At 40.5% G+C, this 144,179-nt stretch overlaps 3 protein-coding genes and 4 long non-coding RNA genes across 21 annotated transcripts; 4 read left to right on the top strand and 3 right to left on the bottom strand.

The window, feature by feature from the left end:
* Positions 1–107: 107 nt before the first annotated feature.
* LOC111262556 (semaphorin-1A) lies at positions 108–99,417 on the bottom strand. Of its 4 annotated transcripts, none has more exons than XM_022836882.2 (11): positions 30,146–30,864; positions 28,974–29,895; positions 27,439–27,875; positions 9,162–9,255; positions 8,276–8,643; positions 7,324–7,428; positions 6,097–7,188; positions 5,354–5,746; positions 4,006–4,183; positions 3,305–3,557; positions 108–1,829 (listed from the first exon to the last, which is right to left on the bottom strand). In XM_022836882.2, the coding sequence occupies exons 3-11, from the start codon at positions 27,635–27,637 to the stop codon at positions 1,809–1,811; spliced, it is 2,703 nt and encodes a 900-aa protein (XP_022692617.1). In that variant the 5' UTR covers positions 27,638–27,875; positions 28,974–29,895; positions 30,146–30,864; the 3' UTR covers positions 108–1,808. The 4 variants fall into 4 exon arrangements, with proteins under 4 accessions (XP_022692617.1, XP_086825329.1, XP_022692616.1 ...); XM_086969203.1 differs by lacking the exon at positions 108–1,829 and adding an exon at positions 2,817–3,004 and having other exon boundaries at positions 30,146–30,865; XM_022836881.2 differs by lacking the exons at positions 108–1,829; positions 28,974–29,895; positions 30,146–30,864 and adding exons at positions 2,817–3,000; positions 98,920–99,417.
* On the top strand, positions 10,504–16,466 carry LOC111262562 (uncharacterized). The gene is made up of 3 exons (XR_015311953.1): positions 10,504–10,849; positions 11,069–11,112; positions 15,925–16,466. It is a non-coding gene; the product is annotated as an uncharacterized LOC111262562 (long non-coding RNA).
* Positions 29,904–45,123, top strand: LOC111262559 (uncharacterized). 10 transcript variants are annotated; one of them, XR_015311952.1, is made up of 5 exons: positions 31,207–31,881; positions 42,526–42,648; positions 42,859–42,886; positions 43,195–43,321; positions 43,570–45,123. XR_015311952.1 is itself a non-coding variant. In XM_022836886.2 (4 exons), exons 1-4 carry the CDS (start codon positions 30,146–30,148, stop codon positions 43,743–43,745), a joined length of 366 nt encoding a protein of 121 aa, XP_022692621.1. In that variant the 5' UTR covers positions 29,904–30,145; the 3' UTR covers positions 43,746–45,123. The 10 variants fall into 10 exon arrangements, 5 of the variants coding, with proteins under 5 accessions (XP_022692621.1, XP_086825331.1, XP_022692620.1 ...); XM_022836886.2 differs by lacking the exons at positions 31,207–31,881; positions 42,526–42,648 and adding an exon at positions 29,904–30,180; XR_002681687.2 differs by lacking the exon at positions 43,195–43,321 and having other exon boundaries at positions 42,859–43,122.
* Positions 47,157–48,376, top strand: LOC147753183 (uncharacterized). The gene is made up of 2 exons (XR_015311954.1): positions 47,157–47,476; positions 48,226–48,376. It is a non-coding gene; the product is annotated as an uncharacterized LOC147753183 (long non-coding RNA).
* On the top strand, positions 50,744–52,494 carry LOC111262561 (uncharacterized). Its single transcript, XR_002681693.2, has 2 exons — positions 50,744–51,323; positions 52,102–52,494. It is a non-coding gene; the product is annotated as an uncharacterized LOC111262561 (long non-coding RNA).
* An 11,420-nt stretch (positions 99,418–110,837) lies between the features above and the next one.
* Positions 110,838–116,014, bottom strand: LOC111262558 (leukocyte elastase inhibitor). Its single transcript, XM_022836883.2, has 8 exons — positions 115,969–116,014; positions 114,838–114,993; positions 114,521–114,600; positions 113,354–113,602; positions 112,650–113,008; positions 112,290–112,474; positions 111,766–111,947; positions 110,838–111,165 (listed from the first exon to the last, which is right to left on the bottom strand). The coding sequence occupies exons 1-8, from the start codon at positions 116,012–116,014 to the stop codon at positions 110,986–110,988; spliced, it is 1,437 nt and encodes a 478-aa protein (XP_022692618.2). The 3' UTR covers positions 110,838–110,985.
* Positions 116,015–124,234: 8,220 nt separating this feature from the next.
* LOC111262560 (uncharacterized) lies at positions 124,235–138,692 on the bottom strand. 3 transcript variants are annotated; one of them, XR_015311957.1, is made up of 4 exons: positions 138,569–138,692; positions 138,066–138,344; positions 126,508–126,873; positions 124,235–124,564 (listed from the first exon to the last, which is right to left on the bottom strand). It is a non-coding gene; the product is annotated as an uncharacterized LOC111262560 (long non-coding RNA). The 3 variants fall into 3 exon arrangements; XR_002681692.2 differs by lacking the exon at positions 124,235–124,564 and adding an exon at positions 125,188–125,366 and having other exon boundaries at positions 126,508–126,716; XR_002681691.2 differs by lacking the exon at positions 124,235–124,564 and adding an exon at positions 125,188–125,366.
* Between the last annotated feature and the right edge of the window lie 5,487 nt (positions 138,693–144,179).

The raw sequence follows: 144,179 nt of genomic DNA on the forward strand, positions 1-144,179 counted from the left end.
TAGATCTGTCTATCTATCTTATCTATCTATATATATCCGCACAGATGAATTTTCTACTGAAAAGCTCAAGTTCAACTGTGTAACGGCAGTAATAATTACACAATTAATAGCGCTCGAATCTCAATATCCTCATTTATTTACAAACACAATCTTTGGATGAAGAGCATCTATATATATATACATATTTTCTTTTTGAGATCCATAGTTTGGTCATATATACACATGTTTACATTGGATTGATGTACTTGCGGGCAAAAAACTCTGCAGCGTTATGGCTAGTATTAAATAATTCGCCGTATGAATATAAACGATGTCTTGTTTTACATAGGTTTACATGTTTTTCTAGCACAATTACCTGTATAGTTTTTGAAAAACGTTTTTTTTTTTAATTGTATCGACATAAAAAAGAGGCTGTATTATTGTGGGCTGGATTTTTCCTGAACTTCATTCAACGAGTTCACACCTCATTTTTAGCCATAGATTTATTATTTCCATTTAGGTGTACTAAATTATAATACATTTAGTCATCATTTGGATACGAGTTTAAGATTCGATTAGTCATTCCTTAAACATTTAAGGATGCATATTGCGAGTAACTTCAACGGCGTGACTCGTCTGTGGACGCACCATAATTCTTGACTTTTTTTTTTTTAAAATACTTTAGCATAAGAATATTCGTATAACCCATTTTAACTGGGAGAAGTAACACGTGAGGTCGCCTAACCCGGTTGAATGCTTCGGAACCGTTGTCAATGCGCTGATATTCAGATAGCCTACTCAAAATTGACACTGACAGAAAGTTATTCTTACTACGAGGTTTGATCGACCTTATCATTGTTAGAGATAAGTTCGCATTTACGAATACGACTAACAACGTCTAATAACTTTAAGCTAACGAAATGGCTTGGACTGAGTGAATTGGAATAGAACTAGGAATCGATTTTTAGAACTTGACGAGCACAATTATTTTAGCAGATAGTAATGTAGATAATCAAAACGATGTGCCATAGACCGAGCACAAACATGAATAGGTCGCATAATATCGGTATTATAGAGAATTTATACTATTGTACTATGTATCATTTTTACTCTGTATAGTTCTTCACTAACTGTATAATCCTCCATGCTTTTTTTTTTGTAATTTCCTGCCCAATTATACAATCGATTATCGCTCAAGCGATAAATGATACCTTTGGCATTTTGAACGGAGTTCATGTCCCGGCCCAAGCACTCGGATATTTGGATGGACACAACTAAAGCAATACATGCGTAACTTCCTTCGAAACGTACTCTTTTATGACGCTTTTCAAAGTGTGCCAATTTTAAACAATATGTGTGATAGAACACGGATATGATGTAACGTAACAATTACATCATTTACGTTTTTTTGTACTGGTTTGTCTAACTCCACTACCTTAGACTAATCCAGCGTATTGCTAGGGTCAAAGTTCAAAGTTTATGAAGTTCAAGATCATAATCGTCGCAAACTCGCACATTTACACACAAGTGGCCTGTAATGGCCAATAATCCGCCTGAGCTATATATATGTCGTTGGGATTCCATGTTTACTTACGCAGTGGCTCTATATTTCAAGTTTGTCTATTATTGCCGTGAAAAAATTCGTTATCCCTATTAGAATTCCGAAGTTACTCAACAGCTTTCTCGCACTGCACGTTCGGCAAAGCATATTGAACCAAAGTATATACAAAAATTACTGAAATGACATTCCTTATAGGGTAAATCTTTCGAAGTGACTGTCCCGGTGTAGCAATATTAGAAGGCCACACAATATTGGGTAAATGTCAGATCTACAGGTAGATCCTTTTTGCCTGCAACACATGAAAAAGACTTCGATTACTAAGGGTGCGAGAATTTTGTGGAAGCCTTCTACACTATGTTGAAGGCAAACTTGTAAATCTCAAAAGTGTTTTTGAGCTTTATGAAACGTTAGTCAAATAGAATAGTAGCTTAAGGACTATGTTAATTGAGCCTATGCTTAATGTAAAGGGTAAAATTGAAGCACTGCAAATTGTTGTATAAACATGGGCGGTCGTTTTGGAAACAGTATTCATTCCTTCAATCCATTTGTGCGTATGCAATTCTGAAAACCTCAATTTTGCCAAGTAGACTCGCGTGTCCCCATAACATCACCCGCACGCACATTGACGCGCCAGCATCAGGCTCCTTAATAACTTAATCAGTCATTTCTCATTTAGCTGCCGTACTCAACGTACTCCTGACGTTCGTAGCAGGTACGCACATCACGGAATTCGCTGAATTGTTTTTGCTCCTACCGTGTCGTCGTTAACATTTAACCACCATGTTTCCTACTCATTTCTATAGCCTTATATATATATATATATATATCGCGCCATGATTGAATGACTGAACTATCAATCTGCTTTTAGAATCTTCACTTTAAGATTCACGCGTTACGCTAGCTATTCAAGATCACATATGCCACAGGCTTCAAACTGGCAATCTAACTACTAACCTTTTGGTGTATGGTTATGTAATGATTTGTATGTAATAGAATAACGCTATCATATAAAAACCACTTACTACCACCTGGTATTCAGCCTTTCTTTTACACTGTACTCACACATACCCAATCTAATAATATAACAGTAAATTGCAACGACATTAACCTACATTCTAGGGATAGATATATAGTGGTAAGATGACTTTTATCGACCTGCAAGCTCTGTTTGTTCAGTTAAATGCAAATAAGCTATACCGTGCGTTTTCGCATTAATGTGGCGGCTGGTACTCTCCTTGAAAAAATCTAGCCATTAATGAATCAAGTCAGCATATCGTTGATTTTGATTAATAATCAATTTTTATTCGGTGGATCAGACGATTATTTCTTTTGCTTTTTTTTTTTCAATTTCTTTGCCTCGCTGCGCTTTCGCACCGAAGGAGTAAGTGATGCTTAGACACAGGATAGAAAGCGCTTATCCCATCCAAGTATGACCTTTCTTTCAGTGATGAATGAGCGAGCTGCCTAGAACAAAAAAAGGTTCTGCATCCTTCACTGATCGTTAGCACTACATAACATACGAGCATTCTACCCGCAAACTGGTGACAGGCTTTTTTTGGCACTAGAGTTTTTTTTGACGCTACCCGTTGGGTTACTGCGGCGTTATCAAAGCATCGAAGGAAGAAAAGATCCTTCAGGCATAGGTTTGGGGTATAAGATAAACATTAGCTTCGCTAAAAACTTGTGTACTAAGTTTGCCCATCAACGTCGGAAATCTTCATAAATCGCTTTACTTTCTGCTCGAGAACTAAATAAATTGCTTACCTTATGCAGGGTTATGCTATTCTCACTATTGTTCATGTCCAGAAAACTGTTGTCCAGGTTTCCTTTGGATCGACCCGACGGATGATTGCAAAGTTTTTCATTCCTTTTTAAAGCAAGAGTGCAGGGCCGAAGGCCGCTCCTGTTCATTCCAGGCGTCAAAGCATATGCTGGCTCGCAATGGCCTTCAGCGTAAGTACCGCCCATTGTAAGATCTGGACTTATTAGGCCAGCCATACGATCGACCTTCACGTACCTGACGGTTCGATTACAGATGTGGACATACCAATAAACACAGGCTTGAAAACTTAGTCAGCTGAGTTTGTTTTTATGTATGTATAGTAGACATTCTTGGAGCTGGGCCTGGCCATATGTTGTGTATTCGCTTGATGCAGTGTACTTGTTGTTAGTTAAAGCGGATTTAAGGACCAATAACATATTCGAGATTTTTAAGAGTTTACTGAAAATTTAGCCTAGAAATATTACGTACTACGATATTTCTTATGGATTAAACGGTTGAGGCAAAATATGCGTTGTTGGCTATGTCTTGAATGGAAGCGTCAGCGGCGAAAACGTTCGTACATTGTTTGAGCTTATTAGCCTTCAATGCATTGCTGCACTAGCGACATACTACGACATCGAATAATGTGACAGGGAAGGTATTACATCATTACAGTTATCCTAGAAAATTAATAATTTATTACCTTTTTTTCCAGGCGCTCGTGTTATCCTTTTGGTAAAGGGATCTTCCAACTAGAAAACCGATAACAAAACCAGCTAATAGTGACAGTACGATTGACAGGACACAGGCAATAACCATCGTTATTTCTCTATACGCCTTGTTTAGGTAAGCCTCCTTAATGAGCGGTACATTAAGTTTTGCTGAAAAATACGGGCCAGCGAGAAAGCATGATGTGAACATTTATATTTACTCACATTCTCTCCCATCAGTTATACTTAGCTTGCCCATCACATACATACATACATACATACATACAAGGAACGCTTACGGTGAAATGGACATCGTATCTTCTCTATAGGGAATAATAATTGACACCGTTTTAAATTGTCCTGCATTCTCTCTTACTTGTCAAATATTAGCTCTCGCTTTGTTTTTTCTTTCGCAAAATTACAGTTATTAATCTTTAAGTTCTTAAGAACAGACATTGAATTGTACTAGAACAATGATACAATCAATACCAACTAAACTGTTATATTTAACAACTATAATTTCAGCCCTTAATTCTACGGATTTTACAAAATCATCAGCTATCAACCTGAACAAATAAAAATTTTGAGATCGTGATAATGTAAGTGTAAATATAAAATTGTATGTACGTGTAAAATAAGTGTAAAATGTGTAGGAATACTATTTATATTGTTCCAAATCCTTGGGTCGAAATAAAAAAAGGTTATATTGTCAGCGTGCTCTATGAAAGCAGCAACACGGCCTTGCTATTAAAAGCAGGTCTATAAACGTTTATCTAATAGTTTTTTACAAATAAATTTCAGATGATATTGACTGTAATAATTCCGCCTGAATGATCTTCAATAAACGAACAAGTAGGCTGACATTATTAAGCATACGTGTTGCATTGCCTACGGCAGGACACGCAGTGTGATAAAAGTAAGCTGTAAATGCGAAAAAGAAAAAATAGGCCTAGGTATGCAAAAAATACCGGTGTTCAATTAAAACAATGGCACTCTAACTGCAGGAGTGTCTTTAACCCACTTTGTGTATACGTACATTAAACTGAAAAAGCCAAGCTGGGACAAAGAGGTAATTTCGATGCTTGTACGTGTGTATTTGGGCGCAACCAAATCGGTCTTATATATATATTAACCCCAGTTTTTGACGAGAAAAAAGTATATCATTAGGCCAACTGGGCATGTGCACTAGAGTATAACGACTTTATGTAAGTTTTTTTTCGTTGACAATAAATAATGTGTGACAACAAAGATGTCAGTAACGATTTAAGCATTTTATGATTATGTAGTTGTTGAAGGGTTATTTTATGTGCAATTAACAGGTGAGTTCATCAATAGACGCACCATCGTTAGGCAGCTTGGAACGTATAAGCGGTTTCACACTAGTTTTGTTGGGGAAATCAATAGGAGGACGCAGCAGTGCACTGGCGGTATCCGTGGGCGACGCGCGGTCCACGGTAGACGTATAGTCATTCAGGGTTTCTACAGGGCGGTGCACGCTAAACGTACGATCACTCAGGGTTTCCACTGGGCGGTGCACGCTAGACGTGCGGTCACTCAGGGTTTCCACTGGGCGATGCACGCTATACGTGCGGTCACTCAGAGTTTCCTCTGGGTGGTGCATGCTAGACGTGCGGTCATTCAGAGTTTCCACTGGGCGGCGCACGCTAGACGTGTGGTCACTCAGGGTGTCCACTGGGCGGTGCACGCTAGACGTGCGGTCGCTCAGGGTTTCCACTGGGCGCAGACGAGTTAATTTGGGGCGCCAATGCCACCAGCGGACGAACATAGATAGGTGCACAGGAATAGCAAATCAGCACAGAGGATTTGAAAACAGGCATTGAAAACAAGCAGTCAGAAACACAGCCAAATCAGAAGAGTAAGAAGATTGAAAGAAAAAAAAGTTAGCGCCTTTTTTTGATATCGTGCAATTCAGCGAACGAACGAGAAGGCCTAGGACGTACATGGTCATTTAACATTAATGACTTTACGATGAAGAAAGTGTTTTAGTTCGAAGCAGGCTAAAAATAAATCAATATAATTTCGTCGCAACATTTGCTTTAATATTTGTCGGTGCTACTACTCACGATTTAGGATGTTTAACGTATTGCTGCAACGGTTGTCCTTTCCATGTTCGATGCTTTGTATGCTACCAGTATCCGCCTGCCAGTTATGGGTACATTCGCCTTTTTTTGGACTCCAGGCGCAGTACGGATCCTGGAGCTGTACACACTGACTACACGTCTTCGCTAGATCACAGTGATATAGTGGAATTCCCTGAACTCTGTTATCGCTAACGATAATCAGCTGCTGCTCGTTTTGTGACCGTCGGACGACGAGATTAGTCACGGCGACGGGCTCACTACGGAATGTACTCGCGGTTGACGAATTTAAAAAGGCAGCCGATTTTCCAAACACATCAACATCCTCGACAATGACCGATTCTATAGGCTTCCCATCATCAGCTTGCCGTATTGACAGCCAGGCTAAATTGACTACTTTGAGGACATGGCCATGATCGGTGCCGATAAAAAGGACATCATACGTGTTTCCGTTGACAGCCTCCACTTGCGGATCGACAGCTATGTATGTATAGCGGTACGTGAAGCCAGTGCGTACCACAACAGGCCTGCCCCAGTAGGACGGTACAGCCTCATCCATCAGCGGGTGACTAGCGATGAAGTTCAACGTTTCATCTGGTATTTGACTCTCGTTCACGCATGTACCAGGCCGAGGTTCTGGCACTTTCGAATCGACCACACGCAGCCAATTTGAATTTTTGCCATCTTGACCTTTAAATGGCCCGTTAAAGGTAGCTTCGATGTCTTCAAGACGGAAAGCACACACAGCTGAACCTAAGATTGAGTTTAGTCCTGTCGTAAAAACCGAATAGATTAGCCGAGCAGGTTTACCCACATATGACCCGTGAACGACGGCACTAGTTGACTGCAATTCGTTGAAGTAGAACGGAATATCGCCTGGCATCGAACAATTGAGACGAGCCTTTAGAAACGAAGTAAATTTGTTCTTAAAAACGTGAGGTCCACCCTGATCATTGGTGCAAACGCGCGCCACCCGTGAGTACACGGCTTTGCCACAGTTGATGAATTCGACTGCGTTTTCGCGGAAAAAAAAGTACACGAATTGACCCAAGTGCATTGAAGACACAAACTGTGGGGCTGCAAAAAGAGACGGGAAACAAGTCAAAACACCATATTAGCCTTATTATTATTGATCGTCTTTAGTTTTAGCTCAATTTTACTTATTCTGTCATATATATATATATATATATATATTGTCTACTGTCACCCTACCGTTCAGATGTCTGGGGTCGAACTTCACTGTCCGAAGAGGTGTTCGGTAAATTAACGGATCTGCGCCCGAGAACTGACCTACAGTGCCCGTGTATAAATCGCCGTCTGCAAAGTTTTATTTTGTGGTACGGTACAATGTTAAAATGGCCAAAAGGTGTTATGATTCATGAACATGAAAAATCTCTGGAAAAATTTAACAGTAAAATACATAAAATCAGTCTTGAGAGATAAGGAGCCACTTGACTGAAACACAAGCGTGAGCCTCAGATGTTTTTTTCCAAGTATATTCATTGACAGTCACACCCATAGTATTAGTCCTTAGAATTTTGTAAAACTTTATGCGTCATTTCATGGACGCTGCTATTTAACATTAAGCTAGTTCGCAACCAGGCGAACGAGACGTTTACAGTATTGTGCTTGTTGATAGCTCGGAACATTTACGGCACTCTAATCATATTAACAAGTTAGATTAACTGGCCTTTCGAAAGCTCGCGCATTTGCGATCACGCCTTATCATGCTAAAAAGCATAGAACTTGTCTGGTATTAAATTTACGGCTAAAACAGGCCCACTATAGGTAGAAGAAGGGGCAAATTAATTCCTTGCTATCAATAGGACCCCCATGATCCTGCTGTGATGATGTGTTCATCTAATAAGCTTATGAACAGAGTAAGGTGATACTTTTTTATACTGAGAATAACCGGCTATCAAAAACAGCGCTTAATTAAAGCAGTAGGACTGAACGGAAAACTAGATGACGCATTCATTAGTAGATCTGCACCGCTAAACCCAGACAGACAACGCAACTCGACCCAATTTCATTTGTATCGTAGTACTGAGAAACTAACACGGACACTACTTTTATTATGCGTTAAAGAATACAAAAAAGTACATTCTAAAATGGTAATTCTTGATTGAAAAGTGGACGCGAGCGACGGCTCTGTGTGACGTACCGGCAAATGTATACGTAGAGTTATGATTAGCATCGTAGGGACATAATCCCTCGCCGGGCATCTCTTCAGCCACCTTGAACTCAACGTCGAATAAGTGCCGTTTGTTGAGCGGTGTTTCCGCCTTCGGGCTTAACGTTAACGTCTGTTTGGACATGATCACGTACTCACGGCATTTCGGTTTGTAAGCGTTCGTACCACAAATTAACAGGCGATCATCGCTCTTTCTGACAATAATCCGAATATAATTGTGGCATTCATCTTCCTGTTTACAGTACAGACGACACCTCTTCGTGTCATTCTCAGACGGTCTCCATTCAATGCGTTGTTGCACCGATAGTGATACAGAGGACACGTTATAAACGAAGTTTCTAGATAGATGTAAACATCAAAATAACATGTTGCAATCATGTGAAGGTCTTACATACGGAGTGTGCATTGCATCTACATTAGCCCAGAAACGGTATTGGAAAAATATATTTCCGGCTGATCTCGTTTGTGTAAGTTCGTCTTGTAAACGCTTCATAGTTCGAGAGAAAACTAAGCTACTTAACAAGTTAATAACAAAGCACAATTTACAATTCAAATTATTTGACTTGCTGGCGTTGTTTTTCCGTCATTTAAAAAGGTCACACTATTCCGTACTCTAATTCTTTACTGCATTTTGATTTCCTACTGTTATACTAAATAGAAGATAAAGATTCCCGTGGCTTTTTAAAGGGTCAAGTCGCCTTTGTCCCTCCCCTAAACACACATAATATATACACTAAGTTATCACTATTGAACTTTTGATGTGTAGCCACCGCGTAAATAAAATAATTACTTAGAATATATTTACGCTCGACTGACATGTTGCAAATTCATACGAAATTATTAATAAATCACTTACCTGGCTCCAATCAAGAGAGACTCATCATCGTAATCTAACAAACGAAAGTGATCAGCGCTTTGTTCGCTGCGAAAACTCACCGCACGGTCAGGAGCTGAAGATACGTACGTAAAAGCGGGAGGGTAACCGCGTTAAATGTACCGTTAACAATGATAGCATTGATATAATTAATTCGGTTACAGTCCGTTTGTCTACTCGTAATATCAGGATCTGCAGACAACTTTGGCCAGCGTATGTTATTTGTTACGAAGATGTACACCTGTCTTTGTACGATAGTCGTCATCATTTAGAACCATATAGCAATCATTCATTAAGTGTTTATGTTAAACTACGTATTACATCTTGTATAATTAACCATCTAATTCATACATATATATACGCTTATTTTTTCATGTTTCTTGAGTAGGTAAAAATACCCATCAGGCCATTTTCAGCCTACATATATCCTAACTTTTTTTCAAGTGTTCGTCTACCGAACAGTCAACAGACAGTTTAGTTGAGATCCTTAGTGGTTAGCATGAGGCCTGGCCTAACAATTACCTGACCGACTACAAGTCACAGGCCATACCAAGCTTACAGATTGTTGTTTAGTGTCATACTATGCCAAGAGGAAAAAAAGGTAAAGTAAACGACTTTAGGAAAAGTGCGACGCGCTCCTAATGGTAGAGCTGTCGAAGCAGCGAAAGGACTCAGGCGCGATCTAACCGGATCTAGCTTTCCCTTGACAAATCAACAGCCTGACTAGGATAGGATAGCGACAGAAACTAAGAGAAAACAGGCCCTGACGTCCCAATCGGAACATGCCAACGCAGAAAGAGTGTAGAATACAAGGTTGGCCTCTCGAGACCGATCCTGCTTCGCCTGCAGCTATATGAGTCGGAGGTAATGGGCCTGAAGAAAGCCTCAAAGCAAAATACCTCTGATTATAGAAGGTCGCGAGGCTGATCATAAATCTATTTTTGTAGTAGGTTCGTGCAGAGGTATACTGTATACGAGTCCCATTTTCAACATTATAACGCATTCAATATGCGCATATTCATAAACGAAGATATGATACATAGTGAATAGTATTTGGATAGAACAGGTATTTGTTAGTTTTCCTATAACTTATAGCCTTATCTAATTAATGGACATTATTATTGATATTTATTATTAAAAATCACAGCCGATTCGAGATTGGACATCGTCGCTACTACCGTAACGCGTGAGGAGTGTGACGAGATTTCAGTTTGATTCTATGCTATTCCTCGGTATATTGTCCAGCAGCGACACACGGCCGGCTCGAACCCAGATATCACAAAGCACTACACCCATATAATTCTAGCGAAAAAAACTAGCGAGCTATTTTTTTATCACTGTTAAAAAATCTATATACCTCGAATTTTGACACGTATAAGATAAATTATTTTATTCTATTTTGTATTCAGCAAAGCACTGGGGGGTGAGTCTTTCTGAGGCTAAAAAGCGTATACATAACAATCACATGCCGAGTGAGTTTACATTATTACGGATCAGAAATGGTAAGTGAAGACTGACATTTGGTGTGCGCCAGACTGACTAATGATACGAGATCCAGTCGGGGCAACGTGAAGGATTTTCGCCTACGATGAATTTCATTGATACGCACACGCGTGTTTCACGTCTACCACTACACAAGCCATAGTGTGAAATCAGCTTGTAGAAGAAAGGTATATACACTAAGGCACCACATTTATATCTACTAGTACGTTGGCTAATAACTCAGCCTTAGATTTTTTTTATACACTGAGAAGATAATCATTTGCGAGTGTATCGTTTATTAAGGGTGTGTACCTCACAGAAGACTAAAGAAACGGTACACTTTATAACGGTAGACTTTTTGACGATTGTTTGATGGCAATATTATTACTTCTTTGAAATTTTTTTAGGCTCGGTGCATACTGTTCTACGATAGGGTCGCGTTACGTCTAAGGTAAGTCCCATATAGGTCACCATGTTAAACGCCATCACGTAGTGTCATACCTTCATCCGTTCATCGCGTACTGCACAACACTTGGCCGTTGTACACAAAGCAAATCCAGAGGCTGATTCATTCTGTTTACTTAAGTACAGTGGAAGACTTAGCCATAATGTTCCTCAACACTCTCTCTTTCACTGCCAGTATCCCTTTCTCTTCGCATAAAACGTGAACTACTAGTTAAAGTTAGGCAGAAGATTCGCTAAGGAAAATCAATAAAACGCAAAAAAAGAGACCTGTGCAGCAAGAGTATCAAACCCAAGCATAAGGCAATGGGACTACATCAGCTATGTCCACTGCTGTCCGACTACTGCCTTGATAGAGTGGGTCGTCCAGTGCTCGCCAAGACTTCCTAGCCTACGCTTTAGCGGCCCGTCATGTTGAGTCCGTAGCTGCTTTCACTCTGTCTTTGGCAAGCTGCATCAACGCTCACGATGCTATCATTAGACGATATTGACATTCTAATCGACTTAACGCAAAGATTAACGCAGAACCGAAAGAATGGACAGCGGCAAAAATTATAAGAAATAGAACAGGTAACCATTTGAACGAACGACCAATAATCCCGATGGTTTACGCAGGACGAGTTCCGAATTGTTACTATTGGTGTTATAGAGCAACTGTCATAAAAAGAACCTATGCGTTTCGATGGCGACTTTAGCCAACAGCACACTGAATCCATCGCGCACACAAGCCTCCCTCACCGTAGCTCCCGTTCCAGCCACAACTGCAATTGATCTGCTAAAGCTTGCTCGGTTTCTTAGTGAGTCGCATATGAAAGAAATGAAATACAATTCCTGCTATCTGAAGCGCTTACTGGCCATCTTGTTGTTACTCTGAAACTTGTCCTATGATCGTGCAGTTTGGCGATACGATGTGCAAGCAAGTCAAGTTTGATCGGCGCCCGAGTGCATCTAGCAAATTTTTTTTTGGATAATCCCGTCTCCACAAGATATCGACTGACGATGCTGGCGCTTCTACAGTCGCCTCCAGTGCTACACCAGCCAGTCAGGTTTCTAGCCGCCTGGTGCCTCGATCATCTTGGCTGTTACCAGTCGGAGTATTCATTCAACACCAACTCATCCCTGGCGGTGCAGGGCAGCAGCGTCGACGTGGCTCTGATGCTTCCGAACGGCTGAAACTGTCCTCCAAACTGCTGTTGCGACCGCTACCGGTCTGCCTGCGTATGCTAATACTCGCGCACAAGACGACAGTGCGTTCTCCGCCCCTGCGGACTTTCAATTCAGAAGAGAGCAAGCACGGAGAACAGACTGAAGCAGAACAGAGCCCGGGGGAATGGCAAGGAGCACGAAGATCAAAGTTACAATGTGAAATTGATTGCAATCTTTTTTCGCTGCAAGAGTAGTCCCAGCAGTAGCCACGGAAGCATTGCCGGAACCGCGTACGAGGAGGCTTAAAAGAAACGAATCATCAAAGAGCGTCTAAGTGGTGACTTTAGCCCCGCGACTCAGTCGCGCTCTTCTGTGCATGAAGTATCGCACACGAGTTGGCTGGCAGAAGTGAAACGACGTTCGCGCGATGCATTGGGTATAGTGCAGCGTGACGCGGACAGTCAAGGAAAATCTAAACGCGGTCGTGGTAGGCGCATTGGTGATAGCGGTAGAGAAGCGGTGGAAGGGGTAGAAACGATAGAGCAGGAGAATGGCGACAAAGCAGCTGTGGCCAGTCGAACCGGAGTGGAACGAATTAGAGAAAGGGTGATACTATCTCAGTAGAAAAGCATCGTGTTCTAATAGACACGGCCAAAGTGAGCAGAAAGTCGTTGGGCACTAGGGCTCTTGCTCATACGTCAAGCTCAGACGTCTGCCCAATTGGCCGTCCACATAATTGGGCCAGAAGGGCATCGTATTGTATGAAACACATTGACAAAGCAGACATTCGTATGTCTAAGGTGTAAACCTGTGATTCTTCGTATTTATGGATAATATAACGCTATGCGACGCGTATGAAAGCTTAGTTTTTCGCTTCCTGTTGGCGACCAGCGGTCAGGCGCTCAGAGTTTACAGAATATGACAGGGAAGGCTGCGTGAGTGTGACTCTTCGTTTTCTGAATTGTTCGTACCGCATTTTGTCCCCTGCTATGGGTAGTAGAAGGGACGGGTGGAAAATGCAGGAAATACAGGGACATGTCTGCAATTGAAGAGGAGAGAATAAACGGTTGAATTCAACCCCCGAGAGTTAAGAAACAGGGAGACACGGGATCCTCGGGTACATCGGGGAGGAGTAACAGAAAACACTGCTGTGTTTTCCGTTACTGCGCCCCTATGATGTATGCCCCGAGATTTCAATACGAAACGTCATTCAAACTTTGCCGCCACACAAAAAGAAAAGACGGATGTAGATATCGATGGAGTGGGAGAGATCGCATAAAACTATAAGGAGCAGCAGCCTGTTGGTTATATTGTTAGATCTGTGAGCAAAGAAAGCCTTTAAATTGAAGAGAAGCAAATGCATTACGAAACAACGGAACCCTTATGAAACCTGAAAAAGTTAAACCCAAAAAAAATAATACTATAGACATAGGACATAATAGGTCAGAGGAATAGTAGACCAATTATGTGTACCATGTAGACAACCACCATTTCTATTATATCGCAGGAAAAGGACACGAAAGATAAACCAATATCAAACCATATACTTGTTCTCAGATAACGTTTCTGAAATTTACAAATCACATGACATTTTCTCAGACAACAATAAGCCACCAAACAAACTGACCGCGAAACATAGCTTCATCTCAACACAAATGAACCGTAGAACCGCACAATTTTCTGAATATACGGAAACGCTTGTTGCTTCCACATACCTTGCGTTCTGCCTAGCATAGAGTACGTAGCATCGACGTTCCCAATTTGTCTAACGTGCTCGCTCAGTGTATTATATTGCCGCCCTCAGCTAGGAAACATGCATGATGTGGCGCTGTCGCCCGCCGGATGTGTACTTTGTAATCATTTATATTATAGGAATTGGCAAATATAACACTGGAAGCAATTGACAAGATAAGCTCGACACATCTTTCTGTTGCATAGCGCTAACGTATGGGTAGAACCAGGACACTTTTAGGGTGTGCTGCGGCAGGGTACGAACTCAAGTTGATTTTGATGTTGCCGAAGGGAGATGTGGACGCGCGCAGGTTTGTTATCGGCTCTAATTTGCGAGTCGTAGCAAAATATCAGTCAAATCACACAATAGTGAATATTATCTGGTTGCTGTTTCTTTCTAAATTTTTTACTAAATAGCTGCGCAGCAAATTTCTGTCTATAACTAGACGTAGAATGAAAGCAAGATCTACTTAGTAGTAGTCTAAAAACCTGATACCCCTCGAGGGCATGTATAGATGTTGCCCACCCTGCCAAACGTAACTAAGGGGGTAGTTCGTTGCCTACGTTTGACGTAAAATGAGCCATAAAGTACGTCATAGAGAGGCCATTGAGGTTCGACGAGGCGTATTGTAATCGGCGGTAGGAAATACTATTACTTTTCTAATACGATTTCCCACAAAATGTCAACGTAAGCTCTATTATTGCAGAGAACAAGATAACGATGGACTGTCAATATCACCTGATTGCCGCCCCCAGCCCCGAAGGTAGCACCCGTACAAAATATATTGGAAAATAAGACTTCGTATTATCAGTAATCTTTGCCTCTTTTTTTGAAACCCCAAGCTTTATCATTGCCAACTCAATATCATACGGGCAGATGCTAGATTCATCTAGCATAGACTGGACCACCGGCGACAGTTTTCACTTTTTATAAGGCTTCTTTCTCGGGTGCAATCGACATTTTCGGTACGCAGCTTCGTCACTATTTTTGTTAAGATTGATCTGCAGTACACGTGGCAATTTGTCCATGCACTGTTATAGCAGACGATAGCGCGGACTCGTCCCAACGTGTCGTCCCTGGTTATTGGGTCGGGTAGGCAGGGCTCACTAGCTGACAAGGGGTTAGATAGCTGTCTCCCTTGTCTGGTTACCTCGCCACCACTCCTCGTGCCATACGAAAGACATATGGCTGTAAAGAGGTGTGACGGTTGGATGGATCGACAGAGGCGTTTACCGAATGACAGCACAATTGCGGGGTGGCGACTACAGGCGAATGAATGAGGAAACGATAAGTAGTTTAGTTGGCAACGGGGTATGAAGACGTGGGGCTGATGGGTAGTTAGATATTTGGCTATAGTGATACACTGACAGAGACGCACACGTGGACATACTATACAGGAGACTCCAGGGAGTAAGTAGCTTGATCAAGTGGGGTGAACGCGTGTGATGATTGTGTACTGATCAGTTGCTGTTGCCATCATTGGCATGAGGAGGGCCAAGCGACTCCAGGGCGCCTATGTAGGGTTGTGTGTAAAGAGAGACTAGACTAGATTGAACTCGAATATTCAGTACTCAAGCTCCGCAAACGATGCTCACATATAAATAGCAATAAGAAATAAGTAAATGATTACTCAGTGCTGTCGTATTCATTACTACGCAAAGCTGAGACTAAGGCAAAAATGGTCATTTATTATCTTGCTGTTATTATTATAGAGCTGTGTAAACTTACGCTCGATCCATATCTATTATACGGATGACATAAGTTAAAAAAATAAGAAAAATTTAACGCTGACAAAATAAATCGATCATAGTATCCGAACTTATTTTAGGAGAAGGTAATAAGATACGATTATAGCTTGCCACTAGGTAACAGAGAGTTCTTTATCTTGTTTTTCTGAATTGCTGTGTTTAAATGTTTGTCCAGAGATCACACCAAGCCATAGTAAAAACGATCCTACAACAGACGTATGATGAATCCGATAAGGGTGTCGTTTGTACCGGACCCCTTTAAAGGTGGGCCTCCCCGGCCACCGATGGCTACTAAGACCAGCGTCACCCAGCGCAATGTGGAATAAACCCGAACTGCTAAGTACTTGGACATAAATTATTCAACATGGATACACAGAGAGACACATTGACACCGATGCGGCATCGATCGAAATTCGCTGTCCGAGAGCGAATGGCTCCCGATGCTAATGATGAAGAAGATCGCAGGATGGGACGGAGGTGGCGTAAGGGACGGTACTTGCAATGAATCAAATAGCTAGAATATACACAGATATCGTTTCTGCTCAACATCTGTCTTTTTGTGTAACCCCCAGAAGTATATAGAGCTGTAATGTGCTTAAGCGCTAATAAGAAACATTTACTTGGATGTAATGAAGGTCTCAAAGGTGCATGATAGGACGTTAAAAGCAAATACGGTGGACTTTGAAGCTGAATAAATCTTGAATTAGTTGAACTAGAGTGATGATCCTTCAGTGTTTTAGAAGTGCTGCCTTTATTTCTTATCCCAATGTTCTGGCAGCATATGAACATACGTACTACCCGCGTTTCCATATGCAATTTTTCTTCCTATGGCCTTCTGAAGCAAATCGATGCTGAGCTACACTTGCCCAGCCATTGCCCTTTTTGGGGCCTGAAAAGTATCGTAATTACACGGGTTTGATCGAGAAAACAAGCGGATTACAGATCCTTTCCATGCAATCCAGAAAGTAATTGAGGCATGACGATGAGTTTTGCGCTCTCGTCAAGCAAGCAGATCGCGTGCTTTCCATTGCCGTGCCAATTGTCCACGGATCCCTTGAGGAACTCGAAATAGCGAGCTTGTTTGCTGTTTCATTTTCGATAGTTATAGTGGCCGATGTTTATTGCAAATGCTAGCACCACCTCACGTTCGAACTTATTATATAGGTAAATACTGTTTCACCTGGTGTCCTTTCGAGAGATCGGACTACGCTCCTTGCGGCGACCGCGTGCCAAGATGAGTAAAGGTAATTCGTACTTTACTAGCTAATTTTCATTTGTAACATATATTGTTCTAAGTGTTCTTCGCTTTTACGAGACATATCATAAGAGGATCAATCGTCAACGAAGCTTTAGAGGTTGCGAGTAAACGTCTAATTAGTGTACAATTCATGGCTGACGCGCATTAAGATTTATTACTTTATTATTAAGATTATGATAAATACATTCATATCGCATGAATTATAGCTTTCGGCTCGAGAACGCTAACGGCGGAATTGTTGGCCGTACGGTCAATTAGAGAACGTCATTGCCATCATAATATATAAAAATCGCAATGAACGCGCGTCTATCCTAAAGTGTACAGCTTTTCTGACGTCCTATTTCGTAGACCACTTGCAAGATCTCCGTATTGTTATGGGAACATGTACACAAAACTATCTAGTCGAAGATTATGCTGTTCAATAATCCGAGCTATCAAAATGCTGTAACCATACGTTTGTTTGTTTGTTGATGATTTGAACCCCAGTATTGGCTTCACTATTGAGAATATCGATAGTGAACGAAGTCGCTAGCGTCTACTGCGAAGGGTTCTCGCATGTATTAATTTCTGTAGACTAATATTTACGTATATTTATGAGTAAAGATGGGTTACATTATTATGTTTAAACGTATAGGACACACGTAAGTGTTTTGTATTGCACAAAACCGCTCATATTAGAAGCTTCTTATAAACGTGTTGAATTTGTGTGAAGTGTACGTCTCACCATTCGCAGGATAATGAGGTCAGACCCTGTTTTTGGGAGCGACTTGAATTAGCTGCCAGCCAAACATGATTTTGGACGACAGTAATAGTAAATTATCGATTCAAAAGCCTCTGTATATTTTTAAATCTACATTTTCTACATTATTATATATTGGAACAGCTCGATGGATAGGCGACAGTGGTCAGAGCGTTCACTGATTCGAACTCCTGACATTTCCGAATAGCACTCGTGCGCAATATAAGCCTCATTTCATAGTGATAATTAGACAGCGATCATTTATTATCAACTAGGACATCAACAATCGTTTCCTAGAAGCACATGTGATCCGACCAGGTACGCGCCCACGATTTGATGAACGAAAATATCGAAATAGAAGATGTGTCAAAGGAAGAAAAGAAGCTCTGAATTTGCACCAATCGTGACGTAGATATGATAACGAAATGGAGTAGTACGTATATGGGATTAATCTGATGGAATCGCCTTTAGACGATAAAGCGCTCGTAAAGGTTCATTCTCATCCCAGTAGCGGGTTGCAAATGTTTCTGCCAACACGCGAATACCTGTAACATTATGAAGTATCGTCACAAATGCCAATTTACAAGATAAGTTATCAACCATGACGCACCGTTCCTTCCAACGTTTCCACGGAAAGTTAGCTCCGTCTGCCTTACAACGTTGCTGATGACTAGTGATTTAATAGTACTCCCACATGCAAGAACTACTCTTCACATAGCATTGGAATTAGTAAGCGTTCATAACACTGAGCAAGTAGTGTAGACTTAGTCTATACATAGATCAGGGGCTCTGTCGAACGATCGATGAGCCTGTTACAAGCGAATCCAGCGGACTTTGAAACTGACCTATGCGCCAGTGGGAGACAAAATTTAGCTGATGAACACCCTTCCAGAGATTTGCGGATGAAAATGAGTTCAGAGAGAAAAACATCTCTTAAACCCAAAAATCAAGGACCAGTGAATAAGTTTTTATTTTTCCCAAACTCACAGTTCTACGGAAATTCATAAAAATCGGATATCAACGAGAGGGCATGGAGGTTTTAGGCGAAAACACAGTATGTAGAAGTGCGAATAGTTCACAATGGAAACTGGAATGTTGAAAATGGCGCGATAGGCGATAATGCATTGCTTTAACCTAGAAAATGAAACCAGACCTTGCAGGCTCTGTTAACCAAAACTGACACTTCACCTGCAATGTGTTGCAAAATTACAATCAAAATACTAGAAACATGGAAACTAATTAAAAAACTGATATCCCATGCATAGTTTGTAGGCCATGTTAGAAATGCGTGTGGTGCACTCGACATTTTGCGTAATGAACGAGAAATCCGCCTGGAACGCACGGTCGCCATAGGCGAGGCACAGTCTTATTACTACTGCGAGCCAGTAGGGACCACAAGAACGGCCTCGCCCTGGAGAGTAGTTGAATTCGGTAGCAATGTCGAATAAATTCGTACGTAAGGTGATGGTGGTCCTTTCAAGGAATACTAGGGTCATCTATTGTTCTGAGGTACTCGCCAAAAATGCAACCCGTCAATTCGAGGTCCTCGAGAGGCTCATGGACTATCGCTACAGCAATCGAAAGCACGCAGTCTGGTTACTTATAACAAGGCCTAATCACGATGCTTCATTTACTTCCTAGATTCAGCGAAGGAACCCCCTGCTTACTCTCCCGATCTGAATCCGCGTGATTACGGGGCCTTCCATACCTTAAGAAGAGCAACTAATGGGCAGTTATGTCTCACTATGTATTTATTTTGACAATCCATGGATAGAAAAGTTACATACAAGAATGCGAGTGGTTGTTATGGTACTGTTTAGAAGCTGGAGGAGCGCTGTGTAAACAGAAAAGTGTCTAAAAAAATAAAGCTTAACTCATTGCAGAATCATCACTTTAGCCCAGCTAATTCAAAATTTAACTAATGTAAAGGTCTGCTAGATTCGTTTTTAATAACTATGCATGTACATTACTAATTACGTTCTTTTTTTATAGCTATCTGAGTGCTTTCATATGCCGCCTGCTGCTTTGTCCTGTTTATATACCTGTGCTAATTTTCAAAGTTTTTAAAATTTTAACTAGGTTTTTTCACAATGAAAAAAGTATTTTGTAAAATCTGCTTTCTCATAATGATGAGGTAATAGCAGTTAATATTACTAAATAAGTAAAATAATGAAGTTCCAAAATTTTAAGATCTATATTTATATAACATTTTTGTTACTATGTGCCGTTAGCTCTCATAGCAATAACATAACACGTATATCATATGCGTAGCAAACGACGCATAGGTGGCGCTTTTGAATACTGTTCTTCCACAAATTGTTATCAAAGCATTTGTTTTCACGATTATTTATAAGTGAAATCTCCATATTTACAGTCCCAATGGCTGCCCTGTCACGTGCGATGATGAATACATTGTTGTTAGAAGAACCAAATTGAACGTTCGTTCTCTGTAATATGGCAGCCCTATTTTGTATTTCAGAAGAGCTCTTCGTACTCCTCACAGTTCTGTATTGCTTTGGTGCACTGTTAATATAATCATAGGCTATTTTGGAAAACATTTTACAGGAACTGCTACTTGTAGGAAACTGGAGATGTTATATACAGAGAAGTTACTATAAGAAACTAAAACATTACTTGGTTGGTTTCAAAAGGATCCAAATTTTCCCTAAATAACTTTAGCAAGTGGAAAGGGCTAAATCGCCTTTGACATTTTCTTTGCTTTGAAAAAGCCTGACGGGTCTATCTGCATAATTGCTACATCGCATTGTACATGTAAATACTTCGAAAGCTTTGTTCCATTTGATTTTTACTATTATATACAAATGTAAAGCCAATACGACTCGTCAGCGTTATCGATGCAGATACCCATACATGTGTTCGACGATTTGACTAAGCGTTACTAAGTCGTCTGTTTTTGTTACCGCCCATAGAGGCAACTGTACATATCAGCTAACAGTGGCCATAGTAAAGAGGAAATATACAAATAGGAACTAAAGGGGCTCTTAATGATGCTTCCTGAAGAACAGCGCGCAAAACCGACTCGTATTTTCCTCGTTCTTTCTTGCTTTTTCGTTGATTTCTTGCTCTTGCTGCCAGCACCGTAAGCCGGGCCAAGTCATCTGTTCCGTCATACGCGATGCTCTGTCGAACCCCTTATGTATACAGTTGTGCTTAACACATAATGGCGCAATCGCGCTTTTGAAGTTCTCACGTATCTGAGTTGTCTTTCCCTCAATCGTTGTCTTCACTGGGAAAAAGAAGACATATCTTTTAGCCTCTTACCCCTCGGATCATTCCTAGATTCTCTCATCTAAGCCTGTCCTCAGCCAACTTTCGGATCAAGCCACTAAGCAACGATCCGAATGTTGACCGGGCTATGGCAAAGTGTTGATTGCGACATCTTTCGGCCATTGCGAAAGCCGCTTCCCTCCAGAGTTGAGCAGGAGATGGGACCTGTCTCATCTTCGCTTCGCTAGAAGCAGACGCAAACCTCATGAGGGGTCGAGAACAACGCAAGAGAAAAGGAACACTTGTCACAGTGCATGCGATTGCCTTACTTTGCTTGCTCTGCCAGGGCAGGAAGCAATCGCCAATCGCAACGTGTGTGTAGCAGGAAACAAATTTTCGTTCTCTTAGGGACAAGGCAGGGGGTACTAGAACGACTAGGGGTGACAGGAAGATCATCGGGATGAGGGGAACGAACCATACTCGAGGGACAAGCGAAATACGGGAGTCTGACACCCGTCAGAGGTAGCGCTGAAGGGAAAACAGGGGTTTGCGAGACCCGTTTCCTATTAATTCCTTACATCCTAGTAGATGACTGGTGATGTCGCTCGTATCGAGTTTTATCCCAGCCTATTCTAGCAATGCCAGTGTTATTCTGATAAAAGAAAAGTGTGTAGAACGAATAAAGAATAGAGGATTGTATGCGACGAGAAGTCGGGATCCATAGACGAAGGAAATGGAACCATAGAACGACACGGATGAATAGACGGTATACGGTAGGGAATGAGGGGTACGTATGCCTAATTTGTGTGCAGTTCTTGCACGGGCTCTTGCCAGCCTTCGTGGAGGATACCATCTATGTCATCCCCATTTTCTTTATAGGCGCTAACAGTGAGTTAGACGGAGTGATGACAGCTGGCACTCTGCGTTGGATTCGATCAATTGAGCAGGCTCATGTCAGGCTGACGAAAGAGCCGCGCATTGGAAGGAGAAGCATGAGCACTCAGCAAAAAGAGCCGAACCCTGGCATGAAAAAGACGATAACTAAAAGAAGAAGGCGATGACTAAAAGGCAAGTAGAAGAACGCAACTTCCAACCGAGTAAAGCTTGACCCTATACATATGCACTGTTTGGATAATAACTGTGGATAATTAGTTAGCTTGCTGTGAGTACTGACCAACGTGCTGATTGAAGACCAACGGGCTGTTAAAAGCTTGTCTAGGAGCAAGGTGATGTGCATTCTTATTGTACATGAGCATGTACACAATATGAATCGTTCGTGACTAGAATGAGTAGGATAGGAATTTTTTAAGATAATGACATCAGTCGGACGTGCCCCTTTTTATCACACGATTATCAAACACCATAAAATAAAATTTAATATATGATCCTACGCCTACTAACGTACTTTATAACTTATTTACTCATATCAACCTATTATCTTCAAATTCGGCAAATGCATTCTGTCCCTCGTGCGTCCTCACGATCGGGTAGGATAGTAATAATGATAACGATAATAAATATCCAATCAATGTTTTTAGTCACATAGAGCTATAATATCTATAGCAGGCTTATATGCTTTTATGCAATATCAATAGTGGTAATACCCCGCATTCATTCCTGTTCATGTTTGTAGACAACTAACTGCTCTAATACTTTATCCCGACCGGAATGCTCCGAAGGTCATCGAATAGTTCCGTTGTCCCGTTCTGCCTTCAGGTGTATTCATTCAATCCGATCTACCTAATAAAGTGCACGACAAGCAAACTTTATAATCGGGTATTGGACTACCCTTGGATTTCACCACGCTTGCCCGTTCCCCAACCATCTGGGGGACTCAACGGTCCCCATATGTTCTGATGAGACCTGGGCAAGTGTGCAAACATGGGCTTCTTAGAATATGCAGAACGCTTGAAACGTTTTTTTAACAGCACCAAACAACGCTACCCTTTTTCCTCTTCATTTCCCACTTATCCTTCTATTTGTGCGCCACCTGTCGAGCGCTGTTTACGACCAATTCAATTTATTTAGCTTTCTCTGTTGCGAGCGGGCACATTCAGACCTTCTTTTAGACGTAACCAACCACCATTGAACCTGGGTTACGGAAAACCTGACTCTGCTAGCATACGTATATATATATATACGAATTTGCTCTGTTTGTCCGCGATGGTGACTGTCTGAGGCGAACTGAGATAGCAAGGAATTCGGTTAATAGAATCCTGCCTAGCCGATTTAAGCCTTCTTAAGATCTCTCAAGCAAGACACTTACCTAATAATAAGAAATAGCGGCCGCTACCATGTTTCTATTGGGTTGTTCTGCTGCCATTCTGACGAGTCACGTGGAGGATAGTTCCAAAAACGGGGCGTAAAGTCCCTGTAAGACGCTGCTGATATAGCGAAAGCAGGATAAAGGCATAAGAGCAAGTAGCTCCTGTCAAAGCCAGCTCTAATAGGTAGTAGATAAAGTAATCAAACAAATAAGATCATTATTCGGTCTGAGGTCGGATGGCTCTACTGAAACAAAAAGTAAAAATTTATTTCGCAAGAGTAGTAGAAAGCTTGAAGAAATTAATTTTTCAAGGAGATGGCGATTTCTGTTATTGGTGTATTCATTGTGCATTTTTTAAAAGTATTGTTTTTTCCAATTAAGCGATATTTTCGGTGAAATGTCATGTGAATCAGCTTCGACTTCTTGGCAGAAATTTAATTCTCTTGACCTCCAGCTTGGTTAATGGATTTGTATAGAATGGATCGACCGTGTACCAGAAAAAAGTGTAGCCTATGTTCGGCCACCTGGCTGTAGTGCGTCAGAAGACAAACTGCGCCAATTCTTTTCATCGCAGAGTCACTGTGAAATAAAATGACTTCTTAATGGTTATCTGTTCCGATGCCAGGCTGTACATTGAAATTGTCGTCTACTTTTGAATAGCAACTCAGTCTCGCTAAAGCCTCCTATATATTGTTATTTTCAGACAATTAGTACCAACAAGTAGTTCTCATCAGGCAAATCCTGCGGCCACATCCGTACACGTGGCGACAAAAAAGGTTCGTCGTTGATATTATTGTCACTGTTATTGTTATTGCTGTGTTTCTGTGCTCTTGTTCTAGTTCTTGCCGTCGTTGTTTTGTTGTCGCTCCTGCTGCTATTGCTCTACTGATTCAAAATCATCGTGGATTGTCTAGGAGCCGATTGTGGCAGCAAAACATGGTAGCAGTGCCTATGGTTATGTTTCGGCATTTAGATGTGATATGCGTAACGATGAGAATAACTGAATTATTATAGAACTGATAGATGTCGACGCTAAATAGCTCTTTAGCGATAAACCACACAGATTCAATTGTCGCTACTGATTTTAAGACATGGCGTACTTTTTTATGGCTAGAACGCATATTGTAATAACAAACACACGAAATGCACTCGTTTTCTTCTCTACGGCTGTCTAATTCCTTTCTGGTAGGTATAACTGAACCACTCGTTTCCCGTACGTTCCGTCTTCTGTGCTATCTGGTATCAGCTATGTGCATCATAGATGTGAGTTAAGATCTAGATCAAAAACGACGAATGAGTACGGTGTAACAATTTGGGCTGGTCATTACGTAATTCGCTCGGATCGACCATACAAAAATTAGATACATAGTATCCCAATTGGTAATAATGCAGTAGTTTGACCCATTGCACGACTACATCGTCGTTCACGAAGCAAAAACTTGCTCCTAATTATCCATTTATATTTAAATTAATTATTCAAGCTAATATAAACCTAAATATAGCAAAGACCGGCTTATAATAAATTATATATATGTGGACGTTCAATTACCAAAACGATATGATGTTTTCGTTATTTAATTTAGATATGAATCCACGCACACCGCAGTGGTATAATCAAATTCCGGCCCAACAATGCCCTATATGATGTACAAGACAAATATATCTCATCAGTATGGTAATAATGACAAAATGAGCAATTCCAGGCTAAGACAAATACGGAAGGAATTCAATGTTCGCCGACTGGGTAGAAGGTTGCGAGCGTTACCTACCGCCTTTAGCAACGTAGCGGTATGCCACCCCTGATATATTGACCAATACTAATTATGAACCCGTATCACTTTCGCCGTATGCCTAGCATGATGCCATAGTGATAAGTTAAAAAGAGGTAAAAATCCACATTTACAATCGTTTAGAAAAGTCTGCTTACTTTACGAGAGGTGAAAAGTGTCCCTTGATACGCAACAGTTATACGTATATTATCGAAGAAGAAGAAGAATGGTTTTTGTTTCGATAAAAAATCTATAAAATAAATTATCTATTATCTAAAAATAAAATATCCCAGCTGGTTAAGTTTGCTCAACTATATTTCGTGTCCTTCGCATCTTGCTACGGCTAGGAACTTCAAAGTAATTCCAGTTCAAGAATAGCTTATTCTCGGTTGGAAAAAAAGGAAAACTCCAACCAAAAAATACGGCCCTTGCCGCGCTAGTACGTTATTTTCTACTAGTATTTGTCTTCTTGGGTGAATTTTCCATCCTTAGATATTAAGCGCGTAGCTTCATTTTCATCATAAGCTTCATACGGGAAATATAGACGAGCAAACAATGTGCTCTATTTATACACGGTACCTATGACATACACACATTAGAATCAGGACCAGGGGCCGTTCTAGCATGGATCGTAATGCGTGCTTGGAGGTCACCGTGATTGTGTTAGTAGGGCTCTCACCTATGCCCATCTATCAAAGAGTGTGCAACGGACCTTCGAAGCCAATAGGTTGGGAAAGTAACCGAAGCTGCCGCAGGTACTCATCATAGGTAGCAGTGTAGAACAGCCATGCGGAACAACGGTTGGGCGCTCAGGTAATTAGATAGGGTGACGATGGCACTGGAAGAACCCTAAGAGCAGCTCTTTGAAGTTTCGCATCAAGATACAGCTCGACGCGCGTAGTGCATCGTGGTCAAATTAGGACTAACCGAGCCTATTGTACTTGGCCACACGCGGTAGAGTGGCCGTGGTAGGCCTAGAAATATATACATATATTATCAAAGTGGATTCCCGTACCTATTCAGCGCATCACGCACGAAACCTAGAGCGACGAAACGTCATAGGGCATACAATACTTAATAAGTGTGAAACATTGGCGTGGTCCACGCATAATTCGTCCCTAAGACTTATCCGCTTTCAGTGAATTTTGTTGTTTTTGACTGCTTGTCGGTCTTTTACTCCTTCGATGTTGGCAACCCTATCCTCTATCCGTTAGCAAAAGCACAGTATTCTCATAGCGAAACCTCTATCGAATTTTTGATCAGCCGCCGGCTACCATGTAAGATTCGTAGATTCCGAGATAGCTAGCGATTGTTTAAACGAAAGGAAGCCTGAAAACCGAGCGGGTTAAAACAGGACAACAAGGCATGACGGTAAAATTGGCCTGGGAACGCAGCTTTTGGTTACAGTTCCCGAGGTACATTGTTTCAGAGCATGGGCGACGTGATCTGAACGGGATTGAATGTTTCGTGTACAGTCGACTTGTATATATTTTCAAAGCATCCTACCGAGTTCTTCTACTAACAGTAGTAACAATGCCATATCGCAAGCTAGGACCCCTCCATACTTGATCAGCACCAAAGCTAACTGTATTTTATCAAAAACCAGTATACTTACTATGCAAGCTATTTTATATGAAGCACGTTTGTGTTCAAGGGATGAGGCGTGTGTATTACGCTTGTCCATTAATTATCGAATGGACTGCCTTTATTGATGTAGAGAGCAATGAACGTATAAGCACTGCACCTCTTCGCTAGCATTTGACCTTTTCGTTGAACAGAGTTGTTAGAATGCATGTCCATGCATCCTTACCGTCCTTGAGGCTTAAGCAAGTTCGTGCGCGAGGGGGAGAGGAGTGGCTAAAACTCGCAAGGTTTAATCTACTTTTTTCTTTTTTCCTCTTGCTTCATTTGCTATTTCGGTAAATCTAAGCCTATAGCACAATGCTCTCAGCCAAATGAGCTATCTGCAAATCAGCCTTCGCTTTACCTGGACTGAAAGAAGGGATAATATGATATGATGATCACCCTGACCCAATGCTGATGAACATCGCACCCCAACCCGCAGTATGAGGAACTTCTCATCGGCCATGTGCTGCCTTACCCGGATCGCATTCAGCCCTAATTTACATATGACACCTATTCAATAACAGCTGGACAACAGTGATGGCCACCTATACTTGCTGTTTAACTAGCAAGTATACGTAAATAATTTTTGCGTAGTAAACTAATAAAAGCTGATCTATTTTTGACACATACACCGACCTACCAATAGGGGTCCGTAACCCCGTCAATGCATAACCTCCATACGCGTTTACAATGCTGCGTGATATGCACTGAGCGTGGATTTCCGTTATCGCTAGTGAAGAACTATTGAATCACATATTATATAGCGTGTAATCTATGAGATCCTGTATTTATATTGTACTTACGTAATCTGTTGATGCGAATTCTCGGCTGAAGATTTTCTTGCCAGGCGGCTTCACCCAGATTGCCTCGGCTCATGATCGCCAAAGTCATGATGAAAAGACTTGCAAAAAGCTTCACCGAAAAGGTTGTTAGAGACTGTGATGACGTCATGACAGTGGAAGAACGGTGAATGCCGGCGCATGTTGTCGTACTAAACAACATGAACTTAATGGATTATACAGTGACCTTCGAAAATCTATAAGACGATCTTGCATCAACCGCCTACGAGAATTCAGCTGCCAGCTGCCACGACACCAAGTTAATCAAGATCGGCCTAACTCACAACACTGTCCGATAATGCAAGTTCTGGCGGATGGCAGGGTAATGCCGGAACGCTGCGGCAGATGCAGACGACGCCACACCTCGATGGGGTAGACACCTGTGGGAACTGAATACTACACTACAGATGTTGTGTAATATCCAGAGTAGAATATTATAAAATAGTTAGTATATCATAACTTTTCTTTCCTGCATTTGTTTTGCTCAGGTTGGAAATTCACCCTCCTTCTTCTCGGTTTTTCTAATGTCGAACATAATACTTAATTTAGTCACGTCATGTGACAGAACGATAAAATTAGCCAAGTTGTTAATGTTGTGAATTTTACGTCCGGTACCGCCGTTAGGCATTTTATCACGCGGCTGGCTCCCACCACGATGAAGCCTGTTTATGCCAGGATTCCAACCTATGCCACAATGTGTCCCTAATATTACGAGGCAAATACGTTACCCTCTAAGCTATTATGAGGGGATCGTGTAGCCTTGCAAATGTTTCATGGATATCAAAATGTATCTACAAAAACGTATCTAGATACCCTGAAAATGCCAAATGAGTGCAGGGAGTTACTGTTCGCCACCGCATCAAGGGACGCATCCTTTAAACTTCTTCACGTTGCAGATGCTTTACTCTGACTGTGGCTTTAAGGGTACTCTGATATTTATTGAAGGTCGGAGTTTCGCTTAAGATTTGATTCGTCTAAACCTGCTGGCCCAGCTGACACCACGCTGCTAAGGCCTGTTCAATATATAGACACGCGGTGTTCGACAAAAAATGTGGCCTGTCGTAGTGATAACTTAAGAAAAGCCAAATTTGCGGCAGCGAGTAACTCTGTATTATTGTCTTCTCAGGGAAAAGTAGAAATAGAGAGCGATTAACTTTGCGGGGAAGAAAATGTTCACTAATACCATAGTATAGAACCGGCAAAAATAAGAGAAGGCAAGCTAGTCTCATTTGCCTTTACAGGTCAAATGAAAACTAGATGAATTAACATGGACAATGTTCTGTTATCAAAAAAGATCCTAGCTGCGTTAGAGGATATGTCGTGTTGAGCCAGGTGCAAGCCGTACTCCTTATAAGGTTTTTGCGGTACTCAGAGATATACATGCCTCTCGTTCACCTTCGACGACTTCAACATCGAGTAAAAACATACAACGAGAATGTCACTAGGCCATGACTCCAAGAGAGCGGGGGGGGGGGGGGGTGTTGCTAGCGGATAATTACCTTCTATGTGAGCTAACGGCTCGAAGAATTCCGTACGATGCCCTCCATCCTACATGGTCCGCCTCTGAGGCGTTCTATCCCCGTCTGTAAACTGCACAAGCTACTTTGACTGTTCAAAAAATCGCGTACCGGAAGTCGCGTACCTTTGTGTAAGTTTGGTCGCAACTGAACCCTCGAATACTTCCACGTTACTAACATAGGTAAAGGCCTTCTCGTCTCCGTCCTGTACCTCGTGGAAAAGTTGCCGCAACGGCAACAGGGGCAGCGGCGGTCCGTTCGCTGCTCCATTCGTGCACCGAAAGAGCAATGGAGTAAAATAAAAACTCACTGGTAGAAACTGTCAGTCAGCCAGCCAGCCAGCCAGCCATCAGTTACGGCCGCCAACAACCAAAAAGCCCACCCTACTTATGGTTCCACGGGCGTACACAAATTTGACACCACTGTCAACCGTGACATCGTTATGCATACTGTGGGTCCGCTGATCGCTGATCCTTCAGGTCAAAAACGTATACTCCGCAGGTAGGACCGTCTGGTCGGGGAAAAGCATGCCGACTGTGAAAAGCGAAACCTTATCAGATGCCGTCACAAGCATACGTATGCGAGACTTGACCTTGACTATTACAGTTGAACGTTTGTAAAAGTGGCTAGTTATTGTTGTGGCCACCGGCAGTTACCTGATATTCATTTGTAGTTCGTTCGGTTCAACTTTGATATTTCCAGGCAGAAGTGTGCCTGGAGAGGCCAAAAAAATGTACTGACAGGACAATGTTCATTGTCGCTGAAAGTTTCTCTGTTATACATCCATTGAGAGTGAGTGTCAGCGAACATTGACGTCGTCTTCCGCTCGTGCCGACACCAGAAAAGGCATTTCTTACCATCCGGTGGTGCATGGGTTCTAGCAGCACAAGACCATAACGAAGCTCTAGGTCATAAAAAAAAAAAAAAAAAAAAAACAGGTGTCATAAAAGCGAGGCTAGAGCCATGGAAAGAAGAAAGTAATTAGCCTAATAATCAGATGGCATCTGTATTGTTTTCAATTCTGATCAAATATCATGAATGGCCCGCAGCGTCGTCTTTTAATCACTTGGTATTTTTCAACTTTTGCAACGGTTAGCACGCAATCGTAATGTTGGCTTGCAAACAATAACTATTTGCGCTGCCTCTTAACGTACATGTCTCAATCGAGAGGATTGTCGTTCACCTCACAGTAAGTCACCGCTCGTAATACCAGTCCAACGAAACCACGAAAGAGTAATGTTTTTATTCGAATGCTTGCACTCATTACGATGGCAGCAGTAACAGTGGATCACTTATCAATTGCTCTCGTCACTCATAGAATTTGTTCATTCTTAGGTAAACTAAAACAGCTGTAGCTTTCATCATAGTCCAATCCACGTGCGTTGAATATTGCAGATAAAATTTTCACCTGAGTCCGTCTCTGTGTACATCATAAAGGAATAGTATACAGCGACCGCACTATAAAGCCGGAGCGTCTGCCAAACACTGTAGATTCTAAATAGCAGCTATTATAGCTATCGTAATCAGCCAACGTCACCACCTCACGCCCAATGAAGGCGGTGACGTCCATCGACAACCCTGTGACAATTACAAAAACAGCCGCTTATAAATAACTGCTGAACAGCTGATTAAACCTAAAAAAAAAAAAAAAAACGCTGGGTGTACTCGGTGATAGGTATATTGCCAAGCTCTTAATTCAGCTACTGTACAATTATTGTGTATAAATGGAAATAAACTAATTAAGCATCACCGTAGGTTTGACCGGATTCAAACTTCTGTTTTGATCCAGAATGAGTTTAGCCTTTGTCCTTCTATCAATAGACATTACTATCTGTCACTATTATCTAACGTTCGGATCCGGAGGCGTAGCTATCGTTCTGCGTCCGGCCGATGCTGAGTGTTAATATTTCCGCATAATAGAACAACAGTCAGTGTGATGAATCAGGGTTTTCGTCTGTCTCCACGACGGTGTTCCCTCAAATTATGCCGGTATTCTGGCAATAAGCCCCCCACCAATCTGTATGCGACAAATACAAATTTAACGGGATTAGGAAGCAGCGGTAATAGCGTCGACTGCATATTGTTTGCCATTGTCACTACCACCTCAATTTTAACCAATTTTTTATTGCCACTACGAAAGACGGAAACCAAAACAGAGAACTTAAAGGACCCTGTCATGTGTATTCCCGTGTTCAAATCACATTTTGTAAAGCTTCATCTTGCGTTACTTTTACCAACATAGACTAAAACCCTGTCTGACATTTCTCCTGGTTATATCCAGCCATCAGTTTCGATGTCTGTTCTTCCGATTGTTTTGCCTTATTTGATCGCCCAGTTCAACCGGCCGTGCACCTTGGTGCTACAATCAATTTCAATATATTGTTGAATGTGTTTATGCGCACGTGCGAGTGATGCGGTGAACGATTGTGTGTGTCTGTTGTCTGCACGTCACCATAGGCCAGATCCACTTGTCAGTCTGGCTGAACAGACAAGCATTATGTATGGACGACTACGCTCGTAGATTGATGGATGCTCAGAGTCTATCGTATTGTATCAGCTGATCGAGTCGTGATCGATACGTTCGCGAAAACGCTGCACGTGCACTATAGAGCTCGTGCGAGGGAACTGGCTGATTTGGAGATTTTTTTTCTCTTTCTCTTTGTGCTCGAAGTGCTCGGAATCGCGATGTGGCGGAACTGTTGAACGAGTCTTTGTGTGGTGTTGCAATAAGGACGTTCAATGGCGGCGTGTGTCGGTAATATGCTGTCTTCTCATGGTTGTATGGTGCTATTGCTTGTCGAACTTCTTGCAGAAAACAATCCCACGTTAAAAACCGTTGAGCATATTGTATGTATGATGGTGTGCGACGGGTACGGGATATCGACGTAACGTGCGTATAATAAACAGTTTTGTAGCTAAGTCGGTAGCTGCGTTGACGCGTTTGTCTACCGCGTGCAAGTGAACAGAACGTTATAGGAGACAAACCTGCAATAATGGTTCAATATTTTGGACTATCGAAGATAGTCAGCTGTCTATAGTCTCACTTTTTTATAAATATGTACAAAATATATTGACCATACTGCCAAACATCCGCGTAGCAGATTTTTTTGAAAATGTACGGCCGACCGCAAGTCGCAAACGAAATAAATATCACCAGCGTCGTCTAACCGATATCAGGCCGAGCAGATATAGACGATTTTGCCGTTCTTTTGATGATGGCTTGCCCGGGCAGACGTCGACGCATATGTTGCTTGGATCCGTGCATTCTAACTTTTTTCCACAGTCATAATAAATAATACCCATTCTACCCACTACGAACCCAATTGTAAATTATAATAGCTAGCAAAATTCGTTCGTATGCAGATTAATTATACCATTTAGAGAAATTTATTCGAAGGGTCGATTCGAATTAATTTCACATTTTTTTTTTTTTAGAAAAATCCGTTTACCGACAAAAGAAGGCAGAATGAATATGGCGTTGAGAATGTCCAATATTATTTGCTTTGTTTTGTAATAGTAATGGGTTTGTGCCCTTATTAAATATTGGCATACAATTATCATGACTTTATTTAGTCTGTCAACGCTAATACTGACGTTTATTAAATAGGGTTTTTCATAAATTGATCATGACAACGTTATTTTCTATATTTTATTAAACGTCTCCGATACAAGTACGCGCGTTGCTGTGCGTGTTGTTTTAATGTAAATTTGACTGGCCATCCTTGGTGTGGAGCCAAAAAAAAAGGTAATCCTTTACCATACACGCGTTGTGATACTTACTGGGCATGCCACCACGCGTTAGTAGAGTCCTATACAATATTTCTATCCTAATATAGATCTCACAGTAGATGTCGTATACTTTTTCTATCCGGTTCATCTAAATTTATGGCTTATGTATGGTACTATCATCGTCATCTTCAAACATCTACGGTCGTACATGCTTTTGGTTACCCGTCGATTGTAGCCGGGCATAAAAAACAATGCAATCACGGGCATGATGTCGCACAGACCAGTAAGCATCAGCAATTGCTAGCAAATAAAAACAATTATATAGCGTTCTTTTCTAACCATGTATCGATACGAGATTATAAATAGGTACGCTTAATTACTCAGCTGCTTTCAGCGTAACTACTATTGTTAAGTTTCTTTCATGGTAAAAACTTTGCTTGGTAACGTTTGTTGCTCCGCTACGATCGGTATTCTGTAAAGTCTTTGACTCGAAATCATCGCTAATCCCCCGTTGACTTAAACAGAACTTACGACCTGAGACCTCCCCTTCCTGAGTGGGATGGCCTGGTCGGTAGCGCCCTATACACTGCGTCAGGCTAATATCAGGCTAGGCTTATCCGTACGTTTGATTTGCGCCTAGAGCCAAAAACATCGCTTGCATAAAAATCGATTTGGTTCCTTTCCCCATTTAGTACAATATTGGCAGTGGCCGTAGTCGTCTGCGAAAAAAGCATCAACTCTGATGTATTGAACAACTTTCTCGTGATGGGTGGCAGCGACTTAATCATTACAGAAGGCACGTTTTGTTCGTCTCCGTTCATAAAGAGCCAAAGCATCGTGAACCTGTATCTAGCTGATCCAACCGATCGGCTAACCAACAAATAACAAATGGAAATAAACGGTATTTTATACTGAAACTGCAGCCAGTGTTGAGGCTTTCCTTGAAAACTTTCGTTGAAGGAGGACCTATATGTATCTAGTTCTTTTATGTGCCACTTTCTAGATGACTCCGTCATATTCTTCGGCAGAATAGGCAAAGGCTGAAGTAACCTGCCTCGTTCAAAGTTTCTTTTGTCTAGAAGCTCCTCTCCGTGTAGCTAGACTTATCCATTAATATTAAAATGTAACCATTCTTCTATTCCATCATCTAGTAGCGCTAGTAGATAACTGAGTTTTCCTTAACAAAAGTAAAACCAACTCGTCAGTTTAGAATTAACGCTTATTATCAAAAACAAGACATCATACAATGATCAGTAGGCAAGCGTTACAATTGTCTGTCAACGTATTTGTAGAGCGCTTCAAATAGCTGCTGGAGTATTTAGAACGAGATGAGCAGTTCTTAGAATCACGCTATTCTCTAGCACAGAACTATCTTATCTTTATTTATTTATTAACTATCTTAGCCTTGCGTCGTTATTTCCCAATTATTCTAACACAAGCCACCGACTTGAATTTCCTTCGCTCTAACTGATATCTCTGTTTAATGAAGAACGGAACAGAGCCGTCTCGTCACAGCTTCGTTTGTTCCGGAATAATATATATATATATATATATATTCCAGCCAGCGCAGCCAAATCTGGTTATTGGATTTTTCAGATATCTAGCTAGATATGGAAAGATTTTTAAGATTATATAAACGCATGTATCCTATATATTACCATTATAGTGTTATTGTACCTTTGCCGTGAAATGAAAATCGGATTACTATTTTAGACGTAGTCAAAACGACGATCGTCGTTTGTCGTACGAATTAAAACTAGATGCAGACAACATCTATTCGTATCTCGTTTAATTCTAATATTACTACTGCATTTTCGTATAATTGTCGAGAATAGGACAGGACGATAGAATACCTAAAACTCAGGAGGAATAACTGGAAACAGACATGTTCTATGGTAACCACTAAGTTGTTCCGTACAAATAGATTTCGCCTGATTATTGATGAAGTAACGACCCTTCAAAAAGCTTCAAATTGTTTATATTCTGCTTTTATCCACGTACGTTGCTAGCGGGATACGTATTTGTAGAGATAAACAAACATTCTCTAGAAATTTATTAAATAAACATTAAATATAAAACTTAGTGTGCTGATTAGCCCTTTATTATAAAACAGTATATTATTATACACTGCCGGAAATAAATCCATAAATATGTAATTTTTACCCGTTTTTCCTTGTACCCGATGTAGTAAACTATTTCATATGTTACTTTAGTAAACAATTATATGAATTTTGCGTTCGGTACTATTCTACAGTTGTTTAAATAGCCTTCAACCCATTTGGAAGCTATACTGATATTTCTATTTTCTTATTTGTTTTATGCGATTGTATTAAAGTTGTATATCGCTTGCGGTGTTGTCGCACTACAGACATTCGAAGCATCGTTTTCCGCTTGCTTCTACTTCTTTTTGAAAAGGTCTGGCGAAACGGGGACATGAGTCCCATAGGAGTCGTTCAAACGATGGACAGTCGTTGTTTATTTATTTATTTTTTTTTTACTACAATGAACACTCGAAGAAAAATCACAAATTTGAACGCGGCTTGCCGTACAGGCATATGGCATCTGTTCCTTATCCGCGGTTTGTCTATACCTAAACATGCTCGATTCGGATTGAGCGAGTGCTTGCTAAATAAGATTCAATGTTCCTTTACAAGATTCCGACTGAATATTAAAAATGTAGTTAAATTTACTATTTTTGTTCTGTTGATAATCCACCTATAGTCTCGACATTCTCGAACAATGGTAATGATCGAAAGCTTGACGACTCGATATATATATATTGTTATCTGTAAGTTCTACATAAAAATAGTATATTGACACTATTGATGTTGATGACTTAAATAAGCTACCGGCCACCTCTTGATCATCATGGTGAATGTCTTGATTTACATCTTGAACGCTGCAAATATGCTGGCCAAGTCTTATGGATGGATCTAGGAATATTCCTTCGACAGTTGTATTTTTTTTTATACAACGATGTTATTAATTCCATAGAGTTAATATTACCAACCGTTTCGATAATATCCAATTGAAGTTATTTAGCCTGCGAGTATGAAGTTTACCATGCATGAAAAGATCTGTGAATGTTATTGTGTATATAGCTGTGATTCGTTCAAAACTTTTTTTACGACATCTCCCTTTCGCCACTCACACGAAACATATGTGCATACGCAATTGTTGTTGCTCCGCGTAAAAGCACACGATTAAATAAAACCACAAACTTTCTCGAGCTTTGTGTTACCTAGTTTTTTTTTGCTGTTAACGTTTTTTTTTTTGTTGTTTCTGCTACTCCAGTAACTATTTCGGTGTCTTCATTTTTGTTCTCTGGATAAGGTGTATTGTATAAACAAAATCATTAATTGGAGAAAAAAAACATTCATATGGGACCTCTTCTATATGCGTTAGGTGATTTGGACTCCCACAAACGTCACAACTTCGGCAGCGTTAGAGCGGCGACGTTTCGTGACGCTCCCTCCATGTGTGGTTTAAGCGTTGCATTGCCATCTCCAGATCTTCCTTATTTGCGCAGTTGATCTTCGGTGACGAAGAGCTGACGAAAATGGCATCCATCCAAATGACTTCCATATTTTTAATTTCTGACTTTTGCGGCGCCGCTTTCGAATCGCACTACTCATGTATGGTCGCTTGGCTAACGCGGTACCAGCCGCGGCACGGTGTCACCCTGCTTCCAGAGAAGCCCACACCGTCACCACGTACTTTGCTGACTTTCACGGCTGGCTGGCAACCGTGACGCCTAGTGCATTTCCTATTTCCTTTCTTGAACGACGTGAAAAATAGTTTCATCGCATAATTGGCAATAGCATCTATTACGGTAACAGACACGTCAACGGCAAACGTGAAATGGATCTGTTGTCGCTCATCCATTCCCTTACCTTAGTTATGAGCGCTTCTATTCGGCGCTGATTGGATCAGAATCAGAGAGGGAGGGCGGGGGAGTGGGAGGTCGTGATTATACCAAAATAACCGGAGCCGAAATGACCGGTAACAACCCATGAATCCTAATTTAGCCCAGCAATCATTGACCATAATTGGTTTATGTTAGCTGCGACCGTGACACAGAATCTGATCAATCATATCGGAACGGGGGTAATTAGCTAGCAAGGTTGGAATGCAAACAGTGATGACCTCATTATTCCAAGAAAAACGGTGGCCAGAAAATGAAGAATCGACAAAAATCTATAAACCGGCCGTGGGTGGATCTGACTACACCGGACGAAATCAATGGACGGCAAACTGGACTTTGGAAAAGAACGGACAACACCGATGTTTAGCTTTGCCCAATATCACAATGTTGTATCGATGTTGATTGATAATGGGATATCAGGTTATCTATAAGGTAGGCAAAATATGCTGGGCTGGAACGTCCAATGTTCGTTGTTTGGGCATGAGCTTGTGAGTGCCGCTCAAAGACATCAAGAAGATGGGTAATCTATTATCATAAAGTAGTTTTTTTACGCGTATAGTTCATAAATGACATTGAATTTTAATATACATAGCATGCGTAGCAGTTCTTTAATTTGTAAGACTTTTGCCAGAGCTCCGCATTCGACCTCGATATTTTGTGTTCTTGTATTTGCGTGCAAACATGTGGCGTTTGTTCTGAAGCTTTGCCGATCAGACGGCAAGAAACCTAAAAATAATTGATGTTTTTAATTACAAATTTTGAAAAAAAACCAGTATAAAACGTTTAAGTGAAGAAAGAATCAAGCAATGTCTTTTTTAAAGCATGTTACATAATGTGTGAAAGCCCTTGATTGTAGAAGTCGAATTATTGGTTATTATGGAGTTGTTATCAAATCTTTAATCAATTTGCTCAACATCTCATGGCCACGCAAGTATTTACGCCTTGTATACCAAAGCTGAAAACGCTACATCTGCAAGAACCGTTCGTGGCTCTACTTGATTTACACATAAAATGCTTATCAATCGTCTCTCAGAATGGTTAAAGGCACAGGAAGGCAAAAGCAATTTTTACTATTATATGCTTGGTTGTATCGTTCGACAAAGATGCTCTTTCGTTCCTCATTCGTACTTTGTTTTTGTGCGTTTCTGATTTTGCTTATTTTAAAGACAGGCGCCATGGCTAATTCTCAGAACACTTTCTCGTAGCCAATTCCAGCGGAGACCCTAAATTCGAGTACGTTTTATTCCTTATTTTGGATTTGTATCCTCAATTTTCCTATTCTTTGGCGCCTTTATGATTCGCCATTTGTTTGCCCCTGAAAGCGGCCCCTTAGGCACTCTTTTAAATTTTCGGTTCTTCCTCTGATTTTGGTGGCGAAGAACGTCAAAAATGGATTTCAGAACGACCGCCTCGACGTTAACGTCATCTAACATCGAATCCCAGCTGCTTATGCCCCCTTGTGAACCACCTTGGCTTGTGAGGTATTTGCGAGTACAGCTGAAGACCATGGCCTCAGCGGCAAGACGAAAAAGTCAGCAGAAAAGCGCATAGCGTTTCGTGAAAGTACACTGCGACCGAGGAACTGAAGCTGTACTCTCAAAGAAAAAATCAGGCAGTCCGAGATTGTCGGATTGGCATCGGCTGCTGGCAATGACGGCGTCAAACTGTTCGTTTCTAGGACCGGAACGAACAAGTCGAGGGTTAGCGGACTGAAACACCCACTCGATCAGTTGTGGAGGGGGTAGCCATACTAGTTTTTTTTGGCGTTTCTATGCGTTTGTCGATATATTGGTTTTCGGCGCTCTTAAGTCTAGCCTCCTTGGCAAGACCCGTAGAGTTAGTCAGACTCGTCGATCGTATTTAATTTTGCATTGGGAATGTTTCGGTTTGGTTTGTCTTTATTTTCTCTATGTTGCAGTTTCAAGAGATATCGGTGCACTCGGAACCGTAGACTAAAAAAAAATCAAATTTGTTAAAGTGGTATTCGAAATTCGTTTAAGTATCACTATTTTCTTCGCCTTTATATATATATATATATATAAACTGCTGTTATAAGCGAGTCGAGCTAACTTTAAAATTGAATATATTTTGAACTAGATGGGCTAGATTAATGATTTTTAGCATATGCTAGAGGTACTCTCCATTATTTCCTACACACTTTTTCAATCCCTCTGGCAGCTTTTAAAAGTCATACACCTACTATTCACTTCTTCATCTGTGATTTCTCTACCAATCGCTTTTCGAAGTAAATCTATAATGAGATATGCTCATCCAGGAATTACTCTTTTTGAGGTATACGATGCCCCGTAATTACATGAACTTAGACCGGATGGGCAAGCGGCTTGCAGCCAACGTTGAATATCCTTTTTGTTTAATCCAAAAAAGAACTGACGCATGACGATGAAGTTGATATGATCATCACGTAACCCGACCGCCTGCTTCTGATTGCTGTGCTAATGGTCCGTGGGTCTTTTGAAGAAGTCGAGATTTTTTGCTTCATTTTCGGCAGTTATTTTGTAGTAGCCGATACCCTGCTGTCCATTGGACGAACCATTATCTTACGTCCGAACCTACCTGACACTTTGATCAAATTCAATTTGTTTTTAGGGCAACGCCATTTTCCCGCTTGCACCCTCTCCGGCTGGCAATATGGATTGAATCACACCTTATCTATAAGGATCGTATGCTCGAAACAGGTCCTTTATTGATTAGAGTTTCCCAAATTACATATTAGTTCCAATTGGCCTGAAGTAAATTTACACGAGGTATATTTTTTACCTTTTCCCAATACTTACTTATATCATCATTTTGACACATGTTACATGCGAAAAGCCAATTTTATTCTATGGTGTACTTTCTAGAAAACCCTCTTTGGTTCCGGCGATGCGTTTTGTCCTTCGGTTTCTGACATCGAATCTCCACCCCCCACTGTCCTAAAATATTTGCATCATTCACGTACTGTGCTTTCGCTTCAAACGTTCTTGCTTTATGTCTTCATCAGTGTTCAATCAATTTCTACAGCACTGTGGCCTTCGAGGAAACAGCTTGACCAATGAGCGCTGATTTCTAACACTAAATAGTTTTTTTCTCTTTGAATTGTTTTTTTAAAGTAAACGCAGATAGTTTTTACTCACGAGTTTTTAGCAGATGGGCGTATCTAGCAGATAAATTTTAAGAATGATTCAATATCCAAACTCTCCAGATTTCCCCGTGACAGCCTAATATATTCAAAGTGTCTAGAAAAATGTATACACAGTTTAACCGACCTTAGTTTTCATCTATGTATAACTAATTCTTTGCTTAAAATGTTTAAATTAACTAAATTATATTATATATATTAAATAATTAAACATTTACGTAACATTTCGTGTCACAGTGTCGATTATGTCGACTTATTTTAATTCGTTTAAGTAGTAAGTTCATCGCTCAAAACAATTTTCCTCAAAGATTGTACATCTTGTTCATACTTTTTCAAGTACTGTTCACGGAGCTGTTTTCTTTGGTCCGGATTACCTTCATGGATAGTGTATGCCATTGATAGACTGCAACTTTTATAATTAAAACGTCTTAAAATGCTGCTGATGCTAAGGCTAGATTTTATTAGGGATTTTTGGGATGTAAGTCTCCTTATCTGAAGCTGGAGTAGCTGGCTGATGTTCCTGGGCTTCTTCGAATATTATCTATAAGCATCCTGAGCATTGACACCTGTGTCTTCTAATTGGTTCATTGAAGGTCGTGTAAACGGATTTTTATAAAACTCCTAGCGATATTGTTTATGTAACTCAATCGCCTATTTATTTCAAAATAAATGCTATTGTTCTAAGACAAATTTTGGTGTATCACTATTTTCAATTAATTCAAACAATACATATATATCCACACATACACATGCAGGGGCTCAAAAAGGTTTTAAGGGTGAAAAAAGGCACAAAAACCTAGGAAGGACTACCCATTGTAGCCTATACAAGCAGCCCAATTGATAATTGATATTTTCGTCTCCAAATAGCCGTTAATTTCTGTAGCAAAAACCTAAGGGTGTTAAAGTTGGCTTTTGAGACATTTTGATAATGTTTCGAGACTTTCAAATCTGAACTCGTTTTTTTATAAAAATGTTCCTTGGATTATTAGAAGACCGCATGAAAATTGGCAACAATGTATACTTTTCAGGCAGATAAACGTTTTTAATTTCGGTGAGGGTTCGTTCAGTGTCGAAAGAGTGTATACTAGCTGATTTTCGATCAAACTGTGAAAACGACGCACTGGCGTTCGCCATAACAAATTTCCTGTTTTATTGTAAAAAAAAAACCTGGCTTTTATCTAATACAAAGAGTACCGGATAAACATACTTCCGTTAGGATAAACAGCCCGCCGAAACTTTAAAACAATTTAAGCTATACATATATATATATATATATATATATATATGCGTGTAAGCCAAAAGTCTGCGTGCTTATGAAGAATGTCCAATCGTTCAAAAGTGCCTTCAAAAAACAATCGTATGTTTTAAGATTGCTGGGATCGTTGAGTTCGTACACCTATATGTTGACGCGTGTATATTGACACTTATCAATTAAAAAAAAAATAGTCTGTAGATGCTACATGCATCGAAACGGAGCTGCTGAGTTTTGTATTCTGTTTTATTTTTTTGCCTTTCTTGCTTTTCTCACTCGGACGTAAGAGTGTTTTAGTCGGTACCGAAAAGGCCAGGTAGACCTGATTTACTGCTTGCTCATTAACAAATTTCAGTTTGGACTCGAATCTTAGGCTTTCTATGCCCATCGAGTCCATTATAATGGGCTTGATATATCTGCGACCTGGCTGGATGTCGTCCACAACATGCGTGGCTATAGTTGCTTTCTTTGGACCCGATCAGCTGATTTTCGTTGATAAGTTGATTTTTATGTATTTTCCTTCCATTCATATGGCAATATAGGCTGCCGCTGTTACTGTGATGAACACAAGTAGATGATGCAATAGCTGCCTCTATATCTGTGAGAGGAATTTAGAAAAAGCGTCAAACTTATCTGTCACAATATGATTAAGCAGATTTAATCAATAGATTTACCAAAAGCAATTTGTTCTAAATGATCCCTCCCTAATAGTACAGATAAGCGCATTATAGCTGATAAGATGAACAGCATTGAAATGATATGGAACGAAATCGCAATAAATAAGCATCACAAATTAGCCCCATTAGTCAAAAGTTGGGCGACATCTCAGCCAGGCAACAGGGGACGACTGTTACTCCAATTATGAATGGCAACCGAAATGGACTGGGCTGTTTCAAACGCTGCTCTTACTGGATGCTCTGGGTAAAGATAACGAAGAATCAAAGAGATAAGTTTGTGTCTGAAGAAGGACGAATTCCTCAGTCGCATCGAGCTGCACCAGCATCTATTTTCATACGTAGAAAATATTAAGCCTCAGAGGCCGTACGAGACACGACGACAAGATGAGGGGCGTCTTGCCTCATTTCTTTTTTGCTTGATCCACCCATTCGTTCGTATCAACTTGACACGCATTGGCCCGTCAAATTTATATGGACTATCTACGTGCTCGTAAGCCCATTCGTTAGTTTTTATCTCATGGAACTGCAACGCGACCCCCCCCCGCATAGGAGGAAGGAAACGATGGAAGCAAGGGAAACAAAAAAGCCGGAGCAAAAGAGAGAGGCACTTCTCGGGATTATGATGACATTGATACACACTATTGATAGAGTTTCGTTGGTGATATTATTGTTATAAAGCAATAACGATTGCGTCCACAATGGGTACGACAAGCTATAGAAGTGGTTAGCAAATTTTAAATGTAGTCATATGCTTATACGGGTAATAACATAAATGTGTAGCTAAATTGCGTATTGAAATATGCTGGTTCCAGCATGAGAGTGACTGTCGATTCCTGATTATTGAATCAAATCCAGTTCAGGACATCCAGAGGATGACCTTGGTAATACAGACCAGATCCGGACATAATCTCACCAGCAGTTGTTACGTTGTTCAGGTATTCCTAACATTAATGGTTGGTTGTTGATCCGCCCACGGTTGTGGTGCGCTTTATTTTCCGCACGGTCTAAATAAACTAATTTGTTTGCAGCTGCAACTATAATATTTGTCGCCGACGGCCCATCATTAGGAGCTAGCTATGAATATACAGGATAATCTGACACTTTCAAAAAATTCGCTTTGTTTTTTTTTTTGTTTGTACTTCCAGGTATAAAACCCTTATGAGGATATTCATTGTATGCTACTCATACATCGCTAACACGGAAAATTGATTAAAAATATTGTATATGAGTGTGTCATAATCCTGTATTTTATTGGTGTATCACATTGACAAAATGGTTGATTGAAGACTCCACTTTGCGTTCGCTCTCTACACAGCAGTCAATAAAAATTAGATTTTTATTTCAACTTTGATACAGTTCTCACTGTTATTTCAGCGAGTTGTTTCTACCAAGATTGTATAGAAAAGAAGGTAAGTCGCCCCTTTGCCACTGTGACCGATTTGTAAAAAGTACGCGTTTTACTCTATTTTTATAATGAGCAGCGTCGTAGTCGATATCCCAGGACCGAATCGTCATCTATCTCACTTTTGTGCGAGGCATGTCCGACTCGCTTAAAATTTCTTCCTAACAAAACAGATCCTTCTCCATTCGCATTAACCGACCTATCAGGTAAGTGTCTTACTTAGTAAAAGTAAGTTAATCACTGGCTCGCTTATTTATGTGTTTTGCTGTACTTCATCTTTGCCTGAAGCGACACTGTCCGATGCGAGCTAACAAACATTTTCGAGATAAAATGTTACTACGTTAAAGCCCTGCGAGAGTTTTTTGGAAAAATAGAAACGGTTTTTGTAAATGTTATAATTACTGTTAATGAAATCACCACAGGTAACTACAGGTGACCCGCCTGTTGTTTATAGGGCATCGGTCTTATTCTGTCTGCGTGATGCTGAGACCAAGGCTACCTGAACTCTTCTCCGACAACCTGGACGTTGGCAGCCACAGAGCGGCCGGGATTGGCCGCGAATTGTTTCATCTGACGAATTCACGAAAGGACGAAAAAATACAGATGGGTGGAACAGCGAGAGCCGTGTGAACCACGTGATTAAAAATATCATATGCTCAAGAATAAACATAGCACAGAACGTCCTAGTATAATAATATACGAGATTAGAGGTACGTGCTGAAAAGTTGCTACAAACTGTGCTCGACCCTAACTGGGATGCCATTGGCAGCGGCTATTATTTGCACTTTTTGCATAATAATTGCGCGCAGAGTGACAAATTGTTTTATGGCAGAATAATGTGAATATATTACGAAGTTCCATGGAAACCCTTCGATTGCGATGGCTCGCATAAGGCATCTACAAGTCGTCTTGATTTCGTCGCAGCTTTCTGTAAAGCTGGACTCTCCTACATCATGTTTTGAACTTTCTCATTTCTGAACTGAATCATTAGCTTCACGGTTTTCCTTCATACCTCACACTGAACTCTACGCCGCTCAGTGGAGAAGCAGAAACTTGCCGTATCGTCCAGGTACACACCTGTCGACTGTTTTAATAATAGCTATCACCCGAGCAACATACAGTAGGGCACGGTCGACTAGGTGGTTTTATGTCCCCAGTTCGTACCTGTTATCATTGATAACCTCAAGGAACTACCCAGACGCGAAGAAACTGGAAAAGTCGACGCTCACCCGCTTTGAGCGGCATTGCCTCTTAGGACCGATCTTACGTTCTGTTTTTTCTACTTTTATCGGTGTAGTCGAGAAATAGAAGAAGAAAAAAAAAGGCAAAACATCCTAAATCTGGAGCACAGAAAGCATGAAATACGTAAAAAATACGCGGCATCGCTAGTCCCGATACTTAGCTCACCATTCGAGCTTACGTAAGGGACTTCTCACAATAAGGTACTGACATGCGCATCCGGCATGAGATTTTCAATGTAAATGTAGCGTTGAAACACTTTCGTAAACAATGAGTTAAATAGCTACATCGAAAGGTACGCACAACATGATCGGTCGAAGTATAGGTCGCCAAGATGTTCGATAGATAGAAATCTTGTTTGTGTCCTGCAATTTTCAGCTCTAAGAACGTCTCTTCTCTCTCTTCGAAATAATATACAATTTCTCAGCAAATACTTTTATTATTTTTACACCTAACGAGACTCTAATGACAAAAAACAGTTGTGCAAATTATATCTGTATACGATATATACTGCATTATATCATTGTATTTGTACATGAATTATACCTTTTACTAGCCAACGAGTGTTTAATCTTCGTCTACGACTGAACCGCTGGTTTTGGAGCCAGTATAGGTTAAGAAGTCCGTGCAATGTCACCAGCGTCTACCTTTACCTTCTGGTAAAGGGATTTTTGCGCGCTTCGTAAAATATGGTATTATTCGGTAGAAAACTCGGCTTTGTAAAACCAACGTCACGACAGCCTTGTCAATAAAAACCTTTTATGGAGTACGTCTTCGGTAGTTTTTTTTCACTACATACAATATTATTATTGTATTTCCTGTCAGGCATAGAGCTTTTTGTATCATTCTCTCCTTTTTATTTCTTTGTCTCGTCTTCCATTACGTTTTTGAACCGTCAATCTAGTTTGGTGAGATGAAGATTGCAGTAACAACTTGAACCGACCGTTTGCCACAGCTGACCAGGTATTATTATCGTTACCTAGAAGGTACTCACCGGATACCCAAATATTTACTTTTACGATCGATGTCATCTCGAATACTTAAATAACGATATTAAATAAATATGTATAATACTCTTTGCTATATTAAATATTGTATATTATACTATAAACAGCAGTAAATGTTAGTATTTCTATATTCTGTCACCTTAAACTTTTGAAACGCTTGAAAGCGGCATAAGGCCTTGCATCACGAGGGTAGCCACCGCCGCGGGGTGAAGTGTGCACGCGCGTGGATTCGAACCAGAGTCATTTGAACTATCTGTTGGTTGACAGACAAGCACAAGTCTAACAATCGATTACAACTCCTTATTAGCTCCTACTGTGGACCGAATCTATATAAGTGCGACTTTGAAAAACCATCTTAACAGAAACTTCCTAGAAATTCATCGCATCGATGCTTAAAGACACGTAAACATACAACGCCTGTGTCGTCCTTCTGTGTATTGGCCTGTCGTACAGACAATGCTACAGGTGAACAAAACTGCTCCACTTCTTCGCGGTACGCTTTCGCGGTTTTTGTCCAACTTACTCAAGGTCAGCATTTATCGCTCTGCCAAGCGTCAGAGACAGTTGAAACGTACGTGCAAAAGAGACGGGAGACAATGAATATTCCAAAGGTAAAGTTCACCGTAATGGCACCGTCAGCTAATCGATCCTTGACAATGTCAACTAAGGGTCAGCTTCGACGTTATCCAGCAAATGCCATTATTTTCAAGCAGGCAATTCGAAATATTAAGCTGATTAGGACATGTTTCGTAGGTTATGTCCGACACACAGCCGTTGGGCATCTCATCAAACGGCTAGCTCTTAGCGCGAACCGAATTGTGTCAGCGCCGAGACTCGAAACTAACCATCACGAAGATAGTCCCGTTGATATCTTAGTAGATAATGTGTTTGTCTGTCAGTATATTGGGAACACTATAAGATGTTCCACGTTCGTATCTGGATGTAAGTACACGTTTGTTTCGTACCGGAAGCCATAAAATATCTAATTAAATGCCTGACAGGGTTCTGAATGTGAAAATTCACTTAACCAGAAAACGTGATTTATTTATGATAAAGTCACTGTCGACAATCGGTGTACTTCTTCTCTTGCCTGCTGGTTTGGCGGTAGTCATTTAAGTGTAATTTCTAATCAGCTTTTGCGACTGACCACTTCCACCATATTTCGTAAGGAAACCATATCAAAGTTCCACATCTTTTTCGAATATCCAGCAACGTTGGAGAATAACCATCCTCAACTGTTGGCACCCCCTTATTCTACACCCGTAGTCAGTTAACGTTGGTGTAGAAGTCATTCTAATGCTTAAGCTTGAATACAAAATACTCCCTTGGGCATTCCGTAATTCCTTTAAATACCAGTCACCCAAGGAAGTCAGCTCTCTCGTTTCTGCGTCATTTTTCTACTCATGTGCCTCCCACACAGATCTATATGACACTGTTCAGCTACAAACATTAGGTCTGTTTGTCGATCGCACCATCTACTGATCGAGTGCATGAGCACCTAGAAAACGCACGAGCAACAATAGCCCTTATAAAGGCTGTGTATTTTATTAAGACGATTGCACGAGGAATGCTGGAGAATCCGTTTTGGCCTCGGGCGCAAATCTATTTAATTAGAACGGACGAGCCCTGGCTAGAACCAGTAAATAGTAAGACTCTTAGTGCAATCTATCGCCAGGCGCTCAGTCACGTTTCCGTCAAGCACCACGGCATACAGCGACTCAGCTACACTTTACCCCCTATTGCCTCCGATGGCCAGCGCTCCGTCGCTCGTTAATGTATTCGAATTCAAACGATACACTAGTACTTCTATTTCTAGAGCTAGGATGACGGCAGGAAAGGGGGACGGCGATAGCATCGACATCTCTGACTGCGATGTCAGTTACGTGCGCGAGACCGTCGGCATCGTTCGCCAGCAACGCGTTCTCGAAGCCCTAAAGGAGTTTTTTTGCATAGAATTTGCATTTTCAATTGCCTATCGCCGATCGGGTCAAGCACGGCCAAGCCAAGCCCAGCCCAGCCCAGCCCACCGTCCATCAGGAGATGACAATTGAGTTCGGAAAGCGCAGGGACACAAACCAGGAAACCGACGCAACGAAACGGCGTCAATGGGACCAAGTATTTACGACAATCAATTTTCCAAACCTTGAATTGGACCTCGTAGTACAATTTTACCAGTGTAGTAAAAGTAGCAATCGTAGTAAAAAATAGTGGATTGAGCAGTTGGACTGTCTACAGAATGATAACGAAAGTAAACTTTTTTATATTGAGTGGAATAATGGCCTCGATAATAGCTAGTTTGACTCAAACGATTATTAGGGGCGCTGTCAAGCAGACATTTAGTGAAGCTGATGCTGAACCTTTGTAAAGAACCTTTAATAATTCAAATTTTTAGTAATACAAATCGTAGCGGTCGCTTGACAGTCGTACTCAGGGGGTCGATTAAAACTCCAGAGCCGAAAGTTTAGCTTGAAAGTATCTATTTCTTTATTTGATTAATTGTAATTCTAAGTTACAGTACTGACTGAGTCTTATGGCCTTAAAACGCATCATGCCACAAAGAGTTGAAAAAGACAATTTATGTGACGCACTTTTCAATTGTACTAAACAATTGGTCCATTTATAGCAATAGTCACATTGTAGGAATTGTAACAGCGCTTTGAACGAAGTCTTATATAGCCCGGCTTAACGACTAAAAGTAGTGGGAAGTTCTTAACATAAGCGCCAATTCCAGTTGGTTTGCCAGTCGATCTATTTCTAATTGTTCAGTGGACAATATTGCCACAGAAACGTATCTTATATAGAGATAGCCTTTCTATCTCAAAAATGGATCGAGCTTTACTTAGTAAACACGTTTTCTACTGAAGTTAGGTGGCACTTCAGGCGATGCCCACAACCCACAATGGAATGAAGTCCCTTGGTTTATGGAGACCCTCAGCTATTACCCCAACCAACCTGGGAATAAGCAATCATCGAAAGAATAAATGTCATGTTTTTACGTATACTCACTTGTTTTTATTGTTTTGTCATATTTTCTAAAACGATAGATGTACTTTATAGAAATGTACTTTAGTTAAAATCGGTGTATCTATATATGACAGGAAGTAATTGGGCCGAAATAAAGTGATAACCTTATAATCATTTGTCTCTATTTACGATAAGCTTAGCTGCTAGATACGGAAGAGTCATTTAAAAACGGACTTTGTTCTACTAAATGTTAAAGTCACCAGCAATCGCCCCTTTTTAATCTGCAGATTTGTGTCGATCTTATTTACGATAGCAATAATAGATGTTGTTTCTTTTTCTCGTTTTATAGCTTTGCGTTCAACTGAAGCATCAAAGTATATGTATTTACGAACAGCGCGTCTTTTGCAGACAATTCAGTGTACGATTCCTTAATCAATTTTATAACAGGCTCAATCTAGGCTACTTGGTTTGTCTCGTAATTTTCATAGTAAAAGGCTTCGGCCACGCTTGATGTATCAGACTGATCCGATCAGCTAGATAAATATCTAAGATCTGCCTTAACTTGGATTTTCAGAAACGTATTATTACGTTTGTTTTAATATGTGGCGATTAAACAATTTATTAGGTTCTTCCAAATAAATTGTTGATTCCAAACAATTTATTAGGACACTGCAAGAATTTTAGCCAAATTCCAATACTGTCAAACCTCAGCCTTCAAGCGGCACAAACGCCGACACGACTTGTATTACTTGAGACATATGATTTTGAAGTTATGCATCTGGCAAACATTTTTCGACAACCTACTATTAGGCTGTTTCCTGCGAGCCCTTAATGAACTTCGAAATCGAATAACTTTGAGCTAATTAAGCAAAAATGATGGTGTACAATAGAGGAGTAAGAAACAAGATGGCTTCGTTCGTTTCTTACATAGTTGTCTTAGTACTCTGGCAGCTTCTGGACAGCCATATAGTCGCGCATATATACATTCGTGTTCCCTTATGCTCTTCCTCTATCTATGGCTTTTGGAACAAAAACGATCATGAAATATGCCTTCCATTTGCGGTATTTAAACCCTGGTGGAAATTAGGCTTTGTCTATCTAATTAGACACAAATGCTTCTAACGTCTAGCGGTAGATTTGCGATGAAACAGCGCATTGCGGTGAAATCGAAATAAATAATAACAATACTATAAACAATAAGAATCGTATTCGCTGGAAAAGGCAGATAAAAGCGCTATATCCTTGCTTAAACTCAACGGAGGTTACGCTGCAATTTCAACCCATTGGGCCCACGTTATTGTATTTTTTTATGACCGGTCTTTTCCAGTGGTACATACTACACAATCTTTGTGGATAACGGAAGTTATCTATTTAGAGAGGTGAAAGATAGGGGAGGTTACTTCTTAAGTGACCTCGTCACAGCTTTAACTAAGGGAGCGACTGAACGCCTGCTACTAAATCGAGACGTAGCTGAATTTTGGTAGAGAGTGGACCTTGTCACAGATTTGGTCGCTTTATCTCACGATCAAACGAAAAACCAAGCGCATAATTATAAAAATACAAAGCTTTTCTCATGTGTTCTACAGATTTAAACGAGAAGGAACACTCATAGGCATTTTTCGTTGAAGATATAATCCGGTAAATGTGTTAAGGATGATCTGGGTCAGCGATATAGCACCTTTTCCCACTGTCTTATATAATTTACAAAATGGTATATTATCAATCAACGATTGAACGGTCATCTTATTAGGTATGAGCACATGTGTCGCTATATAACTTTTCATATATGATGTACAAGTGTTATTTGCAATCCGTTTGATGACCCCATCAAAAGCTGCATAGCTTAACCTATAAGATATGGTTCTTGTCCTCGTAACTGATATGTCTGCTGGTAAAAGAGAAATAGTAAAATTCATGTTACTATTGCAATGTATAGCAGTGTACAGTCTGATCGGTTATCCGCTAGATAGGCCATTGGCATGATCTTTCGAACATTTCCATTCGCGCTATTCTGTCTGTCAAAACAACGGTTTTCGCTTGTTAGTTAGAGGGACTTTACTATCACTGCTATTATTCTAAAGACAGCAATACTGAGTGCTCGTTTTGAGTTCGTTAAAATCCACTCGAAGCCCAGTCGGGCTTCATCGGCCCATTGTTTCCACAAAGGGCAAACACGGCCATAGCGATTCATAGTTAAATAATGCATTTCACTAGCATCATTGCTGCCAACAATGCCACATCTGATGATCTTTCTAGAGGGATTATAATCGTTTCGTCATTTATATATATATATGTATATATATTTAGCTGCGATTCTAAGCCTCTAATCCCTAGACCGAACTAGACCAGGCCAAAGGCAGATGTATATATATGGCTAGATATCTTCGGTCCATTTGCGTTTGACGCAGACGAGCCGATGTTCTTTGAATGACGCGCTCGCTATGAGGCAGTCGAGCGTGATAAATATAAAAAGTAATGGAATACTGTTCCTGCCGGGGCGTTGCGTTGAACTGAATCGAATTGAGTTCGCTCTCCTTCATCGTCTTCGTAGTCCCTAAAGCCACCGTCTTTTCTTCACTGTTTAAACCTTTGTAATCAGTTATCTTCACATTACCGAGTGCTTGGCGATGCCATTTCATTAGTTAGTACCAAAACGCAAAGTAATGACGCTAGCTTTATTATCAGCTTTCGTTGAAAGTTTAGTATGTTGAGAGGTTGTCAGAGAAGACCTATAATGGAGAAGCATGGTCGAGGCTAAGCGCTGACACGGTCCGAACCGGGTGAAGTAACTAGCCGCCCGAGGCCTCTCTTTTATTGTCACTTAAGTTCGCCACCTTTGTTACAGCCATTGACGTCTCTACCCCGTGGTGACAGTACGGAATGCTGCGCTAAGTGCTATCGTCGACTGCCACCACAGCTCACGCAGACGCGCCCCATAGGACCGCGCACCTCTCGCTTGTCTTCCCGACCATCAGGCGCAGCCTTGCATCGTTGGAAAGTAAATTTCAATCGCCAGCTTAACGACATGTTCATGCATCTATTTATCGATAATCGTATTCTCGGCCTTTCGTCAATCAGTCGTAAGCAGCTAACCGTCAAAGGAAGGACCTAGTTTGCTAATTAATAAATATGATATCATATATAGAAACCAGTTAATCTAACTGCAGCTGCCAACGCTATTGTAGGCCAACAAATTATATTTGTTGACCTACAATATATATACAGTGTATAAAAAAAAAATAATAAGAAGTCCCGATGCGGCCCAACAGAGCTGTTACATTCTGCGTCATAAAAATTCTGTCCCTTTCCCGCCGTCCCCCTATTTCCCCAGCTTTTCCCTTTTAGAGCGTCGTAAAACTTACCAAAAATCTCCGAAGATACGGTGAAACGTACATAATGGTAATAATCCGATCCCGGTAAAATAAAGTAAAATAAGTGAATCTGTCCAGCGAATAGTCGCTTACCGGTAACGAGCCATTTGGGACAACCGCCGCAAAGATTAGTTAAAGATTGTCGTTGTTATCATTGTCATTAATGCCGTTGCTGTTGGCAAATATTATTTAGTATTGAAAAAAGATTGACTTTTCCTTTGCACCATTTCGTACATGTTGTTATCCCTGGCAGAGAGGCGAGTTCGGAGCTCTTGTGAAAATAATCGACAAGATATCAGCGTTAATGTTTACATTTTCTCGTCGATCACCGTTGTGTTTTCTTCTTTGAATGCTACGAACATTTTCATTCTGTTTGTTGTCAATTCCCTCTTTCTCTGTCTTTAGCTGATAACCGGTGACATTCTTTACTTTCGGAAAAGGACGCTAAACCCCACGATTTCCTCTCCACCCGTGGATTGGTACTCAGCCAAACGTGTTGAAGCTACTAGATATGAATATAAGATGCAGTTTTTGTGCGCTTCAAACGTATACTGATACGCTACGCATTTGTGAACGTGCCTGGCTTTTTAACCGACGTTTCGCAGCGGCTCGTAATTATCGTTGTATGGGCTATCATTTGAGGGAAAGACGGCGAAGCTCAATTTGGCTGGTATCTAACTGGTTGTTGATTTGCTGATTCTTACTCAAATTTCTAATTAACCTAAGAAATGTATTATTATATTACGGAATATAATATTGTTATACTTGAAAGTATGAGTAAAAAATTTATCCTTAGAGTGTTTTTGGCCATATCTTGCCCATTAATTGTCGATTTTTTTTTCGCAGGAGTGACACTGGTTTAAACCTCGATGACTAGTCGTGAATTTTACACATTAGTTATTCTAGACGTTTAGAAATTCGTTGCCAGAATCGGGCTAATAGGAAATGCTCAAACTTACACACGACTCTCTGAATCTAGGGAAGACTTTTCAAAAAAGTACGCCGAAAAAGTAAGCTATAACACAATGATATTAATTTCGACTTAGATAAAAAGATTACTTTTTCTATGAGCTTAACTTGATTAGGACACGTCGTAGACTGGAGCTCTGAGTGGAAAAATTTCCAGCTAGCTTACCGCAGCGTCTGAGTTAAAATTTGGCTTGTCCTTATAGCAGGCCACGCCATGGAAGATTCCACAGACATTACGGTGCTCCTAGACAAAACACAGCTCAATCAAGTGAATGCCATTGTGATACGCTCTCTGAATTAGCTGTTTTACTTTATAGTTAGTTACCAATAGAGGCTGATCACAGTTACTATATGAGCCTCGTATTTTCTGTAAAATCAAATACATCTGAAAACAAAACTTTGTGCTTTTAAAAATCTAAGCGCACAATGCAGAAAACGCGCCTAGAAGCGAATTGGCGCCCTATTTATGGGGCGTATTGGCAGGAAATTGTTGTCATATTTTGGTAGTGTAACTGTTAGGAGAAATTCCGTTTTTATAGTTCTTGTTCAACACCGTCTGTTAGTATAAGAATAGTAGTTCGGACCCACGAGTCTAGCAGCGTTGCAAACTAGCTTTTCAAATAATTTACGTAGAAGTGCAGATATAGAGAATTTTTACCTTTGAATTGGCTACCTGGATTGATGGCCCTGGAAAGGCATATGCCCTAAAACATATCACAACAGCACATTAGAAATAGCTCCGTCTACAAATTTAAGTTTGTTTACTAGACACTCATCACGCTTGACAGAAAGCGAATTAACTCAGCCTGCGGTGGATACAGATGCATGCGTACTACTCTATATATATGTATATACGCCGTCTTGTTTGAAGTCTGACATTTTCAAAATCAGACAATTTACTTTGCATTATGAGTGCGTGCGTATCAGCATCGATTATATGACTGGGTGGATTTTTATGAAGTCAACTACTATGAATCTGAACTGAGCGGCGGTCGCTCCGAACTAAGGGAGGCAAATGAGAGAAGCTCTTAGCGGGGAAGGGGCTACTTCACGAAGACGCTAGAAAGTAACTGGCTTGCTGATTGGCATGCACAAGCATTATAATTTAATAGAACTAGTCATCTTGGCCTTGGTTAGCTACGATGAAGGATACAACAGCGTGTCTACTGAAGTCGTTTTTAATTACATGAGATTTTTAATTGATAGTTGTAGATACGCTTGCAAACGTGCGATCTGTTCCATTACAAAGTGACTGCTATCTCATCCTGAATAAAATCGAGCATAAATGGGAATATTATTTGAAAGATTCGCAAATAAACGCAATGCGAAAGCGTAGGAAAGCTCCGCAGGCATCATTCAAAAAGGCTGCTATTTGTCAGGTTCTAAATTTAGGCGCCTAAACGTACGCTCTTCACAAACCTCCTGGTCGAATGGAAGCTCGTCGACGACATCATGAAATATATATTTATAATTAAAGTCAAATAAAATGTACAGTCGTAAAATAATGACGAACGCTATATGTATGTATATCCGCAGAGCAACTTCAAAATTATTTATAGCAGTTGCAGAAAATGATCGCAAATGTCTTGGGAAAAACAATAAAAAGTAGAAGTATTGTCAGCTGTAATAACACAAACATAGTACTACCTGTCTGTAAAATATGCTGTACCAAGCTATCTTTTTTTAACTATCGTCAAATCGTTATTGGTACAGCAGATTGTCTTCTTTGTATCATTCAGGCATTATTAATCTACCTTCATTAGTAAGATTTAACAAATATGAATCTTATATTAATAATATTGAATATAAAAATTAATAATGTCCGCTGTACGTTCTAATACGTACACGTAATTTTTTTTTTAATTCATTTAATTTTATGATTTTTCCAGATTCCACCGCTAGTCTACCATATCGTTTTTCCGAAATCAAAAATGCTTGTTTCTTTTTAAGAAGTTTTTATACCTACTGATTTACCCGTATGTGCACTGTGCTTATGCTTCCATGAGCGTCCTTTGTCAGTCTATGTGAGCACAACATTACGCTGCTAGAGCTTATACACACGCCATATCCATAAGAAAAAAGACCATATCATGACATACTTGTACTGTCTGTCATATGATAACCGCTTTTGCGCAATTAGGGTTTTCCATATTCAATCCCTTGTTTTATAGGAGTATGACAAGCGAAATAAATTTTGATCGACAAAATGTATAGCTATCGATGACCCCCTATTCAGACTATTATAGATACATCCGCACCCATTTGGCAGCTCCGAACGTGAGACCTTCATCGCTTTCTTGTATTGGCCCGAGCTTTGCGATAACAAGCAACTAGCTCCGAGTTTCACAATCTCGTAATTCTTTGTGGCATTCCTGTTTCCTGCATCAGTGAGCAAATGATTTTTCTATCTCTCTCGTTTACCTGCCCGAAGTGAATCGAAAGTGACTAGTTCCCCCCTGCTGTCTTTACGACAGAGCATGGCTTCAATTGGGCTGCGAAACAGTGACGAGCTCAGTGTCTCCCACACCATTACGGAAATACTGCTGCTGCTGCTGCTGCTATGAGAGCTATAGCACAGGCATACCCCCTACATAGCCATTTGCGATTCGACTTTGTGTGCTATGGTTTTTGCTCTGTATTCGTTTGCATTTGTTCATGAGGAGCAAAACAGAGACCAGGCATGGCGGTAAGAGCAGAGACCTAAACCTAGCTGCATGGCAGCCCGCTTAAGGGATCAGACCTTGACTCTAATTAACGATCTCTCACCCTAAAGAACAATTAATTATATGACGACGGCGCACTGATGAGGCAAACGTTAAACATAGAGACAATGTTGCCCTTAGAGTCCGACTGATTTTTTTACTCTGATCTCATTTTAATCATACCATCGGTTAGGTACGAGGCCGCCAGGGATGCCTTTTATTTGCTAGGAACAGGAGACTTGCTTGAAGTATATTGAAAGGGTTTGTTTTTTTCTGTAGCTTTTGTTGCGTGATTTAAACCAGTAGGGTTTTCAAGGTTAAATCATGCGAAACTGAACCGTCGTTGTCTGTTGGGTGATAGAGACCAATAACAAAACATTGCTTATGGAACGTAAAAGTGTTTACTTAAGTTCAATTGAGCTCAATTAATTAAGAGGAAAATAACTGAGCGTTGTCTGGTGATCAAACGAGCCACCTATACAAGGCCGACTTATCAATTTTCATTGTGGTTTTTCCGTTTCAGTTAATCTTTTGTGGGATATCATTAATTTTTGGCTAGCTGGAAGTTGAAGCAAAAAAAATGTTTTCGGCTTCATTACTTTTATTTTTTATTTGTCAAAAAGGAATTATTATCATTTTGCTATTTGCCATGTATGAATAAAAGTGACTAATGTAGTATCACTAGATTTCTGCCGAGGTGGCAGACACAACAGAGATTATACGTATGTGCGATAAGTGTAGATTAGTTGAAGTTCTCTTGGTACAACGCCTGAAGAAGCACTCTAAAAGTTATTATGATCTTCAGCCCAATAAAGTCCACATAGGGAGGTGTATAATAGCTATAATAAAGTTTTGAGCTAGATGTATAGCTCATAATGTCCTCGATAAAAAGATTTAATCACCGATTAGAACGAGATGGACCATTTGGCTTGAGTTTTTATCATTTGGCCGTTACCTTCGCTCCCTGAAAAGACACTTGATATATTTTACTACGTTCATATTTCTTGTCCACTTCGCCTAGGGGCAAAACCACAAAACCTATTCACTCAACTCAAAGCACAGATTTCGTTTCCCAAGACACGCTTGGTTCCTCTTTTATTCTCTTGGCGATTTCTGCTCAGTTCCTGTCAAAATCTTGATTACGCCTCCCGCCGTTGACGATCTCGGAGAGAAATTCATATTAAAAAGTTACGTATCGGATGCATCATAGAATCGTAAGATTTTCTCCGTAAATTAACTATTTTCTTTATTTTGACAACCTGCGGAAATATGATGAAAGTAAGAAAAGCTTACGTAGTATTTCCACAGAGCAATCGTTGATGGCAGTAGAAATTTGAAACAGTTCTATGGCAATATAAATCCGGAGGAAAAGTATATCAAAATTTCAAGATGATATATATGCGGAGCTGTTTTTATGTATATAACTAAAACCATTTGCTAACTTCAGAACACTACACACGTCTCTTGCTCTGCAAGAAAGACTGAGAATCGTTACGCTCAACACTGGTGCGCAATAACGCATTCCTCAAGCGGTACTCACAGCAGAGACAACATCACAACAAAGCGTCCTACAAGGTTGCATACCCTACCCGAAGCCTTTCTGGGGCCATTATCACAATATACGAAAAAAGGTCTATTTTTCTTCTTCGTCCTCCTTTCGTAACCCATCTTTTTATATAAATAATACGAAGGACGCCTTTTGTCATACGACGAAAGGCAGTGAGAAACCTCCAGGGCCAACGAAAAAACTGGCATAGAAAGAGAAAAAAAATGTTGCCTCGAAAATGACACTGTTCTCTTGTCGACGTAGGCTGCTACGTCCATACGGTGCTTCGGCTCCTCTTTTTTTTTTTTTTTTTGCTGTTATCGTCTCACAATACCCAGACCGCTTTAGTGTACAGCCAGTAAGTCTACGAGGACTCCAGCCCGCTAGCAGCAGCAATGGCAACAGGAGTCTGAGTCTGGAACGGGTATCAGGATATCGAAAGCAGCGTGGCCGGCAAAGTGAATGTTGGACGGCCATTACTGCCAGCTGCGTTCTGTGGCTGTTGTTCGACTCTTGGGCCAGCGCAGAAGTGGCAAGAAAAGGTTTTTCGGTTGGATGGCGACAAACTTCCGAGTAGAATCAGAGGCATGTGTCATATGGCCGACGCATGATCGGGCGTGCGACGCTGCGCGTTTGGCCATTCGGAGGCGGAAGTGACGTCATCATAACGGCGACGCTAGCGACGACGACAATGTAGGATGTGACGCTGCGGTTATTGTCAACTGCTGTTCTAAAACAGGACAGTATCGAAGGTGCATTTACTACTACTGAAACGGCAATTTCTTCCGCTGTCCAATCAGGACGCTTAGCTCATAGGTCACATTGTCGAGCCGCTTTGTAACAGCTCAGCGGCATAAGACTTTTATAGAGCTTAATGATCCGCGTGCGATTGAGGAAGGTGAGTCGGTTTGATACAAATGACAACGCAAGCACGCAGACAGTGATCGAGTCATCAAACAACAAAAATAACGAAAAAAATTTATAACGAAAATAAAAGTGAGGCTGTTTGGAAATGATCCAAATAGGCCTGTTTAGAACGAATACTTTAAACATGAATAAAAAATGATAATTAATGCAGAGCAGCGTTTGGCAGTATTCGACCGTCCCATACACATTTCCGATTTTCAACCAGATTCAACGTTCCTCCGCCAATTGGCTGTAGCTGCTATTACTATAAGGATATGGCTTCTGAAATTCGGTTGCTATAGAAAATACTTGCTTCCCGTCAACTTCCCGTAAAAGTCCTGGCCATGTCACTTCTGAGCTATTTCGAGTGTACATATAGTGGCTCACACACTCATCGCCTGTAATTACATGAACAGGAAGAGCAATCACGGCCCTGACCTGGGCCAGAAAAATCGCTTACAAGGCGATACAGATATAGAATCCATAGGTTTTAGATGTTTCAGATTCGGCAATCGTCTGTCTCACTTTACAAGACGTTCCTTACCTAACTATGTGTTATAGTTGTAGCATATAATTAAGAAATGGCTTATGTTTGTTCTCCTTCTATAACTTTGAATGTCTACTTATACTAATAAATGTATAGATGAATATTTCTAATTTAAGTGTGTGTAGGATCCGAATTTTCATTCAGGCCTTATCACTTCTTTGACTGCGTACGAACAATTCTGAGATTCAAAAATAACCGCCTGATTGTCGTCGTCGTCGTTGTTATCGTTATCATATATTGCTTCTCCTGTTGCTGCTACTTTTGTTGCGTCTGCCGTTATTGCTCTTGTTATTATTGCTCTTATTACCCCTACTGTATCGAGCGTAACTTTGCCCCCCACCGTCTCACGGCCAGAAAGTACTATTTAAATTCATTGTTACCCCTTAGTTCATAGTTGATGTTGCACATATAGTAATCAGCCATATGTAGGCTATATATTTATCTCTGAAAATTCTGTATGTCGTCCAGATATGGCAATGACAACCGTGCTTTTCGCTTTGTCCCAGGAACGAGCCAGTACGCATTCAGGCGCAAAAAACGATGTCTAATTTGCCGCTACGATCATTCCATACCAACTAGACCGAGGCCTAAATATAAGAAAAAGACCCGAATTTAACAATAACAATAAAAGAGAACTGCTCAGACTTTTTTGGTAGACTGAAGTCGACCGCATCGCAAGTGTTCATGGAACGAATGACTCTTGACATTCCCATATAAATAATATTCCTTTAACACAGGACCACCTCTTCTATCTATTTCAATACTGTGCTAACGGTGGAAAAATGATCCTACGTACGTGAAGTTTGTGCTCCTTAACAAAATGCCCCCTAACCGACCAACATCGAACTATATATATATATTCGTAGTATTATTAGTCTCATTTCGAACAACTATAGAATAGGTATCTGGCCCGTTATTATGAGAACGAATTACAAACCCTTACGGTAACTATATCCACATGTTCAGTGTGCCACAAGAAAGGCTTCATAAAAAATTGTTTCAGTCATTTAAAAAACACTGTGTATCGAACGCACGTTGGCTAGCAGTTAATTAGACACCCGAACTAGATACCGAAAAGTATCCAGGTACGAATACGCATCTAAGGATTTCTGTGACCTACGGCAGATATACATACCTACCTATGGCACAGTTCTGGAAAAGTGGTCAATTAATCCAAAAATGGCTAATCTGCGTCTCCCTCTTCAAAAAAGACGTATTAACGAATGAACGTAGCCACCGCGTATCGTGTTCGACAATGGTACCGAAACGAAGTATAAATTAAGAGATAAACGGCAACTGTGTGTTTTCTTGGGACATTTAGTCTTGTATACTACTATAATATATCGTAATCGTAACACGATTATTTGTTATCTATTTATCTAAATATATGGCTGACTGCTCCTTTAAAATTATCATTAATTGTTGACAAAAAAAAACTCATCGTAAAGATTCGTCTCGTGTTATGGCCGTTATCATCACCGTAGCTATCCGTAGCACGATAAGCGTCACCAAAAGTTTTTTCAACAACTGAATTGAATTTAGCATTTACTATACTAGTACGATTACATTCCAATACTGTGTAGAAATGTAACAGCACTCGGACACAAGCAAGGCCGACATATGCAATAAACACGAAGGCCACATGCAAAACTGACAGGTCTCAGTCGACCACTACCAATAAGCATAAGGAGCTCCAGTAGGGAAATGTATACAGGTCGACCGTGCATAGATTTCAATCAACTTGTGCTTTCCAGACATATATGTTCATAAGAGGTAGGCTAAAAGGTTTCCTTACCTCTACCTTAAAAAGTCAGTTAACAGGGTGCAAGTCTTCGTTTTACGTCTGTACATGTAGCAGGGAGGTAGAATTTAGTGAAACGAATAGAACCAAAAAACAAGGGAAGACCACATCGAGATAACACGTACTCTGTCCTTTACCAGGTAAAACCGAGCATTCCTTACTGCCGCTAAACTGACCTAAACTAGAATTAGACATCGTTGAATAGCCACGCCAAACTGATCGTTCGGATCGGAGATCTTCAAATCTGACTTCTGCCGTAAATACCGACACCAATATATGTATGTATGTATACATATAAATTACGGTTCCGTAGAATTTGTGCGCGGCTTGCATTTTTTTTCATGTTATGTTACTGTTAATATAAGGACTGCTCCATTGAGGTGTCTGTTGGGGTCATGGTTAAGAAAATTCCTATCAATTTCATGATAGGGCTGAAGTAAGAACAGTTTTTTTTAGCTTTAATTAGAAAAATGAATTAACATAAAAGCGTAGCGAATTCAAAGACATAACGAGCATGATATTTTCCAGGTAACGCAACGGTGGACCTCCAATTGATGAGTGAAGACACGTACTTTGCTACTAGTTTTAATAGATTCATTCTTATATGAAAAGTGAGCTAGTTAGTCAACATTATGTACGCATTGTAACTGCGTTGTAAACTTTACGTTTTGACATACGCCTACACAAATGTCCCATGCTGAAATACATGGGAATGGGTGGGACGGACGCCTAATGACAAGCACAATGAAATAGCACACGTTGGAATCTTTCCAATGTTTTAAACCCTATGTACTTTACTTTTTCTTCATGACAGTCTGTGTGATACCTGGAAGTATTTAAATCAGTTTGGCAAAAACACTTCCCAAAAAATGGCCTTTTATCTATGTAAATTGTAAATAGTAGACGCTGCGAGCGATTCTTATAAGTATGTTCATATAAGTATGTTTTCGAATGGGCCTCGAAATGGCCAATTATACACTGATGTCAGCCTATCTCTCGATATCTGTCGATATCGACTGTGGTCGGAGATACGATCGAGCTCAAGAAATCGTTAAAAAAGATACTTTCAGGTATCTACCTACTCAACAGCGTTCTTATGATTGATTATAAAACCGACGATATTGATTCGTAAGACTACTGCGACCGCCAGGACCAGAACGCTCAAGGAAATTTCAAAGCGTCTGTTCGTCGAACGTTTAAGTTGAAGGTTGACGATCGAAAATCGAACGTAGAGTTTTGTCGTTGATGGCGTTTTCCTTACTACCGTTGAGTGCTTGTTTTTTACCTTTTATTCCCATTTTCAACAACATTTGTCACTGTTGTAAATTTTGTTTTTGTCAGTTGTTTTACGTGGCTCCAAATCGGGAACGGCTGCAGAAGCCGCAGAAGAGTCACTTACTCAATAGTTCTGACCTGTTATTTCTCGCCATTGTAATACCTACGGGCATATACCACTAATGATTTAGTACCTCAGGCACAATCTCAGTGACATGGCGGCTTAATCCGATTTGATTCCTGTCTACGTTCAGCACGCAGCTACTACTTTGAGATGAACGTCTTCTCAGCCAGAATAGAACAACACGCCACTACGGAAACAGGGTCAATAGCCGATTACACTATGGGAACAGTTTAACACTGCACCCTGATTAGTGGTTGACTTGCCACGTATTTTCTACATTTTCTGCTACTTGTATGAACTTTTGTCTTTCGCAGCCCTTATGAAGATATATGTGTTGGCTCTAGTGGTCATTGTTGGTTTACCAACACGTCCGTGATGGCCTTGTGGGTGAAGTAGTAGCATGCTGCTCATAGGGACGCGTCATGATCCAGGTTCGAACCCGGATATAGACACACCTCGTTTCGTCGATGAGGACAGACCGTGGGATGGGTTGCCGGATGTGAACTCGTTGAGTGGTCATATATAGGTGATGATAGTGGTTGTTCTCTTGTACTTGAGGTCAGCAAGGAAGCGTTCGAGGATCTCATTTTTGTTTAAAGCCGCTAGAACTACGGCAGTACACAACTTCTGTAATGCCTCGTAACATTTGGTCAACACTTTATGTAGATAAAGTTAGCGACTTCATGTACGTTAACTCGTAACTTGTTGAATAAGTTCGTATTTGAAAGCGCCTAATAAGCAAAGCATAATCCATTTTCTACTCGAGTCGATCTCTCCAGCCAGTGTATCCTATTGGCAAGTCTAATTTCCACTGGTTCATATATATTTGATATTGTTCTCGATATTTCTTTCCTTATGCCTCGAGCTGATTCATGAAGCTTGAAATGGTGCCGATTGCGACCAGAAAAAGTATCATTAATAATTTCTAGACTGCAATTATACTACCGGTCTCCCCCCCTTTGGTAACGATTAATGATCTTCATTAATCAATCTCGAATTTCGAAAAGATGGTAACAGCTACGGTAATTTCAATAATAATAATAATTTATCGTTTAAGTAGCTCTGAGGAAAAAATGAATTAGACGCGAGCACGACGCCGTGGTTTCACAAAGTGGGTATTAAGTTGTAAGTTCATATCGGATCGTTTTGGCAAGCTGACAATATCTCATGAAAGTTCTAAAGAATGCTTAATAACTGAAATGCAGTAAGAGAAAATCAAGTAGAAACATGCCAGTCATTTTACCATCGGTGCTAAAGGTTAGTTGGAAACGGTCGTTCTTTTTCAACCAAACTACGAAGGACACGTCGTATTATTAAATATCTTTCTTCATATTCGAAAATGTCCCGTTCTGTACCACTAACACTGAGTAGACCCACACAAATTTGCATATAATGTACATCAATGTGCTTCATACAATAATGCTTCTATAACAGATGTATCGTCTTTAATCTTAAGTAACAAGGGTAATAGCAGGAAACGTTTCCCCGCGGTGGCCGCTCTGCCTTGTCTACAAAGTTCAATGGATCACTGATTGCCAATAAAAGACAAGTGGAAGGTAGGGAAAGCGGTGAGAAGGTAAAAAGTATAAAATCGTGCCCAGAAATGAACCTTTATACATATATATATCTAGAGAGCAGATGTCGGGATTTAGGTGAATAAGTGCACGGCTAAGTGTAGACATAGCATTTCAATTTCAACTAACAATCCAGTAACGATTGAGGCATGAGATCCAATACAACACGAACGACGAGCATCGACAAAAATCATTCATCGTAACCGGCCGTATTGGTACTGTTGTACGTACTCTAAAAGAGCCGTTTCTTGTTTGCTGTTGCCACCTTCCAAGGGCATCCCTAAAGCTGCCCGTCAAACTGGTAGCATCGACGAATGAAATTCAATAGAGAATGAATGTATTTTTTTTTTATGTATTATTCGATTAACTACGCAGGGGATTCTGATAATGAGTTGTATTAAAGCACGGTATAAGCGACGCGCTGCATCTAGATAGCATTCCTACTTAATGGTGACCTTTAGGAGCCATCATGTGCAATTTAAGCCATGAGAAATTAACAGGGGGGCTAAATATAACGATGCATATAGTAACAACGGCCTTAGGTGAGTCCTACTGGTTTTCGTTACGGATCAGTGATGCGGTTCATGCACTCCTAACAGACAGTCAAGTAAAATCTTTTCCTAACCTACCTAACATGTCATCGTACTTCTTAACATCTTCTTCTTAACTTAATATCTTACTTCGCTTGGATGATTTCTTTTAAGTTTTGCAATTGCCAGTTCATTAGTCGCAATAACGGTCGACCACTCTACAGGCGGCTAAAATTACCATACGGAACCGGTACCTGAAAAACGCCTCACATAGTTTCCTGCCACGTTAACCTTTCACTAATCAGTTTTTTTTTTTAATGTTTGTTAAAAAAATCCTTACGAAAACAAACTAATCGGTCTCACTATGCGCGTTTTTCCTTTTAAGGCCTTAAATGTGATGAAAATTTGGTGTCGATCGCTGCTATGAACCAGTAGCCCACTTATGCGAAATAATGAATTTTTTTTAACTTAAATAAATCTACGCGGAAATTTCAAACTCAATATTGTTACGGCTATTGAGCGCATAACTGTAGAGGATGCATGTTAAAGCAATACCAGGTGAGCGTCGACGGTATAGTTTTATTTGTCGTTCTTTATTTAGTAGATATTGATTTTGCCGCTGTTTGTGTCTTGTACCGTTCAGAGTAGTCGGCCAGAATTCGCGATCGGACATAGAAGGACCGTGGCCTTCAAAACGTGTAAGTAGCGTCTGACAGATGGATCAATGATGAACTGGTTACATAGGAAGCAAGACTACTCTTCCGATCAATCACGTATTTGGTCTTTAGAACTGTTGCATAATTTTACTTCACACATGATAATGCATGTTGTTCACGGTAGACTTAACCAAATGCAGCACTGACGATATACGTGGCAAAAAGAAGCACAGAAAAAGGTTGCGGTTATAATGCGCATCGAAAAAAATAGCTGGCCTATTTCATTTACTACCGGACCTAACGTCCGATAACTTTAATCGGAAAAACTCCTGGCAAAATCACTGGAAATAGCGGGCAACAGAAACAGATTGGCCCACATTCTATATGTCGCGCCATACAATCATATATTTCACCATATACTGATTGTGACGATGGCGAGCCATCGAGGCATCACTTCAAATTGCTAATCATCTGATCATGACAAAATAGATCCTAATTTCGTTTTATGTTCGATTATTCGTTCCTTTAAACCACCCTTGAAATATATTGTCTTGCATAAACATTACTGCCTCTTTACCTCAATCCTAACTATCTGTAAATAAAATGTCTGGCGTTTTTACGCTTATCGTTGCATCGTTAAACATTGCTTTGAATAACCCTTTTATATACCATTTTTAGGTACCTGCGACCAAGCTTTCCCCTTTGAATCAAATAGACTTCTCTCCGCTTCATGTCTCGCACAGTCACTATCATTTTAATGATGACTACTCTGGATAACCTCACGGCGTGAGTACTGCCGCTACCTTAACTGTTGATATCGGCGGTGTGTTTCTCCCACCACCATTCACAGCAGCGTTAACTACCTACACAAGCGTGACGTCCATTTCTCTATTTCCCCCTTGTTTTCTTATCGCCTTTAATTATCCCAAAGCCAACTATAACACTACCCGAATCGCCAAAGGCAAACGAACGTTGAAAGTTTCTCTATGAACCAACCACAGTACCAGCAGACACTGCCACCTATTTTTTCGAATGTGCCTCTGTTCTCTCTTAATCACGTTCTTCTTCAATGACATTACCGTAGATAGCACCGCGTCGCCTACCAGAGACCAAGATGTCCACACAATTCTATTTGGCTAGGTGCCGTTCTTTGTCCTGCCATCTGATAAAAGTGACGTGGAGGGAGACTAAAACGGGGGACGGGGGGACAAGGGGCAAATCGGCTAAGGCAAACGAAAGGGGGAAAAATAAGAATAACAAATCGTCCCACTAGGTAGCGTCTAGCAAAAGCGTCGGCAAAGCGGGTAGCCGACGCTTTCATAGCGCGAAGGCACGATGATGTTGCTGGGGGGACAAGGACGCCAGTTAGGGCAGCAGCAAAAAGCCGTGCTGCTGACAAATAGAACGGCTGAGTCGCTCGAGAGGCCGTCATGGACATGAATGCGTCGAGGCAACATCATGTATCGAGTTGAGATCCATCTTCTGATTGATACAAACCGAGATGTGCCGATATTGTCGTTGGCGTTTTGATTCGTATTGTTATTAATACCCGTGGCCGACGACGGTGGACGGTGCGTTGCCGCCCCCGTCGACAGCGAATGGTAGCAACGTAACCCGATAGATCAGTTAAACTATAGTTATGGTGATAGAGAAAAATTAGGTGGGCGTAGGATTCACTCTATAAAATAGAAATCGTAATGATAACTCAGTGATTTAGACAGTGAGAGCCAAGTAGACACAGTTAAATATATCACTCCCTCATCGTTTAATTTTATTGGCAAACACTAAGCTACACACGCGTTCATGTGGGCAGCAATATTAAATACGAATCTATATATATATCGTTACAAATGCTGAATTTAATAACAGTCGAAATATCAGGCGAGCAAACTGTAAAACAACAATGCGACATGTCGAGCCACGTACCCGGCAATATATTTTTCTCTATTTCCTCAGCCAGATTACGCCTTACCAGCACTTCCTAATAAGCCTTGTATGTGGGCCTTGTCATGCCCTATGGGACGCTGTACTAGCGCACACGATGCGTTTACCATATTAATTGTACGGCAGTTCATTTGTAGTTGCGTTTAGTGCAAGCGTCAGCTGGGACGCTGATGCGGAAGGATGTTATAGCGCTTATCAACAGCTGAAGACACCTCAGATGTGTAATGATGACGACCCCAAATCAATTATCGAAATAGTAACTAAGTAATAACAACAACAGTGATTGATCGACGCTGCTGATAGTAAGCGAAGAGTCATCTGGAAAAAGCTCTGAATATGACTTTTCACTTGAAAGCTTTGTTTCCTGTTTGCATCGGTTTGCGCATACACTGAACTTGGGTCCCGTTTACGCAGACATCGGCCAATCATTCGTCGCTTACCGATGATTTCGAGATTGACAGAATTTTAGGTTGACTCGTTTCAAACGTTCGTCTCATGTTTGGCAAACAGGCGGCTCACGACCTGCCTGCAGAACCTTGTGACTAGAGAGGCCACCTATTAACTATCGCTTAGATGTACAATTCGCTTTTTTAGCGGATTTTTTTAGCGGATTTTTTTTAGCGGTATTTTTTAGCGAAGCCAACAGAGGAGCAGTTCGGCCTAATGTGTTTTCTTCCAGTCGACAAGAGATCCGTGTTCAAGAACGTTTCGCAAGTGGAATCAATGGCAAAGCTACCGCTACGCATTCATAGCTCCGATACGTTTAGGTGCGTTTATTTAACAAAACATATGCCAACGTCAGATCAGAATCAAATTGTTTTCTTTTTTAATTTAAATGACGAATAGTTTGCAGGTCGTATCCGTTTGCTCGTTGTGTCATTCAATATTCAAGCAGTCATAGATCTATTTAGAATAACTTAAAAAACGCATTACTAAACGTAAACATTCGCAAGTGATAGCTGTGAAATAGATAAGGTTTGTTGTCTTCGTCCGCCTTCTCCCTAATGGATCAGCATTGCGTAGCGAGGCAATATAATAGAGAAATTTATGTAATTGAATATAATTAAACGAGACGCCAAGGTAGTAGTTTTACATATGAATATATAACTACGAGTACTATATATTATACAAATCAACAACAACAATAATTACAAACAAATACGTCGAAAAATACGAAAAACATTAACTGATCACGCTAGACTCTCTACGTATTCAATAATGAAAAGCCCTTTTCTATTACTGTTTGTTTGCTTTTTTCAACCACAGCAATTATCTCTGCTAGAGCCATTTGTTCTTATAGGCTCCTCGTTGCCGACGAAGGCCTGACGTATACAGGCCTATAGTACAGACTCTCCATTGGGATCATCGACCCTAGCGGTCGGCCTATGTCGATTTGTCTACTACCTCATCAGGGAGACGTAGCGAGCAGTTGATTGAACACTGCGACCGCAAATACAACCATTCCACTAGAGCCGCTGAGCTATGGCGATTCGAGCAGGAGGGTGGTTCGTTAGTATGAGTCCAAAAGGTATTAGCAAAATCACTAGAGCGCTAACTACGTCGATCATGCAGTTAAAACGATACCGTCTCTAAGATAACTTCTTAGTAAAAGTTGTATTTTTCTGCAATTTTTGTAGGTTCTTCGCCGTTATCGGCATCTGGTCTGTTCCCTCTTTATCTGCGTATCTGTCCGAATGCTCTTTCTGCCCCAATAATCACCGTTGACGATCTAGCATTGTCGATCGAACGAGTGAGCTTAATTACCGCTGCAGGACAGTGATTGGCTGTGTTAGGACGTAACGGCAACAGATCAAACCTAGAGGGGATACATATGTGAAATTATGTGTTGAGTTTCAGCGTCTTAGTGTCGTCTTTGCTGTCTCTCTGCTCCCTAATGTTTTTGTTGCTGTTTGAAGTTGTGATCGTCATTTGCATGACTTGCTGGCACTGTGAAGAAGATAATCATTCTTTCAGTAAACGTAAGATAATAATAGGAAGATCAATAAGGAAGCTCCGCCCAACAACTGGTTAGCACGGACCTCTTCAGTGTTTCCATACTTATGTTACTACTATTTATTTTCACACAGACGTTAATAGTGCGAGATGTTAACACATTTATGTGACTACTATTTGTTCGACATCGTCTGCTCTTGTCACTCTATTGCTGCTGTTATTGATTTTTGTCTATTCTGCTACAGTCGACCCGACGACAGAAGTTGGAGGTAACAGGCGGCCTGATATGGCTGGTGCCAGACTTAATAACAGCGATCAAACAATGGTGCGTCGTTAGACGACACAAAGATGACAATAATGAACATTTTCACTGAAGAAAGAACAGAAAGTATTATTCACAGGTTGAATGAAGAGCTAAACCTAAATGACCCATTAGTTAATTGAATATGACAATAGCATAGAGAATGTATAGGCCACTTCAGTGATGGAGGCGCTAAGTACGTTTTACGCACTCATATAGGCTCAACTGTTAAATGAGTGCTTCGTATATAGTTGATGATGCGAAGTAGTTCGCAAAAATAACTTATATATAGTTTATGTTAACTTTTTCTGCCACTCCTGTGATTTAACACGACCATTGTCGACGATTTCTACCGCTTCCTTTTCCTCTCCTCACGTGCAAATGGATGGCCAGCACCATAGCAGTATTAAACTGTTAGCAATTGTTTAGCACATTGTTAATAACAGCAAACAACAACAACCGGAGCGATTCAACAATACATATGTACTATGTATGTACAACATGTAGAAAACCGCTACCAAGTAGGCATTCTTGTCACAGCCACCGTCACGCGAAACATATGACGCTGTGTCCTTCATCCACGCAAATGAGTCTTCGCAAATTGAGCTCGACCTTTTGCAGTCATCCTGCCTCTTCGTTCAACGCCAATTTTCTTTCCTGCAAGAATCTTTCAGCGGTCCTAGTTCGGTGAATTGTGAACGTGGCGCGCTATCCATTGGTACTGGATTTTGATTAGTACAGTTTATTTCACGTGGAACGGCCTTCTTCATCGATTTCGGCCTTGTTACTGTACACGTATATAAGATAAATGATCCCGCAGTGATTGTTGTGCGTTGATCATTTTAATTAATATTATTTTCATGATAATTTTTTCGCCCGTCGAACTGTGCTATCTTTTAGATATAGCCTATCCGCCTTGAAATATAACATCAGTGAAAAGTGTAAAACTTAACAACTTTTAGAGGCAGCTGCGGAAGAGGAACTGATGCCTCGCTGAGAGCATTAGACGGGCTGACGAATAGATAAATCGTTGACAAACAGCGTACGGCCCGCGTGCTTCGGACTATTGCAGGTGGGTACATTCAATATCGGGTATTTATGGATGCGTTCCCTGTACGCGACACTTCTGGCATCATAACACCAGTTTCATTGTAACCGCACCTGCGAGTGGTACAACCGGAAGGAAGACAGCAACTACATAGTGTGCAGAACTCGGTGATGATCACTTTTTTTGGTCAGATTCACTGGAAGTGACCACGCCGGCAGAGGGCCTGTTTGGCGTGGCGCCTTTGCTTTAATAGTCGCTGCTGATGTGAGCGCGAGCTGGCCTATGCCACTGAGCTGTTGTCCTTCCACAGGAACCTTTTTCTCGATAGTAACAAAACTGTGTACCTTTGTGGGAGATTCTTTTCGTGTCTGGCCGAGTACGAACGCAGGCGCGAGCCTGGAAAATATATGTCAAACGGTAACAGAGACAACTTAAGGAAGGGCGCAAGCTGCTGACAACATCGTATAGAAATATCACACATGGGCTTACTGATAGTGAAGCAACACGAGGCGAGTGCCCGCTTTATCCAGATAATAATGCTCGCTCATATATGTCCATAGGGGCCGGCCATTTGTGGGAAACTAAACAAATAGTTGTTGAACTATCATCGGAGGGATCAACGCGCTTAAGGAGCGTACGCTATCAAGGAGGAGATATATTGAGTTTTCACGGTGTATTTTGTAGCTGGCCTAGATTACTCGCTTATTGTATAGATACAATTTTCTGGAACGGGTTACATCTGTTAGCTTTTATAGTTTCTTGCTTTTTCATGAAACGTCTGTAGTTAATAACGCGTTTGTGCTATATACAATCGTAAGTAAATCCGACGCATCGGAAACTTAAGAACGGGAAAGGGAAACAATTGTAAATAGCAATAGTTATATTTCATAGCAACGTTGTTGTATATGAAGTATTTTCGTTTTTATTGTGTCGTTGTTATAGAAACCCGCAAAAATCTAAAGGAGCATTTTCAAGGATCAGTTATTTTCAAAAATTTATATATATATATATCACATAATGTCTGTTCCATGAAAATAAGAAGTATTACAATAGAGATGATTGTTCCTAATGGTGGAGTCGTTATCTGGCTGGCGTTGTATGCCGACCGTCTTCTAAGTGACCTTCTTAAGAACTTTGGTAGACACAAAGGTCCAAAGACAGCATCGGTGTAAAGACATCGGCGTCGAGAAAGTCCCACGTGACAATTTCGTATTATATCTACAGCGCATAACAATAATAATGAGGCAGTATGTACAACAAACAACAGTCTACTGAGCGCCATGACTAATGAGTAACTCGAGCTTTGTGATCTTCGATGGATCACACAGACAGTTATAAGGAGTTCCGGATATTATCGTACTGCTAGCTTAGAGAACTCATCACCAGTTAACTGATTAAGTACACAGAAAGATTTTTTGTGCTTGAGGAATGATCAACTATTACTTGAGATTTTATCCAGTTCTAGCCTTCGGTACTTCCCTAATGAGCCTATCGCTATATTTCAATAGACACTATAGTTGAATGAATTGACCTTAAGCTAACTTCGACCAGTAGATGTATATAGGTAAATTTAAGGACTGGCGGGATACGTCGATAATTATATTGAGCGAGTATGAAATCATCGCGAACGGCCAAATAGTTCACGTAACACTACCAGCTACGAATGCAGAAATCTATTGGTAACGATCATCACATATTTGGAGCGCCTGAATTATGTACGGCGTTTAGCCCGTCACACATCGGTCTTGACTAGCTACTATATGATACCATATATTCATATATAGATATAGGGAAGTTGCGTATACGTTCAATGAAAAGACGTTTGACAACGGCCGACTCTGTGCCTCACCGCTTCTTCAGACAATCACAGTTCTGTAATTGGCGAGTCAATGATGACCATCAGTATCGTTCGTTTGTCGAAAAGGATTAACGTATGCCTTGGGCTTGGGAAGAGGGTAATAAAGACGAACTAAAGGTCCGATTATACATTATTTACACAAGATCGTAGCGGGCTTGCTTGGCATACTGATTCTGTGCCGCGTTAACGACTATTCATTATCGCGTATTCATGCGAGACAGAGAAACGCAATCTCTATACGTCGTTATATGGAACGTTATTTGTACGAGACAAGTATTGTGGTCGTTCATAGTACGGATCGGTCGAACTTGTCTAGTAATCAAACGATCCGCTCGCATCATCAAAACACTGCCCCTATATCACCTTTAAAAACCCTATTCTGAAAGGTAATCGATACAAATGCGGGATTAGACGGGTGTACCCGTATAATGAAATCGTAGCTGAAACAAATCCCATAGTAAAATTTGATGAGTGAACGTTCCGATGAAACAATCGTCTTCTGCTTCTTATCTAAACTGTTATCTACCACTGCGTGCGCACGAGCTAGTTAGACATTTGTATGTGGATGCATAGAAAATTCATCAAATCATAACCGCTGCACACCCAAATGACTGATGCGAACCACCGTTCGTGCAGACACGATAACAATGGCCCGACAGCGATCATTCTGTCGAACGCAATAAGAGCTTCGATAAAGATAAAGGCTCTGATTTGACCGATACCTAAGTAATAACGGCAATCTACCATCTTCGTATCGTACCTTTTTCAATGGTGCCACCTGGATTAATAATCCTAAAATATAGGTTTGTAGGTTTTTATCTTCATCGATATTGTCGTCCTGAAATGCTGCGACGGACTACTGAATTCACAGAAATCTTGGCCAAGCAACACGCCTGCATAATTTGCCAAGAATCTCGATCGAGCTCCGAATTTTAAGATCGTTGTTTGTTAGCAGACTGGAAGTGTTAATCCTATCAGAGGTGACGTGTTCCGGTAAGCACCTCTTTACAAGTTTACAGGGCGTCACTCGAAAACAATTGAAACATCTGCTCCGTATATACTTTATATACTAAATTAATTATGCGTACGTATAGATCCGCTTCGAGTCTGGCACCTAGCGGTGTACCGGTGCACAGAGATTATCGACTACCGGGTGACGTTATAGCGACAAATGCATATCTCTTAGAATGCGTTATTATAGCAACTATGAACGCTGGTTCAAACCGCATTGTTGAAAAACATCTACCACGGTACGTAATTCAGGTCTTTTGTAGTTGAAGCAAATCATTTCTCATAGTAGGAACAGTTGGAAATTTTAAGAAAGGAATCGATATATATATATATATATATATATATATATATAGATATAATTAGAAAATTATATTATCCTAAACAATCGACGGTAGCCAGTTTCTTTGTACTGCCTGTCGCTAATTCGCAAGGCTAGGGCATCATTACCTGTACGGCTTTGCACTTCACGATTTGCAACTTTTCGTCCCAGCAAAATATCTGATAGGATGGTTTCCTGCTTACGTCCCTGCAAGTTTGGCTCGTATATAACCAATTTCCTATCAGATTTCCTCGTTGTATTGAAGTGCTCACATGTGCATTGGGCCCGCGTACAGGTACGACTACTAAGACTCACCTCTCGTATATAGCAAACGCAGTTACGATAAATGAACGAAATGTCAGGTTACAGAAGAAAAGCATCTTCTTAGTGGAATATTTTCGTTACCAGCAAAAGAATAATAGCAACACTCCTATGTTATCAGCAACGATGACTACATGCAGTAGGCAGTATCTTATCCGGTAGCCGAAATTGCATTTTTTGTGCAGTTGTGTGCATAAATAAATGTAAATCCGACCGCATCAGTAGCCGGCCAGCTGATCGATAAACGGCTGTAGCGATAGCTTTCTACAAATTCTCGTAGACCATCATGGCGTTGCGTAGTCCGCAACTATTAAGTTCTGGTTATTACCACCGCCGTCGTCGTCAGTATCGCAAAAACGATGCCCTTAGTCGATTCTGATTACAGCTGAACTGGGTAGGAACCATCTGAAACATGGGCCTGTTATTTTTCTGTCTAACAAAACGATAATATAGACAATAGAATAGCGGCAGCAATGAATGACAACTTCAACGGCTGGCCGATATCCTTTTTGAATCGATCAAATTTGGATCTTTACGTGCTCGTTTTTTTCATTTTTCAATTTATAAATATACCTCACGTCCACTTTTCAGCAGCTATGTCGTCGGTTGATTGTAAGATTAATTCGAATTCAGCGCCGGTGGCCACGATACCTCGTATTATTAAGATCATTATAATGACCTGTAATAAAATTTATAGCTACGGCCAATAGGGTCACCAAGAGGCCTGTTAGCGAGGAAAACTTACACTTTTCTAGCGATTACAGTTTGATCTTACTTGGCACGTACCGTTACGCGACGAGTATGAACTGAGAAATGATTTTTTTTCTTTCGTACTCGATATATTCGTACGCTTACGGCTGATCTGCGTGTCTGTATTACCCAAGCTAACAGCAATTGTGTAAGCATAGTTTGTCCAAATTTATTACACTTGCGTTTCGTGCCACGAAGGACATTGCGACGAAGTCTACGCTAAGGTACGGTTCTAATTAATGTCGCTAAAGAGTACAGGCCGCAGGACTGGCCGACTTGAAAATGACTTTTCTTCCCCTCTCCCGTCGCTGTGGCAGACGGATTTTCCGTTAATAAAGCTCGTTCATGAAGACTTGCCCAGCTGGCCAACGCTGCTGACGGGGACGCTGGAAAGACAAGCGTGAGCTATCATTGCTAGAATACGTCATGCCTATATACACATAGCGATAAAAATTGATCTGCGATCAATGAGATGGTGAATTATACGTGAGGCCGGCGTTTTTATCCATCGCATAATTAATTAATAACAGACTTGATAAACTTTCAAAGATGCGAAGATTTTGCAGCTGTGGTATGTTATATTTAGATAGAGACGCCTTCGTGCGCTCGATAATTGAATCCAAATGGCAGATCAGCGTTTGATCTGAAGTACTTGCGGATATACGAGAAACTCAACGTTAACATTGAATTTATTCTTAACATTCGCATATTGATTGACTGGGTTGCAAATATGTCTGCCACAAGAATTAGGCGAGAAGCATGGCTTCAGTTGACGCACAGATACAATTCGAAAATTATGTGTTCATGCGCTCGTCTGCGTGGGCAATACGAAGGGTCCTGTTTTGACCTGAACTTTTCGGAAAGTTATTTGTTTTTTAAATTCATCGAATTGTTTAAACTTAAAAAATACACAAAAACAACATCATGATGTATACATAAATATATAGTTCTTGGAGGTCGGAAAATACGACCTCATCACAAGTGCTCTGTATCTGACAGAAAATCAGAATTGGACAATATGTACAACAGGAGCAGATGTAGAATACTATAGTAATGCATAGATTATGTGAATACAATTGCCACCTAAATTTTTTACGGTCGGTTCCTGCCGACGGGTGTAGTTGGTACGCATTGCCATGATACGAGCGTCATTTTCATATTTTTTTTTTTTAGAAAAACTTGCAGGCAGAATCGTTTTTGGGCCTGGCTATTTCCACATTACGCAGACCTGTTCCATAGTCATTACCTATATAACAACTGCATGCGTAGGCCTGCCTATCTGCTGCGCAAAGCAGATAAAAATTGCCTAAACGACACGCTGTAGCCCGGCTCTAAAGTCGACAGGCCGAAGCAGTGATATCTTACGTTGTCACGTTGACTTTTATGCATTTTACGGTTCACTGCGTTACTGACACACCGCTTTTATCATGTTGTAATTATTTGTTGTCTCATAGATTTGTCGCTCGTGGTATGAAACAAGCAATAAAGATACTGCCGTTAGCAACATTTGACATCGATTCAAGTGCTCGTATTTCGACGTTATCAATGGCTCTATTTGACATGTGATCACACATGTAAAAACAAAAACAATGTTTGGTCTTGAACGGATGAATTTTAGGTCCTGCTACACATAGGCCAACAGACTGTGTGTTTTGTTCGCACACTGCAAGTAGCAATACAAGATCTGTGACAGCGAAAAGAATAGCTAACATACGTTCAATCTAATTGAGCGTTACGTTCTACGTGTTGGTGGTGGACGAGCCGAGGGGACCGAATGTCGATTTCGAGCCCGTGCTCCAGTTGTAATCTAAAGCTATTTTTGATTTTGCGCTCTGGAGGAATACGCGTGAAACTGAAATGCCAGCTGGGCAACCTGTTTTGGTTAGGCTGAATCAGCCCTATGTTCGTTTCGTATTTGAAACTGAAACTTGTGTTAGAACAAGAACTCCGCTTAATGAACTCCTTCAGACAGAGGGAAAATGTCAAGACTCAAGCGGTTCTTTCACTATTTATCTAGCTGCTACAATCGACTTAGTTAAGAAGAACTTTTGAAAACATTTGTTCAAAGTTAGAAGTCCTGCACTTCTAAAAGTAGAAGACACAGAAGCAGCCGCCTGAACAACGTTAATCACTAAACGGTTTTCTTTGTTGAAGTTTAACTTACTGTCTCTTTTTCAATAGGAAAAGTTTTGTGTGAGTCAATTGTTGTTCTTACACGTGTCTGTTGAGTGCGGAAGCTATTGTATAAAACTTTATTTACCGCGAAAATATCACTTGCTATCAAGAGTTGACCTTCGTGAACGCTCTGGCTGTTTTATTAATCACGTGAGACCGTCGTGTGCTTTGTCGAGAGGCAGTAAGGCGCGACTTCAAGACTAGCCTCAGTAAATAATGGTAGTAAGAATCTGTCAAGACCCGCTCTACTTTGAGCTCAGACTCGTTCAGTCTATACAGGGAGATACCTCAGCTTGCAAATGTCTGCGAATTTCATTGTAATAAGGATAATAGTAATTATATATATATATATATATATATATACAGAAGTTAGACACATCTTATTTAACTACTTTTAACAGGTTTCTTGCATAACATTACATTTTAAATTTCTAGAAAAATCTGCAAGTGTATTATCAGTCTATGGGTTTGCTACATGATAGCAATGAAAATAAAAAAGAAAAATATGTTTAATGATACTGCGTACCGCACGCGAACTTTCATACAGAAATGCTGCTATAATAAGGAAATTATGTTTCGGGTAGCTTATCGCTTAGGTTTCTCTATAGAGTAAACATTTGAGAAGTGCCTGATGACACTTCAGCGGGAGTAAGTAGATACTCTCTCTTCTCGAAAATTAAATAGAGATCTTCCTTGTCAAGCTATAAATTAATTACTTTATAACGCAACCTTTGCAGGACTTGACTTTAGCCAACCGTAATAGTGCTACTATTGACTAGATACGTGTTATAGATGGAATCTAACATGTAATTTGTTATGAAAAATAGGCATAGGTAAGCGTCGAATACGTAAAGCCTGAATTTTGTGTGAACTTCCCACATTTTGTATTGTAAGATGTATACGGTTTTTATCCGCTCTACTTGTCGTAGTACGTTAGCTTTCTTATCTTCTAGCATCTCTCTCGTACCAGTTTGACGTATTTGGATGCGAAATAACCAAATATACTCTTCATAACAAGTCATGCAGAACTTATTATCCTAATCTTTTTTTTTTCTCTCTGAGATCTAACCCTCAAAACTGATAATCATTTTGTGATGCTCATCGCAAAAAACTTGGATTTTTACGTACTCGCTATGTATACGCCTGTTCCAGGCTCCCAAAATCATGATTTAGTAGTAGCTGTCATAGCGATTCTTCGAAGCAATGCTAACAAGCATTGCCATACAGGGGTTTGTCGAGAGCCATCAATTCTCGAAAATATTTGTAGTCATAGCAAAAAAAACTTACTGTTCGGGATTATTGTTACGTTTAGCTGGGAAACCTCAGGTAAGTACGTAGGTACTGGACGAATCTTATGCGTGCCATCCGCGTGCCATACGTTTATTACCAATCAAGTAATAGTTTTATGTCATGGTAATGAAAAACTCTATACTCATATTCGTATCCTGGTAAGAGAAAGGATCGCTTTTTGTGTGCTTATTATCGCAAGTTAAGCTATGGCAGCGTTATGTCGTAAAGCAAAAGAAATTTTCAGTGGTTTTTTGTTTCAATCATAAAACCAAAATCCTATTTTGTAGACCTATTGCCTCAATGCATGCCTGCCCCTATTTCTTTGAGATACGATATGTAATTTTTGTACTGATGTTACAAGATCAACTTTTTGCTCACGCGTCGTCATTATACATTTGTATGTTTCCATGATTCTTCTGCGCTGTGGCGGCAATGGCTAAGGAAAAAGGTTGGTCCAAGTGTACTTCAGTACTCTTTATTACTATTTCCCAAAGCTCTTGTTAATAACAGCATTTTCTCGCGCCCATGTTGACGGAATCCTCATGCTGGTGTTAGCTACTTATCAAGCTTATACAGAAATTGTAAAAAACCTTAATCAGGCACGCCAAAAAGTGAAAGCTTAGAATTGACTATAACGACATAATAAACAGTTTAGCATTCACTGAATTTATACCAGTACTGTCGTATGATCTGAGCGTCACGGGCCACAGCGTTTCTTCTCTTTTTCGTTTCGCAAAGTCGTTCTGGTGATTTACCAACAAGCTCTCAAGGTCAGCCAGCCTTACTTAATTCTGCGATAGCCACTATACTGCTTCTCAGGATGGTTTCCTAGCCGATGTTTGGCCTTACCTTTCCATTTTTCGCTTTTGCCCCCGTACCCATTCTTTTTTACAGTTTCGCTGAGATTTGGAAATTTCCTCTCGGTTTGTTCTACCTCCTGCCGCTTCACCCCAGTCGTTTCTTTCTGGTAAGAAACCAATAGCTGGCTCTATGTACCAATAGCGCTATAACACACTCACGGCCATAGTCATCTTAGAATGACTATACCCCTAAAAATATAGTGTTACGTTCGAAGCGACACGTTTGTGCAGAAAATATTTACTCTAAGCGGGTCGATCGACGCAACCGTTTTCTATCTTTGTCTGGATCGTAAGGATAGCATTTTCTATTTTAACGTTGCAACAGCGCCTAAGCCTTTCCAGTGTGAGTCAGTGGTCTCTGCTAAAAGATCCGAGTACGGACTGGGGAAGCCATTGCTATTAGAAGACTGGCATTGTGAGTACCTGTAGCGTCGGCAGGCTATGGACATCGTGGCGAACCAGGAAAAGCCTTTTGGAGTCGGAGATCGGTTGGCGTCTCGTCTAAGAGCCCTCAAAGTGCCTTTGCCGAGATATAGTGGCTTTTCGGCTGCTGTGTCGGTAATTTTACTAGGCTGTCCTAAAAGCGTTTTGCTCACATTGGTCTGAAACGACCCTCAAAATGCCCATTCTCGCTGTGGAGCTGCTTTCGTGGTAGCGGCAATGCTCGCTGCCAGGAGTCCGTTCCCCTTCGGTGGCTCGTAGTGTCGTTAGGAAGGCTGAATAGACATGATCGGTCAAAGAGCGAATGTTTCTTTGTGTCTTTTTTCTTTGCAGAGAGACTCTGTTACACTTGACAATACTGAACGAGTAGCAGTTATTCTTTTTGTAGAGTAGTTTGTTTCTACTTTTAAAAGAAACGAGGGACAGCATTAAGGCTCAAGGCAGCGGAATATCCATGTAATGAAAAAGAGACACACAACAATAGATCGAGCCTCTGTCATGAAAAGATATTTTCTAGATACATATCTTATGTCATATATTTACGTCAAGGTCAACAAATATTTAGTTATTGTTTCAGCGTAAAGGAACATTTGTTGGGCCTAAAATTAGAAGCATATATTATGTTCTTATGATAGAAAATACACTTCGAATAACGAACGGAACCCTAAATACACAGGTTAGACACCATTGCATATAAATAGCTACTCACAGTATACACCATAATGTCCTTATGCGTAGCATTCAGTTACAATGATCCAACCAGCCGAATAATTGTTATCGGTCATTTATGTGAACTGCGTAAAAAAAAAAAACTGTTTTTTTTTGTTTTAAGGACCTATTAAGATCCATGTGCTTAGATCGAATTGAATAGCGAAAAAAGGAATATCAAATGATATCAAGTTGTACTATGTGTATTGACAAGGAAACGTATTTTCGACCCTTAGGCTGCCACTACTGAATAGAAAATAGCCGCTGTCACACCATAGCTACAAACATATACATCGAGCAGGGCAACAGCCTGAATTATGTCTATAGAAATAGTTCCTTTGGCAGTCTGTGCCGTTATTACATGGAGATGGTACCAAATTGACCCCAACCATCGAAAACGATTTTAGGAAGCACTTCTGTTCTAATAGGCTTACAACAATGTCCTAGCACCCTGTGGTGCGTCGGTTATGTCGTAGTTAAAGTGTATGTAAACTGTTATAAACGATAATGTTTTTTTCTTTGTGTTACAAATGAACGGTGTCGAAACCTCACCAATTTCTGTAGATTCCAACAGTCTTAACCACTGTACAGAGATAGCCGTCTGTGCTTATAATATCGTTGATGAACACGTTATGATAGAAAATTTTATTTTAGGACTATCAATAATTTTACCATTATTAGTGGCAAAAACTTCCTATGACTGGAACAGCCCCAGTCGAGACTTAAGCAAAAGATTACCAGCGCAAACTACTATTACAAGTGATATGTGACCAAAAGAGAAAGCCATGATATCTGTCGGATGCAATGGATAGTACATATACCGACAATGGCCAAGTGCGATACTCGCAAACGGCAATACTCATTTCGATAATGGCTACAGTCACGTATTGAAGCTGTTGGCTACTACGCGCGTTGCAGATTGGGGAAAATATTTAAACCTGTGAAAGGCATCCTCCATTGAAGCAAACAACTTGTGCTTACCGGACTTAACACTGTTAACGATAACGAGTTCAACAGGGGGCTTTATACAATTTTTTGCTTCTTTTTTCTTATTCGCCCAACAATTACACAATCATAAGTTATATTTCTATATATATATATATATATATATAAGTATAATTTCACAATCAGTTAGCGTTATATCTCAGAGTTCCTCTAACTAGGTTGAAATTAAGTAAAGAATTAGTTACGAAATGACCTCTTACGTTCAATACTCTCTTCAAATGCAGGACCCTCTCCATTGTCCCGATATACTTTCTGTCACTAGCGTTGCATACGCCGGTCGGCCTTGAAAACTGTAAGGCAATGGATACGGCGGCGGATTTCTGAAACGGTCACTTTTCTCAGTACGGACAGCACAAAATTTTACGATAGTTCATCTGCACTAGATACACCCACCAGACGTAAAATAGAAATCAATAGCACATGTTCAATTACAAATTCGTACGCAGACCCAAAGTACTGATTTAGGTATTCACTGATGTTTCGGCTCTCTATAAACTTTTACGCCTCTATAACCTTATCTTGCTTGTTCAAACATCGCTTTCATGGTTTACACTGAGTTATTCATTCACTTCCAGCAATTCTGTGTACCTACAGAAACGCAACGTTCAAATGATTCCTGGTTGCTGTTACTCTACACAAAAGTAAGGTGGTAATGACGACTGTTTTAGCCAGGAAAAAAGAACAAGAGGCAGACAGAAACAGATACCCCGGCTGTCTCAGTGCTCTGTTTTAACGTCCATTATGACGGCATTACCACAACAACTGGCCCCATGTGGGGAAACGTCACGCTGTCGCTGCCCACCAGAATCGAACTGAAATCAGCTATGGTGGGCAAATGGCAATACAAGAGCGAATTGAGGTGAATGATCGAATTAAACTGGTCTGATGCGTTTATATCGGGGCTGAAAAACCTCTAGTGGTAATAGATGAAAGATCAACATTACTTTGTTGAATAACACCGTTGTTAATCATTGACAGTTGTACTCTGGCGCTTCTTCTCAGCTTCATCTGTTAGCCCAGGTAGTGGTCAAGCAAAGATCCGCCGTGTTCAACCGGCATGTTTGGCATGGGTGGTTGAAAAGAGAAAATTCTGCGGGGTATGTGGTTTTTTTAGGCAATATAGAGTGCACAGTTTTGTAGGTTTTGTCAGCAAAAATAAACTAGTCCTTGTAAATCACACTGAAATAGAACGGCCTTGAAACTGATACAGGGGCTACCACGCATGGGTTTTGTACACTAAATATATGACTTTTTAGGACTTAACGTTAATTTATTTTTGGCCCGAAATTTTCGTTAGCGTCCAGATAGAAATGCAGCCATCTGTTATGGGTGAAAAATTTAGGCATTCGTCTCTTCGTTCTCAGGACGGATCTAAAACAGCTTGGGAAAGAGCTTTTTTCGTAAACACTATGAGCGCACTTTTCTGAAGCAGCAAAAGCTCAAGCGGCACTGACCGGTGAAACCAGATGGCCTCTCCGCCAGCTGAATAGTGATGCACATCGCCATCGCATAGAACTCTAAAATACCTTTGACTGAATGGCTCGAAAACTATTCAACTGACTATGGGAACTATTAAACCTATGTCTGGCATCTCAGGACGCCCAGGGCGATCGGCGCAGAGTTCGCCTTATTTCTGCGTAGTGCAACAGCAGACATATCAGGACCAACGCAATGAACGCTGCGTCGTTAGCGATAAGTTCGCCTCTGCAAAAGTTTATTATAGGTTATGTTAAGGCTCCAGTGATGTCCTTCTGATCCAGTGTCATTCGACTGGATACTTCTGATAGCTAAGCATGACTGAATTCCGTCTTATAGTTGACATCTTTCCCTAACGTTCATAAATAACTAGTATGTTCATAATTGTGTGTAAACATACATATACCCTAGAAAGAATGTCTTTTTTCATTTCGATTCCTTATGCTATTCAAACTGAAAATGTAAAGTGTCAACAAAGTAGGATTATGCATAATGTTTACCTTACTAACGGGTCTGGATGCATTTTATTTTACCACGAGATACGTAATCACGAAAAAAAAACAAAAGTTGTAGCACTATCATCATTGTAGAATGACAAATATACTCCAACAACTCATATGTGCCTATATTATTTTCAAACGAATCCACCATTTTGCTTCTTAATTTTAGATTTTTTACTAGCGTTTATTTTTACTTCCGCTACGAGACATGAAATCAGAGTGTATTAAGACGATTAAACTTTCACGTTCTGCCAGATGTTTTTACTTTATGTCGTATCACGTGCTCTATCCAGTATCGAAAAAAGCAAAATTGATGACATGGTAACTTTTATTGGGCAATGTTCAGTGCGGTGTTCCTAATGTTACGAAAAACCATACTATATATATATATATATACAAGTCGCTATTTAGTCAAACTTCGCTTAACATCTGTCATTGGCGGAGTTCGAATTAGCGACCCCTCGCCTCTTCAGCGAGGTATATTGGGTTACTGAAAAAGTATAGACGGTTTTGAAGCCAACATTTTCTTACATTTTAATCAATAACTGTTATCAATGACGTTTACCATTTTTTCTGGTAATTCCATAGTCCCATCACTCCAAGATGTTTGCATCCTTTCAGTGACACCTAAGGGAGTTCTGCAGAGACCGAAACAGATGATAGTCCGATCGTGCAAGATCCGGGTCAATTTTTACCTGGTAGCTTAGAGTTGTCATGATTGCAGGCGACGCCTTTTTGTCCACTAGTTCCGGTTAACGTTTTTCAATGCCTTGCTATAATCTTGTTAGCTGTTGGGATTAAGGGTCCGAACCAACGCTTTTTCCAGTCGGCAGCAATTTTCCTTTTCTATACCAGTAAACGCATAGTCTTTTTGGCGCCGCTCTGGCGTTTTTTTGTTCGCACATCTGGCGTATACGGTAAATTTTTTTACTGCCGACTTTCTTCAAACGATTTTAAAACGATTAAGCCGATCTTGTTTAACTTTTACAATATTTTTTTGTGATCGGTCAACCGCTACGAGGGTCATGATTGACATTGAAGTTGGCAGAACAAGAACGACCAGAACATTTTTCAGTTGTGTTTTGAGACAGTGTAGCTTGACCCTAAACAACAAAATTTTTTCATGGGACTTAGCAGAATTTGTGCAGTTATTGCAACAACATTCTAAAATATAGCTAATATTTTGTAGAAATTTTGATTGATGAAACAAGGCGTTCTACAGCCATTATAACAGCTTTAGCATATTTACTACTATTGAACGTCTGAAACCAATACCTGTTGCAATTGATATTATTTAAAGTATATGATTTCAAAGTTACACAACTGACGCTAGTGACAAATCATGCTCGAAAGTCGAGCAATTGCTTTTTCCCTTAAGTCAGTGTGTAAAAAAATTCTGCAATGCTTTGTCTACCTCCCGCTCAGACAGGTGAACTATGTGTTGTTTCGTATGTCGGAGTGAGTATCCCTACTCGGTTCGATCTACGGTTCGACTGCTCAGTTAGCAGAACGCCGTAACCGTTCAGTGTCTATGGACTTGCCGTCGTGGATCTTAGGAAAAATATTGTGGACCTTTCCTTGACGGGATCAAGACGAACGTCAACATATACACCGCAGGTCAAAGGTAGAAGCGGGTTGTCATAGGTGGCGTTGCCGTTGGTTAGTTCTTTACATAATGAAGCGACTCATTGCTGTCCGTTATAGTGATCAGATGGTGTCTATCTAAAGCATGCCGGGTCAGCATGTTGGCTGAATCTCTGCGACGAAAGAATAGTACAGGGAGGCCAACCGAGTTCAATGAACTGAAGACAGAAGTAATCAAGGATCCATTGTTAGCCGTCGACATCATGGAGTGCTTGTTTATGGCTAGGTAAAAATTACTAAATGACAGTTCTCTTCTTACTGGACCGCAGGTTGTTTAGGCGGCATTCTAGACACTGGAAGATAGTAGTGCAACTGTATGTAACTTATGAGAACATTTATTTATATACCTACAAGTAGAAGCGAATTGTTTATTTCGTGTATGCAGTTGTTTTATGTCATGGTAAAGACCTTTGGAGAAGAATCCAGTTTTAATTAACGTTGAAGATAGAATTGTTTGTTTCATATCTTCTTTTTTAGTGAGGACTTCTACCGGTGTTACAAATCGATGGAGATTCTCGAGAAGGACGAAGCCTTTCAAATGGAACTTCGCGATTCCGCCACGCGTTACTCGACGGGTTTATATAGACAAAGTCGTCAGTGGCTAGTGAAGCGCTTTTCGCGAATAGAACACTATCTACACTGCTTTACTATATGAGGAAATCATCGTTGCGTTGGATCGATGTTATAGAGACAAGCAATTTCAAAAATTCTCTCAGAGATTTCCCCCATTTGGACGGATCAGTACGACGATCAGAAAGCTTCATACTTTATCTACTTGATTTATATCTGATTTCAGCAACCCAGAACAATTCGCAGGAGTACCCAAACATGCTTATGACGACCTTGATCTGTGTTATAAGCTAATTCAATCTCAGACAAAATCTAAAACGGTTCTAAATAAAGCAGACACCGTTTGTTTGAGAGTAGAAGGCATTTTCACGGGGACCTGTTTTTTGCACTCGAACCTTTTCAATGTTTGCGTTCACCACCAACACCATGCCCAGCATTGCGGGTAGCACCACTTCAAAGGGGTCGGCACGTTACGTCCTATATAACGAACGTTAATCACTAGTCTGCCGTTTCCGACGGCGGACATGCAACACGTTTTTCTATCCTGATTTCAACGCTATTCAAGCGAAGCTGACAATAACAAGGTTCATTCATTCCAATGGTACAAATGGTAACTCATTGGAATAGAAGTAACAACGACAAAAATGCGACGCTTCTTTTTGATACATGAACGCGTTCGAGATTGATGTCTTTTCGGAAGTTCTGATAGGTTCTTTAATCAGCCTGTCGTTATTGCTGACCAATTCGGCTCGTGCGTCTCGGTGGGGAACAAAAGCAACTGACGATATTGTAGACAAAAGTGAAGTCGGTTGCGAAGAAAGATATTGTCCATTGTTTGTGTCCATCTTCTTATTTATCTACGGTTGTAACGGTATAGAGCTGTTCGTGAAAAGACATTAAGCATAAGGGTCAAATGTACAAGTACTGGATAAAATGTGCTCAAGCAGTACATTTACAAAAGTACAGCTTTTTCAATATAGCGGACCTGTCGCCTATGCCTAGCGTCAGCAGTGGCGCAGAGTAGTCAAGTGCTTAAGTACATTTAGTACTTCTGAAAACTGCATCAATATGATGACGTCGTATGGGATCGCTCGTATAAGCTTTGTGTTTTTTTTTTTTTTTGTAAATTGGATAGCAGTAAAGATCTGCCGTCTAGAGAATGCCGTAGAAGTACCGCACGGTTCATGTTACAAAAATCCATTCAGTGGGGTTGTTGTTTATACGAGCACTTTTTCTATCGTGGGTGAAAACCGATCGACACAAATCACAGGTCCAAGAGAGGCAATGTTTTTATATATTTTTTTCGAAGAAATATAGGTTTTCCGATTCACCATCGGCATTTATCTTCAGCTGGCTTGACTAAGATTCTTACGTTCATTTTTTACGATGCTAAATAAACACTTAAGGAATATACACATCTGACAGAGAGAGCCACGCCTCGACGTGCACTAGGCGTACTATCTATGCGTGCGTGTACATATGCATATTTCTTATCACTTCTAGGCAAAAATCTCGAACAAAAACTTAATCAACGTTTCGTCACAGCTTATTGAGTGACAGGTCTTGTCTGGCTTTTCATCGGCCCGCTTTTACGGCAACTTACTTTTTTCTTTTTCTGTATAGGAGATATTCTTAAAAAGGTATACTAATCACATACAAAACGTACACGCGACAGACAAAGCGTATAGCCTTTCTGCTCGAACATTACATTATTGACTTGAGGTTTTTCTATGCTCCAGAATTACCTAAGGCAAGCCCTCCAACACATGTCCGATACATGCATTCGACGGCTTGCCCAAGTAACCTATTGGGATGTACTATTTTCAAATCTCGCCCCCTTCTTAAATAAGTTTTCAACACTGAGCATTCTGATGTGCTCTCAGCCCCGGAGCGACCTCGCAAAATCGCATGTAGTCAATGACAAATTAACGTTCGCTTCTGCGACGGCAAACTCCTTGTTTGCTTAAGGAATTAGCAATAAACCGTTCTGTAGGTCGACACGATTCAAGCGTTCTATATAAAATACTCCTGTTCTTGCTTTATCAGTTAGTATAAAAGCAGCTACATTTGCGGTAGCGCCAAATATCTTACAGTGCTTTTGGTTAGAGTAATATTATACTGTCCCGTGAATGGCGATTTCAAGTAAAAGCCTTTATTTACCGAATGGTAGTTCAAGCGTAACCCGTGGGCTTCTGCCTGGGCCGACCTTGCTACTGAACACTTTTTTTTTACCTGCGGACAGGTAAAAGGCTAATTATACTTAATAGATCCAAGGCTAATTATAGTTAGCTGTTATCTCTATTGTGAGGTAGCATTTAATAGCGACTATCCACTTCTTAGTAATTATAACCCAATAGCTTATTTTACAATGCAGTTTAAACATAGCCTGCCGTGCAACAAATGTTGAGCACATTTATTCACGTACCCTAATTTTCAGGCCGATGATATATCAGCACGAAAATTGTACGAAAATGTAAAAAGCCGCTTTGGCGTTTGTAAACGCTAATATACATGCGAAATGAGAAGAAAGGTGCTGTAGTCACTTTACAACCAAATAGACACTACGGCATGTGAGAAAAATAAACTGGGGAAAAATTGGCTCTGCCACACGGATCTTTCCAGGGCGGCATCTGGCGACCCAGAAAAAATGGGTCCAATTCAATAGGTAGCGTTGGGTTCGACGAACTGACCATCAATGGAGGGGACAGGGTGTACTAGAATGACCTGGCGGGCGTTACCCCGTTTCGTTAATAGACACATGCAAAAAATTAGGGAGTTTTGGTGCCAGTCACTTATTACCGTGGGTAGTAGGGAAGTAGTTGTCGGCCGGAATTACACTCTACTTTCTTACTTAAAATCCTTACTTAGGTAGGAGTGACCCGTTAACGCATAGCAATTATGCCACAATTCACCTGGACCGAAAATGCTACGCGAAAATTTCCAATGGCAGCTGTGCGAAGCTCCGAAACAGAGTGTGCCTGGCCAAATTGACACTGCACATTACTGGAAAAATTTCTCTAGAAAAAAACATTTTCATCAGTGTGCGACTCTAGCGACTAACAGAGAACCGGCTCACTATGAAGACGATTTGGGTACGATACATACACACAGGTATACGTGCAACGTTCGTTATTTAATGGACGTTATAGGTCGCTGCGTGCCTCGTCTGACGCTGATTTAACCTTGAATCAAACCGAACCTAAATTTTAGTTCAGGTATGCATTAGCAGTTTGTTTACTGGTACTTATTTAGAATGTATTCTATATGTCAAATATAAACGAAACGTAATATTGGCTCCATGAAGCTAACCATTGAGACTGGAGACCTAAAATATTACATTGCAAATTCCTCTGAGATAATGCACCAGCGCTGCTATTGTCCTGGTTCACCTAACCCGCTACCTAACCATACTTCCCTTATGCAGTCTGTCTATGCTCAACATTTATTACATTGCAGTTGTTCTGGTCCATGTGTCTCACCGTTTCGTTGAAATGTCTCACCAGTCCTTCTGTCATATTGGAATCAGTTTATCATGTACCTGTAACACAGTCGTATTATGCCCAATCGAGCATGTTGTCTGATCTCGCACTTTTGCAGGCGTCTGGGTCTAGTTCTCGTAGATGGTCCTGCATGAATTCCATTATGCCGTGCCAATTATCTAGTTATAATAATCATATGTCTTCGCTTAACTAATTTATTACTGTGTTAGTGACCTCGTTATCTTGGTTGACAGTTGTTTTACGATCCTGTGTCAGTAATAAAGTAATCACATTGTTCCAGCAGTGGTTAACACCCCGGTCAAATGGTTCCGCTTTTCCATTGAAATATTCCAGAAACCGCATGGTTTTATTGCGACGATGCCCGGACCAGATTCACTGGGTATATCGTAAGCCTTAAAAAACATCGAACCCGACTTCGAAATCGACAAAATGAAGCTATGCACATTCTACTCCGTTTCTACTCCACTTGGAAACCCCTAGTGATCTTGACTGGCAAAAACCTATTTTAGCTTATACGCAACATTAGCTGACGACAGCCATTGATCGAGCACACTACTTTAGATGAAGTTAAGTTAAATATTACCGAAACTGAAGTTGACTTCAGAGTATGCATGCGGCGCGAGCCTGAGACCCTGTGTCTTTCGACACTTATCGACGTGTTCCATCGGAACGTGACTACAATTTCGACACCTTGTTGCGTGCAACCCGTTTCTTCGTTTCAATTGACCCCATTCGGATTAAAAGTCGTCGTATCCTATTCTCCCACTGAGCTGTTGTACGCGTCCTACAGAAATTTCAGTCTACTGTAGCATTTGATTCTCACTTGACTTTAAGGACGATTTGTACGGGCTTCAAAAAGCGTCACATAGCACAAATTGGGCGCCCTTGTCGACATTTTCATGTGATCTAATTGGGTCACATAGACAGTCCGTTTGTCAACTGGGTGTACAACTTGGCCACGTGGCACAACGCTGGCAGAGCCAAGCTCGGGCTGAGAGACTCAGTACGAGAGTAACGTAGTCTGGTCGGCCCCGTTAGTAGTCATTAGGTTGATAAACATGTCCCGGTGACAGCTTAGTGGTTAATGCATTTGCCTGCCTATATTTATTAGACACGTTGTGGCCTCGGTTCGAACCCGGGCGTAAACTACACTTCGTTCCGCGAATGAACGTTCCGTTCCGTTCAGCCGTGTAATGAAATGCTCAACTGGTATCGCAGACGTAAAACTCGAAACATGGAGGGATAGGTAAATGTAGATAGATTTGGATATGTGGCATTTTCGATGACAAAGCACCGACAAGGGATGAAGCACGCGTCAACAGTTGCTAACTTTAGAAATTTATTTTTGTTCATTAAGATATCTGTAGTGACTTCGCTTGTGCATAGAGATACATAATCATCTAGCTCAACTTAGCCAAATCAGTCGTAATTAACATCTTCATTAACTTATTTATTGTCGTCATTTTCTGGCAAATTGACACCTGAAATTTAAACTTAGCTTAACTATAAATTTTCAAATCAACATCTTTCAGCCCCATTTTTCGATACTCAATTGCTTGTGCCTTAACGATCATCATAGCCAAAAACCCATAGCATTACCTTGACCAGACCTAGAAATCTTTAGCGGAACAAGGTAAATCAACTGATGGAGCTAAGCGTTAAAACTATTCGAGTGATGACAAATACCTAACGAGAAATTTGTTGCTACAAGTTGATTCTTTTTTGACAAAAAAAAATACTATTACATTATTTTTGTAAACTTAGAAACTCAAGAACTCTAACTGAGGGCTTAATTTAAATAACTATAAAGATTTTGATTTTACTCATTGCCCTTCCTATTGTAAGGGTTTTTGTTCAGTGTGATTGATGGCGGGGAGAGAAAGAACGCTCGACTGGGACGAGGTGGGGCTAAACATAGATTCAGATCACTTTGTAATGGCACAACTTCAGATCCCTGAGCATGTGAGAGCTTGATGCGAAAAATTTGCAACTCGGAAGCATTTTTGAAGAATACGGAAAGATTAAACTACGGTTAGTCGCAAGGTGCACAGAATCCCAAACAGTAAAACATACCGATTTAGCGAGTTAGTTATGACCAGCAATTCTTTACGATAAAATGATGTACCTTCGAGAAATTTTAATGGCAGCGAGCGGGTTGTACAGGTAGAGCACGCTCAGTGAGTTCGAAACATTAGTACCCAATGGTCTGGTCCACACAATTGTCCTAAAGATCTACGCCACCTCAAACGCCGAAACTTGGAGCCTGCTAATGGCCACCGCCTCCGTTCCAGTGGCAGTGATGATTACGAGAATCATCAAGATGCTTACTTTAAATGGCGTTTATTGCTTAGTTGTTGTTGTTGTTGTTCTTGTTGTTGTAACAATATTTTATTGATTATCGAGAAATGAATTTTGTCACACTGCACAATTCGGTCAGGAGAATAGATACTGAACAAAGAAATTGAATATGGTGTCGCAAATAAGTATAGGCTAACATCTTCCGACACAAGCAGCAGTATTTAAGATTAATCTTCACGATGAGTAAGTATGAAATAGATGTTGGCACATAAACTGAATAGTGTTGCTAGCAGTTATCTTCCAGAATATTTCTAGATAATCAATTTGAAATTAGGTTGCTAACCTAGGACAGACTATTACGCTGTTACGGTGTTTTCAAAAATTGATAAAAAAAAAAAAAAAAAAAAAACTGAATGGTCCTAGCAAACAAACACTGTAATAATTCCAAGTGTAATATGGCACTCAAGCACAAAGTGTGTAATCATAGTTTCGGCTTCATATTTCTATGCACAAAATGTTCGTGGACGAGTTAAAACGACAAACAGAACGGAGAAAAGAGCTCATTGAACAACTAGATTTAACTCTTATGCTGCAAGCAACCTTGTTAGTACTTCCTGACCTACTGCTGTAAAAGTGGCTGATATGGGAATGCCGAAATATAATCAAAGGCCGTATCGCCCAAATTACAACCCTGTTTCATTACGCCCATTTAACAATATCAGCGTAGAACGTGCAACTAGAAAGCTTTAAGTTATTAAAAAGTAGTATATATATATATATTCTTATATATATTATATATATATATATATATATGTATTCTTATGGGATGTCGAGCAGGAACAATCGCTAATATTAGACATGGATTTTTAGGCGTGATATTCAAAACTACTCCGTTTATTTTCACTCAGCAATTCGTACTTTGAAATCTTAGTGACCAATCATCTTCTTCATCTTCAGCTAGTCGGTTAGCGTACGGCATCTTCGCCGAAAGTCGAAGATATCGAACGCCAAAAATCCTAGCTGATAACCAACCTGATTTTAATTATTTAGCTATTGTCCGATTTTTGAGCCCTAAGCGTCAATGTGGACTTAGGTTTAGTGGTCGGAGGAGTGTCAGGCTGAACTGCTTTAATTGTCAATAAGCAATACATAATGTAAGGCCGGTGGCCTTGATGAAAAGAGACTACGACAAGTTTTCATTCGTTCCGAGATAAAAAAAATACTGGAAAAGGAAAATTTAGCGTTGCTAATTGTTGGCTGGACCGTTTTTCATTTTCAGTAAGTTGGCTACCCAGTACGAGTGTTTCGGTCGATAGATTTATGTGCTATAGGACATAGCGAAAATGTTAACGGGCACAAGTTCCTGTGCCGTTGCAGCATCGGCCAACGTCACAAGAATCACGGTTAGTATTCAATTTTCCTTTTGGTTGTAGCAGCGTACTTTTATAATGGTCTCGCGTTGCTGGAGCAGTACCGTGTTTGTTGGCTAAACTCAGAGAGACAAAGTGAGGTCGTCCAGAGTCAAAGCTGAGCGTAAACATCCGACTCGTTTCGTGCTAAAAGGAGTCGCCAGTTATTTGTAACGAGCCGCAACGGGGGGTTTGGGCTATATCAATTCAAAACATTTACTAATTTTTGGTTTTGTTCATATATGGTAACTCTTCACAAAATAGAGTTATTTATTTGCCGCAAGATACAATTACCACAAAAGACCACTATAAAATTTAGAATGACACATAAGCAGAACTAAGCTTATATGATTGCTACCAGATTGTTCAGGTGGAAACAGCCATAATGATGTGATCATTTGATGGAATAATACACAAACCCGCAGGGAAAAGGTCAGCGGAGTTGTTATGCTAGTTAACAGCAGCTCGTCAAACAATGCCCCACCACCATTGCACGGTGGTAACGCCTTTGCCGACAGGTTTCACAATAGGAAGTGCGACATAACAAAAAAAATGTTAAAAAGAATGCTGGTCACTTCCGTGTGCTCTTTTATTACGTTCATTTACAAAACCAAATTAGTTGAGTTACCAACGGACATATGTGTTCCTATTATTTTAAACAAATAGAAACACCATTTTAGGCAAACTGAACGCCTGCGTATCCGTGTAACTTCGACAAACCGGTCGCGATCATCAATCGTTAATCAATATACTACCTGCAAACAACTTGACAAACAAATCCTGTACCGCCCTGATTTCCTCTCGTCGATGCACCAGAACATACATTTCTTGTTTTTCTAATAGCTACCATGTAATTAAGCATTGCATAGTATTAATAACACGATATAGAAGTGTATATATATAGTTAGCGTCAAACTAAGGGTTTCACAAGCAGAATCTGAGATGCACAGTAGGGAAGACGCGTACGGAGACAATAGGCCGGCAGTGACGGCTCCCTGTATGACCAATATAGACACGTCGAAAAATTATCACCAACAAATCGTCTGCTTATGAACAAATGTTTTTAATTATCATTTCATTTCGTTATTTGTTATTTTCTTTTATTATTTGTTCATTTTCTCTATCATGTAACTATTTTGCAAGATTTTCTTAAATTGGGTCACTAAAAGACAACTTATATTAATGCTGCGCTGGTCCTTTTAGAACGGCTGTGAAAAACCTTCAAATTTGACCATTTGAACGCCTTGGCCGACGGCGGTCTAGCAGGTCGTCATAAGCTTACCTTCAATTGCGATTTTCGCTACGTGTAGTCGTTCTCGAGACGCGAAACCGATCTTCGTTGGGTACTGCCATCTTGGCCTGTTTTATCTATCGAACGCTTGAGGCAAACGCGCGATAGCGAAAACGTTTTAAAATTTACAGGGGCCTATTAAAAGACACGCGATGGCGGTGAGGAAATGCACCGAGGTAGCGTTGTGATCGCCCAATGATCATTTCAGTGAGCGGTGCGGGCAGAACTAAACGATGGGCGAATCGAACCGGAATTATTCAATTTAGCGAATCCGATCATTTTACTTTGCTGCAGATACTGAAGCACTAATAATAATAATAATAATAATAATTATTATTATTATTATTATTATTATGATTATGATTATTGTGGCAGTAATATAAATGCGTTATAATTCAGCGAATGCCCCCTTAAAGCTTTTCGTGCTTCCGAGTAATATGGCTTTAAGGTTTCGCTTTATCTAAACACTCTTCTTTAGACCATTGCCACTAGTTGATTTATGGGCAAAATCATTTTCTGTATTGTCGGAGCTGTTCAAAAAGAAGATCGTATATTAGTTTTCGTATAAAGCCTTATAGCGTAGAAGACATCGACACGCCGTTCCACCGGTCCAAAGCACGTATTAAGAACGATACAATCTAGATAGGATCCACTTACGCTCCAATGCAGGAAACTTGTATAATATTTTTTATTGCTTTATAAATAGCAAAGAAATATCCGAAATAAATCTAGGTGTTACTTTTACTTCATGAAGATCTCGGTCCTATCGAACGAACTTCACATTGAAGCTATTTCATCTGGTTCTCATTTTAGCCGGTGACCGATTTGGTGCTACTAAAGTAGTATAATAGAATAACAATATTGGGTGAGTCTTGGATCATAATCGTGGCAGGATTTTGATGAAAGATAGTAATTAAGCCAAACCGTTTGAATATCGAGCCATATCATTCGATTTTATACCGCTCCCTGAACGAGATTTTCAAAAAGAACCTATTTGCCATGCTACATGTAATTAGCCCACTTAAATAGAAGAAGAGCCCCCTTAATTGCCAACACGGCAAATTAACGACAGCGAACGATGATTTCTATCCCAATGGCGTCTGCATTGATACGGCGGTAGTCTTTACTACTGAGTTGTCTTATTCGTATGGCTAGTTAACTGTGGGCAGCATCTTCAAGCTCATCTGATCAACAATGGATCATGCACACAAGAAAACACCGCATCTATTCAGATAGCTGTGTCATTCATTAGGATACGTTGCGTATACGTGTGGGGGCAATACGTAGGTGCATTTTCCTATATATTACTGGTGTGTTTTATGCCATCTTGAAATTCCGATGAGAATTTGCCCCTCATGAATACTATAGATGGCTTATTGCCGTTTCGTATGTGAACGTGAAGGTTTCCTATTATGATTTATTGATTATGATGACGAGAAATTTTATCGTGCTCGTCTCAATTTAATTTGCTAACTGGGCTTGAACGGTACTACCGCTCTCCAGAGCGATATCAAGTAGAATTACCCTAATTTCTCTCGCTGACCGACCACTTGAATTCCACTTGAGTTCAGCGATATTACGAATATCGATAAAAAATGGTCACTCTTTGAAATAGTTAAGTCCGTCTTCAAAGGCTGGCCTGACCCCGCGGGAAACGTAATTAAAACTAAATACTGCCATCACTGCATAATTCTACTATTATCAATATTGACAGCGTTTAAACCGATTAAAACAATCAATGTCCCTCTTCGTATCAATCCTGGCGAAAAGCATTCGAAGAGATATTGAAAACAAGATGTAAAAAAAAGCCATGGATATGTGAAAGGAACAGTCTAGATCGTTTCAGCCAAGAGGTTTAGATCTAACCCTCTAAATAAGATAACTATTCGTGATAATAGAAAGAATGCCAATAGTATTATTTGAATGAAGTTCTAGGCTTATCAGTATTGTTACGCAACAGGTAAAAGACAATAGTTCACGCTATATTTAAGTAAGCATGTAAAATGAAATAAGTTAACTTATCTATACCTTACTCTGCGTGACGTAAACAGGAAAAACGTACGCACAAACGATAGGGACTGTATGGCTATTATTTTCGACGCCCATTGAACCCAGTACCATCACCAGAAGCACACTTAATAACATATGAATTTGATCCGACACTGACGAATGTGTGTCGTTTTCGTGTATGTGTTGCACCTGTAGCAAATAGCACGCGTAGTACTATTTGTAATGGCCATTCATTAGCTAATGCTAGTGTCTATGACAAAATACCTATTTCTGATATCGTTTTTACCAGTAGCAGGAGCCACATCCCGTTTACATAAAAAAAAAAAAAACCTCCTTTATTCACACAAACTGCTAAAAATGCAAGTGATAGTCCTTCTACACGTGATACTAGGTCAATTCCATGGTTCGTGCTAAAATACACTTCGTTGTCCTGTTTGTAAGTTAGCTGAATACCCTACAGACGATTGAGATACTGAATTAGAAATGGCCTACAATTTTCCCTCAAGGGGTGCTAAGCATTGAGGCAGCGTTATTTTATTCAATTGTGGTTCGCTTGATAGGTTTGCCGACCACAGCTCGAACGACGACGCATCTGTTACACCTATTAATTAGCAATTACTTTCAAATTTTCTTTTTATGGTCTCTTTTCTTCCATTGTTTTACATATATTATACGCGTACGTATGTGACGCATCACGATGCCTAAAGCTTTTCCTTATAGTCGGCGACCTATAGTCGGCCCAAACAAAATGAATATGATTGGGTACAAGAATGGACGATGTCCGATGTTACAATGATGGTTATCGCTGGATTAGCCGACAATGACACACTGTAGTCAATCCGCTAGAACGAAGATTATCATAATGTGAATGTTGTCCTTTTTTTTTAGTAGTTTTTCGCGTTAATTTGGCCTGATAAACGCATCTCTGGAACATCTGCGACCCGATTGATTCTGTCGGTCTTTAAAAAAGGAAGTTTCCTCTCTATACTGTTCGGTACTTATTTCATGGGCTACTGTCGCACACTAAAAGGCCTAGATGGGGATGCAGCTGTTTCGCAGACAAGAGGATCTGAAAAAACCATACTACAGATTCTCATAATTAGTTACGCGTCCTGTTCATAATAACGAAAATAGAGCTTTCCATTGATCATTTGTGATTGAAACATATGGAAACACACTGTCGTTCAAAACTAGCAGGACTTTTTCCTTCGTTTCGTCCGCAACAACTATACAAAAGTGCTGAATTAAACAAAAGCTAAAGTATTTAAAATCTCTAAAGTTGAATCAGTTTGACCACTATTTAAAGGAGATATTATAAAATCTGCGCGTTGATATCCCATAGATAGGCTTTGTACTATTGTTTGGTGGCTTGACATTATCAAACATTAGAAAACAGATTGTTTGGCCAGGGATTTATGCAATAAACAAACAGTTACATTTACATTTTTCACCGCGAGGAATTGATAAAGGGGACTTTAACTAGGGATATTAACTTAACCAAAGAGACACCAATCATGTTGTTATCCGTGAAGGAAAGCATACACAAATGCTTGGTCCATTTATTCATTTTTTCTCGTAATTCACTAGAAAGAAGAAAATAAGCTTGGCAAGGAACATACTAAAGATAGGGCTGTTCCATCTTCAAGGGCGGAACCATCTTGACGCCTATATCTGGAAAGATGAGATCACTCACACGAGCTCAGTTAAGCCAATACGTAAGTCACTCATTAAGGTAACTGGAAGTAATTCAAGGTTCTCACGAAATGTTTATTAAGCGTTCGAGTATTTGCTTCGTCCAATATTCAACGATAATCAGATTTTCACACAAATGAACCAGTTTGTATGGGTGCGTCGCTTGCTAATTGCCAGCCAAAAGAACAACAACTGCCGATTTCGGATAGGAGACATATATAAAGATTATTGCTTGTAAAACGTTTCAAGAGGAAGGAGTTAGCCAAATCAGCAATGACTGAAACACATGTGAAAGTGTTCATCTGAGAAAGTGGTTTAGGCTGCCTAATTGTAATTATCATTAGATTATTCCTAGATAGCAGTTCTTATGAGGTGTCGACTTTTTGAATCGTCAACGAAACGGACAGTAACAACCTACAAAGAGGACAAGCCTCAAAATCGTACACGAATAGGTCCAATGTGCTGTAGCTCAGTCGGTGTGCTGCAATGCTTCAGGCGTGTTTCTTCAACGACATCATTCTTGACAATTTAAAAAAAACTTAATCATACCTACAACAGAACTTTACTTGTCAATTAACTTTCGTTCTGTTGAAGTTCGCTCTACGAAATCTAGCGCCGAGCGCATAAATCTATTAATTAGTACAGGAAAACTATTCAAAGTTGAGTTGAGTATTTGTTATATTTAATCCAACGACATGGCCAGTATTAGGACTCATCAGAACAAACTTGTGTGTTAGTCGATTAGCGTGCATTTTGGTCAGAACATATAGCATATTACTACTGTTGTTAGGTGTTGCTGGCTTTTATGGGCCGCTGAAAGAGCTACAACAACAACAACAACAACTGGGTTCCTCAGGCAGTTAGGACAAGTTTCATACCTACTTACAATTTTTATATGTATGTGCCTATTTTTCAGAGTAAATAGCAACTATTCATAGTAACAATACGTCAAAACTGCAATTCAGAATAGAAAACGTTATTGACAATAGAGTGCTAGTTGAAGTTAGCTTTATGCAGGGTCTTTTGTTTCCTCGTTTTCCAATATATAGCGAACCGATGATGTCCACATTCGTATCAATTAACTTATCTGACACAAAAAACAGAGAGAAACTATCTGATAGGCTAGAGAGTCAGAATAAAAATCACCATCACCTTCGACTGATATAGGTTTACGCCGTTTTAAGTAGTTCCGACAGCTCTTTCGCTGCGGTCTGTGCCCAGTGCTGGCGTTCAGCTAATAAAACAGTCTGAATCTTTTCGTATTCAGTACTCTAACATCAAGTAGTTAATATTGCTAGCGAAATACAGATATATGCCAAATTGATTATTATATTATACTTGGAAGGTACAACATTGTAGCATCTATTATACCGTTAAAATATAATAGAAACGTAATTAGACTGTACGACCCGTAAAACTAAGCGATAATCAGAAAAGTCGCAGTCCCTACAACTCCACACTTCCCGCTTCACTTTTCTGGCAGGCGAAAACCGATGAACATAGAGATATAATTACATATAATAATATAATTGGGAATTAAGATAATTTAATAGTTGGTATGTCTGAGATATGTGAATGAATCGCACGGGGAACGAGCGGCTTTCATTAATGATATATTATGGATTTTGATGGATATGTATACATGTCGAAGATTATTGCGATGTAAAGAGTCCTTTCACCAAAATGACTGCTTTTATTGCGAGCGCGTAGTCTGACGTTATCAGCAGCCAGATCTAGCTTCATTTTTACACTAGCGTTGTTTCCCCTCAGTTTTTCTCTCTTGTCTGACTAATGCCGACGCTCAACATTGGCCGTAATATGACCGGTTCGACAAATCCCGAACTATTTCCAATTCGTAACTACAAGTCGCTAAGTACGAGGGCACCTTAACAGCAGACCAAGCCAGCGGCACGTTTCGTCCTCTTCAGTGGCGGCAAGCTTTATCAAGATGATCGTTATGCGACAGGGGCATTTCACTCCGTCGGAAGGTCGTTTTCGGAAGCTAGCGTCAAACGGTATCGTCGTTAGAAGTCGAGAATGTAAATGCGTCAAGAAAATAAATATGCTACTTATATTGTTGACATTCGTTATGTTATTTGTTTTCAAGCTGTTATGCTGCTCGCCAACAAGTGTGTACGTGCATATATACCCGCCAATAAAAAAAAAGATGGTATGTTTCGTCGCTGCCGTTGGTTTCGATTGAAAAAAAACGTACCAACCTTTTTATGTCGCCAGAAATGAACGCGATGGCTCCGTCGAGATCGTAGCCAAATAAACAAAGCACAAACTATATTCCTCCGAAACCTCTCAAACAGAAACATGATTCACTGACGTGTAGATAAACGGTACACGCTACATCTACCATCGTTCGAGCTATGATCGGTACTTTTGCATCTATCTCACCCACTTCAAATACATTGCTACGGTTTTTCTAATTAGCTTACGAGCGTAGTGAGGGGACCAAGCGAATCCTATGGCTGTAATCGTAAGGCTTGCTAAACACTGCCTTGTCGGTATACATCTATCCTGGGATAAAATTAACTGAATGACCGGCTGATTGTCACGTCTGTCTTCTGGGCATCGAGTGAATACAATTCATTGCCATCGGTGTGCATTATTTTTTGTTCATCAAGTACATCGCGGTACCGCTAGTTTAACTAGGGAACAGAAAGTATATGTCTCTTAGCAAGATGTACTTCATCGTACGGTGTCGAATGCTTGAATATAACGCAGAATTCGCGATTCCTATGGCCGCGCGGATAGGACGCTTCGATAAGTCATCCACGGGACTAAGGGAAAGGGAGGAACCGGCCCCCGATAGAAAGAAGGAACAAAAACCACGATGAAGGTTAAAGGTAAGCGTTTGCGCAGCGCTAGGAGAGGGTTTCAAAGGCAGCTGAAAGGGAATACGACATTTTTTGAAAAGGCAGATGCCAATAGCAACGAAGATCGGGTGTAACAACGAGTACGACGATAGCCACTGAACGGTGGAACGAATTAGGCGATAAGCTTTAAACCTGAATTTTCTTTTATCGTCTTCAAATAGCAACTCGCATTTCAAGCTCTGTTACTATAGGAACGATTGTTTTGGTTTCGGCAATGCTTAGTTGACAGTATTCATTGAACTGTGTTTGTCTGATGGTGTTTTTCTTGGTTTATCAATTTGAAGTACACAGACGACTAAAGAGATTGCGAAACACATGCACTGTATAAGAAATACTCAAGTAGCTTTCCCATGCACACAAACGCTAAACAGCGTAAATTACAGTTCGGTTGGGTTAATTCAATTTTACTAGGGCTCCTGACCTGCCGTACGTACGGCGTCCAAACTCACAATATTTTCTAGAAGTTGGGCTCCACATCCTTGGAAATAAAACGGACTCGTGGTAATCATTTTCGTCAGTTAGTTACACATTGTCGTTAGCAAAACGATATGGTCTACATTTGGGTATCAGCTTTGGTCTGTGTCCATAATGTCTACTCTACATTTTGTTTGGTACTTCTACGGCCAGTGAGTCGTCCCATACACTGGTCCACACAAGTGCCAGCGAACCTCGATCTCTATCGATCGGGGTAACTAAGACCTAAGAGCCGAAGCGTGACAGAGTGCTTAAATACACGGTTAACAAGTACGAATGCATGAGGAATACGCTTCCGGGCGTGAAGTTTTAAGTGAAAAAACGGGGTACAGACATGCTTGGATGGGACATCGTCCATCGGTCGCTTTCTCGGACGATCTTCTGTTGTTCAAACCCATTGCTATCATGCAAATGATTATCGAAGCTAGTCGTCTAGAGATTCGCCAAGAGCCCATATGGTGTTTCAAGATGCCGCGCTCAGTTTGTCCATGTTGACACCATTTGACCGGATACACCAGTAGCGTGAGCACTGCGAAAGTATACCTACACAGCATAACTCAGTGTGGTCCTAGGCAGCGAAGACGATCCTGGTTGATGCATTGCCTCTAAAGGCAGAATATCACTAAAAAACATAGGTGCGATGATTGGCGAAGAATATAGTCATTTTTCAACATTATCATTCGAGTTGTAGATTTAAAGAATTTATGTTTAGAATATGTTTGTCAAGGTTAATTTTATTTATTTGCTTTTAGTGAGCCCGGTTGGACAACCATAATAGTAGAAATAGCTGACCTAAATTAGAAAAATAACTTTTAGGCTTTCAAAAGGCGTGCCCAAACCTTCGTGTCTATACTTCAGATGAGATCCGTTTTCATTCGAATGTCACACGCCACCGCTTAGTGTTACTATTACAGGTGACATTCTCTCATAACCAGGTTGATCCGGAACTACATCGAATTTCTTTTTTATCTGATGCGTACACATTTACAATAATGTAGCATCCTTAAATAACACATTTTCTATAGCAGTATCCATCACGACTGATCACTTCTTTCCTACCCTCTGGTTCCGCTGTACTGACACAACCGATGGGTTTCGATGGGAATAACAGCACTCAAGGGCTTTGCCCCATGACGGCATGCAGTTGTAGCTACGTGGACAGTCGCGTGATAACAGATGACCTTGATCATTTCTGTCAGCCTAGGCGGCATCAGGCGGTCACGATTCCCCTGAGTGTGTCCTTCTCTAGAGGCGCGTATGGTATTAACACGGAAGGGCAGTAGAGCAAGGCGCAGTTAAGGGCGGAGGAAACATACGTACACCCTTACACTTAGTCAGAATTGAAAGCGTATTCTATCAATAACCGCCATCTTGTTTTGATTAAGTGAATAATTGAGATCTTATGATAAGGCGTGCATGAATCCGAAGCTTTAGAAGAGGGTTGGTGATTATTTGTTCGTTTAGAAAAAAAAAAAGAGATGATCCGTAAGGTGATCCGTTGGGTAAGTCAGCGGAGTTCAGCGGGAACCCGACGCCACATTCTCTGAAGTTAGTTCACTGTTCATGACGCATTTCGGCTTTGTTGCATTCTACTGACTGATCAGCATTTGCTGGCTAAAGATTTCTAAATCACTAAATATGAACGGACACAACTGTTTTATTGTCTACCGTTCTTGCAGCTGCCAGTCCTGCTCAGTATTCCGAAGGCTATTTTTGGTTCGGTTGAGAATAGCAGATGGATCGTAGCTGGTATTTTCTTTCTTTGCTCTTTTTTTGTTAAGAACCTCAGGGACAAAGGGACCCATTTTTACTAAGAGCAAAAATAATTTAGCGAAATATATCTTGTGATTAGCACTACATAGATAGCTTAGTAGAAACAGAATATATCAGACAACTGTTTATCCAGTGCAAATTAATGTGACATAAATTTAAAAATAAAACAAAATTAACATAAAATAGACATTAAATAAACATAAATGAGAAGGAAACTGTGGATAATAAAAGAGCTTTTCTTTTCGGAAAAAGCTTGTAAATCTAGATCATAGATCATAGCCCTGTTTAGGCCTCTAGAGTCAAGTCACAAAACATGTTCAGATTCTAATGAAAGGTCGTTTGAAGCAATGATAATTAATGTAAACAGGCAGAGGCAAGGGTTCCAATGAAATGTTTCCCTTTATTTTAGTCTCAAAATGTCAAATTTTAATTTGACGAAACCGGATGTATTGACAGTCATCTATCTGTCACTCATAAAACTTCGTCTGAAACTCTTAAAACTTTGTCTGAAACCACGAAGAAGAGTAACTTTAAAGACTGCATCAAAAAGGATCTCTTATAAGGGCTAAAACCATTTAGCACAAATTCTGTGCAACAGCTTTGCTCATGATTCTTTCCACTTTTTTACTGCGGTCACTTAAGAATAATACTGATCTATAAAGTTCGTATTGAGAACATCTACAAATCATGTACGTAATCTGGAATGGTAAACAAAAATATGTGCTGCCAACTCAGATACGAGATTATATACGACATGCACAACATTTAACTTTTATAGCTAATTTCACTTAACGAAAGAAACTGGCCAGTTTAAAACTAGTGTTAAGGAGCAGGTGGGCACAGGCCCTAATATGACTATTTTTTTCCGGTAAGTTTGTTTTTTGCCATCGGCACAAAAGAACGTTGACTGTAACACATGCCATGGATCACTCACGTTACTAGCTGTTCTAGAAACAATGGCGCGTCCCCCATTTATGGCGACCAGAGCAACGGCGGCCACTAACTGGCGGTCTAAGCATCTACGCGTTTCTCGCTTACGTGTTCTAGCCTTCAAACTAGTTAGAGTTGGCCCGTTCGTTCGAGCCCTCTAGGTAAACACGGTACGCGAACCAAAGAAGATCTAGGAAGATGATAGGAAAGAGGATTGAACGAAAATTGACACATCAAAATTCTCTTTATACATCGCATCTATTTGACTGGTAGATAATGGCTGGCCGTGAATGGATTGCGAACTGCCAGTTCTTCTTTCTGGCTGATCTGTTAGGACTGTTGGGAACTATGGCGTGGAAGCCGGGAGGAGGAGCCTTGCGGAGGTAAATCAAGCGTGCGTCTGACTTGACCGACACGTTTTGGCTGAGAGCAGAACTAGACGAGACTAAAATGAAGCATAGAGTGGCATCCCTCAAAGGTTAAATCGATCATTTTTACGGCTGGGGCAAGCGGCGTACTAGTTCGTAAAGAGATGGACAAAATAAGGCTAAGCAGAAAGAAGGGACCTTGACCTAGACAGGCTACTACGCCGTTCAAAAAGCCGATGACAAACCCTCGCATCTCGTAACTCATCTGATTGAATCAGTAACGGTCGCTGGAGGCGCACTCGTATAGGCCATTTGGATGATGCCAAGTGACCAATGCAAGCTTTCTTTATTGCGATTGTGACATTGTATGCTTTTTCAAGTGACCACACTGATGGCGCTAATTAATATTATCAGCTCCGCTGTCTGTGTACTTGGACATCGAACAGTAAGAAAAAGATTCCCTATGAAAAGGAATACGACGAAACGAACGATTCCGAATAGATCAGACGGCAGAACCAGTCACGAGCAAAGGGATGCACTTTTCATTGAAAAAATAAAAATGGCGAGAGGTGAAGTGAGGATGTAGTAGAAAAGCCAGGCGGACTGTACTGCATATGAAGATAGCTAGAGCAACGAAGCAGTAGTAGTAGTAGTAGCTATAATGATGAATGTAATCACACCGAGGAGTTGATAGTAGATTGAAGGACATGTTGCTATTGCCTAATGATGTTTTGTTCCTGTTGTTACGGTTATGGTTGTTGTTGTTGTTGCTGTTGCGATCTCAGCCGTTTCTGTAAACATTGATGTTGTCGTAATTATATAAATTATAAATAATAATATAATAATAAATATAGTTAACTAAGGTAGAGATGAATTCTTGGTGGTCGACGATTGAGAAATCTTTCTCTCAACAATAACACGTATCAACAGCTAGCAGTGACAGCAAAAGTTATATAAATATTCTGAGCAATAATGTATAATCAGTCAAAATTTATAGTGAAAAATTTCGTAACAGATAATAGTAATATGCGTAGAGATATCCGACGGGCCGAAAAGGTTTTTTGTTTTCTCTTTAATCTTCTTCTAAATTAATTTTAGTAAATAAATATCCTAAATTAGATCGTAAAAAAAATTAATAAAAAACTATATGACAATGCCACCATTCTAGTGGTATACTGTATAGGTACGTATGGTATAGCGTTTCACCTCAATATAATATGAGTTATCTACGCAAGGTATCTTTTCGTGTGTCCTGTGAGATTCATCGGTCAAAGACAATCTCACACGTATAGACACGCGTATGTTCAGAGGACGACAAAAGTAGACCTATAATAGCAATTGTGAAGTTTACAGTTAAGAAAACGTTTATACTGCGGTTGTAAGAAAAGCGAAGTTACAGCTAAAGCAACATCCATATCAAATAAAATCCTATTTGCGTTCTTAATTTTAAAAACATCTACATTTCTCTGTCTCAATACTTGCATTTATTTCCCACCCTGCCTACGTTATCCCAATCCGCTCCATACAAAATGCTTAGAAAGTCGCGCAATCCTATAAAGCTGAGAAAATTTGCACAACTCGCTAGACAGGTAGTATTTAAATCGCTCAAAAAGAAATGCAACCGTATGGGATTGTGTTTGTTTAAGGCTGTAAACATGTTAAAAAGGGTTTTGCAACCCTAGAACAAATACCATTCAAATTGGGTTTCTATTCGTGGCTATTTACGGTAAATCTAGTATTGGGTATGTCTCATCGCATACCAATCTACCTACCGATCTATCTTCTTAAAGGGTTGACACCGTTACAGAGACGTAGAACGTGTTTTTTTAGGTCCTGTTAGTGTTTACATTGCAGTTTCTGACTGAACGATAATTGTCCTGATATTACACACCAAAGGAGTACTAAAGTTATTCACCTTGCCTTATTGTAGATTTCCTAATTAGAGTTTGATTTCGGCTAAATCATGAGAAAAGATGCTAACATTTTAGTAAGTAAACATAAGATAATAAATAATTACATAGGATTCCCAGGCATATAGAGTATTGGCGCTATTTGCAATAGAATGCATACTCAAATTTATATAGTTCAAACAATCTCACAGACACCTATACATATGTTTTTTTTTTCGGTAAAAATATCGATTTTTTTTTCTGATGAGCGGATGAGCGGAACCTCATTAAATCGTGTGTGATATACTGAACTTTGCATTATAATTAATAATAAGCTAATTTTATAATTTCAGACAAATGTATTAATAAGAAGAGAAGCAGCCACACAGCACTTCTACAGTTTGTTTTCAAAAATTTAAAAAAAGGAAAGAATATTCTCTCCGGGAACGTTGCTAACAGTAAGCTCTTCTCAAAAATGACAATTCTTTTCGAATTTGAGAGATTGAGTGAGGTCTCCTATTTAGGATTTTTACTTTTTTTTTAGGATACTGTTTCTTTTTACGCATTTTTACGTCAAAGCATTCCTACTAAGGTAAATCATTATCTTGTATTTCGGCAGACTATATTAGTAGACGACGTTCATTTTCAAATCTGCGCACACCAACACTGTCACCATCTTTCAGTGTTCTTTAGCTTTCTAGTCCCGTTCTTCAAGACGAAGATGTTATTTCCACGCCTGACAAGCAACTTTGGCCAAATAGTCCTTTCAACTACAGAATTTTCGTCGTTCACGCCACGGCTGTCCCGAGTGCCCTTGGAAATTCTCCGGTATTCGCTAAATGCGATTAAAAAGTTCGAAAACACTTATCTTGCCATCAGATTTACCCACCTCGTGAGTTTAATCTAAGAAAGATTTTATAATCTAAATAAAGCGGTGATAACGGTGTATAACGCTTGACCATTTACAAACGTGGCATTAAAAAAGCCCATAAAAAGCACAAACCTAATAGATTTGGACAAAGGTCATTTCTGACCTTTCCGTTGGCCTTAGGCATCATCACATAAGTTCGATTATTCGCCAGTCAACGCACTTCTCGCCGACGAGCCTCACCGCTTCGAGTGCACCGAGGTTCTAAAAGCATTTGCAATTTCCAGCCACTATTAGGAATATGGAGCCTTCTGATGTCTGCAAAAGCCTTCTTTCCGAACTAAATTTCCATAATGAGATGGGCAGTAGTTAGGTCTGTTTGTTGAGCAAGCAACAATTTCAGATAACTTACACATTTAAATAAGAGGTTTCTAACTGGATTCAACTTCACTAGATCAAAATGCATAAGTAAGAATGAGGGACGAAACGGATTCTATTGAACGAAACGAACATTTCACGTATACGATTTCGGGTGGGCTTTATTTTCCTTTATATGACTATGATAATACGGATAATAACTAGTGTGTGCAGAATTGAAGGTGTCGTCCACCCGTATTCTCTAGTCAGAAAACGATCTGTTTTGATGAATATGCTTAAACTATTTATTAAATAGGAAAATTTTGAATAGAATGTCATATTCCGTACAATATGTTTAAAAAAACATATCGTCTTTGCACACGGAGATACAAGACAAACCCAAAAGACAGTATCTATCCGAAGAACAAACTATCTTGAGAAAAAAACTGAAGGAAACGTCATCTTGGGCTTATCTCATATAGGGTACCTAGTGGCATTTTTTGCGTCAAAAATACTTACAGGTCGGTCTTTTACTTTGTCTCGAAAACTATGTTCTACTTAAAAATTGTGCAGATTGTTCTAACTCCTATAATTTACGCGATCTCGGTACCAACTTTTGTCGGTTTTCTCCACGGGAAGAAAATCCGGAATCAACATTTTCTGCAGTTTAGATGTGTTTTACTTTCTCTCTATAGGGTTTTTGAGGAATCTGAAGCTTCGCGGTATCTTCCTCTAAAGTTCGAATAATACCACTTCCAAAGGTATTTGCAATAGGTCATCGCACTTGAATTTAACGGCTTGCCTCATACTTTATATGAGGCACAATATCCACACACATTTATGACTCAGATATGCTTCAATGTTTTCTGTGGTCAGCTCAATATTTTTAGTGGTTATTCACACCTCATACGATAATCCTATAGTAATTTTAGGTTAATAAATACTATTGGTGAATTTTAAATGAAGTCTGTAATTTTTGAAAATTTCAAACGCGGTTAAAAATTTTTTCATTTAGAACATGCCAGAGATTTTCTACTCTTCGGAAACTTCTAACAGATCTATGGAAAAAAAATTGTTGTTTGGAAAGTAAATGACAAATTAACGATAGTTAAATTGCTATCGTTCTCGTCTGAGCCACACAGAGGTACTGAATGCAGCACTACCATAAATCATTCTTTAAAATAGATTCAAAAAATAATGTTTGGCATTAAGTGGTTTTTGAAGAAGAGTGATTTTTAACAGGCTCTAGTTATACACGGCAAGCAAAATTAACGCTGAGATTTTGCCGAGCAACTATTATTATAGAACGAATCCAGCATCGGGGACATAGTCTATACTAAATTTTCGCTCTCACATACTTTCGTTGGAGCTTACCTCCTTCGAAATGAACTACCCAATCCCTAATATAATGTCCTAGATAAATATACTGTATTTTTTACATGCATTAGGAATACACTACGATGCCTAACTGCTTCAAGATTACTCAAACATGCGCCATCGCGCATTATATCCTAACACTGGAATAGTGCAGCTATGAGGAGGCATCGCAATGATCGTGCTGAGGAAGAAAGGTGTCACAGTTGATTTTGTAATGCTTTGCCCCCGCATTGTGCCTGTGTAGTGGGTTCACTGGTAGACCCGTTCTGGCAGGAGGTTCAGCTGCTTCACTGCGTGCTTTGCACTTCGTCGCCATCTCGCTGCCATCACACTCGTGAAGTCGGTGAGTCTATTCCTGTTCCTTACTGGTACGTTCCTCATTTAACCATTTTGCCTTTATAGTTCACTCTAGCAGCTCGTGCCCTGTCTTGATCGTTTTCCCGCGGAAATGCCACGACAGTAACAACACCCATTTCGCTGTACGGCTGGACCAACTGTAAGAGTAATGGTAGTAGTAGTAAAGCAATGGGACAGGTCGTCACCTATTCTCGTACAACGCCTGTCTAGTCCTAGTAGCTAGATCTCTCGGGCTTTTCTATACCTTCGCTTCTCGTCGGCTCATCAATGAGACTGCGGAAACGGTTCCGGCTTCATTTCCGATGGCGCAAGCAAATCAAGAGCAAGCTTTTACAGCACTGACGCTAGGGTGCAAGTATATCTCCAGTTACGGCCGCTTGCAACCGTAACTAGAGATATACGGGTAGAATCTTGAAGATAAGAACCACATGAGGGACGAAGAATGTGGTTGAAAAGAGGCAAGGTGAAAACGTAAGAAGACCGGTGCGGGTACGTCAAGAGAAGTCCGCGCGCGTTGTCGATTCGACGGGATCTACGCGTCCGGCTTAAGTTCTTTCGATACAGGCGCCTCACGTCGCCGAAGAAGCATGGTCTGCCGCGCAACGATGCTTTCTTCCTTTTCATCATACCTTGAGCCCCCTATAAGCTCTGGTGGCAGGAGCACACAGGGTTACCATAGTGTACAAGCGAGACATTGCTGCCACTTCTACTACATTTGCCCTCCGCTTAAATCGTGGCATCTTCCTTCGCTGGATGAGTGGGTTTGATGAGGACCAAAAGCCAAAAGAACTGTTGGAAATGCAGATGCACCCAACGGCACGGCGTTAGCAGCTTAAGCTAAAGCAGTTGACGATAAGGTTTAGATTACTTAAGTAAGCAGTGCGATGCACAACGGAGAGCCGTCCAACATAAGAATATTCATCGTGTCCAACACGAAGTCCGGTATTTGGTCGGCAGCGAACTAGAATGATTTAGTGAGCGAGTGTTTGTTCGCCCGTGCACATAGATCAGTATAAGGTTCTTTGGGTCGCTTGCGTGTAAACATGGAGTTTCACACAACACTGCTTTCTCTAATGCAAGATACGAACTAAGACCTCTTGTCTTGTCATTATCTCTCATTGCGTAAAGTACACAGGAAATATCGATTCAAGTACTCCAATGATAGGCGTTGTATTTCCCACGGCGTATGCCATTCTACAATTGTTACGTTGCACTGTCTTGGCGCGTTTGGCCAATACGATCATGCTTTGACGGTAACTGAAACGAACACAAATTCAAACCGCTTATATAACGAAACATTAATGATACTCGTTCTGCAGGAACTTTCTCCTTGACCATCTCTACTTAACTGACCATGCCCCTTCTTGCTTCGTTATGGACGAATAGCTAGCACCGGATCTTGCCGTCGGACTTAGCTAGCCGCACAGTCATCTTCGTTGGCGTTGCGACACAAAAAACCGCATAATCCGTCATATCTTACCACAATGCGAACCATGTACGTTTTAGGCAGGATTCGTTCCACGTCAAGTGTAGCTGTATGACTTTCCACCAGAGACAGTCATCCTGCCAGTTGAATTCTTGCTTGTCTCGTCACAGAGATGACCGTAATAAAGGAAAGTGGGTAACAGCCTGGGGCCCTCTGGTTAGGTACAATGGGGGCAAACGAGGATTAGAAGGAATGAGGGCCTCAGACAAGGAAAGACACAGAACAATTCTCGCACAACACAACAGACTCGGTAGTACGAAATAATAGACAAGGATCGGAAGTTTTCGGTCGATTGCTTACGGCGGCAGTACAAAGATAAGGCGGAAGCTAGCGAGAGATGAAGATTTCGGGGGTACAAAAAGCTGCTAATCGAAAGAACATACTGGAAATGAGTTAGTATTGAAAAAAACAGTACTGGACGTAGTTACCTATTCATGTCAACAGTCTTTTACATCTCAGCATCACTGAACACATCTAACGTGTCGGAAACCTACAAAGTCTGCAGCAACAGTATAAAAAGGAGGTCAAATGAATTGTTTCCTTCAGACTGCAATTCCTATGTGTATATAGAACTATGTTGTCCCTGTACCTTTGGCGTTGCATGTCTTTTCGCTAAATTTCACCTTTTTTGATCGTTTTAAACCCCCTTTTAGGTGACCTATGTTTAATACAGTAGTTTTACAAAAATAAGTCTTAAATAAGCAAATCATATACCTATACTCTGTACACTCGAAAGGGCGAAATAATCTTGAGTACTCTTAGTTCAGCTGTTCACAATCGCTGTTCTAGATGAGCCATAAATAATAAAAAAACAAAAAAACCCTACCCTAAAAACTAACTCCTCAAAAAACAGGAACACATAGGCAAAGAGTACGATACTATAACCTACCTTATTTGCATAATTTTTGTGTATCGCGTAATCATTTTGCTAAACGGTACTATCGGCTGACGTTAACAATATCACAATATAACTTGTTGTTAACATACGCATAAAATCTGCGCCCGTTTTTCTTTAGCCCACAGCAGACAAATAGTAGACTGATTCTTCCCAATAATGAGGAGCCTTCACCTAAGCGGTCCTTCGGGTGGCAGCTTCAAAGTAATTATCTTAATTCAGCTAATGACTTTACCTACGTTTACGTTTTATAGCGGCCATAGTGATAGAAATAAATTGCGTTACTTTATCGCAGTTTGTGTAGTATTTGCTATAAGATTGAACATTATTACTTCTTGTCCTTTATTTATTTTTATATTTTCCTACGATATTTATTGGAACCAAAAAGCTCGATGTCATGATAGTTTATGTTCCTGCGTACCCTTGAATTAGCCTTCCTTGTCTACCAAGCGTTGTCAGGCTGTGTCGACCCTTGATACTAGGATGCGTTATTTCAATAATTTCGCCAAATATCAATAACTTGGAACTTTTATTTCAATAATTTCGCCAAATATCAATAACTTGGAACTTTTATTACTAAAGCAAAACATAAGTTGTAAGTAAGCTTGTAGCTTGTAAGTAGTTTCTTAGACATCTACAATGAGACTGGAAATTATAGGCAAAGTCATATTCGATTCCCTATGTTTATACAACACTGCCATGTAGAATGACCGATCAATTGTCACATCAACTTTTGGCATCGAAACGGGCATTACCTGCGCGACCGATGTACCAGTTGCCTCAATTCCATACTGGTTTACAATCAACTGTTGACATAAAATTATGGGTTGGAATTAGTTCTGTGTTCCAGACAGGTGGTCATCGATCTACTTTCGCTATTTAGAAGAATAATTCGAATGTATCACAACTACAGCTTTCATCTAACGTCTAACATAAACATGGCAGCCATATTATACATGATTGCTATTGTTTACATTACATTTAATTATAGGCTTATTATATGAAACCCTTCTTACTCAAATCTTTACATAACCGCCAGTCCTTCCGGTCTGCGCCGAACTGCTTATTAAAAATTCTAATGATTCATTCTACGTTTGACACCTGCCACGACGGCAGGAATGGCGCTTAGGAACGAGGATCCAAGTTCGATTCCCAACTAAGGCTGGGTCGCTTTTTAAATATTCGAGTCCTTATCACTTACCTCGTCGCCTAGTCGCTTGCGAGAAGGTTATATGTTATACCACAAATACGACATATATGTCGTATTTATGGCATAATTGAAATGGTCCCCTTAGCGAGGCCAAACCCTTAGCACGTGCGTTAATAGTATGTCTATGTGAAAAAATAGAACAGTAACCTTTCAGACCTTGTTAAGCTACTTTTGAGGGATAATAGCATGCACTTGCCTTCATTTGGTGGATGACTTTGTAGACGAGAATAGTCATATTTTGTTGTTGATTTGTTGATATCATACCGGAGAAATCGGGTTTTTCAAAAAACCCATTGATGCCCATTGCACCGAGCGCATCTCTCATTTCTGTGCGGTAATCTACCTCAAAACGTGGCATTTTAAAATACACATCTTCATCTGAAAGACGCATGAGTAGAGTTCAAATCAATATCAACTTACGCTGCGCCTGCACGGCAGGTTAGTGGGGAAATGTCAATACTCAGACAACACTGCTCACGACGAGTTCGAAAAAGGCTGCGACGCTAAGGACAGGAAGGCTTACACGGTCGTAATACCGATTATATATTATTAAATAAAACAAGTTAGGGAAACCACGAGTTGAAAATAGTAGGCTCGTGTAGTTTCGCAAGTTGAATGGGAAAGATGGTCGCTGACGTGGCTCCGACCTGACAATCCGATGTCGGCTACCACTCGTCAGCCTGCCTGTAGTAGTTCTTAAGATATTTATCGGCCACTTACATGCCATTCGTCCTATTTCCTTTCGCATATTATTCCAGCTGATACTATGTAGCCATTTTTTGATACTGCAGCTGTGATCTTCCATCGGCATAATGATTAGAAGACTCGTTGTATAATCACCGGTTGATTCGTACGGCAAACTAAACAGCTGAGCCTGAAGCTTTGTCGACAACAGATACGGTATCCTAGCGAAGAATTAATTATTAATTATTATTTACGGTAAACACTAGAAGCAAAAAAGACGACCTGAAAATTTCGCAAAGCAAATTTCTATGGATTACGAAGTAATCTCCAACGATTGCCCACACAAAGCGATTGCCCTTTAAATTTCTTAATTTACGTCCATTTTCAATTACTCACGTTAGGCGTGCACTGATCCATTCTTTGTGCATTTTTTTAAATTGATCACAATGCCTATTAAACGCTAGTGAGCGTATTTCTGCGCCCATCGGGTTCGCCCATTTACCCCTAAAATATAACACGTTAAGGAGAACCATCATCGTGTCATTCGGTAACGGCTTTTGTAAGATGTGCGGGATCAGACGATGCGTTTTATTATAGACGAATTCGTTGATCCCCTTTCGGATACGCTCCCCGTCAATAGCGAAGTTCACATTTGCAACTTCCGCATGGAAATTCTTGTTCACCAGGTCAACATATGATTGAACCACTGATACGCTTTTATTGACGTATAGCCGATTAGCCAGTCGTATGATGAACTGCAAGTTCCAAACAACTGATGGATATTAATTATTTTTTTATCTTATTCTCAATCAATTAAACAATTATTGTTTGATATTCGCAAAATGTATCAGTTCTCCCGTTCTGGATAGACCCGTTTTTGTAGGGTACAGACATAAATCTTAGGCAAACCAGAATTTTCCTATTAAGCGTTACATATCTACAATAATGTACTCCACTAAAAAACCCCTTGACTACAACGAGCGAGCAATGGCAGATTCATAGAAATTTCAGTAATATTGCAAGTAAAAACCGTCAAACTTGCTGCATACCATTATTCCGTTTAACTGTTAAGGTACGCTGGGAAAGGGCGTTCAAGTTACCTTGTCCGTATCGTTGTCCTGCCGTGAAATGAACCTCGAGTACGTTCTTACCAAGTCCGCATCTTTTATTGCATCGGTATGTAATGCTTTCTGCAACTGCTGCTTGCCGGAACCGCTAACACCTAACGCGACTTTAGACAGCGCTGAGTGAACGGAAAGCGGGGAAATCAAAACATTTTCTCCGGTGTTTTCACTCAAAGCAGTTTGTTTTAAAAGTGAGTGGCCAAATCTACCGATGGATGCCCATAGCTGTAGAGGGTTAACAGAAAAGACGTTATTGTCAATACGTATTTAGCAGTTTTTCTTGTTTCTTTGAGAAATACCGCCTATCTTAAGCTAAGGCTCTCAAGAGTGCTAAACACTTTGCTACGTTTGATATGTGCTTACTGCAGACACTGTAAATATTTGAACTTCTGCCGCGCCACAAAACGATTATCGACAAGCGTACAAACAAGATAAAATTGACAACAGCGGGTAAGAATCAGGCATTTTCCAAAAGAGTGTAAATCAATTTCATTAGTTATTACTTGTCACGGACGCTTCTAAAACGTTTCTATACACAACCCCGAATTCACATTAGATACAGCTCCCTTCGTACTTACTAAGATTGAACTTATGAGCCATTACTGCAGGTGCCAATAAAAAATGAGCCGCAGCAGCAGATTTGATTACGTTACGCGTATCGTCTGAATAAATCGATTGTCACATAAATTTGGATTTAGGCACAGTTGAAAACCTGCAAGTATCAACGCTATAGTATCTTGAAGAAACTTCAACTTACGAGGTAACTTGGGTCAAACTACGCATTTGGATTCATAGACACTTGAGCCAAAAGCCTCAAACCTGCAACATAACGCAGAGCTCACCGCTCACAGCTTAACTAAGCTGTAAATTGAACGCAAAAAAGCATGCTGTGCAGCAAGTGCGCTGTATGTACCGTTTCTATGTAATGATTATTAAACTTTGTAACAAGATGATAAGTTACTCCTTGGGTTAAGTGATTTCTTTGTTGATTAGTCTAAGTAGGCATTAAAGTTCAATAAAATTAACAGGACATTTTATTTTCGACGCCATTGTTCTTTGTCTGATGCCGCATAGTAGGCATCATAGAAGAAACATGCTGGACAAACAGATCTAAGTAAGAACCATAAAATATATTTCTCGTACCTTTGTTTCACTGACGCTGATCCTAGGCTGCTTTAGAGCACTTGCGTGCTGGCAGTCCGGTGTAACTGCTTTGGCATTGGCTGCCCCAACCAAAAAAGAAACCAACGGTAAAATTCTCATAACTAACGAACCCGTAAGTCTTTGGACCAACGGGCAGTAGCACTACAGGTCAGGGAGCGGAATGTCCAGCCTAAATAGAAATTGGGTGATAAACGCGATTGAACAGATGTTGTAAACCTACAAAAAGATTAACAAACGACAGTGAATTCTTCATGAAATTGCTCTAAAAAATGTCCTTAGTACACAGTTGAAGTTACCAAGTGACAGACTGGCTTCGTTTCTTACGACGGGTTCACTTTTGCTCTGTGCTCCCAGTTGACTAATGCCAGTCGAATTGGAGAGACCAGCCTGAACGATGTAGCGACTTCCGTACACAGTCGTATTGCACGGTGTATCACATAACCATATGTCGACTGGAGAAAAAAAAAGTCGACAAATTGTCTTACTACAATCGTTAGCAAATTTGACTAGAAAAATACATTAGCACGATGTAATTGTTTGTCGTCTATGGATACAGAAAGAAGCTCCTACTGTATTTGGTTCTGTCTCTAGCTGAAACGGGCCGCTGCTTAAAGTTCCGCTAATGACATATAATACACAACCTATGTGAGTAAAAAAAGGCTATATATTTAATTCCGTCTACCTTTAACGTGTATTTTGTTAGATTGCTTCATACAGAATTTGCTATATATATATATATATATATATATATATGTGTATATATATATAATGTGGAGACGATGTTAGCGCGTCTAAGCTACAACCCTTTTTGGGGGTATGAAGGTTCCCTCTGTGGTGATGTTCTGTATTCCGTTATTTCATTTGTTTTCTAGGTCAACCCTCCGCTTAAATACAGTCTCATATAAACCACATTAGAGCTCATGCATAGCCAGCGTCAGCCTCAAATCATCCAAACAACACAACACTTTAAGCGAATACAGAATAGTAACGCTACATTTTGAAAGTATGTCGATAGCTATCGTCTCTCTTACAGATCGTCTCTGTGTTTTCTTCCTTTGGAATATTAAAAAAAAGGATTTTGTCGCAAAACGTTTGCAAATTCATTGGTGTCGTTGCATATATCAAAGGTATAGGAACAAGAGATAGTTCTCTTCCGTTCTCCTCTTGCAGTAGTCTAAGAAATAACCGTCCTCATTGATATTAGTCACCGCGAGTGTTTCTTCTGAAATGACGTGTGTTTTTTAGCTCACTAAATCGGCCAACCTTTGTCTCCTTCATCATAACGAGTTCAAACCTTGGCGCCATTCAGCTCACTTCTCTTGATAGCAGCTATTTTACTTTTTGCTATAGTTCTACACATCTAGCAATATCTACGACAGTATTCACATGTGTTCGATGTCGTGCCAACTGCAGTGTTATATGGCTACCTTCACCTTTTAGACATTCAGCACCTTCGGGAAACCTCGATCTCATCTCACTGGAATGATAAGGTCATACACCATGGCTTCCATTACCTACAGCTAATCCTAGTAGTTATCCCGGTTTGTAGGAGCATGTAGCAGGAAATTGTTTGAAGACAATAAGTTACGCCTAATGGCAAATATCAACGTTTCTTGCCAGGACTAGGAATTGGTGGGCCTGGTGGGTTGTCGATATAAAAGATCAAGGTGTATTATCGTGTTTCGCACCGAAACGAGATTCTACTGTGCACGTCTTCTCAAAGCGTGCACTGATTGATGTGAACCGCCGACATCAATTTCATATGTTGAGGCATATAAAACTCTTAAGTGTCGTGTGATAACGTGCACTGATAACTATTTTTTAACCCGGGCAAAAAATACGGAACTTTAAATGAATTATACTGGGCGGGAAAGAAATATATAAGACGCAGTGGAAGGGATGAAGAAATTTACGTATGTTAGTTTCGTGATCAACATAGGAAAAATTACAGGGCAGGATGACGTGCGATGGGCGCTCTTTGATGAGACGAGGGGGCTTCCTGTACCAAAGCTGTATGCCCAATCTTAGTGCCTTATCGGCTATACAGCTCTGCAACTTACCCCAAGTTTCTTTGCTGTAACGATATCGAACGGCAGAATACCTATAGCTATTCACTGACCGAAATTCATAATAGAATAATGCGTTAGGCGGAACTTCAATACCGTTCGTTAACTGAATTATTTCGAGTCTCCACCTTCCTCACTGCGGTGCCGATCAGCCTTCCGAAACAAATTCCGACTCAATGCCATTGTCAAAGCAGTCACAAAAAAGATCTTTCAGTTCAATCCCTCTGATGATATATAGCTCATATGAATGATAATACACCGTACCACCAAAGATAAGAATGACATTATATTAGTCTACACTTTCTTGATAGCTGGAAGTAAACACAAGCAAACTGTGAATGAATTCTTGTTTTGTACGAAATCTAGCGCCTTTCTATGCTTTAAAGGGCATGGCACGTTTAGCTTTGATAATTCTTCAACGATTCACGTTTTTTGTGGGTCGATACATTTATTTGCCAAGGAAGCTACAAAACAGTAACTCACAATGACCAAAAACTAAGTTCGATATCGAAGCGGTGCTGAAGTGTGCCCGTGCCACGTCACATATGTTCTGTCTGCATTCTGCAGGTTACCACTACCGACTAAAGTAATATCTCAGTTGTTTCAACTTATTGCCATGTATTAAAAGAACTGAGTTAAATTCAGTCCAGTCATCTCCATATAGCCTAACCCGCACTTAGGGAGAACGACATTCAGCACATCCTAATGGTTTTCACCTCTCCAATTTTAAAATAAAAAAGTACCATCATTAATTGTATAGACGCCCCACAAAAAAAACGGTTGGCTCCGCATTTGTTCGCTAGGATGGGATAACTGAGAACGAAGTCCATTGATTGTTAGAGCAGTAAATATTTCTGACAAAGCAAAACGTCGTGCGGAGCTATTCATTGCTCTTGTGTTCTAAATAAACACTTTTGTAAGTATCAACAATTAACATTTTTTTATATTTATATATGAAAAAAAAATATACATATATATATGTACAAAATAACAGCCAACGAATAAGTAAATATTACTATTTACAAACGTCCAAAGAAAGCAGCAGACTTCTGCTGCAATTAAGCGTTAGGTATTACGCCGACGAGTAGCGGTAGGTACTCTTGTATTAGCACAAGACTTAAATGATTTCCAATGCGCATACAATACTGCTATACAGGATGACCAATTTATGGTTACTTGGGTCGATGTTCCTGTAACGGGCACAATATGACCGATTGTTGAGGCAGGCGCTTTAAATAGAAACTGGTTCACAGGAATCGTTTGAATTAGCATATATTTATAGTAATCTAATATTTATCTGCGTTTGTAGTTCTGCGCAGTTCCAACTGCGTGTTGCTTTCCAGCTCCAGTGATCTCTAGTGTTACGTTTACGTAATCTTTATCGAACAACGAAATCTGCGTATCGATTGAAAACAAAAATCAAGTTCTGATCTCTTTGATATTTTAGATCACAGAAAACCCAGTTTCGACGGTTCCCGCCAAACCGTTCACTAGCGCCGCAGTGGTAACTTGCTCCACCAGATTCCACGTTTTTCCGCGTCCAGAACACCAAGACCGATGTTCGATTTGCCGCTGAAAACGGGATCCTCTATTAATTACTCGAGTCATTAAATCAACTTACCGCTCAATGACGTATGAGTAAGTTGATTATCTTCATACTCCCCTACTGTCAGCGTCGCCGAAATTGTTCCCTGTATTGCTAAAGCACCTAATACAGTACAGACGGCGGGCTTTTAGCGTGTGTATTGGCGGTGAAAGGTTTTAGCCGTGTGCAGGAAGCTAAAGGGATCGTAAACTCTTCAGCGGTAGTAATACAGAAGATTGAACTAGTTAGCGAGAACATCAAATACATCGATAGTACCTGAATTCGTTCGATAATTTACACGTTTTCTAGTACATTTTACATTTTTTAAGCAATTAATAAGTGTCCTTTGTCACGTCTGCTAGATTAGCACAATAATAGAGCTCACAAAGGCTTTTGTTTTCAAACCAATATATCTCCCTGGAAAATCGTCGATTTTAGCCCAGTCAATATAAACGTTGTGTAACGCGGTAACAAACACTTCCCCCATAAAATATTTTATCCGTCTCTCAGTTTTCATCAGTCATTTCACCTTAATCGTATATCGTTCACAGTCAACTTTGAGTAGTTCAATGAGGGGTTTGAATTGGCAAGACTATTCGCAGACTCTCTGAATAGGTTGTAGGGTAAGCTGAGAGGTATGGCCTGATGAGCTTCCGACAATAGATACTGCGCCCTAGACAAAGATGTTGCAAATAATAGTAATTAGTATTTATGTGAAATATTTGCTTCGTGTTTTTGCTATCGATTCTTCACAGTTAAGTATCTTCTGTAAGGTAATAATTCATTCGCTCGTTCAGAGGCCACTGACGGAATCAAAATGCATGAGTAGCTGAAGCACCAATGGACGCGCTGGCGCTTTTAAGGACACGAGTCCTGTTTGTAATGGGATTTCAAGTACGTGCGGAGCTTAGGTAGATAAAGTAGATTTTCTGCCTTCCTTAATACGGGAATGTGTTCATGAGTTCCGTATCGGCTTGATATGTTCTATAATTATTATCACTTTTATGGCTATGATTATATGCACCCTTTTCTAAAAGCAAAAGGAAAAACTGCGTTTCCTTTGAATTGTTTCAATTTTCCTTATAAGTCGATTTCCCTGATAGTTGTGCACGATACCTATTTTTAAATTGACTTTGTTAGTTTTGGCTTCCCTATTTATTTTTTTTTTATTATTTATATGTATTCAAATAGCTTATTTTCGTGTCGAGCAGTTTTAAACGTTTATTAAGCATTTGTGGTTGCTGCCATAGGCTCACTGGCCAGTTGCCATTGTATTGTGATGCGTTAAAAAAGAATCGCAGCGTTTATTACGCCGATAAAGTTTATTGTATGACGTATGGAATAATAAGGTGCATTTTATTATCAATAAAGTCGTTCATTTAATTTCTGACGCTCCCGCTGCCAGTGGCATACTTCACGCTGGCAGCATCCGTATGAAAAAATAGCTACTGACGACATGGTTTGCCCATTGGTAGATCTTTATTGGTACGGAAACAGTTAGCCAATACGTATTAAACAACTGATAAACATTTTTCGCGGTTATTATTTTACAAATCTATTAACATCTAGCCATTTAGTTAGAGCTTAGTTCGGCATTCGGACAATCTATCTATTTCTTAATTACAGTAGTCATGAAGTAACAGTCATTTTCTTGGACTACGGGACACACGGGTCTTCTATGAGAGTTCGGTGAAGTAGACGCGTTTTTGACAGCACTCGTGAAAAAAGGATACCTAAATTCACCAATGTTACAATATTATTCAACTTCAGTTATATTGTCTTCAGACAAAAAGAAGGCAATTAGAGGTGCTAATAGGAAACAAACACTTATCGCATTCATATTACCTTAGTAGTATTAGCAACTACGGTGATGATGTGAAATAGACTGCCGTTCAGTCTGCACTATTAAGCCGGAAGGCCGGAGCGGAAGACCACGTAGGTGTCACTTTGGCCGGATTGTCATGCTGTGGTAAGATAAGCCCCGAGTTTTTGCTAAATCGGCAGTTCCTATTCTGTTGATACCCATCGTTTATTGCAATTGCTTTTTGCCCACCCCTTTGAAAGCTATTACAACTATAAATAGTGTAAAAAGTAGGCAAATTAGGACATTTCCTATAGGATCTGCAGTACTGATTACGTGCGTTAGCACTAACTGGCCAAACATACCTATAGTTCGTTATAGCTGTAAGGAATTAATACAAAAGATCTGCACTATTTTCCACGGACCCTAGCTAGAACTATGGTAGACGAATCAACGTCTATGTAACACGTTTATAAGGTGTATATAAATATACGAAAAACCATGTTATTCCGTCGTGCGTTGCTTAAAAGTAGCGGCGCTGCTAGGGCAAGATTCGCGGTGACGTATGGGATACGACCTGCTCCGTTTGATAGACCTTCTTCAAGCATTACATGTCATGGAAACGGAGTGTTTCTCACGGTACAGCGCGAACACCATAAGGTAAACAACCATGGAGTTATGTAACAGTTCTTCCATATCCTCTGCGGATCTTTTGTCACATCACTGAGTCTAAAAGATCTTAGCTCATTTCAGCCATTTCTAAAATCTCATGAATTCCACTATTATTTTATACTGGCAGCTTTAATAGACTGGCGTGTTTCTTAATGATTTCAATCATATTTTTGAGGCATATGGGTCCACCAGGGCACCAATTGGCGTGATGGGTCCAATTTTAGCATGTATTTGAAAAGCCCTACTTTTTTCTCTTCATCAAGTCACACTGGTTGCATGTTACGGCAGCTTATCCACAACAGTGGTACCCCTTTCATATACGCAGCTATAACGCGCAGCTGGGGGGTAAGCGAATCCTTAAACCGCTCAGGTGTTTTCAAAACTATTTTTTTTTTTTTTTTTGTAATAATTCTAATTAGAGCAGCCTGTTAAACATTAAATTAGTTACGAATTTAGAGTTAATAGTAAACATTTGCTTACTTACGAGTCGATCACTGATGCTCACGACTAAAAAACGATCGATAACCTATTTATCTTACTTGTCGAAAATTTACGTTTGAGAATTGTTGGCGTTGTGAAAACTTAGGCGTCAATAAAGTTACTTTGAAACAGTTCCAGAATAAGTTCACGAGCATTATTTTGATATTCGCTAATATTTCATACAAATGGCCTGTCTATTTATGTATGAACTTTTCTAAAAGGTTACTGCGCACAACTCAAAGCCTTTGTAGATGCAGCTTATACATATGTTTTTGTTTCGGGGCGCCAATAAAAATGGCTGATGTAATCACATTAAGAGTGTTACGCCAATAGGCCCAATTCTCTCGTTCATCCTCATAGATCTATGGGTATGAAAACCACGCATTGATTTTGAAGTTTTCTTAATATTACACATCCAGAAACTTGCATTCAGATGCTGACATATTACTACCGCATGATGTAGGTTCTCTTTACACCTAATGGCTACCTAACAAGGTCCTAGTTTGTCCTTCGAATGAATGATCTATTCGGTAGCCGAATGACTTCTTTCTGTAGTCAACAACCATTAACCTGCTGCCTGAACGGATGTAGAAAATAAATAAAGAAATATTATTTGGTCTGTGTTGAAAAAAGCTGTTACTAAACCATTTACTACTGATCAAATGATAACAATAATTCATCGATGTCCGGAAAACAGACATCTAATATAATAACATCGTAACAAGACCCAAACCCAGTGAAAGTGTAGGTGCCACGTGTGATCTATATTAAACAATCCTTTATCTATGTAGGATTTATGGAAAACATTTGCCGTACATTTCGTTTAACGACACTGGGCTTCCTCAGCCCATCTGCGTGTGCGTCACATTATTCATGTCTTAGAAATAAGTGGTAAGATTTTCGTAATTATAGACTCGTAAGTCTTAATGAACCAATATGAACGGCACTACAGGGAGTCGGTATTAGATAAAGCTGAACGTAAAAACCGTTTGCTGTACATATATAATAAATTAATCGTTGAAACGTAATGCTAATCCTTTGGAATCAACAGCGAGCCGCTAATGGATTATAGCAGACCAGCATATATGCTGGTATGACAAACAAAGGGTATCTTTCGTCGTTCATTGATCCTGGAGAACAACTTCTGCTTTACGTTGCCTGTGTGATGGTACTAGTCCAATTGAAAAGAAGAACTCTAGCACTATACACCTACAGGGAGACTTTCAGGATACAACTAGCATACAATGGTATTTTGAGAAAAATAGGCCTCAAATTAAGATAAAGAAGATCCAAGCTTATATCATATTCAGTAGGTTCGAGTCGGGTCGCGGTGAAGTGTGTCGACGTGTATAACTACGTCGCATACAGTACGTATTATAAGCTTAGAAGATGTGCGGAAACTTAAGTTTACATAGAAGTGCAGGATAATGTAGCCGTTTTTATAATGGTCAATAATGAAAGCGTTGCATTTTTTGATGCTGCTTAGTTTAAAGAAAAATCCAATTTCATTTTATAGAAATGCATCTCTTGTCGCAGTGCAAAGCTTTACCGATTCAACGATTAGCAGACCTTATGAACCTAATGATCCTTTATTCCGTGTTTGTTGTCATTGCTTCAAAAAAGCAAAATTAAAAGAATGAAAATCTAAAAGCGCCAACGAATGTTGTACATTTAGTTCATATTTAGTAGTTCTTTATACGCGGTCCGTTTCATCTTGACAATTCTTACAAATGGGTACTACACAAATTTTCATGACAGCTGATGGCCACCTGTTCCAGCTGAACGCAGCACGCGTGGGGGTATCCAAATGTACCCGTGACACCCGTTTTACTTGATCCGGCTTCAATCGGAAAGATATGTATGGACGATTGTTTAGATCCCGTCCAAGCTTTAATATATACCTGTACACAAATAGCGAACTAATATCCGAGCTAACATTAAACTTTCATGTGACGCTTCAATTACGATGTCTATGGCATAATCCCATGAAGCCCAAATTAGTTTCGTTTGGGCTCTGCGAGTCCTGCATAAAATGCGCCTATAACTAGTAAAGTATTTTAATAACTAATTCATAGTTTTATATATATATATATATATAGTATAGTATAGGCTGACTGAAGTATCGAGGTTTCCCCGTACGAGGCGCCGTGGTCATAAATTTAACAACACCACTTAACCCTCGGTCCGTATGCGGACTCAGGAGGCCATATAAATTTCATCGCTGGGTCTAATTGTAAGTACTTGATATTCTGATTTGCCCTTCTTTTGGAAATAATTGATTGTCTCTTGTTGTAACGTTTGCTTAAAAAAAAGTTATTAGATACTCTTCAAAATAAGAGCTACATAGTCAAGGGCAAATCATCATAGGAAAGCAGATATGCTGGTACATGATATGTCAATCGAGCCAGTATTTTAATGGCAGTGTTTAAGGGCAATGAAATATACATATATCCGTAACAAGTCTGTCCTTATTCTCGAAGCCGTCTAAAATTAACATCTGGCCATAATTTTCCAACGCATAGTCTTGCTGAAATCACACTCGCGGAAGTTTACATTTCTGAACTTTCATTTCAGCTCCTTATTCAACTACTCAATGATATTAAGTTTAATTTTTACCAAGTACTTAATGTCTTCGCACGTATAGTTACTATGCATTACGTTGCATCAAAATTACATTTTCATTTTCTTAGCGTAAGTAGGGCTGTGGACTCGCCGATTCTCACATATCAGTGCGTTGACGTGGTCAAGTTCGAACGGCTAACATGGGGTTCAGAAGACGCCCCCCGACCCCCAGTCTAACGTCTGAACAACAGTAAATGCAAAATATGTCGAGCCCATGTTGATAATGGACATAAATAGGCAAATGTGACATTTGTTGTTTTTCAACCACCACCATTTTTTGAACCAGACTATTCGTTCGTGTTGAAACTGTGCTAAATAAAAAGCCGAATTTATACGAATTTTCGATAGCTCAACTATATATTCATCGAAGGCTGATATGGTCGTACCTCATAAAGCCAGCAAATGTAATTGTAACTTTCATTACTTAACAACACATTACTTTATTATTAAAATAACTATTGCTTAATAAATGTTTTAATACAAATTATGAAATTTTAATAAGTTTCATGCGTGTTTTATTTGGCTTAAAGCGTTGTGAAAATGTTCAGCCTATACGATGGGGTATGCAATCCGTATTTTATAAGTCGTTGTTTGTTCTAGATGTCTACTTAGTTAAACGACGTCGCTTACACTTTCCTCTGTGAACGATTAGTTGGAAATGTGGGTTCTGAGCTGAGTTTGGGAAGCAGTCGGTAATGGTCACTGCGGCCGGGTCAACAAACGTAGGCTACGACAGCATAAAAGTACGTCGGAGAACAACCCCGAAAAGCAAGTGACGAAGGCCGCTCGTCAGTAGGCTATTAAGGACAGACCAGAAAAGGTACCATTCACAGTGTTAGCTGACCGCTTCTGCTACGATGGGAAACCTACTCGCTAAAAAGGCCACCCTCATGTCGTTAGGCGGACGATTAAGTACGACGAATGGAGCGCTAAGGCGTATTAACAAAACGGGGCCTTTCTCGCCATTCATTGTTAGTTTTCTACAGTTTTCAAGCTGGACAAGAGAGCGCCGGACACATTTCCTTGTAGCAGTTTAAATCGTCCGTGGTATCTGGTTTGTGTGTCGTCTGCCTAGCGTTTTTCGAAACAACTTGCAATGGTATCTTTTGTTGGCACTAACCATTGTACTGTAATATAGCGGTAGAATTTTCAATAGATAATTCGAATTGTTTAATTTGGGAACGCATAGTTTTGCTTTCCTTGAGATACATATATGTCTCTGATACCAGTGAGCAACAGAAGCCGATAATGTGGTACTAACAGTTTTCGGGTATCAGTTGGCATTCATTTTACAGCATATGTGTATCTGGAATCGTATATTTATTTTTTAACTGTATTTAGAGTAGAATCTGTTAACTGTTTTCTTCCTTTTTGAATAAAAAATCCCTATTGATGTTTTTGTTATGCTTATGGTTTATTTTGTTGTTTATACCATAAAACATCCTTAATGTGAACAAATCAATCACATTCGATTTACACGGTATGACACGGCCATCAAATAACAAACATCTGCGGATTGTTCTGCCCTTCCCTTGATCTTATTGTTAATCGCTCATTAACTTCTTGATCGTGTACATCTTGCGGGGCACCGCGTCACGGCTTTTTACAGCACAAACGACATAGCAGATAGTAAAGAACAACAGTTGTCACTAGCGTGGGCTTACCGCGGTTTTAGGAGGGTTAATCGAAACTTTTAGCTTGACTGGTAATGTATAAGATACAAACATGTATTTTTAACTTGACTTTTCTAGAAAATTGCTAAAACGATTTCATCAAATAAGAACCTGCAAATATCGTACGGTACAACGCTGTCGGGTTCTTGATTTCATCCTTGCGCTATTGACTTACAGATGGATTTCGCGTTTTAGTTATATGAGGGATAGCTTCATTGAATTCTCAGTTAGATCAACCGGGTTATTTCAAAGCCGGTCTTTTAATTCAGTGTTTATTAAGCATACCTCTATGGGGAAGCTTTTTGGTATCATTAGTAAAATTCTAGATCGAACTGAGAAGACATTATGGATCTTTCCTGCGAGGATCTACTATATTGTTTTCCGGTACCATTGCATCTAGCGTGCGTAGGCCAATCAGTTATCGTAACTGGACGAAAATTGCAGTAGTAGTAGTTTTGGGAAGACAGATAGAGTGCGAACCTTATGCCTGACTCGGGAAACGTCTATGAAGTGATTCTTCGTCGTCTTGTAGTTTTTTTTCTTTAGCTTGGGAGACGTGGCAAATAGCCCCCTAGGTAAGTAACTAGTGTAACTTGAGCGTGCTGATATTTCCTGGTCATGTTTGAACTTTTTACAGAATAGGCTGTTCATAGTGTAGCTCTGTTCGATCGTTCCCAGAACTACATCTACTGTATTGTCAGTGCGCGAGGATGGTCCGTGTAGTCACGATAAAAATCAATATAGTGCAGAAGGAAATGTGCCGTCAAGCCTTAAAATTGTAACAAATGTATAGAATACCCGTATTCTAAACCTAGCAGAATATAAATGACATTTTGTAAAAAGTAAAACTAGAGCTGGTGTTCACTGCCGTAGAAGTCTACTTGTACTCGCTACTTTTACTAATATCTCAACAAGTCCACTAAGAAAATATAATAACATATAGGCACGACATAAAGTCAGCATAGTATCAGATAATGACCGGGCTATGTATTAGTGCATACGTTTGTTACCATACATTGGTAGCTTAAAGGAGCAGTACCAACTATGTAGTACCCTGTATTACTTACCCAATAAGGCGCTCTTCTAGCCAGCTGTCGCGTTTTTTCTTCCTCATATACATCATTGCCGACCGATCGTATCGAGTTGAACTACTAAAGCCATTTCGCCCGCAGCTGCTACAGGTCTTTCGTAGAAAACAGGACTTGGTTGACCGCGACCCGTTACGCCATTTTGCTGACGATTACCGTTTCGTCTGTTAAGATCAGTTGTCGGAAGCCTATTTGATGTGGATTGTACAGCCGGTTATTGTGGGGTAGACGGGACAACGACTTAGTAAACGGCAGACAGACGTACGCTGATAGACGTGCATTGTCATCTCAAATGATGAACTAAATTACTTTTTTCCCCGTTCTCGCTGCTTTTAGCAATGGCGCCTGTAACAATTAAAGCTCAAAATTTTTTCTCGTCCCAGTACAACATATTATTTATCAGTATTTCTCTATGGAGGATCCAGAAAGTCCCGAAGTCCAGCAATCGACATACGCGACGCATCCCGTGCCTGCCGTCCAAGTTGCCTATGCGGGTAACGACAAGAGCCGCAACAGACTGCAGATGTCGCTCCAATTGTACCTTCATGCTGCTGCTGGTACAAGGAGAAACCGTACATACACGGACAGACACATATTGTTGTGGGAATCGAAACGGAGCAGTTTAGGACAAGACCATATAAGAAAAAGGGCAAGTCAGGCAGATAAGACTGACACTAGGGCCAAAGCACATCGAACACTGAGCCTTGGGGGGCAAAAATAAAGACGCACCCAGTAGTCACAAACCCACGCCATCATTAATGAAAGCACGGGGGACTCGCTAACCTCGATCGCTTGCCATCGCCACACACACACCGTCGTATTGTCGTCGGAAATGCACTGTCTGGCCTACTTAGGTCCAGCGCATAGCTGTGGACGTTAGACACAATAGGAGATGTGACGCAAAGCGAAGTCCAAGGAAACAGGCGGCTAAAAGCAATTGTCGTTGTTGGGGAAGTACAGTCGACCTTCATCGTTCATCTGGTCTTTGCAAACCAGCCGGAGCGAAAAGAGCATAGACTGCCATAGAAGCTCGGCAGAGACGAACCAAAACCTTACAAACAGCAAACGGCAAACGGCAAACAGGGACGGCTTGGACGGCCCACGGATCAATCTGCCTTAGCAGAGGATACGCATCATCTAACAATAACAATAGCAACGTTCGATTCCCCGCTAAACTCATTTGTGCGTGACAGTTTTGCTAAATCGCTATAATCAAAGACAGATATCACTTTAGAATCATAGCAAAGGTAGCGAACTCGAAACATGCAAACAAAATCTAACAACAGCCGGTGATGAAACCGACTATGAACTTATCACAGAGTTACAGAGCCACCTTTTGATTCTGAATTACGTTTAGAGGCCTAATTAATAATGTGGTTAGAGGAAGCGGTAAAGGCTGTTTAGGTGGAAAACAAAGCAACCCATAAAGGAGATATCAGACGCGAGAAATGTTTTTAAAAATTTTATGAGAGATGTAGACGAGGTTGTTAAATCCTCTCTGAAAACATAAAGAAGGTAACGTGGCCTAAACAAGGAAAGAATTAGGGCTAGTTAGCCTATGGTTGTACCTGCGGAACAATAGCTATTACGTAGATATAGCTGTGTCGTATCACAGTTCTCCCAAGCCTAGAATATGTTAGTCAAAGTGCCGCAAAAAGTATGAACTACTCATGTGCCCAAATACGAATCTTTAGTATAAAGGATTACCGAAATGTTGATCCTCACACAATAATACGTCGCGGCCTCGCATCACGGACTTCGGTTTTCCGAGATGTTCTGTTATTTTTACGTTCGTCATTCATTTGCTACATCTCGCAGTTGACGATCCCTATATGTTTGATATTACAAGATGAATGTATAGCGTTTGTTGGTATTTTCTAACTTCGAGAAGGCAGCTGTAAGGCCTTGCAGTCAGGTTTCTATCGTTGAGCCATGAACCAGTACGAGCACAGTAATTGCCACCTATGTTGTTAACGTTATTAATAAGTTAACCATAGTTGGTTCGTATGGCCTCTTCCATACGTGTCGTAGGTGTAGGGTACTGTCGTCTGATACGTGGTTCGTACGGGGAACCTCCATAGCGGTCGTTTTGACCCCCATCCGCTCAGACGTGATCATTCTATCGTCGAATTGTGCTGACTTGCTCTCTTGTTGTCGGTGCATACATAATGCGTACGCTGCGACGTGTGTTGTTACTTGTTCGCGCCGCTGCGTCACGGTCAGCCGCTGTAGATGTATAGGTGGATTGAACCCGAACTAGGTAAACTATAATTATTGCCATCAATCTATATATCCTTGTCGTACAGAATCATCCCTTTACACAGGAGTGTTTGCCAAAGCGTCTCGTATACCCATTACGCATTCTTGAACTTCAAAACCGAATATGATAGTTAAGTTTTATAATTGAATTGGATCTAATGGTAATTACACGCTTCCTAGCGTCTATAGTGGCCTAGACACGTACTCTAACGCCACTGTAGTACTTTGATAGCGCTTTACGTGCTATAGTGGAAGGATAGGGAAACATGTCTTTTACGAGTATTTAGTTGTCGTATGACATTATTTAAAATTCTATAGCACGTATCGTGCCACAGATATATTGATCACTACCAAAATTCAAAGCGCCTTCCGCATTACGTTATACTCTGAGTATTCGGTCGTCAGAAATGAATTGAGGCGTTCGATGACTATCGAGAAGTCCACTCGAGTCTATGGACAGAATAAGCAAATTGAAGCACGACCAAGTGGCCCGTGGGGATTCCGCAGCTAAGATCTAGTTAGCAACAACACAATAAGCCAATTTTCGTCTACGCTAGCTCAGAATCGTCTGCTGTTATAGCGTTTATTGGCTATACAATATCGAACCGCTCCTAGGATCCCTCGCAATACTGTTCGGCTCAATTCCTCCCTCTTGGCTTTATATACCGTTATGTGTATGCCACCTATTGTCAGTAATCAGGCGGGGATCTCTTTACTAGAGGTCACAAGTATCTCTGTGGCAGAAGAGCCGCTAAATGAGACTTAATCCAATTTGCGAAAAATCATCAGCTCTGTATACTTACTTATCGATTGCTTACAAGCACTGTCTTGGACAAACAGTCTAAATTCGCGCCTCAAACAATAGCAGAACTAGGAATAACTGTTTTGTCATGGAAAACACAATTCTGGTAATCGAAATTAAAGCCATCTTGAAGTTAGAAAGTTGGGCTAAATTGGGTAGTTTTGATCAGATCTAATATTGCTCAAGCGGCTATAAAAATACTAATGAAATTGTCGTTTCTGCGTGAAATTAGAGGAATACAGTGATGCTTTTAAACGGTGGCATTCGGAAGTCTCGTAAAATTCTATATTTTCACCCTAGACATTTAAGACATCATTCGTGATTCTTTTGACGATAAATTCGGGCCGGCGAATCTCAAATTAGAAGCTACCGCAGCTACTACTGAAGAGTGCTGCCGACATACGCCGTCCCTAGAAATGGTACTGTTGTCGAACTTACTCTCAATAGTTCAACAAAAAAATCCGTTGTATATACTTCATTTTATATATATATACATATATATATATATATATATATATATATATATCACACTTAACATAGAAGACAACTGAGAGTCTGATAAACATATCAATGTAATTATGAAATCTGCATTATGTATGAAGCACCGTTTCTGCCCGCCTGAACCTTTTATAATTACCGAAAAACTTAAACTCGTAATCGCTAACCTTGCGTACGGCACTTTTCTACGTACCTTTTTTTGAAAAACAAATTTATAGAAAGTGGAGTAAATTGCAGCATTTTTGTTTATTTAACTGTAAAAAAAAGAAGTGTTAGTGAAAGCTCCAATGTAGCGGACGAAGCGGGTGGATAGCATCTTTGTTTGGCGTGTACAGAAATGTGTGAGGACATAGGGGAACTCATGCTATATTTGCAAAATTGTCATATGACCTTTTAATTAGAATAGGATTCAACTACACTCTACATCAACAAACGCTGTTTCGTCTAGCGGCACACCGTATCGCACGAGTTCTTTATGATTCATCGCGCACCGAGACAAAAATCCGCTTGAACCCATCCTAACGAAAAGTACACGACCTCCAGCTTCTACATGCATGTGTCAACATTCAGTAGTAGGAACGAATTCATTTATCAAAAAAGAGTTATAACAAAAGAAGTTCGTTGTCTACCTGGAATAGTTCAATTGTGACCTACTCAGAGTTCGGTGTAGGGTATATAGCAAAATTGGATGAAGCTGTGCTTCCGTAACATTAGCAACCTGTATATTTTGCCTTTGTCAGGCTTGTTGCCTGTTGGCCTTCGCCAGCTTAAGTTTTCCTCAAAATGCAAATCTGACCAAGAAGGACAACAACATCATCCTCGGCAAGAACAACAATCGCGTTACCACCAAGAACATTAATATCCGTATCTATAATAACAACAATGACCAACAGCAGCGAACCGTGGCACCAGCGACCACAAAGGCAGTTTTACCATCGGCCAAGTGACCAGCGTATAGGTTGGCATACCAGCAAGGAGGTGTTTTTCCTTCCTTGTCTTTTGCCCGCTGTACCTGAATGACGACAGGCGCCGTTTGTATCCGCCCAACGTGCTAGCCAGTTGGCGCCCCCCAGCCCACTGAATGGAAGCAAGAAGCACAAGTCTAGTCACGTTCCGGCGTTTAGCTACCGTACAACACCACTGGCCACAACGGTGCCGCTACGGTAAGAGCAGCCGCAGAAGGCAAAAGAAGAAATGGCGGCTGTAACTACTGGAGCACCAGCGTGCATTTTGTGTATAGGCTGTGCAGACGTAGGTTGGTGTGGAAAAAGGGTTGAGCAGGCCATGCTGGCTTACGCCAGACTAGTAGAAATGGGCGGACGGAAACTGCCAAATAGCCAGTTAGCCTTGAAAGAGCCGGACAACAACAACAATACGGGCTGAGTGGAGCCTGAAAGCTAAAAGCTTAAGGCTTCCATAAGAAATAGTGAACTGCGTTCGATCCGCCTCGTAGTGAGCGGCGTTGCGCGTCTGGAAATGGTGTTTACTACCCGTTGCAATGGGAACGCAATGGCGCTAGAGCAGACAGTAAAGGGGCCAGACGGTGGCAAGCGAGAAATACAGCAGGGGCCAGGCTTTTTCCTCACTCACGTAGAGTTTTTGTTTGTTTCGCGAACTGTTTACGGGGCCCTTTTTCTTTCGTTACCGTCTGGGCAGCAGCTCGCACACAGGCAGACAACAAATGGTCGGTAGGCAGTGATGCATGCTCTGCGCTCGAAAGTATGTTCATGTTTTAATGTAATGACATATACAAATGCCTATGGAACATAACTTCTATGTCGAGAGAATGAATAGTATTGTTAGCGCTCATAAGATAAGTATGATAGTTGCTCACCTTAACTTGAATTGTAATAGTCGAGGGACTATGTGACTTCTGGTTGTCGTAGTAACATTATTAACAGTGACTGTACTATATGTACACTATAATTGAAATCGATTGGCCACGCTGCTTACTGAAGTAATGCAAAAGCAGTGCCAGGACAGATTGAGGTAAACTTCTGGGTTTTAGTCGGCGCAAGCCCCACGCCGCCATCCCGAATACCCAGATATGCAGCTAAACTGGTGTTCATTCGGGCATTTTGTTTTATGAAAGAAAAAAGGTTAAAAAAAGCTTAACTACCCCAACACTCGATGGGGCTGGAGCAAGTGTGATACACTATATACAATGCGTGGATAAATGTTGTTGAAAATGCGTTCACTGCATGCGTAAGCACAACTGTACGCACATGGGTCTTATAGATCTTACGAAATTGAAGGAGGTCGCTGTGTCTCGAGATGAGCGAATCGGATAGAAAGAACAACTAGAGATAAAATGATATAATAACTTTTATGAGAATGGATGAATCTATTCCGTTTTAGCAAAAACAACTGTTCAGTACATTAAGTGCGAGGAGGTAAAGAAAAAAATGCTGGTTAACTTATTCCGTCAATGTCGGCAACTTCAAATTACAAAAAAAAAAGCCTTGTTTTATTTACGCTACGACGTTCTGGTGATGGCTACACAACCTTCGTATAATAATAACATAATCCCTAAATATGTAAAGGCAAAGAGGTTCACATATATATAAGAGAGCTTTACATTAATAAGTTTTAATAATTAAAAAGAGGTTAGTTAGCATATAGCCAAAGCTACGTCACACAGTTAGCATGATAGATAAATTTAGCGACACCTAGTGAATTCGGGCGTAGGAATACCTCGTTTCGTATTGGCTCCTTCCAGCATTTCACTTGAAATGAAACACCAAAAACAAATAACCACAATTAGCGTTAAAACTATGTTACACTCCGCGGCTTATTATCATCAAGTCATGGGATCGCTCTTTCCGGTCAGAGGACCATGCTTCCCTACCTTTATGTTCTTCTATGTGAGCGTTGTTCTAATAGCAAGGTTCACTTACGCTTGTTTCCGTATCTCTACACAACATTATCGACCTATATCAACGTATAGCTGACCGATTAATTTCAGTCCTGCTGATGGGCTGCTCCGTTCTGCTGCAAAGATCAGAACGGGAGGTCCTTCGCACATCTGATACTTCACGATACGACACAGTTGAGACAACCGACGGTAAAAGAATAAAAGAAATATCATTGTACCTCTGACCGAAGGATACTTTTAAGACCCGAAAACACAACCACGTAGATCCTTGTGGGAAACCGTACACCGTCAGGGCACGTAAGACGCTAGTCTTCTCGCTCTCTCTCTTTCTCTCTTCATATATATATATATATATATATGTATATATCCTTCTCTATACCGAGTGGTCCCGCCCTTCTCAGGACCACAGTAGCTGCTTTAGTAGCACTAATCGCGACAGCAGTAGTTTTCCCTGCCCTTTTGCTCTTCTATTTAGCGAACTCCGCTTTTCTCCTGTCCACAAAAGCCCGATCCGACTCCGGGCTGCACTGAATACTTCCGCACGCTCTCCTGATGACCAGGAAAGACGCGTGAGAGATCAGAGAAAACCTACCCGTTATCTTTTGTCCGGAGCGGGGAAAAGTTGCTTCTTTTTTCCTGGAACAAGGAGGACAGCGCTGGCGAGGGACAATGTGCAATAAACAAATGAAAATGGACAGCGAAATAAGTGCAAGGATTACTTATATCTATTACCCTGCTAGAAAAGTAGGGCCCGAATGCAGACTAACTGCGATGGGTGAGTCCGCGAAAATTTCAGGATCTCCCAAGACGAGCGATTGAACGCTTAATCGATATAGAGAGGTGCTTGGCGTACTGTTGAATCTTAAAGTGGTATCATTAAAATTAGTCAACTTGTTCTAAATGTTCGTGCCAGCGCGCTTGATGACCAGCGTATGGCGGCAATAGAAGAAAGAGACCATAGATTTCTGTGTTGGACACGATTTTCGACTTAAGTTAGGTTCACTGCTATTATTATCTTTTTATTAACAATCGGAAATATTGGGTAATTTAATTAGACAAGCATAGCATATGAACTGCCATATTCATTTGTTAGTGTTCCACAGATATAATGAATGGAACGAATGAATGGAAGTGTATTTGCCTGCTAATCTTAGGGACACCTTGTGGTTCAGGTTCGAACCCGAACATAGACAGACTTCGTTTCGTGCCGGCAGCCAGCCATCCGATGAAGTACCTAACAGCGACACCGGACGTAAAGCACATGGAATGAAGTCTAATGAATTCATAGCTTCGGTGAGAGGCGAACTGTTACATCAGCAAGCAATGAAGCTTCTCAACATGTCTGAAGGAATCAAGTAAATATATAAACATAAGTACAAAAATTCATGTTCATAAGGTCCTCTGACTTGAATATAAGTTCAGAACCAAAAACAACCAAAGGGTATAAAGTATAGAGCAAGTGGAAAACTTATATGTAGAGGCTGGCTAATAACGATACTTCTGGCATTATAAATATATTCTCTTAATTGCTTAGGAATGACTTCGGTTCGAAAATGCTTATTGAAAAAACATCACTATATACTCCCGGCTTATTTAGGCTACCCTACTGGCCAATACTGGGCATACTTTATGGCCATTTCTCGCGTCTAAACTGTTTTGCTGTAAGGTATCGTTCGAGCTTTCTGTATGTTTCCCGCTCTTGTAGGCCGCATGATTCAACCGCTTCAACCTTAAATCAGTTCTATGCGAGGTCTGGAGGGTGCCCTATATAAAACCGGGAGTCGCTAACGGGAGTCTAAGCTCTCTTCGTTCCAACGGGTATAAGGATTTTCAGCGTCCAACCTTAAAGGATTGTGAAACGTCGAAGAGATGATCTAGGGCTGTCGATAATCTTGGATCATGACTGGGCCACGCTTAGCTTAACTAGTAAATTATTTAGACGAAGACTCATTTTAGGCTCACATCTTTTGTCGCGTTGGGTACTCGCCTCTGCAAAAGAGCTATTGCTACACTCGTCACCTGCGACCTAGCCGACGACCACTTGGCCGTTCGTAAATCATACACTCGCAAGGAAGCGAGGACCAAATCAAATATTCCTCTGCACAAGCAAAAGTGAGTACATAGAGATAATGGCTCCTGACAGCTGCTCCCGCCGCTGTTAAAATGTCTTGATAGCATCGCGTGCTTATTGATCTCAAGAAAGAGGCTTGATAGTTTAGACGGCGATACCCTATGGTGGTTACACAAAGATATTGGTTGCGATTTACCAGGATCAAGCTATCCCAAAGCGTCTCTCGCCGTTAGGAAATCGCCCGTCACCTTCCTGCTTAATCAATATACATATATTCGATCACAAATACAATGACACATGAAATGACGAAGAGTACCTGACCGATGGTACTTTAACCAGTTGAACATATTTTGACAATGACTCCTATATAGCTTGTCACTAAATCAGCCGTTTGTTTGTATTTGTACATTTATATATTGGTGCCGGTTTTTATCCTGCCGCTGTGTATTTTTTCTAGAACGAGCTCGGTAGGATTAGCTCAGAGATCCTTATATGGTTTCAGCCTTTCGTCATTTCGTTCGGAATCATTATCAACGATGGAATTTACCCAACGATCTCTGCCAGCGTCTGATATAAACCCGTTCTCTGGTTATAGGTGAGCAGCATTGCCGCAGTTAGTGATAGTGGCTGTCGCGGGCGACTTCCTACAAGAAATATTGCCGGCCGCGAGTAGCTTGGTCCACTTTTACGATATTATGACTATTTGTCTGCCTACCAAGGGACCTCTGCGAAGTTTCATGTCATAACAGGGGTCGCATCGAACTGGCCATGCTGACGGTGTAAGACGAAATTGCGGGGTAGTGGGTTATGGGGCAAGAAACAGAAGAGGACAACAAGAACAAAAAGGCTAGTGAACGGTGTGTGGTCTGTTGTGGACAACTCCGAAATGGGTGCGATATAAGACACCGTTGGCGAACTCAAGCAGCCGGCAAGGGTGCAAATGAGAAATCGACAAAGATTGGCACATTTTGTATGTGCTATATACTTTGTACACACTAGTCAAACTTAGTGCGACATAATCTATCTCTGTATCTGTATCATAAGAAAACTGCAGCTGCGTTATCTGTTGTTATACGCATTGTCGGGCACATGACCACGCCTTTTCCTATTAATGCTTGTAGCCCTTTCCGGCTACAAACATTTAAAGCACAATTGTCAGTAATCAAGTTACTGTATATTTTTCTAGCTGCATACTATATAACTCAGAACCTGTACGAAAAATACTAATTCTGATTTAATTTGGAAAAGACGCAATCCCGTCTATTTGTTAAGCTAGTTCAACCCGTTTCCAGTTGGTCCTTGACCTCAGTCCTAATTAGCCTTATTATACTGTACACACTTATGTTTAAACCTTGAAATAGCCGGAGGGCTAACCGAAAGTCAAGCCGATGAAGTAAACTAGACGACTTCAGTGGACGACGCTGCGCGCACTGAAGCCAATTGCAAAAGGCTTTTTACACTTCGTTAATAATACCATCGAGTTAATTACGCTACGGTTACGATGTAGCGCGAGCATTCAAAGTGCGTTTGTTCGTTAGCTAACGAGATACGAAAATGATGTGCTTTGAATTGCAATTCGTTATCTACAAAATCTGAATACCCATAGCGGGTCCAGTACACAAAGGTCAGTGTTTCTCCTGTAAAAGCTACCGTTGTTAACAGAGGCCTGTTTATTTCTCTAATAGATAATTAATAATTTTCTATGTGAAAACCAAGTTCGGCTGCTTCATAGACAACACCTCTACGACAATCGGCTAGTGAAAGTATATAAAAGGGAAAACGCCACTTAGATGAATAAATAAGGGTAAACTCTTATGGGTAATTGGCTACTGTGGCATGCTGAATGCGGCTCTGCTGTAAAAACATAGTTCAGTAACTATAAGGGCGGTATTATAAAGGAAGACGTTCGATTTACGTGTCATAGTACTTTTCTCAGCCTGAAAAACCGCAGCACAATGTAACCGCTGCTGACAAGTCAGGTCGATAAAACGTATTGTTTGATCGCGATACTTAATAAACGATTTCCAGAATACAGAGAACATGTTTTGTAACAGTAGAAAGGAGTGTGTAATTCAACCACACCATAAAAGATGCAGGGGGAAGACTCAAATGATTTCGAATAATGAAGATAACCCCCCAAAATGGCCTTTCATCTAAGACTTACAAAATATCATTGAGAAGATGAAATGCTTTGCTAACTTGAAAAAAAGGATGGGAAAGTGGAGTTGCGTAATTACCTTTAATTTTAATACTCTTTGTCACCACGTTGCGTTCATCGGCATTATACTATAATTCTAATGCCATGAAACAGTTTAATAGTGATTCCATGTGTTTACTAGGAAGCCACTATGAAATGAGGCGCTCAGCATCTCATCTATCTGTATTTAACATTGGGAAAAATCTTCTTCTTCTTCTTTTTTTTGCCTAATACCGCCTACACCTGGTTCATTTTAGCGCGCGTAGAACCAACAATAGGTACATTTAAATTACACCGAATCAATACATATGCAAGCGTATTTACACAGAGACCTTTAAAACAAAGTTAATAATAAAATGTTGCTAATTAGTAGGAAAAAATATATTGACGATTTTTTAATGCCCAGCCATTGGACTACCGCACTGCAGATTCACTGCAGCTATATCAATTCAAGATGGTGCTTTTTTACTCGTTACGCTCGATTTGACGGCAATGACTGTTCGTCAACCCATCACCTACATTCGTTATTTTTAGCGCGATTATTTGTTTACCTCACCGATTCCAGATGTCTATCGGCTGCTTTTATCGGCTAATGATTAGCGGCAAAAAGATGTTTTGTTTTTGGCCGCAAATGCCAATTTACAGCCTTCGCGCATTTCGTTCGTGATAGCTAGGAAATGTTGGCTGATCTGTACGAGGCTCTCTTAGAGAGAACCTAAACTTGCCCAGATTGTCATAGTGAACATCCTAATGATAGACAGTACGGGCAAAATCACATAACATACGCATTGTCGCCCTTATCTGGGCCAAGTACCAAAAATTAACCATTGATTACCTGGTTTCTACGCGAAATATATTGGTAGCGTGAAATATTGTATGTGATTGGGAGCGACGATTGTTCCCACACTCTTATAAGATTAATTTTGATTTTGTTCAGCACACGCTTAGAACATTCGTTTATAGCGATCCAGCCCATTTTTAACTTTACTACACTGTCATAACGTCACTACAAGTGTCTATTTTTCTTTTTTGTCCATCGGCATTATATATGATGTATTTTCGCTCTCCGTTAACTCCGCTCTTTGCCTGTTCGGTACTGTGAAATACGAAAAACCTGCAAAAGTCATGCAACAGAATGACATCGTTATGGCCAAATGTCCAGGCTCGAATCAGATGTCCTAACAATACCATAGAGATAGAGACACTAGACAATTTGCGAGCAGCTTTCCACTTGATCATACGAAATTGAAGCGACAAGTTCTTAATACCTGTACTTCTTATCAATACTATAGACAGTACAATACTCAGTTAACATACTTAAAATATTTAAGTTATTACCACGGTAATGATGTGTTTGTTTCCCGTACGTAGCCTGTGCCGCATGTCGAAGTTCTAGCTAAAGAGAGCTCTTTCAGCTTCGTTGATGATGCACTTGACATTGGTAAACGCGTGTCACAGCCGTTGTCGATACGGCGTTTGGGGGACACGTGGCCGCTAATTTAGCTTCTAGAGGACAGCACCTGTCTGCGAACGATCGCCGTAAACTCAGGTCGGCAGCCAACTAACAAGCAAAATCGGTGTGCTAAGCATATCTATGATTAAAAGAAGCTCTTTTTTCAGTATTTACCGCGATTATGCTAAATCAATATCGCCCAAACTAGCAATTTCCCACAAGAAGCGTTAAAAGTGGCCAAGGCCGAGATAGACGTTATTCGGTCAATGTTTGTGTTCTTACGTGCGCGGTTTATCCGTTCAATGTATTGCTCTTATACGTGTCCTAAGTCCAACATAGAGACGTACTTGTTACGTACAGATTACTAAAATACTCTTCACCGATAGATCGACACAATATCTCTTCTCCGTCGGTTACTCATTCATACAAAGAAATAGATCCAGATTTGTTGGTCATCCTTAATCGTCACATAACTCGTTTTAATCTTACTCCTCTTAAGCATAGTCCTTGTTGCCACATGCTGTGGCTATCAATGGCCTCTGCTGCCCTTCATGATTTCCTTATTTTTTTCCTTTGCTTAAGACTCTGGACTGTGGGTCTACGCAGGCCAAGTACAACCGATACGGACGTCATGTATTACTACGCTTGCTATCACTCTTGTACGACTCATTGTATGCTTGTTAGTTATTCTCCTAGTATCTGCCTTTGCTTCTTTTAGACTCTTCGTTCCTTCTTAGGTTGTGCTTTTTATGTTGTGGGGGCGTGGGGAAGGGAAGGGGTGGAGATACAGACGTTGTACATAGCTATAGATTCGTTTGAAGGGGCTCTGCACCCCTCTGCCTCAATCTACCCTACCCCTTTTTGCTAGTCGCTTGCTGTTCTTCTGTATATACCAGCTTCAAAGGTAAGCCCATAATCCCAAGCGTAGCGGCAGCCTAGAGACGCTGGGTGTCTTGGCCGTCGTCAGTGATCTCCTGTTTTTCGTTCCTCTATTGCTGTTCCGTAGTTGCTTTTCTGCGTTTAGTGGCAGCCAATGGTCAGTCGATTCTGCTGTCGCCTAATCCGGGTGTGGCGCACCTGCACATCAGACCTGCATTTCCCTCGAACTACCGGAAGCGGGCGCAGCCGTCGATCCGTCTAGTGCATCGATCTGCTGCTTCCATCTTTGGTATTGTGGCACCGGCTTGTCGACGCTGAAGCCCAAGAGCTAAGTAGCTTGCCCCAACTTATTTGCTTTAGTTGCTTGCTGAGTTCGTCCACTCTTCTGGGCACTGAAATCTGTTGTAGTATAAAACTAAAGGAGCCGGAGAACGATAAGAAAAAGGACATACGCAGACGACAGGACTAAAACTTGGTGCAAACAGTGAAGCTGATGACTGGTACGGGCTGAGAGGCTGGGTGAGACCAGCATAACGGTCACATTTTGTGGCGTTCGCTATCCAAAGGAACCATTATGGCGTGGAATGCCGCCACTATTTCTGCTGCACAAGCAGAAACTGCTACAGAAACGCTACCAGCCCATCCACCGGTGACATCGGTTAGGCCCGATTTTGGCAGTGGCATGGCAGGCAATTCGTTGGAAGAATTGACAGACATAAAACCATTTGCCATTCAATAGAAACGAAGAAAAGATAAGGCGGAAGGCTGAGTTAGACAAGTAGGCCGACAAAAAAATAAGAACATAAAGGAGCGGGTAAACCTTTGCAGACGCATCCACGTACACCGACTTACCAACCGATTAACAGATACGTAGAGAAATAGATGCAGGTAGACTTGCCGCAGACATGGATTTCTGGCAAAACCCTTTGGCGGTAGGTGCCATGACCATAAAGATTTAACAGGCGATAAACAATCGAATGCAAGTGAATAAATGGCGATATGTATGTGCATTAGATTGGAGAATAAGTTTTGGGCATATAGTTTTTTACACCTTCGGGCCTCCCATTAGCTTGGTGTGTATTTACCATCACTATTCATTATGGTTTTTTCCTGTTGGTCTACCAACTCTGTGACGCACGGTATCGTGAAAGATGCTGCTAGTCAGCGATGACCTGTCTATCTTTGTTGTTCTCAATGGGCGTGTAAAGTACATGAGATGCCATCCCCATCCCATGTGTACATCTCATTGAGCGTAAGTGGCTCTAGTAGTCACAGAAGGCGGCGGTTGTTTAGAGTATATCGAGATGGGAAAGCGACGCAAGTCGATAGATGAGACGCTTATAATTGGCCTGCTTAATTGAACATACAAAAAAGGACCGAAAAGAGAGACTCGTATTTAAAAAACGCGCCAAGATCATTGTTCAGCTTGATATTTTCGCTCTAATAGGGTCGCACTAGCAAATGTTCTGATGGATATTATAGATCGACGTTGACAGCAATCTACATTCAGTGGAGGTTTTCGCCTTCAGTCCGCTATAGCCGAGGCCTGTCTTCATTTTATTTGATAACGAGAATCTAAACTTCTACCTACCATTTCATAATATATGACTGAAATTGCCACTACTTGGGGTAAATTTATGTCAATCCCTGCTGGATATGTCTTTCATAGCTTTATTATTCATCATAATATAACTGATGTGTTTTTATTATGATACGCCAGGTATATCGCATGAATGAAGCAGCGCTTATGGCCATTCTACTAGTGAAACTTATATTAGTGATCTAAAAACATAGTTTCTACATGATGATAAAAAGCTGCATCGCATAACTACAGCTACTGTAGCATTATCAGACTGCGTAAAAGAACTCTGGAAAACATATTAGTATTTGCCCGTTTCTTTCGGTTATTCAAGTTTCATATCCGTTCGTGATTCCATCTGATTCTGTAATTAACATAGAACTGTGTTGAACTGTCTTATACCCCTTTCTCCAGGCCATCTACTGAATTCTGCGATTAAGCCACAATGTACTTGTCACATACGCTCAGACATCTTATTGTCCGTAAAATATGACTGGTCATTACGCCGGCTGGTATACATTGGAATGCAAAGGAACATTCGGGCCTTAACCGAAGCCTACAGAAGATCTATTATCAACGGTCGCTTCATGTTTATGTTAGCTTTAGGAGTAGCTCCTACCTTTGAATACACAGCAGGTTGATACTAGCTTTTTAGATAAACAACAGCAAATCTGTACGGAAACTACGGGCTTGGTCTTGTCTCAATGAAACACTGGCGTTCTAACCTAAACGACATGACCAGTGATAAGTCGCTTGTCACTCATGACGAACGAAGTTTGCTATGTGGTCATCGTTGGTAGAGAAGGTGAATTATCGTAGAACTTGGGCTAGTCATGCGCAATCTTTTCAAGCTTAGAATTATACTGTTATCGTTATTATTACTAGTGGGTTTTTAGACAAATTTGCTGTAGGCGCTTCGGCGGAAGCTGTTTTCAAACTTCTTTGTCATTTGATGTATGCACGGGTCGGAACTAAACCCAAGTTGATCTGTCATACGTACTAGGCAAAACTAGGCTGCAGGTAGAGGGTTCAGGAGACGTTTTACAATGTACAACACGTTGAGTCCACTAACGTCTATTCTAAGGTGCATTTGTATCTCCAGGTAGCCTAAGCACTTTTTGGAACTGCAATTTAATTTGAAGCTATTCTTTCTTTTCGATATTCGTGCGAACTCGTTGTAAACCGACAAATCGATCTTACTTACAAAGATTACTTGGCATTTTGGTAAAGGTGATAATCACACTAACAAACTACGCCATATATGATCAAACTTCAGGATCAGCGTGTTCCTCTTTTTGGTCTCTAAGACTGCGTTGTATAAACATATATCCATGTGACTAATAACAACTTTGATAAACGTAGGATGGAAAGTTAGTGCCAAAAATTATTATCGGGCAGATAAGTTACTATTCTTGCGCACGTCAAAGCAGCATTAACCTTTAGAAACGGGTACCAAAGCATCTGGCACTTCTCTGGCTGCTCTCCTTCTTGTACCATGCAGCTAGCTTTGGCTCTGACCGCTTACGACCTACCAATTCACCGTTTCATCCTGATAGATTCGAGTTATATCTACAATAAGACGATTATTTCCGTTAGGTTGTAGGTCTTAGGCACCAATCACGGATGCTGTGTCGATCCTTTTAGGCGTAGTACAAAACGTGTTGGTTAAACAAACTGTGCGTGAATTTCGCTATAACGAAGACGAATTTTCACTGTATGTCCAGTTCAACCATTTTCGGTACCATGGGTAATTGAATAACGATCTAACTATACGATGGCAACATAAAGCAAACAAAAGTCAAATATAGCTAATTATTGAATTATTTTGTAGAAAACTAGGAGAAACCTCGATTCGTATACTCATTTTTGCGTTACATGTAGCCAGTGTAGCTTAAAATACATCTTAAGAACAGTTCCTTTCTGTCGGGTTGTTCCGCCACCTAGTACGACCCGCATCGGGCTTCTGCGGCCGTTGTTCCGATATGCCATGCCCTTCCCTTCCATCGCGTCTGATCGTTCGTTACTGGCTGCGGTGTCATGGACATGACTTCCTGGATGTTTGACAGCAACAGCAAGACCAGCAGTGTAGCAAGGAGTTTCCTCATTCCTTGTCCGTGTGATGCCGAGATTGTCAGATCCATCAGATCTGCGCAGCGGGATCAGCCAAGCCAATAGTGAAAGGGGGTACGGGATAAGAGTTCGAAATCGGTGGTATAGGCCCCCTCAGCCAGAGCAACTCCCGTGCGCTCCTTTCGTCAGCCGTTGGGCATATATCAGATCGTCCTCCTTTTTGCCTCTTTCAGCCACTACAGGTCAGCTCACTTGAACGGCGCTGACCAGCAATGACTAACTGGAGGAAGCGGAAACTGCCATAGACTGACCGGCCTGACTAGATGGCCACCCGCCGAGACTGACCACCAACTGACGTCCGGAAAGCGCTAAGCGACGAGGCAGGGGCGGCGACCTGTGCGTCAATCCTGACATCGTAGCGTGTGTCACAGCCTTCTTAGTTTGAGCTTGTTACGAAGAACGCTACCTCAGCCCGTTAGCTGTTTCCTGCTGATCGCTGAGCGATTGGATTGCTCCTGCCTTGCCTCATGGGCAGCTATTTGCTGAAGTTGCTACGACTACACATACGAAGTCGAGGCAGTAGCGAATGTTGCTTACCCAAAATGAGGACAGACTCGGAGGAAGAGTGAACCCAAGGAAGGATCGACGAAGTCTACAGGTTTTCTAACGTTATTATTCGACAAACTCGAAAGATGCTCGCACGAGACGAACTGCACGAATCACAGCATACTTTGAAAAGCCCTCCGATAGGGAAGTTGGGAAGGAGTTGAGCGAGAAAATGGAGAGAGGAAGATACCGAGGAAGACTAAAAACTACTCGGCCTAGGGAAAGACGCAGTGACGAACAAGGGCTGATGGATTGAAGTGGGTATTGGCACGTATAGCAGGACACATGCTGCCATAGAAGAAGCATAACAGGACGCAAATAACAGAGGTGCATTGTCGACATTGTATCATAGTAATGTTCAA

The sequence above is a fragment of the Varroa jacobsoni genome, unplaced genomic scaffold (assembly GCF_002532875.2).
Source record: "Varroa jacobsoni isolate VJ856 unplaced genomic scaffold, vjacob_1.0 scaffold_674, whole genome shotgun sequence".
NCBI classification, from domain to species: Eukaryota; Metazoa; Arthropoda; class Arachnida; order Mesostigmata; family Varroidae; genus Varroa; species Varroa jacobsoni.

Excerpts from the sequence above, each read along its gene's own strand:
- LOC111262556 (XM_022836881.2), bottom strand. The coding sequence starts at position 27,637 with ATGTTGTTTAGTACGACAACATGCGCCGGCATTCACCGTTCTTCCACT. Across the intron at positions 9,256-27,438 it reads AATTCGCATCAACAGATTAC|CTCCTGACCGTGCGGTGAGT; the intron begins GTAAGTACAATA and ends ACGTATCTTCAG. Across the intron at positions 5,747-6,096 it reads TACGTTAAACATCCTAAATC|TGGAAACCCTGAGCGACCGC; the intron begins GTGAGTAGTAGC and ends GTCTGCGCCCAG.
- LOC111262559 (XM_086969204.1), top strand. The coding sequence starts at position 31,731 with ATGGCGGCGTGTGTCGGTAATATGCTGTCTTCTCATGGTTGTATGGTG. Across the intron at positions 31,839-43,194 it reads TAAAAACCGTTGAGCATATT|CGTCGTAGTCGATATCCCAG; the intron begins GTATGTATGATG and ends TATAATGAGCAG. Across the intron at positions 43,322-43,569 it reads CGCATTAACCGACCTATCAG|GGCATCGGTCTTATTCTGTC; the intron begins GTAAGTGTCTTA and ends TGTTGTTTATAG.
- LOC111262558 (XM_022836883.2), bottom strand. The coding sequence starts at position 116,014 with ATGAGATCGAGGTTTCCCGAAGGTGCTGAATGTCTAAAAGGTGAAG. Across the intron at positions 114,994-115,968 it reads TGAATGTCTAAAAGGTGAAG|TCGACATATGGTTATGTGAT; the intron begins GTAGCCATATAA and ends TTTTTTCTCCAG. Across the intron at positions 113,603-114,520 it reads TCAGCGTCAGTGAAACAAAG|CTATGGGCATCCATCGGTAG; the intron begins GTACGAGAAATA and ends AACCCTCTACAG.